The 114,947-nt window shown below is 44.6% G+C and overlaps 2 long non-coding RNA genes across 10 annotated transcripts; one reads left to right on the top strand and one right to left on the bottom strand.

The window, feature by feature from the left end:
- The first annotated feature begins 19,441 nt into the window (after positions 1-19,441).
- LOC142007910 (uncharacterized) lies at positions 19,442-72,469 on the top strand. 9 transcript variants are annotated; one of them, XR_012644035.1, is made up of 9 exons: positions 19,442-19,849; positions 20,108-20,240; positions 24,013-24,219; positions 32,302-32,347; positions 33,741-33,854; positions 64,926-65,217; positions 67,396-67,555; positions 67,656-68,354; positions 68,751-72,469. It is a non-coding gene; the product is annotated as an uncharacterized LOC142007910 (long non-coding RNA). The 9 variants fall into 9 exon arrangements; XR_012644038.1 differs by lacking the exon at positions 67,656-68,354; XR_012644036.1 differs by lacking the exons at positions 67,396-67,555; positions 67,656-68,354 and having other exon boundaries at positions 24,089-24,219.
- On the bottom strand, positions 39,887-97,347 carry LOC142007911 (uncharacterized). The gene is made up of 3 exons (XR_012644039.1): positions 97,295-97,347; positions 66,664-67,335; positions 39,887-39,975 (listed from the first exon to the last, which is right to left on the bottom strand). It is a non-coding gene; the product is annotated as an uncharacterized LOC142007911 (long non-coding RNA).
- Positions 97,348-114,947: the final 17,600 nt, after the last annotated feature.

Raw genomic sequence — 114,947 nt, 5'->3', positions numbered from 1 at the left:
ATTTCTAGCATGATCTTTTATATATTTTGGAATTTTTACAAAAAATTAAATTAACACAATTTCAGAAAAGTAGCTTTGAATCAGACATCATCGGGTTGAGTATAATTAAAGTAATCTACTGCAGATATTAATACAAAATATTCCCTAAAGTACTGGATGTGTCATTCTACATTGCCATAAAACATCTTGGCTAAATTTGAAGTTACATATACTGTGATAGCATAGTTAAACTGAAAAGCTGGAACCATTCCCTAACATTATTTGACCGTAGTTATTTACAAACTATTGGCCTGAAAAGTGAAATATTGACTTACAGGACACTCCCTTTCCCCTTCCCCTGAAACACTTGTAAATGAAGCAGAACAATATTACTGCACCTTGAATACTATTTAAACACCGATGCATTTGTTCTGGACTTTTCTGGATTTAATCAGATCAAATGTATCTGATTAAAATCTCTGTACCAATTGTGAATGATAAGGATATCAAGCCATTCTAACTGAATTCCTTTTCCTCTTAATATTTTAAGCAAGTGGAAACACCTTGGCGTGACAATAAGGAAAACAACATAAAAAACAGAAACAAGGTTCGTAAACTTGTGATACTTCTCAAGTTTGTATGAAGTACCAAGTCTGAATGTACAGGCTTTCACAATTTGTGATATAATCAGATTTCACCTTTTAATAGTAGACATTCTCTGGTAGTGATAGTAGATTATAAAATTAACACTCTGAAAAATTAATCTGTGGAAAGACTTGAAGTCAATAGAAAAACTCCCACTGACCACAATGGGACCAGGATTTCATACTGTAAAACTGTTTGAATTTTATTAAAACACTCAATTCAAAATACAAATAGAGAAAAAACATATCAAAATATAAATTGGATTTCACCCAAATTCATTTGTAAAGGAAGTTCATGCCCTCTGTCCCACAAGAGGGAAAGTAACCTTCAGCCTCCAGGGAAAGGAATGAGATTAACTCTACTCAGAATTCTAGGTCAGGAGATATGAGTGAAAGGGCTTACCAATCACATGCAAATAGTATCAGAGCTGTGTTTGGCACAATGTACTGGGAATGCTTATAAACCACGGAAAAGAACTGACTTTAAATGTTCCAAGATAACAAAAATATACAAACTTGAATTCCTTATACAACTATTACAGACAGTTACCCTGTATGGTGGAGGGAGGATAATATGCTGGTTGGGTGAATGGTCTGGTGCTCTATATTAACCCTTTCCTGTCTACCAGTATAGAATTGTGTGGCTGAAAATGAGGCTAGAACATGTCTATGCTGTGGCTACAGGAACAAAATCCCCTGTGATTTTGGGGCCTTAGAGACAACAGATCAGCTCTGAGGATGTTCTAATTTAGGACTGTTCTAAGTAGGAAAGTTTTACCACTTGTACCAGATACATATGCCAGTGAAGATGTGCATTTGGTGTCTTTTGTGAGCCTTGCAGACAGAAACTGTTTTCAGTTTTTCTTCATACCAAAACAGTGTAAGAAGTTGGAGACAACTAATGTTCTGTTTATATCAGAAAGAATAGTTTGACAAAAAAAAACATAATAGAGGTTCAAATTAAATGGGTATCTCAAAATAAAAAAATTAAGAGGACCTTAAAGAGTGCTATCTGGCTGACCAACAAAGTTAAAGCAGCAGTTAGAGACAAAGCATCCTTTAAAAATGGAAAGTCAATTTGTAATGAGGAAAATAGAAAGGAGCATGTAGTAGTAGCATCCTTCAGTCTACGTAGACTATGGATCGTGCCCTTCATAGTTCCATTTGGCATCCTCATTTGCAGCATCGGCTGTGACTGTGAAGACCCACACGAGAGTGACAGTCCTTGCTGCATCTGTTGCATGTGTAATGGGTGTCTGGCAGGTCCTTGCTGTGCTTTCTGTGGCCTCGCTTCTCCTTTGCTAGCTGTCTGATCCTCAACTCACCCTTCTGAAGGCCCTTGTATAGTTCCTGCCTCCATCTGCTGCGATCATCTGCCAGCTCCTCCCAGCTGTCTGGCTTGAAGTCTACTTCCCTGAGGTCTCTCTTGCAAACATCCTTGTAGCGCAGCTGGGGGCGTCCGGGAGGCCTTTTGCCAGAGGCTAGCTCGCCATACAGGATGTCTTTTGGGATCCTTCCATCATTCATTCTGTGGACGTGGCTAAGCCAGCGGAGCCGCTGCTGCCTGAGGAGGGTATGCATAGTTGGGATTCCAGCTTACTCAAGGACGGTAGTGTTGGACGCTCTGTCCTTCCACGATATTCCAAGGATGCGCCTGAGGCAGCGCAAGTGGAAGACATTCAGCCTCTTTTCCTGATGGGCGAACAGGGTCCAAGTCTCGCTGCCGTAAAGGAGAGTGCTGAGGATGCAGGCTCTGTAGACTTGCATTTTGGTGGGAGTATACAGCTTGTTGTTATTCCACACTCTCTCGCTGAGTCTGGACAGAGTTGTGGCTGCTTTACCAATCCTTCTATTTACCTCAGTCTCCAAGGACAGGGTATCAGTGATGGTGGACCTGAGGTAAACGAACTCGTGGACTACCTCTAACATATAGTTGTCAATGCTGATTGATGGAGAACAGGAACGTCCTGAGCAAGTACATTTGTCTCTTTAGGCTGATGGAGAGTCCAAAGTCCTTGCATGCTTTGGAGAACCAATCCAGCAGCTTCTGAAGCTGTTCTTCTGTGTGTGACATGACAGCAGCGTCATCTGCAAACAGCATGTGTCTGATGAGGACTTCCCGCACCTTAGATTTAGCTTTCAGCTTTGCAAGATTAAACAGTTTCCCGTCAGATCTTGTGTGCAGAAAGATGCCCTCTGTTGAAGATCCAAAGGCGTGCTTCAGGAGGAGTGCGAAGAAGATCCTGAACAATGTCAGAGCAAGGACGCATCCTTGTTTGACACCGCTCCTGATGTTGAAAGCATCCGATAATGTGCCATCGTTTTGGACGGTTCCTCTCATGTCTTCGTGGAAAGACTGGATCATCTTGAGTAACCGTGGCAAACAACCTATCTTGTGGAGCAGTTTGAACAGTCCATCCCTGCTGACCAGGTCGAAGGCCTTGGTTAGGTCGATGAAGGCAATATAGAGTGGCTTCCTCTGCTCCCTGCATTTCTCCTGCAGCTGCCTCAGAGAGAAGACCATGTTGACGGTAGATCTCTCTGCGTGGAATCCGCACTGTGATATAGGATACACCCTCTCAGCAATCTTCTGGAGTCTGCCAAGGATGACGCGAGCAAACAGGTTACCAGTGATGCTTAGGAGTGAGATTCCACAGTAATTGTTGCAGTCGCTTCTGTCTCCTTTGTTCTTATACAAGGTTATGATGTTAGCATTGCGCATGTCCTGTGGAACCTCTCCCTCTTTCCAGCACAGGCACAGTAGCTCATGTAGGGGTTCCAGGAGAGTGTCTGTGGCACACTTGATTACCTCTGGTGGTATACCATCCTGGCAAATCAAGTGTAAAAGTGCAATTAGGCAGGCCGAAAAATAATCTAGCAAAAGTCTCAAAAACAAACTGCATATTATTTGGAAGGTATGTAAGAAGCCAGATGTTGCCAAATAATCCAGGGCAAGTGACGGGCACTGGACAATCAAGGTGCTAGCAGAGCACTAAAGGAAAATAAGGCTGTTTTGGAGACGCTAAATGAATTCTGTGCATCTGTTTTCACTGCAGAGGATGAGAGGGACGCTTCCATGCCTTAGCCATTCTTTTCATGTGACAAATCTCAGGAACTGTCCCAGCTGAGTTCTGAAGAGAGGAGTTTGGAAATATATTGATAAATTAAATGGTAATAAATTTCCAGGTCAAGGCGGTAATGACTCAAGAGTTCTGAAACAACTGAAATATGAAATTACAGAACTACTAACTGTGCTATGTAACTGCTATGACACTTAAATCATTATCTCTACCAGATGACAGTTGGGTAGCTAATGTGACACCAATATTTTTTTAAAAAAAGCTCCAGAGGCAATCCTGACAATTAAAATCCAGTAAGCCTAATGTCAGTATCAAACACACTGATTGAAGCTATATTCAAGAACAGAATTATCAGCCAGATAGATGAATGATAGATCTTGAAGAAGAGTCAACATAGCTTTTATAAAGGGAAATCATGCCTCATCAATCTGTTTGAATTCTGCGAGGCCTCAACAAGGGTGGACAAGGGTTATCAGTGGAAATACTGTATTGTACTTGGACTTCCAGAAAGCCTTTCATAAGGTCCCTCTTCAAAAGTTCTAAAGCAGGGTAGGCTGTCATGGGGTGAGAGGAATGGTCCTCTCATGGATCAGTAACCATTTCAGAGACAGGGGAAAAAAGGGTAGCAATAAAAGGTCAATTTTCAGAATGAACAGTAGTAAGTAATGGTGCTTTCCTGGGATCTGTACTGGAACCAGTGCTGTTCAACATATTCATATCACTTCTCTGAACTCAACATTCAGCATCAGTGTAAAAAGCTAACAGAATATTAGGAAACATCAGGAAAGAGATAGTAAGACAGAAAATACCATAATGCCGCTAGATAAATCCATAGCATGTGTACACCTTGAATGTGTGCAGTTCTGCTCATTCTATTCCAAAAATATATATTAGAATTGGAAGAGGTACAGAGAAGGACAACAAAAGCTTGTATCTTTTCAGCTTGAAAAGGAGATGACTAAGGGGGAATATGATAGAGCACTATAAAATCATGAATGGTGCGGAGAAAGTGAATAAGGAAGCATTATTTATTTCTTCACGTAATTCAAGACGCAGGGGTCATTCAAATTAATAGGACTCAGGCTTAAAATATACAAAAGGAAGTACTTCATATAATGCACAACCAACCTATGGAATACCTTGCTCGAGAATGTTGCAAAGGCCAAAATTATAATAATATTAAAAAAAGAATTAGATAAGTTCATGAAGGGTAGGGGCCTCAAAGACCATTAATTAAGATGGTCATGGACACACTCCATGCTCTAGATATCCCTAAACCTCTGACTACCAGCAACTGGAAGTGAAGACGGGATAATTAATTTGAGAATTGCCCTATTATGTTCATTATCTCTGAAGCACTTAGCATTGTCCATTGACAGAAGAGAGGCTACTGGGCTAGATGGGCCGTTGGTTTGATGCAGTATAGCCATTCTGATTTATTTCCTTGAAAGCATGCAGGAAACTTACATTAATCACACCACATAATCCTTGTGTATTTAGGTTTCTCACCTAGAAACTATTCAGAACAGATAAGAAAGCACTGCAAGTAAGAGACCCTGGAACAAAAGTGAAAACAATCACTATCAGAAGTAAACTGCAGTTTGTTTATTTTGAAAGACATATGAAACAATGGTAGGGATTTCTTATTTTATTTAAAGAAAACTCTTCTATTTGTATTCACTTTGAACATGAGCAGTAACATTTCACATATTCTTATTCATTCTAATCATGGTCCCACAAGAAACAGCAACATTCATTATTGCTTCACAGCACCAGAAATCCACACCAGAAGACATTGGGACAGTTTCCCTTCAGTGCCCAGCTTTCTAGCAGGAACATGAGGATAAAAGCTTAGTGGTCTCATATCTCTGCCCCAGTCCAGCAAGCTGGAAAGGCCTGGGCATAGGCAATGGGTATAAGAGGCAGGGGAAGGCACTACTTTCCCAAACTGCCTTACTGGCAGCACCCACACTGCACCTCCCAGTTCCCCCAGTTCAGTATGGCTCTCCCTGTATCCTGTATCTTCAGCCCTGCACTTCCAATCCTCTCTGTGCTGCAGAAAGCCACAGACTGCCCATGCTTGGGGAATGGGGGGGCCAGGGAAGGCTGCAGGCAGCAGGCCACCTGTGTTTGAGGAGGGGGAGTTGCCACGCTCTTGCCATCCATGACCCTGGCCTCACCCAGAAGGGACAGGGCTGGGGGCTTGCCACCCTGAACCACAGATTCACTGACTGCCCACAGCCCTGGGTGTGTGCTAAGGCCTTAACTATATTGTGGGTTTTAGCTCCAAATGTAGCTGCACTAGTGAACATGCTCATATTCTTCCAGATCAAGGACATGTTAAAGTAAAGGCAGTGAGAGAGCCGATCAGTATGGGAGTCTCCAGACCTGTGACCTGAGGAAGAGCTCAGAGGAAGCTTGTCTCCTTCAGCTACACGGTTAGGTACAATAAAAGATATTACGTCATCCACCTTGTCTTTTAAAATCCAGCAGTAGTGTCACAGCTACAAAGACCCATTGCTTGAAGGTAGATGTGCATGTAAAGACTCAAAGGCTACATCTACACTACAGAGATCTTTCAAAAGAAGCCCTTGTGGACGATCTCTTCCAAAAGAACGTCTTTCAAAAGAGTGCCTCCACGTACAAAAGAGTGAATGAAACAAGTGAGCTGCTCTTTCTAAAGAAAGCATCCACACAGCCGAGGCTCTTTCGAAAGAACAGACCAGGGACTGAAAAATCAGGTGCCATAAGGACTGCTCTTCCAAAAAAAAGGGCCCTGCGGAGAGTCTACACACATTTTCTTTCGAAAGAAGGTGCTTTTCCTGAAACGGGAAAGGAAGAGTGCTTTTGAAAGGAGTGCTGCACTCTTTCGATTTACTTTTGAAAGAACCCTTTATGTGTGTAGATGCTCCGTGGGATCTTTCAAAAGAGCTCCCGGCTTGCTAGTGCAGACGCAGCCATACTGTGGAACCTGTAGCACAATCAAAATGTTCGAAAGTTCATGTTATATAATATAAACTATTTAAAACTCTCTTTAAGAAAAGAAACGGGTCAGATTCTGCAGTCTCTTACAGCAGCTTCGCACTTGCCTCACAGTGCAAAGTTGCCCAATCATTGGGAAATTCTTCCTATTTAAAGAAATTCACCAGTGATGTGGAGACCAGTATAAGAGGCATGTTCAGGGGAAAGGGCATGCAGCTGGTATATTCCCAAACCCCAGCAATGACAAACTCTAAGAACAACCTCCAGGGACTTTGGAAAGCTGCGGTTTAAAGAGACTTTCAGACTTTTCAGAATGATGAAACTGTCCTTGATGCTAAGCAACTGAAGGATCAAACTGTCACAGACATAGCCTAAAGTCATCTTGATTCCTGTACTCTACTCTCACAATGAGAGCATCTTGGCATTAGTTGTGCATCTGGTAATTTTGAAATTTATGGCAGAATGGTAAGCACTGTTTTTTAAAACCCAAGAAAGTTTCTGTTAAATTTGCTATTCAGTTCACTGCAGTAAGAATACTCCCCTCTTGTTCAAAACCTACAAAATAAAAACCATTTTTGTGAAAGCAACAGAACAAACAAAAGCTACTGAAATTGTCTTCAGTTCCTTAGAAAGGAACAAACTTATCAGAAGATGAAAGCAAGTTACAGTAGACTGCTGATACATCAATGCATGGGTTGGGTGTAAATCATATATAAGATTAAGCACCCCTTTCTCAGGTAAGTATCACCCCTGTAATATAGGTATTAGGCTTATTTCAGTTTTTTTTTCTAATCTGCCTATATCCCAGTGAGACCTACATCTGAAATACTGCTCCAAGGGAAACAGCACGTAATCAATCACTTTGTAACAACTCCAGTCATGGTAAATGTTAAGGAAAGATTTAACTCTCGCCCTCGCAGGTGTGGTGTTGGGTTCGACTCTAGGATCCCACAGAATTTCAAGTTCAGAGTCCAATCCACAAGTATCCTTTATTGAGGTACAGAATTACAGCTCGAGCTGGGTGCCTCTGGAGAGGGACCCCACCCCCCAGAAATCACTGGCAATTATACCATTTACAGTTTATAACACTGCCCATACCCCTGTCCAAAGTCCAATCCCCTAATCTGAGTAGGGGTCTTTACTCTTCCCCAATGGATGGTTCTGTTGCTGAGAGGACTGTCTGTTTGCTGGCTGTTTGATCTTCCTCAGGAGGCAGTTATCTCAGCTCCTTACATTCTTCTTTTATCTCCCATTTGTAAACTTCCAATTAGAACCACATCGGGCAGTTTTCACCATTCTGCAGCTGCTGTTTTAGCCTTCCTCCCAGGTCAGCTTGACCTGGCCCTAAGGCTTCAACTACTTTAGCTACTAGTGCTAAGCTAAGAGAACAAACTCTTTAAAACATGCATATAAAATGACATATAAACGATTTTCCCTTAGCAGTAAATCCATACAAGTGTTGATACCAATTAGGTTAATGAAGCTGCAAGGTGGATATATTTCTTGTAGTCCTAGAGAGGCTCTCAAACAAGGGTGCTGCATTCAAACTCCCCATAAGATAGCAGTGTTTGATATTTCCCTAGCCTGGAGCCTTAGCATATTGTTTCAAAAAGGTCCACAGGGCCACAGTCAGTAATTTGGAGCAGACTGTCCACCATGGTTTGCTCACGTGGCACTGCTGCAATGGAGCAAAGGGAATGGAAAATTCCTCCAGTTTTCCTGCTGGAGAGTACCTAACTTAAGGAAGGCACCTGTAAGTGCAGAGACAAGATATCTAGCTCCCACACATTCCAGACTGCAGACCCTTGGTGCAGCAGGTGTGTCCAGAGCAGGAAGAGAGAGTTGCTCCAATGTTCTGGACTCCAGCTATCTGGCATATGGGTGAGGGGGACCAATAGCCAGCTTGTGAAATTAAAGCAGCCCCCACCCAGGCTGCTGTCACCCTGGCTGGTGCAAAGAAACATGAAGCCATAAGAGGATGCTGGTTTCACCTTCTCTTTTTCACCCCTCTTCTGGGCTGCCCAGATTATTTTAAAGGGGGAAAGGAGCCATTTTTTCCAGGCATTCCCCTAAGTACAGGCATAACAAGTCAGGCTCCTAAGTTTGCTAACCCTGGTGCTCCTACTGACTGGAATGGAAGAGGGCTAATTTCAACATTTGCAATTAGAAATCAGAGGATGTGGCTGAATGAACATTCTCTAGTCATAATTAGATGCAAATTTTCTTCATATAATCTCTCTCAAAGGGTCCAAGTCACCTCTGAGTTACAGCTTTGACGGATGTTCTGTAGGTATGTCAACAAAGCACATTAAACCTAGGCTCTGACTCAAGTTTGAGCCCAAATCCCCTTGCTGTCCACACTCAAATTAGTCTTACTCAAGTCAGGACGAATTCCGAACCCACATCCTAAAATTCTGCATGGTAGGGGTCAGAGCCCAAGTGCCACTGTGACCTGGGTCTAAGCCCTTTCATTTTGCAGTATGGGTGCAGCTGAAACCATGGACCCATCAGAAAGTCTGTGTAGTGCAATATGGACACATTGGCACAGTTGTGAGACCCAGGTTCAGCAACTGTAAATGCACATTTACAATTCAGCATGTATGTTCTCAGAGGTACTGGGATACTTTTATAGTGGGGATGCTGAGAGCAGGCTGAACCAAACTGGAAACCCTGTATATAATAGAAACCACTTCAAGCCAGGGGCTGCTGCCGCACCTCCAGCACCTGTTTGAATGCTAAAACAGTCTTCAGAATACCAGCTCTGCACAGACCCAGGGTTAGTGTGCAGTGCAGACATACCCTGCAGGACTTACAGCTCAAAAACACACACCCTGCCCCTGTCCAGTGGGCTGAAGAAGTAAATCCATTGGCTAGCTCCACAGAGTCCAGTGTGCTCCCCGTTTGCCACATGTGGCAAATGGGGCAGCACAGTGAGGCGAAATGTGGCTCAGCAGCTCTAGAGAGCTGCACAAATGGGACGTCACTCCAGCCGCTCTATCAAACGCCCCACCACATGGTGGGATAAGCTGATGGTGACAGTGGTGGAGGCAGCGCCTCTGGCCTCATTGGGCTCTGGCCGCGGGGTGGCTGTCATGGGACAACTTCAGCCCCAGGCAGCTTGTGCAGCATGGCTTCACCTCCGGGCGGCTCAGATGGTGGAAGCTCTAATGAGTAACCTCGGGGGGTGCCTGGCTGGGGTGAGGGGCTGTGGTGATCTGGACACCACTCTCTTGGAAATCACTGAATTAGCTAATCCATTCAACTAACATACATAAGAAGCAGTGACTTCAACTTTAGTAGAGGGCAGCCCTCAAGACAGCACTACAGACCAAAATCTTATGTCCAGATTTTAATATCTGCTGTACAATAGTGTATGTGTATATAAATTACGTAGCAATGTGAACCACTCATCTGAGTTTAGTATCTCTTCATCAACCCCTCAGGAGTATCCCAGTAGTGCACTACAGACATGCTGCCCCTGTGGAAGTAAGACCACCTCCTGGCACTGAGCGAATAGTTCTATAACATATCGTATGGCTGAAGAATTATGTTTGAAGAGTTCATTAAATCCTATCAGGACTGCGACCATTCCAAAGCTCAGTACACAGTATTTTGAAAGCCCATTCATCAGTGCTTCAGCCACGCTCATAACAGTCTCATGAAAACCCCATGACTCCTTTGAAGTCTTCACTCCACAAAGTTTTCAGCTTGCAATTCTTTGGGCTCTTCCCAGTTACAGCAAACACTTCTTTTAATAAGATCAATAACAACCTATGAAATCTTTAGCTATTTGCTCACTATTTTGTAAACAGTCATCTATTTATGTGATTTTATTTTCATTCCACTGACTAATTTCAGAAAGGGATTCTTGCCAACCAAATAGTGTTTGTGAAATACTACATAGATTTGGTATTAATGTTACTGTTAATGGATGGCAGTTCATCTACTGGTTAGAGCAGGGGGCTGGAATCCAGTACACCTGGCTTTTATTCTCAACTCATTAAATTCACTGCATGAATTTGAGAAAATAACACTTAAATTTTTATGCCTCAGTTTCCTCATCTTTAAAACTGGGCTAACAATGCTCCCTTATTTCACAGATGTGCTGTGATAGTTAATATTTAAAAAGCTTTTTGAGCTCTTCAGATGAACGGTTGCTATATAAACACAAAATATTACTGTCTAGTAATGAAGTTTTCATTTGCTGTGGGTGTGTTGACGATCTCTAGAAACAGGGCCAGTTCTCAGCAGTGTGGGCAAGTAAAGTGGTCACCTTGGCATTAATTTCAAGGGAGTACCACAAAGCAGTTCCTGCTGTTTAGATTTGGGGATTTGTTTGCCTACTTATCTGTGTGTACAAGGCCACTCCAGAGTAGCACTAAAAAGGTTTGCCAGCCTGGCCAGCAAAATACCTAGCATTGCCCCTTTCTAGAAAACTTTCTGATTTATTCCTCTCCAAATAATTCCAATATTAAACATGAAAAATAATTAAAGATACATTTGTTGAATTTAGTCTTTTAAATGTCCTGGTATATATACAGCTCTCAAGCTTCAACTCTTATATGAAATATTAAGAAGTTAACAAATTGAAGTAAATAACACAAACATTGAAAGGATGAAGAAAATGGCTTAACTATTGACATTATTGGCTTATCACATTTGAAGAATGCACATCTATGTACAGGTTGTACCTCCAAAAACTGTGACTTTCTGGTCCAGCAACATCTGTGATCTGTCAGGACCACAGATGGTCGTGGACGAGAGAGCCCCGAGGCCAGGTGCTCAGTGGCAGGAGAGCCAGCATCTGGCAGGGACCAGCGCCAGGGCCAGCATACGGCAGCTGTAAGGGAGCCAGCAGCAGTGGGGCTAGTGCCAGTGGTCAGCAGCAGGACTGGGGCGAGCATCTGTCAAACCCAGCCAGGATGGGCAACCCAGCTAAGCCAGAAACAGAGGGGCCAGCCAGGGCCAGAATCAGAGATGGCAATGGAAAGGGGGAGAAGGTGGGAGGGCCTGGCAGTGGACCTTCCCTGGTTCACAAATTCCCTCATTAAGAACCAGTCAGGTCCTAGGGTGCCAGAACAATGAGGTCCAAACTGTATACATTCTAGCTCAGTGTTTCCCAAACTGGGTTCCATGCAACAGTGTTCCGTGAAAATATTAAGCAGATTTGTGATCAAAACATGCAAAAGTAATCTTCCCATTAAAATAAAAAAAAACGGTTAAATGTTACTTATTTTTATTTTCCAACAGTTTTCTGTAAAAATAGCAAATTTATAAAACCACACAATTTAAAAACATTATGTGCAGCAATTTTTCAGTATGAAACCCACTCTCATACCCCCATCAACCAGCATGTATGTGTTCTGTCAATATATTCCAAGCCCAAAAGTGTTCTGTGGCCAAATTAGTTTGGGAAATAACGTTCTAGCTCTTGCTTGAAAAATTAAAAGTACAATTACATTTGTCTTCAGCTGCTTGCTATTAAATAGGATTTGTTCAGAAATATTTGTTAGAGAGCTTCATTTTGATCCTACGCTCATTATTCAGCAGAGTGCATTGATTTTGGTGCAAAATATAGTCCTTTAAATGGCAGTTGAAAGAAAAGTGCTGCACTGCAAGAAATGTTACTGGTAGAAGAACTAGTGCAGAAGTTAAAGTGCATTTGCTCTTTTAAATGGGCAAGAAGAAACCCAATAAATCCTTCCAGATCAGAATTCTGAGGATGTTCTAAAACAAAAAGGAAATAGCTGGTGTTACTGGAGTTCTTTCACTGCAGTTCAGCTGTTATTTTATTTGCAGTCTTTCAAAATATTATTGGGTATGTTGAAATTAGATACAAGTGATTGTATAAAAACAAAGTAAATTTTAAATAGCTAAATAAAATGTTCTTTTCAATTATTGTCAAGCAGGTAGAATATTTTCCAACTATCTTTCTAGAATATCCTATGTTCAAGGGGAAACTCTGCCTTCCTATATCTAATGAAGCTGACAAACAACCATGATGGGCTATAGAGACAGAACTACATACAAGGCTAGGTGCTAAAAATTAGTTACCCATGTGACAAGTTGGAATGTGTGCATTGGAAATAACCTATTTATAAGATAAATCTTGTTTTGTAAAATGTGAAAAAAATTTGGAAATTGATTATTAAAATTAGGAGAAAAAGATATCTAGGAAATTCAACTTTGTACTCCTGTGCTATATGCCAATATTTTATTAAAATATTTCAAAATACAGCTTGTTTATCGTCTTCACTGCCCCGGCTCATTGCTCAGTACTGCCACCATGTGTTACCACTAATTCCTTATGAAATAAGACTACTCTTTAGCTATGTCTACACTAGCCCCTTCCTTTCAGAAGAGGCATGGTAATGAGGGAGTTTGGAAGATGCTAATGAGGCAGTCCCATGAATATGCAACAACTCATTAGCATACTGACAGCCATGTGCGATTCAAAAGTGCCGCTTTCAGAATGCACACCACCCATGTAGACAGGGGCCTTTCAAGAGGACCCCTGGACTTCGAAAGCCCCTTCCTTCTTTGGTTTTAGGAAGAAGGAGCTTTCGAAGTCAGGGGGCCCTTTTGAAAAGCCCCTATTTACATGGGTAGCATGTGTACCAAAAGCGGCAATTTTAAATCGTGTGCGGCCGCCATTATATTAATGAGGCGCTGCATGGTCATGGCAGCGCCACATCAGCATCTTCCGAACTCCCTCATTACTATGATCCATCCAAAAGAAAGGGGCTAATGGAGATGAAGCTTTTGAAACAAATAGATACTGAGGCTATGTCTACACTAGACATAGTAGTTGACCACCGACATGCAATTTTCACAATGTCAATTGCATAGCTAAAATCAACTTATAAGTGGTCGAATGCTAGGGCCGTCCTCACAGAATAAGGTCGACGGGAGCATTTCTCCCATCGAACTTCCTTAATCCTCACCACTCGCAAAGAGTTCTAGGATCATTGTTGACGCCGGAAAGCGTCGTTTCATGCATGTGTGAAACAAAACCTCAGAAGATGGACCCTGAATGGGTCGATCTGCGGCAGTACAGATGAAGGCTGGATTTAGTAGTGGAGGTCTGCTTGGAAAGAGGCATGATTCCACCTAGAAAAATAATATAATGTTAGAAGCAAGAGGGCAAGTCTTCTTTTAGAAAAGGTGGGCATGATTGGGAAGTGTACGATGTACTTCTGAAGCACCAATAGAGCTAGACAGCAACCTTGGCAGCACTCTTCATTGCAGTCAGGGGTAAAAGTAACTTAACATTTCTTACAGGTGCTAGGTCCCTGCCAGCTCTTTAAATAGCTCCTGCTAGCTTTTCCTGCAGTTCAGCCACCTCTTGCTGGAGCTGCACACCAGGGTGCACCTGCTTATTTCACCTTTGGTTGCAGGCCTATGTTGACCACTGGTACATAGCCAAAACACAGACCAAACCTGCTCTTCTTCTATGAGCACAAGGGTCATGATCTTTAGCGGCACTTATACACAATAATTAAGAGGTATAAGCTTAGAGCATTTAATATGTATGCATACCCAAATATCCCGTGCTCCTTCACTTCATAATAGCAGAACGATAAAGACATTTGACTTTCTGGAGCTAAATTTCAAAGCCTCTTAAGGGCTTAAGTGGCCAGATAGATACCTAATACTGGATAATTAGAAGAAAACTTCTCATGACCTCAGGTAATTCGAGTTTGGCTTCTTTCCCCAAAGTATGAGGGTCTATAGCCCTTTTATTTTCTGTTAAGGTAAGGGCCCTTCTTTCCATTGCCAGCCTCTGCACTTCTCCCCTCTTGGTGAGATGGGGCTTCAGGGAAAGCATCCTCTGTCTGCCATATTCAGGTATGTAGCCTTCCCCTTAGCAGAGGTTTAGGCTCATCATCTTCCCCATGGGTAGGGAACCCAGCCTCTCCTCCTGAAGCTGCTCACTCCCCTGCTGTCTGTAGTTTGTGCATCTCCTTTCTCCCCACACTCCCAACAGGGGAGGGTTTAAAAAGATCTCAGGAAGCCCTGAAATGGGATCAGCTAATCTTAGTTGGGCCAAGGTAGCTCTGTCTCACCTAATCCTAATCTGCCTAAGGCTATGTCTACACTGGCCCAGAAGATCGATCTGCTCAGGGTCAATCTTCTGGGGTTTGATTTCGTGTGTCGACCGCTGTGCCACTTGTGAGACAAAAGGAATAAGGGAGGTTGACAGAAGACACTTACTTTGCCTGGTGTAGACATAGCTATAGAACACCCCCTTTTAGGTGATCCTCATTGACCTGCAGTAAACAGGCCTACTGACAGGAATTCCAGACCTGCACAATCAATGGCCCCCTGTTCCCACAAGCCCTCCCCATGCTGCCCAGGACACCCCAAGCACCCCTCAATCAGACATCCCCCCTCATTGCTCACAACCCCACCCCCCAACTGCCACCCTGTCACAGCTCTGCCCCCCTGCAGTCCTGTGCCCAGCTCAGCCTCTTCCCTCTCTGCCACCTCAACCCACCTTTGCCCCTCAGAGGGCCTGTGCCCCTGCCCCAGCTCAGATCCTTTCTCTCAGCCTTCCCTGCCTACCTCTGTCCTCAACCCTCCACTATTCTCTCTTTCCAGCTCAGTTCATATGCCCCTCTAGGCCTTTGCTCCCTGCAGTCCCGTGCTGACCCTACTCCACGGCTCAGATTCTTCCTTCTCTTCCCAGCTTGACCCACTCTGTTCCCAGCCTGGCTTCCCCCCATTCCCCAGCCTGGCAGCTCTGTGGATCTGAGCTCCAGTACTCCCAGCAGTCCTGCCATGCTGCTACAGCAGCACTATTTAAAAGGTCCCCCCTTAAATCCAGCAGGCCTCTAAGCAATTGCCCCATTAGCCCCCCTCTGCAGGGTTGGCAGTAATCCACTTCTAGTCAATAGAGGAGTGGGTTTTGTTACCCTTCTAGGGCTGCCTTTCTCTTATTGCAGCCCTCTGGCCTGACCGTTACATTTATCCTAGCAAACACAATGGGAGATAGATAGATAGATAGATAGATAACATCTAGGCCTCAATGGTAACTTGTGTCAATATGTTCCACATGGCAATAATGCACTGTGTGAAAAAAACTTAGGCTGTGGTTGCACTACAGCGCTCTGTTGACAGAAGTCACTGTTGGAAGAGATTTCTTGACAAAACTTCTATTGACAGAGTGCGGCCATACACAAAACCCACTCAGGAGAGCACTCTGCACTGTCAACAGAGCAGCTGGGCTGCCTGGCCGCTCTCTTGACAAAACAGGCACCCAGAAGCACATCAGACAAGGTTGCCCATTGTTGTGGGTGCCCTGTCTGTAAAGAGAGGCCCTCTGGGGGCATTTACATAGCTATTTAATCAACAGAAATCTGTCAATGAAGGCGTTATGCCTCATATTCGAGAGGCAGAACCCTGTCGGGCAAAGTGCTGGGTTTCATCCATATGCTGTTGACAAAAGGCACTGTGTGTGTAAATACAGGGCAAAAACCTGCTCATGTAACCTTATGTATTCAGTACATGATAGGATGAGGTAAAAATTTATTATATTTACAAGCTAAACATTTTTAGCACAGTTTGGTTCTTTGCTTAAGTTTCAGTTCTTTTAAGGATGAGATTAAGTGACATTTTGTTACTGGTTATTCATAATTTTACAGGATACAATTTCTATTAATCTATGAACTCAGGCTTGCGTTGCCCCCAATACTGTACATCACTTTGAAGTATATGCTTAATTAAGGCTTCAGTTTAGCAAGGCACTTAAGCGCATGCCTAACTTTAAGTGCAGCGTTGCCAACTCTCGCAATTGGCGGAGTTTGTGGGGACAAGTGATTCCATGACTATTTCAGTTTTTTTTGTAAAAAAAGGAAGCTTCAAACCCTCACGTTTGCAAAGAAGTTTGAACATGTGAACCTCAAGGCTCAAATACCAGACAGGAAAGAAATACAATCAAAACCATTTTAAATCAAACGACTATTAAGCCAATCCCCTTAATTTTTTAACATTTGGGGCTGGCGGGCCTGTTGAAATCAAAGGTACTGTGCACATGCTTAAAGTCTGACCCTCAGTTCCCTTAAAATTAAACCTAATTAAAGGCTAATGCAGCTCCCATGACAAAACTTCTATTAACTTAAATGCATGATAATTAGGTGTATGATATTTTTGTTAATCAAGTAGCCCTCAAAATGGCTAAGCACTCTCCACATATAGTTGAAGACATCATTCCTATTCCTGAAGAGTACACATGCTAAGATATACTTCAACACGCTAATTATCTTAGTCTGTGGCTTCAGGAACTTTGTACGTCTTCCACCTCCCTATTGTTTCACCTCTAAAGAATTTTCCAAATAAATCCCTGGCATTAAAATCAATACCATACAGTGGGAAAGAGCACTGAAAAATAGGTCTGGGTGCTCACACAGCTAATCTGTCATAATATCCTATCCAGTTGTTATTTTGCTTGCCTCCCCATTCACTTGTCTGGCTCATACACCTGTTACCGTTTATCTTTTAAACTGGCATTTCTTTGTGGCGCGGACTATCATTCTCTATATGTCTATAGCACATAGTACAATGGGGTCCTGGTTTAGGCTTCTAGTTGGACTACTATAAAATGTTTAATAAAATAAAAGAATATGTAATAATTAAAGAATTGTGGCAGTTGTTATGTTGGCTAATACCCTAAAGATCAAATTGTGTGTCTTTAGAATTATAAAATGAACGAGAGAACATGCCTGGCTCTCCCATTGAAAGCCACATCATTTTGCATACGTAGAAAAAGCTCTCAGGTGCCCATGATTTCCAGTTAAGTTGACACATAAGGCCCATGTTGGTGTTTGTTCTTCACAGTCAAGGAGAGGGGAAGTACATTAAGTTCCCATAATTTACTTCAAAGCTCAGAAATAGGTGCCAGTGCCCTGAATGCCTTATTGTCTGAAAACAATCACTTCACCCTGTTGAAGCTGGTGTCACTGCCTGCAACAAGAGGGAAGAGGGGGGGAAAAAGGTATTTTGAAGAAGTTGGAGCGATTCCAACCAAAGTGTACATGAATTAGATTTAGCTGCTAAAGTGATCTATATGAGCTTCATGCAAAGCACAAAAGGCTCTACATCAACTACCCCTCTGACAAATCTAAATAAGATCTTGCAGATGAACCAGGCAGCAATGAAGCGTGGCTTCTGTTCTTGGCAGCAGCATGGGAAAAGCTAGAAATAATTAAACTAGTGGTTGTTCAAATCATTGATGACTGAGTTTGTTTGTGCTCCAAAACATTGTTGCAGCTCATAATTTCACATTTCTATGATAAAAGTAAGACCCAGTTCAGTGGAGGTTCTAAAAATCTTACGGTGATCAGCGTTATTCAGTCTGAATAGCTGTTTTCTTGCATCCTGTATTACTGTTGACACATTTATATTTCTTTTTGGTTAGAGAATTTTCAGCAATTCTTATAAAGCTGTCAAATGCGGATCAGTTTGTTACCAAGTTTTAGGATAGTTGCAGCGCTAGTATACTCTTCTAAGCACTTTGTCAGGATGGAACAATGACGACAGAAGTAAGAAACCTATATACCTTGCTGTGTCCTGTTGTCTTGCTCCAGTGAGGAGAACTGGAATACTAACATTGCACAAAGAATAGCCTTTGATTTAGGCCCAGATTTTAAAAAGTATTTCGGTATCTAAAAACGTAGCTAGGTGCCCAGCCAGATTTTCAAATACCTCTAAGCCCCTAACTCTGATGTAGGTGCGCATGCACTTTTGAATATCTTTGGGTATCATATAAAAAACACTGTCAATGTAATCTAATACATCAGAACAAACTTTTTATTTTTTCTGTGATTGAAATCCTCTGAGGATTTAAAGGTGTGGTGCCCAATATAAATAATTATAACTGGGAGTAGTATGTGCTGACGTGCAGCTCACCTTTAATATCTACTTTCTTCCCTCTCTGTGTGTATACCACCCATGATTGTTACGGGTGAATTACCTGTGTGCACTGCAGGAGTGTGAATTCCAATGTGTATACTTTCTTAAAACTCACGACTCCTAGGCCAGATCCTAAGCTGCTTCAGTGGGAAGTCCTGCTCAGAAAGTGATGTCACCATCTAGCTTCTGAGGAAGTACTAAGCACCCAAAACTCCCATTAAGTCAGTGGAAGTTGGTACCTCTCTGGCATGTCTACACTACAAAGGACCCACAGAAAGCTGGGTTCAAACTCCATCACTTTGTTGTAAGGGCACAGCTCAGACCCACATCCTGTATCTGTGCCCTGAAAGTCTGTTAATGAAATACCTTTTTTTGCCAGTACTTGCTGGTACTGAGTATTGGCACCTCGCAGCCCCAGCTGCAAGATTGGCTGGGGGCGAGGGAGATGACAGGGAGCCAGCTGAGTACCAGCTCCTCTCTCTTTCTCTCTCTCTTTTTTTTTTTTTTTTTTTGCAAAAAAGGCACTGGATAACTCTGTCTCCAAATCCTGCGGGCCAGTGTTTCTTCTCCTTTCTATCCTCAACTACACAATTTTCTCCCAGGAAATAGTGACAGCCCTCCCGGTTCAAATAAGTTTCTCCACCTTTAACACTTCCACTTTATTCTGACTACTGAAATGCAAACAGGATGTACCAATCTCCTATGTTAGCGATTTGCCAAGTGTGCTGCTACTCCGTCACGGGACCACAGTCAGACTCTGGCAGATATCTGGTGTGAAGTGAGCAAGATGTTTGACTGCAGTAAGAGTACCATAAATGACCTTTTATACCCCAAAATAGTGGACAAATCAGCAGCACTGGCGATTCAACATACTGGTGACTTGTTCAAGGGGTGGATGAAGCAAGTCAAGACAACGATGAGAACTGCACTTTTGTGAATTCCCTGTCATCCTGCATCTTTTATGAGGACTCTAAGTGCTAGATACTGTGCTGAGCACCGAGTTGTTCACAATAGCCTGATTAGTCAGAATGCTTCTGACCCTGAATTTATTATAGCACTGAAGCAGCTGCCAAGTCAGGCTGACAAAGTGACTATGGTACGCATGCCAGTACCCGAGAAGTCTTTCATTGGAGCAGCTGCAGCAAGTCCTGGGTTTACATTCAGAGGAACTATTTGATGACCTTCTGGAAGACAAGTCCACTGCAGAACTGTCTGGAGAAACAGAAGAAGAGGCAAAAGTAGCTGTAGTGCCTGGTAAGTTTCTGGCCCCACTTCTGCTGTTATCATTGTGCAAATGGGAGTGATTTCTGGTTTAGAACCTAATTCCATTTTTCTTACAAGTCATGGATTGCAGCATGTACCCTTTAATGTTCCCTAAAGCCTTGGCATCTACCCCACACTCTGACACCAGATGGAATTCAAAATGGAGTCAGGAAGCAAAACTGTTACACAACCACATGCAATTAAGTGTTTATAATATATTCTCACATCCTAATAAAAATTCTTACTCAGGTTGCAAGAAAAAGAAGAACCAAGTAACAACCTGCCATTCTTCAGTGCTCCAGAGAACTTCAGCTGTGATAGACCTTCAGAAAGGACAGACTGAAGCTGCAACAAACCCTATAAAGAAACTGGAGATATTCAGGTATCACCTTTAATTTATTCCATGGGGAGGATGGTGGAACATATCTTTAAACCCCTTGCTTTTACTGAAAATGGCCAGAAAGATGACTGCAAAAGAATTCTGGCTACGTGCAATGCATACTTTATACCTCAGAGGAATGTGGTTTATGAAAGAATATATTTTTACCAGACAATTCAGGAACCTAGAGAAAATGTTGAATCTTTTTAAAAGAGCTTTTCATGCAATGTCTGAAAATTGATTTTTTGGCAGCAAAAGCAAGATGATTATTGAGTAAGCAGACAAACTCTCAAAGCAACTATAGTGAAAGTAAGACTTAAATCCACCCACAGCTATACAGATGCAAACCAGTCTGCACTTGTCAAATGGGAGAACAAGAGTCAGAACAACATGAAAACCCTGAAATGAATACTAAAAGTTATTGCCATTAACACCCTGAAGCTATTAGGCAGTCCTAGGCAAACAACAAAGCTGTTCAAGCTAAATGTACAAGAGATGTGGAAAAGTTCATAGCCTAATAAATACACGTGTTAAAAGTGCACAAAATATGGGCATTCTGCAACTGTTTGTTGTATCGAGGCAGTTAAGGTGTTGACTGATATAGACGAGCAAGATTGGGCTAGTTTGGGCTCAGGGCTCAGGGAGGGGTTCCTTTTCCCTGAGTTTGTGGGCAGCCACCCCACCTCAGTACACACATAGCTCAGTCACACATGGGGAAGGAACTGCAACAACAGTTGGGAGCAAGCAGACAGCTCAGGCCTATAAGCAGGGCTCAGGCCTATGATCAGGCTGACCACACAGTCAGTATGCCAGGCCCTCACTTTGGGCAGGTGGCAGGAGTTCAAGGGCTCAGGCCTATAGTCGGGCCAAGCAAACAGTTAGTATAAGCAAATAGTCAGTAAGCCCAGACGCTATCTCAGGGTGTGACAACCAATTGTCAGGCCTTTTAGCTCTGACAGAGAGCCAACAAGAACAGGCATTTGCCTAGAGATGTGGGGGGAAACTGCTAGGGATTGAAGTGGATTGTGGGGGAGACTGCCGTGGACGGAGGGGGCAGAGAGAATGCATGCCCACTACCTCCAGTGCATCCCAACCCTGGGCCCTAACAGCAGCAGTTCAACATACTGCTAGTCTGTGTGGATCCTAACCATAGCACACTGACTCGCTCATGGGCACTGCTCCAGCCAGGCTAAGGTCAACAATCCCCGTGACACTTCCTAACTCTGCCTCTGGGCATACCTGACTCAATAGCTCTGGGCAAGTATCTAGCTCCTCAGGCATCTGGGTCCTAAATGATCTCCTGGCCCTACCTGTTATATTTCCTGTCCTGCCTCCTGACTTCCTGCCTGATGGTGGGTGGGGCCACTGCACCTCACTTCAAAAATACTTCAGGTGGATGTTTTCAGAGTACTGTCCATAATGACTCTAAAATCTCTTTCTTGAGTGGTACAGCTAATTTAGACTCTCATCATCTTGCATGCATACTTGGGATTACATTTTCCAATGTGTATTACAGCAAAGGCTTTATTATCTGGCATCACTGGGAACCCACGGATGCTGGATAATAAAATGTACTGGTTGGTAGATCTGGAGTCAGCAGCTGGCCCCACTCTATCCCTCATCCCCAGCGGGGCAGTGGGCAGCTGGGCCCACGGTAGTGGGACACCAGCCATGTGGCAGCCGGCCCTGGCCAGGACACTGGCTCATGTCCTGCAGCCCCAGCTGGGCATGCTGGCTAACTAAATGTGCCGGTTATCTGAATGCCGGATAACCAGGCTTTTACTGTATTTGTATTTATTAATGCTGAATTTCATCTGCAATTTTGTTGCCCAGTTTGAGAAATCTCCTTTTAACTCTTCACAGCCAACACTGGATTTAATTATCTTAAGTAAGTTTGAATTGTCTCCTAACTTTGCCATTTTACTGTTTACCCTCTTTGTAGATAATTTATGAATATAACAGTACAGATCTACACACTGCTATTTGCATCTCTGACCTTCCCTACCCTTCTTACCCTTTGTTTTATGTCTGTTAACCAGTTACTGGTCCATGAGAGGCCTTTACTCTTTTATCCTGTGACTACTTACTTTACATAAGAACCTTTGACGTGGAACTTTGTCAAGGGCTTCTGAAAGACAAAGTGCACTACATCACGTAATCACCCTTTTCCACTAGCCTCTTGGCACCCTAAACAATTCCAGCAGACTGGTGAGGCATGATTCCCCTTAAAAAATCCATGTTGGTTCTTCCCTAACATATCTCATTCTTCTTCGTGACTGTAAATTCTCTACTTTGCTATAGGTTCAACTAATTTTCCTGGTACTGAAGTTAAGCTTATTGCCCATGATTGCCCAGATCATCTCTGGATACTTTTTTAAAATAAAATAGTGTTACATTTGCTATCCACCAGTCATCTGGTACAGAGGTTGATTAAAGTGATAGGCTTCATACCACAAGATGTAGTTCTGCTATTTTGTATTTGAAGTCCATCAGCAAATCTGGTCCAGGTGACTTATTACTGTTTAATTTACCTATTTGTTCCAAAATCTTCTCTTTTGGCACCTCAATCTGGGACAGGTCCTCAGATTTGTGACCGAAAAGAATGGTCCATATATGTCAACTTCCTTCAAATCTTTACAGTGAAGATGATGGAAAGAATTAAATTAGCTTCTCTGAAATGGCCTTTTCTTCCTTGAGTATCCCTTATCACAGCAGTGGGCAAATATTGGCCCATGAGCTGGATCCAGTTTGCCAGGGTTAGTCCCTTGTGGGCTGCTGCTACTGTATTTACCTGTGCCTCTGCAGGTACAGGCGCTTGCAGCTCCCATTGGCCGTGGATCACCATTCCTGGCCAATGGGAGCTGTGTGAAGTTGTGTCCCAGTCCATGGCATTTCTCACACTTCCCATTGGACAGTAACAGCAATCCGCACGCAAGGGGCACTGCATACACACACATCTGCAGAGGTGCAGGTAAATATAGGGGGTAGTCATGGTAAACCGCCATTGTCTTATTGCCTGCCCCTTCCTTAGCACTTTGATTGTCCAGTGGCCATCCTCACTGTTTGACATGCTTACCTCTGAAGGCATACTTAAAAGCAATTTTAGTTAGTTTTTGTATCTTTTGCTAGTTACTCTTCAAATTGTTTTTTGGCCTGCCTAATTATTCATAGACCTTCCAGAGAGGGCCAACAGGCAGCTACAGTATCAAGACACAAAATCAAATGCATAAATTCCTTCCAAGGTGACAAAGAGTTCAACACACTGTTTGCCCTCACCAGAGTTTTCAGCCCCATTTCTGGGCCTCATAAATCCCACCCTTCACTTGGGCTTCTAAGCAAGCCTTGTCTCCTTCCTGTGGCTTAGGGCACTTCCTAGCAGCTGATGAGGGAACCCAGGCCTGTCTGCTACTCTGTGTCCCAACCTAGGGACTGTGTAAACAGAAACCATGTACTGCTGCCTCCAGTTTGCTGTTGCTATTTCCCAGAAATTTTCCTTTGTAGCTCCTCTCTTTTTGCCCTTACCACAAAGCTGAAGTTCTCAGATCCTCCTAGCTGAAAACCCATCTTCTGTCTGTAAGCCCCTCTGTATGTGGGAGCCTCTGGCTGTTGCTGTGTGTTGCTATCTGGCTCTGGAGGCTGCAATTCCCACCAGGCTTTGGGAAGGAAAGGGAGCTTTTTGGCTAGGCTAGAAAAGGAAGATGGTGGCCTCCTGTTGTTGGAAAGTTGAGGCTGATGGAACAGACTGCTTCAAGGGAAGTGTAAAGTTTTCTCTCAGCCAGGAACTGCTTTGGGGAGCTGCAGCCTGCTGATGAGAGACCCTGCAGGGAAGGAACTTTATCTGTGTCTGTTAGAGCACTGCAGTGGCCACTTCCAGGTCAGAGAGGCTGGTCTGCTTGTTGCTTTGCCTGGACTGACACACAGAACCCTCACCACGCTGTCTGCAAGCCAGTGAACACCAACAGCCGCACACCAATGCAAGCAGGTAACTGGAAATTTGATAACTAAATAGTGTACACTCTGGGGTGGGATGACTGATGGCAGTGTACATGCCAGTTATGTTTCATTTATTTCTGTGTATATTGTTAATTGATTTCATTTATGTTTAGTCTGCAACCCTTTCTCTTTAAGTTGTTAAGTAAAGGTGTGTGTTTGATTTTTATGTGGTCTATTAGATACATACTATTTATAATTGCTGTTTGGGAGTTAAATCCAGAGTATTGCTGGAATAAGTTTCCTGGAGGTTTCCAAAGGCACACCATTCAGCGTGTACAGCGGCCAGCCTGGTGGAGGCACCACCATTTTACACAGCTTTAGAAATCAGGGGTGGAAAAGCGATTCTCAACTATCCAACATCACCACTGGGACACTCAGGATCTTCTTTAATATCGAACCCATAAGGTGCACAGACTCACAACTGAGTGCTGCCTGCTCCCATTAAGTAACCCAGGGAGGACAGAAGAGGGGTTACATGTCTTTTCCTCGAGCACCTGTAACTGCCTGTAGCTCCCTGACTCTGACTCACCCAGTGACATGCTCAGTTGCTGCAGCTCCTTTTATCTGATCCCACTGGGCTCTGATTGGCTTCTTCCATACATCCTCTGTAGGTGGGCCTGGAGGACTTACCATCACTACTCTTTCCGGGTAGTCTATAGTAGCACCACAGGGCTAACAGCAGGGGGCCTTCAGGGCCACATATGTCTTGTCACTACACTATGTAAGGCGACATCACACATACTGTAGGGGTCCCAAACTTAAGCTATGATGGGGGCCCTCACTTGACAAGTACCACCTATGTTCCTCCATGTTGCTGGCTCCAGTTATTGTGAGCATGCAGACCCAAAGGAGAGTTCAGCAGGAGGTACTGGAGATCTGGCACAATTTCTGGTAAAATGCCATGAGATGGACAGTCGAGTTTCCCCCAAATTTACCACAAAGGGATAGGGTGCAGCTGGGAAGGGCATTAGGAAGCCTGGAATAAGCCAGATTCACTCGGGTTTGTGTAGTGCAGTGTGGTAGTGTGAAGATGGGTTTGAGACCTAAGTCCAGCAATTGTAAACCCAGCGTGACTGCTTCATGCAGACACTCAAGCACATGCTTACACATATAGAAAACTGCAGGCTTAAGTCCTGTAGACCTACACTTACACTGCAGTGCAGACATACCCTTGAGTGCTATTGGAGTAGCCCCAAAATCTTTCAGTGTAAGTAGAAGTATCACAGAATCACAGGGCTGGAAGGGACCTCAGGAGGTCATCTAGTCCAGCCACCTGCTTCAAGCAGGATCAACCTCCACTAAGTCATCCCAGCCAAGACCTTGTCCAGCCGGGATTTAAAAACCTCAAGGGATGAAGAATCCACCACCTCTCTAGGCAACACATTCCAATGCTTCACCACCCTCCTGGTGAAGTAGTTTTTCCTAATATCCAACCTACTCCTGTCCCTCTTCAACTTCAGACCATTACTCCTTGTTCTGCCATCTGATACCACTGAGAACAGTTTCTCACCCTCCTTTTTAGAGCTCCCCTTCAGGAAGTTGAAGGCTGCTATTAAATCACCTCTAAGTCTTCTCTTCTGTAAACTAAACAAGCCCAAATCCCTCAGCCTATCCTCATAGGTCTTGAGCTCCAGACCCTTAATCATTTTTGTTGCCCTTCGCTGAACCTGCTCCAGCAAATCCACAGCCTTTTTATACTGGGGTGCCCAAAACTGGACACAATATTCCAGATGTGGCCTCACCAGTGCTGAATAAAGAGGAATAATTACTTCTCTAGATCTGCTCGAAACGCTCCTCCTAATGTACCCCAGTATGCCATTTAGCCTTCTTGGCTACAAGGGCACACTGTTTACTCATATCCAGCCTTTCATCCACCATAACCTCTAGGTCCCTTTCCATCGTACTGCTGCTGAGCCAGTCAGTCCCCAGCCTGTAGCAATGTTTGGGATTCTTCTGCCTCAGGTGAAGTGTCTGGATAAATGATGGTGGAAGACGGTTTCTACTTAAGAGAAAATAGAGCATACAAGAAAATTTTATTTATCACCATTTTTATGTACTTATTCACCTGTGACAGCTTCATTCTATTTCCTATTATCAGATCATGTACTATGGTTATGATCCATAAGTTGTATTTCAGAGTACAGAAAGCCCTTTTCATAATCATTTCTACCAAAACATTAGCCTCATAATGAGTGGCACTTGCATGGAATAGATGGACTGATTTGCATAGTTGTCCTCTAAGGAATGTAACACCAAGCATATTACTAATTTGTTTCTGAGGCAGAAAATTGAATAGTGAAAATTCACTAGTGATCACATTATTAGCTATTGGAGGAAGACATCTGCTTTATTTTAATGTCTTTAAATTTAGAACTTAATTGTTCTGCAATAGCTTCTGTGGTCATTGTTACTGTAGCTTATGCCAAAAATGTAGGTTTTATTAGAAAGGTTCAGTAAAGTGTGGGCTGCTCAGCCACATTGGATTTTTTCAAATTTACGACGGCGACCATGTTGACTCCTGGATCAGTCAGGTATCCTGGAGGTGTAAAGATGAAAGAAAGCCAGATTTGTTCCTGTCCTGGATTATGCATCTGAAGAGGCACAGCACAGAGCCTGGCTTAACATTTCTCAACAAGCCCTCTCTATCTCTGTGTTTGGCTACCAGCTATTCCTCAGCGCTCCCATCTGCTCACTGTTACGGTTTTGGATTCTGTCAGCTGCAGACATAAGAATTTCTGTTTAGTCAGCTCCATATCTCAGGGGAACCTCTGTCTCTACAGCACTTTGTGAAGCTCAGCCTTTTCAGCAGCCTGTTTGGCATCCAGTTACTCTGGCACAAGAATGCTATATAGAAGCTGATTACTTTTCTTTCCCTTCATCATGCTGTAAGAGCTTCTTCCTTCAGGAAAGGCATTAGCTCAAAAGTGAACCGAGGACAGGTGGTCAGAAACCGTAATCAAATCTGTTCTGTGCTGTCATTTTGTTATGGGTGTTTTTTCTGCTCATCCTCTTATAGAAGTCTTAATCTAGAATGATTGTGTTTATATAGCTTGTGTGCGTGTACGCAGTGTGTGTACGTGTGTTTTACAGCTTATTTCTAGTATTCTTGTCTTTAATCTCCTATTACCTAATTCAGTCATATCGTTGTAATATGTGGACATTAGTGATATTGCAAGAATGACCTTGAGCAGGTCACGGAACAATATGTGGCACTGGGGAAAAGGATAAAGCAGTTTGAGGTGCAGGTCGTGCTCTTGTCATCCTCCTTGTTGAAGGAAAAGACCCAGGTAGGGACTGTTGAATTGTGGACATAAATGCATGGTTCTGCAGGCCGTGTCAAAGAGAGGGCTTTGGATTCTTCAACCATGGGATGATGTTCCAGAATCAAGGATAGCTAGGAAACGATGGAATCCACCTAATGACGAGAGCAGTTCAAGTTGATATTTTTTGTTCATTATTGCCCCAGCTTCATTCTTTCCACTCTTTCTGTTTTAGTTTAAATGACTTGACTTCCTAACCCAATCCTCCAGCTAAAGTAATGCCTTAATTTTATGCTTATCCTAAGGCAGCAAGAAATATTCTTTGTGTGAGATTGCCACGTGGCTATTATATAGCTACTGCATGTTGTGCATTGTTAAGAACTAGAAACAGAAATCGAATTCTAAATCATTTTCTAATTCATTTTTTAAAATATTGTTATAAGGGATTTTGTTCCATGAGAACTCAGAAAAATAAAATACAGGCCCTCACAGTGTGCTACAAAGTGCTTGTTATTTTGCTATTTTAATATGCTCTTACTGTCTTTGCAAACAGATGCTCCAAATACTATTTATAATTAAATACTAAGGGCTAGATTTGCATGAGGGTCGAAGCCAGCAGAAGACAGTGCCAACTCCAGCACAGGAATGGTTGTGGGTGCACGAGATGTTTGCAACCTTCCCTGTGCTGTGGGATCTGACAGAAGCCAAGCCACCGCCTCAAAACAGGTGTACTAGCTGCAGATGGCACTTGGCCAACTGGGGGATGCACTGATGCAAAGCACTTCACCGCAGCCTTTTCTGGCAGAGGTTCTAGAATAACCAGCAGAAATGAAAGCTTCTGTCCACGGCTTGAGTCCCCAGGGAAGATGAAGACGATGGATACGCTGCTTGGTTTCCTCTGGGAGTCAGGCCCACGGAGACGGAGAGTGGGGCAAAGAGGGCAGATGCCTCTGGGCCTGGCTTTTCAAAGGGGCCTGGAGCTCCAGCCCCCACCACTTCTACTTTGGCAGCGTCAGTGATTTGAGCTCCAGAGCCCTTTGAAGTGCTGTGGCAGCGCTGCCTTGCCACTGCAGGCGGCTGTGAGGGAGTGCGTGTGGAGGGGCAGTGCCATGGTCCAGATGGCACTGAGGGCTGAATGCCCCTTCTGAGGTGTGGAGCTGGGCCTCCGTCCACATTGCACTGAGGCCGGCTGTAATCCTCAGTGAGAGGGGGAGCTGCAAATAGAATCTCCTGCTGCAGCCAGGGTGATTCTGACCCGGGATCATCAAGAGAGCAATGGGAACGGATCCTCTTCAATGGAGCTGTGCACCTTATACCAGCTCGTGCTCGGGCCCTTACTTTATCAAGTCCTCCTTGGGAAAAGTTTTCTAAAAGACTAATTTTATTTTATGTGTTGTAATAAAAACAGAACACTAAGAATTGTGCATCTCTGACTTTAGCCACAGCCAAAGAATATTAAATAAGCTTCATGTTGTTGACTTAGTTTGCTGATATGCCGGTAGGCAGCTTGAAACATGTGACTCTCACATGAAATGATGATTATTGAGTGGAGGACAGTGTGTTTACACAATTACTAATTAATTTGTTACTATAATTATTATTAATTATTGGAATAGCTCCCTAGGATGATGAGGGTCAATCATACTTTGGAGACTTGGGCTCTGCTGTGAGGGTCTTAAAATACATAATGGCTAGATGGATATAAAGTAAGAACCCACTATCTGCTTCTGATCCTCAGTCTAGTCATGGTTAATTGGCTCATTTCATTTAAGTTTAGTGGGGGGCATTTGCATGGGGAAAGGGTAATGGCCAAACACATCCATCCAGGGATAGTGTTCCATGCATAACGGCAGAATGGAAGGAGTCATGGAGAACGTTATGTGAGAAGCTGTCAGACAAAGAGAGGCTGGAAGCATTGGCATAATAGAGATGGGGAGCAATGTGATGAGACATGAGTGGGCAATCGGGACGGCATTGTGAAGCGCTTTGAACATGAAGATAAGAAGCATGAACTGATGCAGCACAGAGAACTACACTGGAGGAATTCAAAATAGGACGTGGGACAGAGTCAGAGCAACAGGCCAGGAAGGTGATGTTAGCAGCTGTTTTTAATTCACTGAAGGGCTGATGTGGGAGGCCAAAGAGGAGGATAGGAGATTAATATTGTCCCTTTGCCAAGTTCGGGGCCTTGCGGGTCATTTTTCCCAATGGAACAGAAATGAGGAATGCAAAGCCTATTTGTAATTTATTTACAGTATTTGTACAATGTGTTCCTGGGAGTCACAGAAAGTGCTGCTGCTGGGAACCTGTGTCCTGTCCCACACTGCAACCTCCTACACCAGCCTAGAGTGCCCTCCCGTACTCAAACTTCTTCCTGGAGCCCACACTCCACAACACCCCAACCCCGTGTTCCAGCCTGGAGCTCCCTTTTGCCGCCCTAGAACCCTCTCATCTCTGGTCCCGCCCCAGAACCCACACCCCAAGCGAGAACTCTCACCCACCTTCCACTCTCAGTCCAGAGCCAGCCCAGTGAAAGTGAGGGAGGGTGGGGGAAAGTTGGCAACCTTACTGAGCACCCCCAGCTCCAACTGAAAATTAGAATTAACACATGTACTCAAATTACCATGCTGTCCTGTATTTATGCCACATTCAGACGCCAATATATTTCCCTGAGAAATATAAAATACCAGAAATCTAGTTAATTAGTAAGTGGACTTTTTTGTGTGAGCATAATGGAAATAAGTATTCTGGTCAACATTAACAGAAAGAAACACGATGGCAATGAGATGATTCCTGTGTTGTGAAGAGCAGCCAAAGCATTTTGTAACAGCTTGACAGCCAGGCTTGCACATGTTTGCAGGCCTAATTAACACACGAATGCTTAAAAGAAGGAGGGAGCCTTCTCCATAATACAGAGATAGAAAGATGCAAAGACCTGTGGACTATTATAAGCATGCTGAAGTGCCATTCAGAAAGATTCTTTACCAGAGGACTATAAGCTTCAGAATGCAAATTTCTTTTACACTTAAATGAATGTCTAGGAGGCACTAGCTAGTCAAATTTCCCGGTGCAGCAGGAAGGGCACAGACTTGATATTATATCAGTTATAAGTTACTGGCACAAAAGTGTTAAAATTCACTTGTGTGTGCATGCTTGCGAACCACCTGCTGCACATATGTGATTTGGCTTTGCCACACGTGGATACATGCATATGCAAATGCCCCCCAACTCATGTGCACTCAGCAGGTGTCGCCAAGGCTCTGACTTCCAGAATCATGTGAATACCTCAGGATCCACATTTTGTGGGGTTATTTTAAAATATATTTCTACCTCTGTGGGTCAGGAGAAAAGGTTGGAAACAAACATGAATTGAACACAATCTAATGCAGTGGAAGCGGCTTGAGGCCTCAAAAAGGCTACCACAGAGAGGAGCAGTAGACACTAGGGTCATGGAGTGAGCTACCTGGCCCCACGAGCACCACCACACCACAAACCAGGCTCCTTGCTGAAATGAGAGCCCCTTTGTACTGCTCTGGGAAGCACCAGCCTGGCACAGCTCTGGTGGCATCCACTTCTCAGTAGTCTGAGCAAGGGAGGCCTTGCCGTTGTTCCTGCTGCTGTCAGGGGGAGCAGCCTGCTGCCACTGGTTTGCCTTCTGGGATGGGACTGAAGGAACACCTCATTTGGTCTTGTGTTGTCAGTCTGCATTGCTTTAATCTGCCCAGGGATGTTGTATGGTACAAAATAGAATTTAAAACATTTAGAAAAAAAAGCTTACTCTTCTCGGGTACCTGGAAATCTATTGTCACTGATTTTTTTTTTTTAAGTGGACATTCAGTGTTTTACGCGTAGGTAATACAAACATTCCCCAGTGGAGTCCAAGGGCTTGGCTATACTACCACCTTCCTTTGAAGGAAGGATGGTAATTAGGGTGTTGGGAGTTTACCCCCCGCAGCAACTTACAAGTTTTAAACTTCGAAGTACCGGCACGTATCTAGCTGCGGCTCACCTGGTGGTACTTCAAAATTTTGAGGAGTAAAAGGACTTCGAAGTTGCCCTGGTGCTTTGAAGTACCAGCGGGTGAACTGCGGATAGATGCGTGCCAGTACTTTGAAGTTTAAAAGTTCGAAGTTGCTGGGGGTGGGGAAGAGAATTTGTTTAATGAAGTGCTGCATATGCACCATAGCACTTCATTAGTAAATGCCCAACACCTTAATTACCAACCTTCCTTTGAAGGAAGGTGGTAGTGTAGACAAGCCCCAAGGGTATTAGGTAGCTGTCCATGTGACCCTTCCGTTCACTGGAGGCATACTCTTTTTAACAGACTCTCTTTATCCTTCTCTCATGCCTGAGCTTACATGCAAGAAGACTCATATTTTGTTTTTTAAATATGTTTTTGTTTTTGTTTTACAGTAGTGCCTAAAAGCCCAACCAAGAACAGGACCCTATTGTGCTAGACACTGCAATAAAGACAAAGTGGGAGACAATTCCTGCTCCATAGAGCTGACAATCTAAATAGACAGGACTGTCACACAGGAAACACACACAGCCAGGAGAACTGAATTGCTCAAGGTCACCGAGCAAGTTGGTGGATCTGCTGGGAATAGTCAGTTCTCCTAAATTCTACTTCAATACCCTCCCCTTTAGTCCACACTGCATTTCTGAGTGCAGAATTATACTCTGTCAGTCATCATAGTCATAATGGCTGCTATAGCATTGTCTTTCATTTGCTAATATCTGGGTGTTCCATTCAAGATTCTAAATGATGTGCCTGTAATTACAACATTTAATGCTGATTTATTCTTTTACAGTTGGGTACTCTCACACTTAGTCCATCTAAAAAGCAGACATCTACAAGTGAGTGAACCACCTGAATGTCAATTGTCTTTAGAGAACAGATCACATCAGAGCTACATTTACACTCCACAGCTCTTTCGAAGAAAGCCCTTCCAGGAGATCTCTTATGAAAGAACGTCTTTGGAAAGAGTGTGTCCACACACAAAAAAGCGGATCCAAAGAGTGAGCTGCTCTTTTGAAAGAGAGCATCCACACAGCCCCTGCTCTTTTGAAAGAACAGGCCAGGGATCAAAAAATCAGGACTGAGGACTGCTCTTTCAAAACAAGAGCCCAGAGGAGCATCTACACATGTTTTCTTTTGAAAGAAGGCATTCTTCCTGAAATAGGAAAGGAAGAGCAATTTCGAGCATTCTTTCAATTTATTTTCGAAAGAACATGTTTTGTGTGTAGACGCTCCATGGGATCTTTTGAAAGAGCCCCCTTCTTTCAAAAAATCTTTTGAAAGAACTTGTAGTGTAGACATAGCCAAGCTGTAATCACTATTTAGGTACTCAAATGATGGTCAAAGACCATAGTCATTCTAAAAGATAAAAATTCTAGATCTCTGTTACAAAAACCCAGCTGTGGCAGTGAAAGGATGGAATTTAGAGATGTATAGTGTTAAACATCAGCAATGAAACAAACCTTACCCCAAGCAAGATTTGGCCCCACAAAAGAGTGAAATGCCAAGTACTCTGTGAAGTCTTCTAGGGACTTCACAACTGCTATTGATCTTACACAAAAGACACTCAGATACTGCTGTGAATGATGGTAGAATAAAGTTATAAAATAGATTCAGAGTCCCTATTCGAAATGAACTGCTTCCTATGAGCAATATTCTGATTTCACATCCTATTCAGTGGGCTGTTATTTATCTAGCACCATAGCTATGCATGGTGCTTAATAGACACACAACACTGACGAATATCTACCATCTCAAAATCACAAGTTAGACATACAATAACACAGGCTGGCAGACAAAACAGTGGGGGAGTATGTGGAAGGATGAGCGTTACAACAATGAAAAATTTTGAGAAATGCTTACGGTTATGTCCAAGCAGTTAGCTCCATTTTTTAAAAATGTATCCAATGTAAAAATTGTAGCCAGAATGAGGGAAAGGGTGGAGGTCTACATTAGGGAGCCTATTGAATGCACTGTGTCCTGAGAGAGGGAAGGAGCAGAGGGAGCTGGGTGTGCTACACAGGGTCAAGGTGGGTGTTGTGGACATCAGGAAAACAGAATAAAAGGCACAGAGTTGCTTATGAAACAGATGAAGGGAATGGCAAGGGTATGGAAGGAGAGCATACGATGCTCCAGAGTACTCTGAAGAAAATGGCTGAGCCTGAAAGGAACATGTTTTAAGGAAATATTAGTATGAATATTTCACCGTGTTAACTCTTTGTGTGGTCTCAGAATCTTCAGAGGTAGTGGCTATAATTGACTCAGAGTGCGACGGAGGGGCAGCTCATGCCTCAGCAGAGAGACACATGGTTCAAGAAAAGGCAGCTTTCCACTGTGCTCTGCAAGGTAATGTGCATTGTTTTGTGGCTATATATTTAAGATTTATGTGGTAGCTCAAAGGGCTATTTCTCTGTCAGCTTATTAATTAGTATTTTGTAGAGCACTGCCCTTCCTATAAGAGTAGTTGCCTAATTTGGTTATGTAGGGTGTATTCAATGGTGGCTTCAAAACATGCAGGCAAACTCATTCAGTTCCAGTAAGAGCTGATCTCTTGAGTGCTGAAAGTCTGTCAGCACACGTTTAAGATGACAGGTAACAAAAACAGATGGGTGACTGTCTTTAATTGCCTCTCAGGATCTAGCAATAATTGCCAGTACTCAGTAGCTACATGTTGAGATCCATTTCCTCCAATAAAGACAGTCCAAAATTGCATCTTTTCCCAGGCAGAGGATAAACTTCAGGTACTGTTAAGGTGTTAAGCCTCTGAAAGTTTGTACAGAGGCCAATAGACCCATCTTACTTGGGAGTTAGAACATTGATCACCCAGAGCTGTGAAAGGGTCTATTTATGTTCAGGGCCAATATATCTCCTTATCCAGGTTTTGAAGTGACAGTCACAATGGATTGAGAGAGCTCAGAGTCCTGATATTAACCTTGTGAGCAGCAGGGTGCTCAAAATTTACTCAAAAACTATGATTAGAAGGTTGTGTCTAGTTGATGATCATGAGCTCTGGACGAATACACTATGGCCCCGGGGTGCTGCAGGTACAGTGTGAGTACAAGAGGCTAGTCTCACTGCTTAAAGCACCCACTTACATGCTTTGTTGAATCAAGGTGTTAGGAGTAGCTTCTGCCACCTTTACTCACATTAAGCAGCATCTTATTCCACATGTAGCCCTGTTGGGCTAGACCATGGAGACGTTACTTGCCCTCACTGTGGGTAATCAGCTAATAGGTTATTGAACAGGACACATCCCCAGCTACACTGACTGCAGTGTTGAGGTCAGCATCATTTTGGTTAATGAATTCCTGAAACTTGTGCTCTCACTTGACACAATGTTGTAGTCAATACAAATCCTTCTAGTAGAAAGTCTGGGGCTACAAGAATGCGTGCATGTAACCCACATGCTTAGGGGTATGTGTCACTTTCCCATGTAGTGGCACCTAGACCCCTTACAGAGGAAAAGAATGAGTTTCCTCTATAGCCTTAGCTGTGAGCCAGCTGGTTTTTAGCTGTAGAGGCTCATGCGCTGAGCTCCAGAGGTCCCAGGTTTGAGTCTGCCTGTCAGCGGTTACATGCACGCATTGGTGCAGAAGGAGGTTCTGAGCTCCACCTGGTGCCTAATCCCTAAATGATGCAGTTTCCTTTGCTCTGTGTTTGATCATTGTTTGAAATAAGCAGAGTACATGTACCTGTATATGATGTTTAGTTTTGTCAGCTCTGCTCCTTCTCTGAGTCTTCCATGACTATTTTGCCAGATGGAAGACTCCCCTCCCCCATCTCTGCCTCTCAGACCACATACCTGCCAAGTTGTTCAAATGTCACAGCATCTTTTCCAAATGGCAGGAATCCATAATCTCACATGGGACATAATGAGCCAGCATTACAGGCTTCCATTTTGTAATTATTACAAAAAATGAGCTGTGTGCCAAATAACGGATGGCATTATGCAGCCCAAAGTCTGTATTTTGTTAGCTTTCATTTTTCTGTCATCAAGCAAGCTTTGATACTGCTGGAGTTAGAGACAGCTGGCTAAGCTGAAGGGTGAGGGGAAATTTTACCATGTCATAAACTAGACAGATCAAACTGAAAACTGGGAATAATATTAAATGGGAACTTTAAGAATACTCTGTGTAACATAAATTTGATCCATTCATTCCTAATCTTGTTATTCTCATAAAAGGCAAGAATGTCATTTTCTCATGTTTCCTTTGAGGGCCATTCTGCTCATATTTCTGTGTAATAGATGTAATTAAGGACAGCAACTTTTTCATGCATGCTAAGCAACTGAAGAGTCACAATTGATATTTAATTGCTCTCTTCCATAAAACTTAATTTTAAAATCTACCCTCTTTATCAGCACTAAACTAGTTGACAAAAGCATTAATTGACAGTGATTATTACTACCTGAACCACAACTGTCTGAATTATTGTCAAGAAAAATATTTTCATGGAATCTGTCAAAAGTCCCATTATCCATCTAGCCCGAGGTCATTCACGTAAAAGATAAAGGTCCCACTGGTTCTAGATGATGGTAAATGGACTGCTACTAGAGCCTGGCCAACTCTTATTCTCCCATCTTAGATTAATTGGCATTAATGTTCTCAGTTCTGCGTGGTGAGCTCAATATAGGTACTGATTTGACTCTATAACAGAAGTCAGCAACCCCCCGGCATGGGTGCCGTAAGTGGCATGCAAGCCAATTTCCATGAGCATGTGAGGCAGGAGCTCAGCCCTGCCTGTCCTCCCCCATGCAGTGGGAAGCTTGCTCAAAGCCAGGCCGCCTGTGGATTATCAAAAGACCAGCTCATGCTACCAGCCACCACATAAACAGTACAGCTCTGCATCTTTATTTCTTAATGAAGCTGTTGTAAGGACTCTTAAGCTACGTCTACACGTGAAGCCTACATCGAAGTAGCTTATTTCGATGTAGCAACATCGAAATAGGCTATTTCGATGAATAACATCTACACGTCCTCCAGGGCTGGCAATGTCGATGTTCAACATCGACGTTGAGCAGCACCACATCGAAATAGGCGCTGCGAGGGAACGTCTACACGCCAAAGTAGCACACATCAAAATAAGGGTGCCAGGAACAGCTGCAGACAGGGTCACAGGGCGGACTCAACAGCAAGCCGCTCCCTTAAAGGGCCCCTCCCAGACACAGTTGCACTAAACAACACAAGATCCACAGAGCCGACAACTGGTTGCAGACCCTGTGCCTGCAGCATGGATCCCCAGCTGCCGCAGCAGCAGCCAGAAGCCCTGGGCTCAGGGCTGCTGCGCCCGGTGACCATAGAGCCCCGCAGGGGCTGGAGAGAGAGCGTCTCTGAACCCCTCAGCTGATGGCCACCATGGCGGACACCGCTATTTCGATGTTGCAGGACATGGATCGTCTACACGTGCCCTACTTCGACGTTCAACTTCGAAGTAGGGCGCTATTCCCATCCCCTCATGGGGTTAGCGGCTTCGACGTCTCACTGCCTAACGTTGATGTTAACATGAAAATAGCGCCCAACACGTGTAGCCGTGACGGGCGCTATTTTGAAGTTAGTGCCGCTACTTCGAAGTAGCGTGCACGTGTAGACACGGCTTTAGTGAATTTAGACACCATGACCAGCATTCAGACCATACATAGAGGTCAAACATCAGATTTCAGCACTCTGCCTCAGCAAGGTTTCTCCTGTCTCCCTCAATGAAAGACAGTCAAGTAAGTTGATTTCAGATAACGTCAATTCTAGCTACTCAATTGCCATAGCTAGAATTACATATCTGAAATTGACTTATTCCCCTAGTGTAGACCTGGCCTTAAAGAAGTAACATTGAACTTCTCACTACAACTGGCAGTAATGCTGACTGTCACTTCAAGATTATCAATTTCAAGGTTTCTACCTGTAGAATAATTGCATCTCTCTCTCTCCTACCCATGCAACAACATGGCATAACCATTTATTACATTTACTCAAAAAGGACCATCTCGCCTTCATGTAAACTTTCACCCTCTTATGACAGTTCAGGTCTTAACGAAACAATGAAATGACACAGCCAGATGATCAAATATGAACTCAGAGGAGTTTAGGGTCATAAATGGAAATTCAACTTATCAACAGACTCTTATCTGGTTTCATTCACACATCTCAGATTTTCCCATCAATTAGACTCAGCTATGTAATAGCTCTGTTACAACACAAACCTTGGGAAAGAGAGGGAACATCCAGAAACATAAGATTCTGTTCTGAACTGGCTACTGAGCAAGACTCCCACAACATCCCTAGTTTTCCAATATTATATCATAGAGCAAAAATTTCTTCTTGACCTCCATTGTCTGTCAACTATAGCCATGAAGCATGAGAAATGAGGGCCATCGAAAGACCTGTGCCCACTGAGGAGCACCAATGGGACGTATGGACAGGCCATTAATTAGCTGTAATAATACATAGTTTGGTTAGTATTGAATAGTTTGTACAATGTTATCATTGTAACTCCGAAGGCACAGGTATGCCCCTTTCACATGGATTATGGGAGGGAGAATGTACGTATCAGTCTCCTCTCTTTCTTTTGATATGAAGCCAGTAAAACCATTCACTGTTGATGGAGTGAGGATTTTTATAGCAGTGGAGGTCATGTGGTTCATGTCTGTTGCCTAACCCTAGGAAATTCAGAGTCTCTATGGTTCTCTAGGTCTGAATGTCTTTGCCATATTGATCTCTTTGGCAGCAGATGGCATAGTAAAGCACCCGTAATAAAATAATCACACGTACCCAAGTCCCCTAGTTATTACCCAATTACAGAGATTTAACAATAACAGTATTTTGACAGGTGTTTTCAACAATGTTTCTCTGACAATCCAGCATTGTCACTCGCAGAAAGGGCAATTCTAGCCATAGGCTTACTTGATTAAAGTGACTCAGTCCAGACACGCAGTATTCAGACCCTTGGTGGTGATTACCGTAATCTGAAGAGTGTTGGGACTGGGGAGACTTTCCATTAACAGCTTTAGTCACACTATGCAGTACTGTGGCATTTTGAGAAATTTACCCATAACTAATCATTTGTGTTGAGGGTGATTCACAGCCTTAGCGTCTTCATTCTTCATGAGGAATTATTGTGGGGCGTCTCAAAATCCAAACAGGACTGGCACTTGAAGAGGGCTGTCATGAACATCAAGTTGAGACTGCTTTTCTTTTTATGAAGAAGAACAATGGATGCTACTCTGGGAGCAGATTATCCAAGCCTTGGAGAATATCACATGTACTTTAATTAAAGTGATACTGTCAAATAGAAAATCGTAGTTCAAATCCTTAGCTAATGCAAATTAGCGCAGCTCCATTTGCTTACCTGGAATCAATGGAGCTATGTCAGTTTACAGCAGCTGGAAAACTATTAACATCCCTGGTACTGCTACCAGTTCAGATGATTGAAACAAATAATTCAGAGCATTTTGGTAACTTTTCGCCAGTGTTGCGGTCGGTGTACTCTTTGCACTGCACTCATATGGGCCAATGGGGGTGGACACATCAGGTCTATGTTTACAGTCAGATTCTTTTTGCCCATTCTGGAGCTGTTAAGTGTTATAAAATCTGGGGTTCACTGAAATTAAAGAAAGCCACAAAACATTTTCTTAAATGGCTGGGCCTAAGCTAAACTGATCATGGCAGCCCCATTGTGTTCAAGTCTGTTTGGTACTCTGGGTAGCTCTGAGTGCTACTGGGGGGAAAAGAGGAGGCCCTGCAGTCCAGCTGTGTGCTAAAGGCTGCCAGCAAGGTCAGGGCTGCTGGCTGGTAGGGACAGGTAAGGGCAGATGTAGGGGCAGATGGCAGCAGTGTGGGGAGGGGGTTGGGGCTACCACAGGCCCAGGGGTTGAAATCCAGGCTGCAGCTCAGCTGCCCTGCCACCAAGTCCCACATGGCTGGATTCAGGGTTGGGGCTGCCGTCATGGCCTGAACAGCAGGGTCTAGGGTCCCTGCTCCCATCCCTTCCACCACGGCTCCATTCCCAGCTCCAGTCTGTGAAGAGGACTCTGGAGGGGAGGCACTGAGCATAGTGATTTGTGTGTGGTGTGGGGGAGGTTCATGGTGGTTCTCAGCCTGTGGCCCAGGTCACACACTGAAGCTAACAATGATAAATAAGTTGAGAACCACTGGCCTACATTATTGGCTTCTGTCTGTGCAGGGGATCCCTGTCTCCAATTTATAGGAAGTAATTTGTACCACTGAGTAGATAGGACATTCTCATACCTCCTCTCTGTCATATTCTCCCTCCCCCAGCATTCTGGTCACTCAGGCCTGAAGTAAAACAAAGTTCACTGAGCTGGAGCCTGCTGCGTCAGGTGATGTTTCGGTCACTTGCTTTCTTGGTGCAGCTCAAACAGGATTTGTCTGGTTTTGACAGCTTGTGGCTAAAATTTCCACCCAGCTTGTCCTTCAGAAGTCCCCAGATGTCTCAGCTGGCACTTCCCTGAGAAAAACTTCATGGAAAAAATGTTAAAAAGCTGTCACTCATTTGATTTAAATTTTCCTTGTTACAATGCTGTTGTTATAGTATTGATCAACGTTTAGAAAGTTTAACCACTAGCGACACATTTACCTTTGATTGTCAAAACTTTTAGATCTGGTTTTTAGAGAATTTCCTTGGTTTTGTCTACAGTATTTTGCATAGTTGCTCTCTCTTTTTCATATGTCAGAGGCTTAGCACTCGTCTAACTTCTAGCCCGGAGGTCAGCAATCTTCCCAGGCAGAATGCTGAAATTTGACCTTTTGATCTCTATGTTCAGTCCAAGTGCTGGTGATACCTGTTAAAGTCACTAATAGTTTGAGCTGTACTGTTTAGCAGTGGCAGGTGGCAAGAGGGAGAGCCCTGGCATGCAGAAGCGGGGCTGGCATGTGCTGGGGGCAAGCAAGCTGAGGAGGAGGAACTGGGGAGCCCTGGGGAAGCAGGACATCCGAACACCTTGCTGGAATTAACTGCCTGCCTGAAGGGTGGTGGGAGTGGTTGGCGAGGTAGCAAGACAGGGCAGAAATGCAAATTAAGAAGGCTTGGGCCCCATCCTAGACAGTGGGCAGAGGTGGGGGTAGATGGTCAAAAAATGTCTGCCCTGGGGCAGACGTTAGGGGGGCAGAGGGACTCAGTCCCTGTCCCCAGGGGAGGTAGGGGCAGATGGCAGAGGTGTTGGAGGGAGGGACAGAGGTTCAGTCCCTGTCCCTGGGAGAAAGAAGGGCAGATGGCCAAGGCTGGAGGGGGCAGAGGGGCTTAGTCCCTGTCCCTGAGAGAGGTAGGGGCAGATGGCAGAGGCTGCAGGGGGCGGGGACAGAGGCTCAGTCCCCTTCCCCAGAGGAGAGGAGGGCAGACGGCAGTGGGAGGGGGTGGCATGTGCAGCAGGGGGAGCAGCTCTGCCCCCTCCCCATCTGTGGTTTGAAGGGCCCAGCCCCACACTTCCAGCATCTCCGTGCCATTCTGCACCTACAGCCCAGCCTGCCCTGCCCCTCTGCCAGCCGGCTCGTGGGTGGGGCTCACACATCCCCATCTTCCCACGGCAGCTCTGCTCACCACGGTGTGTGCCTGCGGGAAGAGATCAGCGCCTGCAGATCGCTGCACCCACAGCTGCGTGGGAGAAGGGGCAGGGCTGAGCTCCCACCTCGTGTGCCGATGGAAATCGGCTTGCGTACTGCTCTTGGCACGCATGCCAGTGGGTTGCTGACCCCTGGGCTAGATCTTCGAAGATTGTCTTCAGAGGTACATTGGCATTCGTGTCATGGGACAGAGCAACATATCACCAAGCATGTTTAAAGCATTCCGCTCTGATTTACATTTTCTCTAACGTGATCTGTTCACCTCTGCTATTCATTGTATTAGCTATGTTTGAAATTACACCCTGAACAGTGGGCCTGCACAGTCTGCGTACAACTTAAGCCATGACAATGGGGCTTAGGGGGATTTAAAAGATGCATATGTAACCCACTGGTCAGTGTGTGACCTCATCTATGATTGATCCACAGAGGATACTAGTCTGACTTACGTGGTAGCCACCATCTTGACTGGTGTAAAGTAGACTTTGACTCCCTTAGGGAACTCCCCCAGGGACAAGGTGCCCTGTCATGCTAGCATGAGGGGAAAGAGTCCAGGAGAGGCTGTGTTTTAAAGAAACCTTACTGAAGGCAGGGGAAGCAAATATGGTGGGCGATCAGCCTGGGTTAACAGAGAAATCTTTGATGCGCTTAAATGCAAAAAGAAAGCTTACAAGAAGTAGAAACGTGAACAGATGACTCAGGAAGAGTATAAATACATTGCTTGAGCATGCAGGGGTGTAATCAGAATGGTAAAAGTCCAATTGGGATTGCAGCTAGCAAGAGATGTGAAAGGGAACAAGAAAGGTTCCTACAGGTATATTATCAATAGAAAGCTAGTCAGGAACGGTATGAAACCTCACTGAATGAGGGAGGCAACCTAGTGATAGATGATGTAGACAAAATGGAAGTACTCATGCTTTTTTTGCCTCTGTCTTCACAGACAAGCGCAGCTCCCAGAGCACTGCAGTAGGCAGCACAGAAGGGGAAGGAGGTGGGCAGCCCTCAGTAGAGAAAAAACAGGATGAGAACTGTTTAGAAAAGCTGGACATACACAAATTGATGGGGCTGGATCAAATGCACCCCAAGGTGCAAAGGGAATTGGCTGAAGTGATTGTAGAAACAGTGGTCATTACCTTTGAAAACCCATAGGGACTGGGGGAAGTCCTGTATGATTGGAAAAAGGCCAATGTAGTGCCCATCTTTAAAAAAGGGAAGAGGGAGGAATCCCGTGAAACTAGAGACCAGTCAGCCTCACCTCAGTCCCTGGGAAAGTCAGGGAGGGAATTATCAGAGAATCCATCTTGAAGCTCTTGGAGGAGAGGAAAGTGATCAGGAATACTCAACATGGATTCATCAAAGAAAGTCATGCCTGACCAAACTGACTGCCTTCTGTGACGAGGTAACAGGCTCTGTGGATACGGGGAAGGCAGTGGACATAGTACACCTTGACTTTAGAGAAATTTTTGATATGGTCTCCCACAGTACCCTTCCCAGCAAGTTAAAGAATTATGGTTTGGATAAATGGACAGTAAGTGGATATAAAGCTGGCCAGATTGTCAGGGTCAACTGACAGTGATCAACAGCTCTCTGTCTGGTTTTGCGGCCAGTATCAACTGGAATACCCCCTGAGCTGGTTTTGGGGCCTTCTTTTTTAATGACCTGGATGAGGTGATGGATTGTATCCTCAGCAAACTTGTGGATGACACTAAACTAGGGAGAGAAGTTGACACACTGGAGGGTAGGGATGGGGTCGAGGGAGAACTAGAAAAATTGGAGGATTGGGCCAAGAGAAATCTGATGAGTCTCAACAAGGATAAGTGCAGAGTGTGGCACTTAGGATGGAGGAAACCCAAGCACTGCTACAGGATGGGAACCAACTGGTTAAGCAGCAGTTCTGCAGAAAAGAACCTGGGCATTACAGTGGATGAGAAGCTGGATCTGAGTCAACAGTGCGCCCTTGTAGCCAAGAAGGCTAATGACATTTTCAGCAGATCTAGAGAAGTGATTTTTCCCCTTTACAAGGAGCTGATGAGGCCACAGCTGATGTAATGCATCCAATTCTGCATCCCCCTTTACAGAAGATATGTGGATGCACTGGACAGAGTCCAGTGGAGGGCAACAAAAATGATTAGGCAGCTGGAGCACATGACTTGTGAGGAGAGAAGCTGAGGGATTTGGGCTTATTTAGTCTACAAAAGAGAAGAGTGAGAGGGGATTTGATAGTAGCCTTCGATTACCTGAAGGGCAGCTCTAAAGAGCATGGAGAGAGGCTGTTCTCAGTGGTGACAAATGACAGAACGAGGACCAGTGGTCTCAAGTTGAAGTGGGGGAGGTATAGGTTGTATATTAGGCAAATCGTTTTCACCAGGAGAATGGTAAACCTCTGGAACAAGTTACCTAGGGAGGTGATAGAATCTCGTTCTCTAGGAGTCTTTAAGTCCCCGTTTACAAAATCCTGTTTGGGATGATTTAGTTGGGATTGGTCCTGTTTTCAGCAGGGGGTTGGACTTGATGATCTCCTGAGGTCTCTGAGTATGAAGAGCCCTGATCTACACCAGGGACAAAGTCGATCCTGATACACTGATCCTCGCTACACTAATGGCGTATCTGGGATTGACTTTGATCCCTCATGTAGACCAGGCCTTACTCTGTGATTAATCAAGGAATGAACTGGGGAAACTCCAGAGCTAAAAGTATGAGTCCCTACAGCATCAGCTAAGACCCTGGCTATCAAGGTGAGAGCTGTAATGGACTCATATCCTCTGCATATGGAGCACAGGGAGGATTGCTTAACGCATGTGGACTAGTGAGTTACAGGTAGGCTTTGTACTGACTTTGCACTGAGGTTGATGTTATTTCTCCGTAAGCGTATTTTAGGTTCTCTTTATTCATTCCTACTAATTCCATAGAGTACGTTCTCAAAAAGGGCTTTCAGTCCTCCATTTTTCTGAAGTTAGGTAAAAGACATTCTATAAAATTTACCACTTGGGAGTCTTATGAACCAAAATTCCAGCAGCCTCTGTGCCCACTGGAGATCCTTTGGCACTTTTCATAGAAGCAGGGATTGGCTCCCGTGTCTCTGGCCAAACATTTTATTCCATCTCCCTCTTGTGCAGTGCCCCCTATACTTACTAGGGTGTCATCTTTTTTGGGAAGGGGACAAACTTTTTGTTCTGTGTTTGTACAGCGCCTCTCACAATGAGGTTCTGCACTGTGATTGGGAATCTGAGACAGTAGTACAAGACACATACGTACTAACAATGGTTTGTGGACACGCTCCATCCCAGAAGTGGTTGCATTTCCTTCATTTGCGATAATTTAGGGCTAAATAAATGTGCTAGCAAACTAAGATTTTATTTATAGAACAAATGGGCAAGGTGGTATTTTGGCATTAAGACTGGGGCCATAGTCTTAACTATTTTTTGTTTTCTTTGTGAGTTTTAATTTTCTTTGATGCTTTTTTGTCTCTGTTCCACTAACTTAACTTCAGTCTGTGTATAATTTACTCTGACCTATGATTAACAACAAATCCATTGTGTTACTGTTAATTATGCCTGTCGGTCTTCCCATCCTAACCCCAAGAAGATGGTGAGATTATCAATCACCATTTTCTTAAGTCTGTCTTGAGGAGTGTCACCTCTGCTATCAGCAATTTGGGCCTATCAAGCTTCCAAGATGGTTCTTAGTAACAATATTTAGAAATAATGCGAGAGTATGGAATATTTGCTAGAGCATAATCAATTAGGAAGCTTTTTGGTGATCACTTTGTGCTCAAAGAGAGCAGCAGGATAAGGTCACTCAAGCCTGAAGTAAAATTTATGCCCATGAACAACTTTACCTTTGTGAATACACTGAGACTGTCATAAAAAATACCTGGGCCATTATAAGAACTCCATCCCAGCCTTGGGCAACGAGCAATTATGCCTTTCCTATAGTGATCCCTGGGGGGTAAAAAAAAATCTCATCCCTCTTCACTGCCTTTATAGAGACCACTGTCAGCCCTCATAAGCGGCACTTTCTCTGTATCTCCAGCAGGGTTCTAATTAATGATGTGCATGAGGCCCCAGCGCTGCATATACTTATTTACATACCTGAATTACAGGATCTCAAGTATGAACCAAAGTGAGCGTAGATGTGGGCCCGGGGACAGATGCCCAGTGAGCTTATTTTATTCTGAGTGCTTGGTATTCTTCAGAGAAGATTGTAAAACCCTGAGATTATGGGTGTGTGCTTGGGAGACAGATCCAAAACCAGTTTTAATCACAAAGCAAAGTGGGACTATGGCTGTAGTAATATAACATTTTATTGGATGACTATTTAAATTTTCTTATCCATCTATTTTAATGTTGCATAGAAATCTTTGGATCCTTGTAACATTATCAAAGGCAGATCACAGAGATAATGGTAACCACTGAGTCTAACAAGAGGAACAAACTATATGCTATGAGAATATTTTCCTATAAATATTTTAAAAGTCATAATTAATACCTTTCTGTTCACAGGTCTGCACAAAACTAAGAGTTCTAATAAGATCAGGATTTTTAAAAAGCCTATTCTATGAAAGGTTTTGCAGATAATATGTTGGTATCACAGAACTGAAACTCTCATGATGACTTAAAACTAAGCACTATTTGCCTAGAAGTCATATATGAAAAAATTTCTGCAGACATAAAAATGTATTTGAAAAGTGTACAAAATGCTCCTTTCTTTCTGAATAATTTGAGGTCTGGAATCTGAGACTAACGAAGACACTGCAAATTCTACCATTGACTTCTAGAGGACATGATCATGTCCTTTGAATCTAAGTCATGGTTTCCAAAACTAGTAGGCATGCCCCCCCCGGGGGAGCATGAAGAAATTCCAGGGGAGGGGCACAAGACAACCCAGCCCCCCCATCATTTCCTCACCTGAAGAAAGAGCTGGCTTTTGCTTCCAGCTCTCAGCCCCTGCCATTTTATGTGAGTGACCCAGAGCAGACTCTGTAAGAACCAGGCTGTCTGCAAAGACCCACATGGAGCTACCTGCCTTCTGCAAAGGTGAATGAGTGTAGGTTTGGGGGAGAAGGAGTATGGGGTTAGATGGGGGGGGGGTGGCGGGTGCCTGGCTCAGGTGAGGGAGCTGATGGTACCTGGGTTTGTGGGAGAGAAGGAGCTTGGGTAGGCAGCTTGCCAAGCTTGTGCGGCTCAGGCGGCTGGCTGGCTTATGGGACTCGAGGGGCTTGGGTGGCTGGTCCCAACATCACAGGGCTCAAGTGACTCGGGCTGGTGGCTGGCTGCAGCAGCACGGGGCTCAGGCAACTCAGGCTGACAGGTGGGCATCTGGCACTGGCAGTGTGGGACTCAGGTGGTGCAGGCTGGTGGGCAGGTGGCTGGCCCTGGCAGCATGGGGCTTGGGTGGCGCAGGCTGGCAGACAGGTGGCTGGCCCCAGCAGCATGGGATTCAGGTGGCTTGGGATGGCAGGCAGGAAGGCAGCTGGCCTTGGCAGTGTGGGGCTTAGGTGGGTGGCTTGGGCGGCTGGCCCGCAGATGGGGCGGACGACTGATAGGCACGTGGCTGGCCCCAGCAGCGTGGGGCTTGAGCAGGCAGCTCTGGCAACACAGGTCTCAGGAGTGTGCTGGAACAGGCAGCTCTAATGGCTGGCATGGGGCTCAGGCAGCTGGCCAGCTGGGGCTGTACCAGGCACCTGCAAAGGGCCAAGAGAAACTATTTGTGCTTATTTTAAATAACATTTTTATATCAGGTTTTTGTGTTTATTTTAAATTACGAATTGAATTGTTTGTTAAAGGGGGTTTAGATGATGGTAAAGAAGAGGTGGGGGCGTGAGGGTTTCTCAGAAATCAAAAGCGGGGTATGATGCCAAAAAGTTTGGGAACCCCTGAGTTAAGTGTACATCCGATAATGATTCAGAGTTTGATGCAATGCCCACTTAAATCAATAACAATCATTCCACCTCATCTTATTTTGAATCCCCATTGTTAATCTACCCCATTCAGATGTTCATTCCTAATAACCTTGTAATTTTGGGCCAGATCTACACTACCAAGGAAATTCAACTTAAGATACCCAACTTCAGCTATGAGAATTGCATAGTTGGAGTTAATGTACCTTCAGTAGGATTTCCAGCATGGCCCTACTGCAGGAGGTCAATGGGAGAAACTCTGCTGTTTCAGTTGCAAGAAATACAGAAGTCGACGGGAACACCCTCAACATTCGATTTAGCACGTCCCTACTAGATGTGCTAAGTCAAACCATAGAATATTGACTTCCGTAGCATCAGTCTTCCTGTATGTATAAATATGCACATTACATATTATATATGATATCCTGCTTTCCTAAAGTTAAGCACCTAATTCAGTATTTAATCATGTAAATAAGAAGCCTGATTTGCTTAAGTCCTGAGTTTTACAGACTCTTCATCAACTTCAATGGGAGGTGTGTGTATTTGGCACTTCCTGAAAATCAGGCTGCTTTTGTTACATATATGAACATGGATTTAGACCCCCTACAGGTTGAAACTGTCTTGTCTCGCACTTTCTCATCTGGCAACATCTGTGGTCTGAAATGACCACAGATGTTGCTGGACTAAAGAGCCCCTGGACCAGAGAGCCCCAAATGCCCAGAGCTAGTCTGGCTAGTGGGGTGCTCCCACTGGTGGCAGGGAGCCCCACTGGTAGCCCTTCTGCAGGGAGCTCTACCAGCTCCATGATGGCAGGGAGCCCTGGGAGGATCCAAGCCTAGATCGGGGAGCTTCACTGCGGGGAGCCTGGCTGGTACCAGAGAACATAGAATCATTGCGGAGATATGGTATCATCCTTGACTATGACGGCAGTGTCCCAGGTTCGAATCACGCTATAGACAGCAGTTTACGCACGTCTGATGAGTTCCAATAAGAATGAAACTGGTAATGTGGTTTCATCAGAACCTTATCCTAATAAATATAGTCAACCCTGATTGGGGCATGCTTACAGTTCACTCACTTGTGAATGTAGCACGTGTAGCCAACCGTTGTTGGCCCAATTATCTGGGTAAGCGATCAATCCAACTGATCTACATATACTCCTTTCCCACAGCCAATGCTGTGAACCTGTGGAGATATGGGCTATGTCTACACGTGAAGCCAACATCGAAATAGCTTATTTCGATGTAGCAACATCGAAATAGCTTATTTCGATGAATAACGTCTACACGTCCTCCAGGGCTGGCAACGTCGATGTTCAACTTCGACGTTGCGCGGCACCACATCAAAATAGGCGCTGCGAGGGTACGTCTACACGCCAAAGTAGCACACATCGAAATAAGGGTGCCAGGAACAGCTGCAGACAGGGTCACAGGGCGGACTCAACAGCAAGCCGCTCCCTTAAAGGGCCCCTCCCAGACACAGTTGCACTAAACAACACAAGATTCACAGAGCCGACAACTGGTTGCAGACCCTGTGCCTGCAGCATGGATCCCCAGCTGCCGCAGCAGCAGCCAGAAGCCCTGGGCTAAGGGCTGCTGCGCCCGGTGACCATAGAGCCCCGCAGGGGCTGGAGAGAGAGCATCTCTCAACCCCCAAGCTGATGGCCGCCATGGAGGACCCGGCAATTTCGACGTTGCGGGACGCGGATCGTCTACACGGTCCCTACTTCGACGTTGAACGTCGAAGTAGGGCGCTATTCCAATCCCCTCATGAGGTTAGCGACTTTGACGTCTCGCCGCCTAACGTCGAAGTTAACTTCGAAATAGCGCCCGACGCATGTAGCCGCGACGGGCGCTATTTCGAAGTTAGTGCCGCTACTTCGAAGTAGCGTGCACGTGTAGACACAGCTATGGTATTGTCCTTGACTATAACGAAGGCATCCCAGGTTCGAATCATGCTATAGACAGGCAGTTTACGCACGTCTGATGAGTTCCAATAAGAACGAAACTGGTCACATGCTAATGTGGTTTTATCGGAACCTTATTCTAATAGTCAACCCCAATTGGGGTGTGCTTACAGTTCACTCACTTGTGAACGTAGCACACATAGACAACAGTTGTTGGGCTAATTATCTGGGAAAGCGATCAGTCCAACTGATCTATAGAATCATAGGGCTGGACAAGACCTCCGGAGGTCATCAAGTCTAACCCCCTGCTCAAAACAGGACCAATCCCAAATAAATCATCCAGGTTGGGGCTTTGTCAAGCCAGGCCTTAACAACCTCTAGGGACAGAGATTCCACCACCTCTCTAGGTGACCTATTCCAGTGCTTTACCACCTTCCTGGTTAAATAGTTTTTCCTGTTATCCAACCTAGACCTCTCCCACTGCAACTTGAGACCACTGCTCCCCATTCTGTCATCTGTCACCACTAAAATCAGCCTCTTTCCCTCCCTCTTGTACTCCTCCCTCAGGTAGTTGAAGGCTGCTATGAAATTCCCCAACTCTTCTCTTCTGTAGACTAAATAAGCCCAAATCCCTTAGCCTCTCCTCATAGTCATGTGCTCCACCTGCCTAATCATTTTTGTTGACCTCTGCTGGATTCTGTTCAGTGCATCCACATCCTTTCTGTAATGGGGAGTGGGGTCAAAATTGGACACAATATTCAAGAGGTGACCTCACCACAGTGGCAGTGGGCAGCCTAGCTGTGGATCTCCGGCAGCAGCGGGGAGCTGCTCTGGAGCTGGGGATCCCCTGCAGCAGTCATGTGGCAGCAGCCAGCTGGGCTGGGAGCCTTTCCGCAGCCTGGCAGCAGGGATCCCCACCAGGCAAGAAGCTACCAAGGCAACCTGTGGGCAGGGAGCTGGTGGTGGCCAGATGGGGACCCCGGCCCTATCTCCTGCAAGCCAGGAGGCCTGACCTCCCCTGGTATGGCAAATTCCCTCGCGGGACCATTCAGGTCCCGATAGTCTTGGACCAGTGTGATACAACCTGTACATTTGAAATTTTTGGAGTATTGTGAAAGCACTGTAGCCCTGGGCCTGAAGACTTTGCTAACATGAGTAAAGTCTCATTAAAATCAATGGCACTTCACAGGTAAGTAAAAACTGCAGGCTAAAATATATGCACATAAAATGGAGATATCTGGATGTCAAATTATTTTTCAAGTTTGTGGAAATAACAATTTCCAAGGAGCCATTGAATTTGCCTAATAATTAAACATGAACACACTTGTATTTTTAAGCTATGGCCCTCATTCCCAGGCACAAATGTTTGAACTGCTGCATGTAGAAGCACTGGCTTGTTACTGTAATAAATGAAGGAGATTATTGGTAAATATGCCAACATGTTATTGGCTTCATGGTGCTAGTTCCTAAATTTGGATACATCTGGCCCACTATCCTGTAGCAAAGAGAGCATTATCTGGTGCAGTTATAGCATTGTTCTTTGCTATCTGCCAAACCAGAGACTAACATGCTCTATGGTTCAGCCACGTAGCCCTAAGAGTGCACAAAGCCAGGTGCAGGAAATCTTGAAAATAGGGGACAGCACGATCAGCTGCTGGATCCCAAACTCATCCATCTCATTACAAATGTTGAAACGTGTTATTGTTTTTATGCATGTTTATTCACACTTATATACCACTTAATAAAATTTTTACCTCTACATACTTATTTTCTTACCCATGCCGAAAGGGTTTTTTCATTTCATATGAACATAACCAAAATTTCCATTGGTTTGGATTACATTAGATGAAGTTGGGGGGCCCTGATGATAACAGGGATGAAAAATGGGGCCCAACCTAAAAAGTATATTCACCCCCGATGTAGCCTGCTCCTTGCAGTACAAACCAGGCCTTGAGCTTTATGGAAGAAAAGAATGTTGACATAGTCAATTATGGTACTATTAAGACACTTTTACACAATTCTCTGAATTAGTCTGCTCAATTGCTATACATTCGGAATTACTCTGAGAATTTAATCCATATATAATGTGTTCACGTTCCTTCCCCTTAGCTAGTTTTGTGATTTTTCTTTAATGTTTTAAGTACTATGTAATTTTTCTCCCTCATGCTCTGCGAGACTTTCCTGTCTAATTACACTCTCCATAATGCTAAACTATAGCCGAGTAATTATTTCTAATCTTTGCCCTTCTTTCTATTCAGTGAAAATCCAGGGGGAAGTAGTAATGATTTTCTTAAAGTTTCTGTATACATTCTGACCTGACAAAGTCACCAAAGTAATATGGCTCTGAGGTCACCTCAGAGAAGAAAGACACATGAAATAGCTCTGTTATTTTGTATTGTTTGCCTAAATATAAAAAGGAGAAAAAGTATAAGTCACAAAAAGCTGATCCCCTCCATCTTTTTGGCTTTCTTTGTTTCTGGGCCTACGTATTGCAAGAAACATGAAGCCAAATTCTGTTCTCGTTCACACAACACAGATCTCATTAAATTCAACGAGAGCAAAGTTTGCAATATAATATGTAAGATAACCAGGATTCCTTGTAAGCTGCGCACTTGGGTGGCCACTCAGGAGAGATTCAGATGCTGGCCAACTGATTAGCAGAGCACATGCATTTTTATTGGTAGTGCATATCCACACATGCCTTGGTGCACATAAAAAATTTATTCCACCCATGGATGGAAAAAATTAGAAGGAACATTGAAGATAATAAACCCATTTGGTGATCCTGAAAGAACATGACTCAGTGGTGATTTCAGGGGTGTATGCGCTTTTAAAATTAGTTATTCAATTTTTTTCAGCATATATTTAAAGAGAATGGAGTGTTGTCATTTCTCCAAAACGTGATACTATTGGCAGAGCATAAAGGCAGAAGAAGAAAGTAACGTGCCATAAAAATTACAGGAAGTACCTCTGAGGGTAGCACATATACCAGAAAAAAGTGTCATTGCTATGGAACACCAATCAGAACTAGAACTATCCGCAGCTTCTAACTGTCGTCCTTCCTGTCCACTGGCCCAGCAGGAGGTCATTGAACAACAGGGAAGCCTTGTGACTTTTTACAAACTTTGGGAGACTAGGTCTGAGTTTCCTTTGTGTGCTCTGTGTTGTGTGCTGGTGTGTAAGCACCTCAGAGCAGACCCACTCAGCCAAACCACCACGAACAGGCTTTATTCTATAAAGAACACAGAACAGGATTACCGTTCAGCAGCTTATGGCTACGTCTACACGAGCCCCAAACTTTGAAATGGCCATGCAAATGGCCATTTCCAAGTTTACTACTGAAGTGCTGAAATGCATATTCAGCGCTTCATTAGCATGCTGGCGGCCGCGGCACTTCGAAATTGACGCGCCTCGCCGCCGCGCGTCTCGTCCAGACGGGGCTCCTTTTCGAAAGGACCCCGCCTACTTCGAAGTCCCCTCATGGGAATAAGGGAACTTCGAAGTAGGTGGGGTCCTTTTGAAAAGGAGCCCCCTCTGGATGAGACGCGCGGCGGCGAGGCGCGTCAATTTCGAAGTGCCGCGGCCGCCCGCATGCTAATGAAGCTCTGAATATGCATTTCAGCGCTTCATTAGTAAACTTCAAAATGGCCATTTGCATGGCCATTTCGAAGTTTGGGGCTCGTGTAGACACGGCCTATATGGCCTCAACTCAGTCATTGCTGAGACCTTGCAGGGGAGCAGAGGATGCACTCTGGTAGAAACCAGGAAGTTCTCTTCACATGCCACAGTTTGTGGCCCACAACTTGTAGTTCCCAGGGCTGCTCCTGAAGCACAGAGGACTTTGGGCTACACGCTTACCCCATTTGTTGAAAGGGCAACCTCGTCCCTTTCCTTAGTCAAAACCCAATCAGGTTGGACAGCCCGTGCCAGCCCCTTTTTCATATATTCCCAAAAAATATAGGAGGTGCTTAGACGTGCTGTGAGGGCAGGGAACTGGACTTGATGACCTCGAGGTCCCTTCCTGTTATAGTGTTTTACGATTCTAAGAACTTCCTGCTGCACATACTCCCACAGCAGCCCTGGCCAGACCCCTGATCTTTAGTCTTCTTTCACCAGGCAGCCCTCTGTTCCAAATCAAGCTAGACAGGTGCCATCTGTTGTCTTGTTGAGAGCTGCAGGGCTAGGGGACTGTCTCTGGGTCCCTTTGACCTAATCCCACTGTACGCCCTTCTTCAATCCAATTAGATTCATTCAGACTCTCCTTAATTTGGTTGGCCTCCTCCATGGTCCCCACAGTCCTCCAGGTCAGACTGCTGAGTGCCTGGGTCTGATGACTTACAGATGTGTAGCCCTGAGTCCCCTTCACTGCACTGCCCATCCCACAAGTCTCATGTATCCCCTGTGTATGTCATTCCCTAGTGGTTTTCTTTTTCCTATAGTAGCCCTGGCTATCTCTAGAGGCCCCAGTAAGTTATTTCCCTGCTGGTGGATTGACTTCACCGAGACTTAGAAATGCACACGGCATAATTTGGTTACAGTGTTTTACCTGCTCCCTCCACCTGTTTCTGGCTTCACAATACTGACAGGCAAGTCCCTTTGTGTTCTGATCACAATGTAGGGAATTCATTCCCATCGGTCTCCCAGTTTGTCTCCTTTTCTTGTCCCTGGCTATTAGCATCCTGTCTCCAGGAGTCATTGGGGTTTCTCGTGTCTGGTGGTCCTAGTGTTTTTTCTGGTGAAGTTTAGCAACTTCAGATGCCTGTGCATTCTCTCTCTAGGTATTCCCTTTGCTGAGGGACGTACTCCTCCACCTCTTTCCCCTTGGTGGGGAAAACCCAGGGCCAGATTCATCTTCAGCCTTGAATACTGGCCAAACATTAGAAGAATGGGGAAAACCGAATGGCCTCATTCCAGGTGCAGTTGTAGGTTTGAATCATGAGCTTGACAACCCCTCCATTTTTCTTTTTGGTCTGGATGCAGGGTTCCCAGCATGTTTGAGGAGCGTTCAGTGAAACTGCTCAGGAGAAACATTCCCTTGAAGGCAATGAGGAATTTCAAAAAGAAGAATCACACCTAAAAACCTCCCTTGCTGCAGTTTAAGCCCATTGCTTCTTGTTCTATCCTCAGAGGCCAAGAAGAACAAGTTTTCTAACTGTCAGGGTGGTCAAACACTGGAATAAATTGACTAGGGAGGTCGTGGAATCTACATCTCTGGAGATATTTAAGAACAGGTTAGATAAATGTCTATCTGAGATGGTCTAGACAGTACTTGGTCCTGCTATGAGGGCAGGGGGCTAGGCTCGATGGCCTCTCAAGGTCCCTTTCAGTCCTAGTGTTCTATAATTCTATGATTCTAACAGTTTCCAAAGCTGGGCCAGGAGACTACTTTCAAAATTTCTCCCCTGGTCCATATGTGTCCTTTCAAGGATTCCATAGTGGCCGATGAGCTGTTTCCACATCACCTTGGCTGCAGTAGACGCCTGCTGGTCACAAGTAGGATATGCCTGTGCATAACAACTGAAGTGGTCAGTGACTACAAGGACATTCTCAGTGCCCCCCTGAGATGGGTTCAGGGTGAGAATGTCGAGGCACACGAGCTCCAGAGCCCTGCTGGTACAGATTGAGATAAGCAGGCTCTGCTTTCAGAGATGCCTCTCCTTCTTAGGCAGCACCTTTCACAGGAGAGGCGCCGCTGCTGGGTGGCAGACGGCGTGCCTGGCCAATGACAGTGAGTGCAGATGAAGTCCACTGTATGAGCAATGCCCATGTCTGTATGCAGAGCTTTGAACACTTCTCGCTGGCAACACCACCTGTTGGATCTGTCCCTTTCCCGGGCTTATTGTTCTCTTGTTCTCTCCGCTATCAGCTGCACTCACTTCAGTTGGTTCAGTAATGCCCACGCTGGTATTTCTTCTTTCACTTCTCCTGGGCAGTGCCGTAGCTAGATAATTTTGTGGCTGAGGCAAGAATATAAAATTGCGCCTCCTTGTGTTTATATAAGGACATAAGAATGGCCATACTGGGTCAGACCAAAGGGCCATCCAGCCCAGTATCCTGTCTGCCAACAGTGGCCAGTGCCAGATGCCCCAGAGGAGGTGAACCGAAGACAATGATCAAGCAATTTGTCTCCTGCCATCTGTCTCCAGCCTTTGTCTAAAGGCTAGGGGCACCATACTTTACCCTTGGCTAATAACCATTTATGGACCTAACCTCCAAAAATTTCTCAAGCTCTATTTTAAACTCTGTTAGAGTGCTGGCCTTCACAGCCTCCTCCGGCAAGGAGTTCCACAGGTTGACTGTGCGCTGTGTGAAGAAAAATTTTCTTTTATTAGTTTTGAACCTACTACCCATTAATTTCATTTGGTGTCCTCTAGTTCTTATATTATGGGAACAAGTAAATAACTTTTCAATATTCACTCTCTCCACACCATTCATGATTTTATATACCTCTATCATATCACCCCTCAGTCTCCTCTTTTCTAGACTGAAAAGTCCCAGTCTCTCTAGCCTCTCCTCATATGGGACCCTTTCCAAACCCTTAATCATTTTAGTTGCCCTTTTCTGAACTTTTTCTAATGCCAGTATATCTTTTTTGAGGTGAGGAGACCACATCTGCATGCAATACTCAAGATGTGGGCATACCATAGTTTTATACAGGGGAAGTATGATATTCTTCATCTTATTTTCTATCCCTTTTTTAATAATTCCTAACATCCTATTTGCTTTACTGACTGCTGCTGCACACTGCGTGGATGTTTTCAGAAAACTATCCACTATAATTCCAAGATCCCTTTCCTGATCTGTTGTGTCTATAAATTCATGGTGGTCATTTCATAGAAAAAGGGGAAATAATAAATAAATAATAAATGATAACAAAAACATGTTTGTTTATTATAGTTAGGAGGGCCTCACCCCTCCCCAGCACCTGAACACACCAGCTGTATAAAATCTGCCTGGAGGTTAAAGAGTAGGTGCAAAACATGTCAAGGCAGCTGCAATTGATATGGGAACCTGGCTGGCCCAGGAGAAATGGATAGGGCAGGAGGCACACTAAGCGCCAAGTGAGCTGGCTGGCACAGATTACAGTTGCAGAGAAAGTGCATTATCCAGGTAGGGAGACAGCAGATTGGACACACTGCCTATCAGAATGACCCTGCCAGGAGTCGTTACTGAGACAGATAATTAGTATTAGGGATTCAGGCAAGGAAGGAATTGAGCTCTGCTCCCAGGCGGCACCTGGGGAGGGGTGTAAGAATGTGATCTGCGTGTTGGCTCTAGTGAGGGGAGGTATTGCCTACCCCAGAGCCTAGAGCAGGGGTCTGCAACCGAAATAGTGAGACGAGCCATATTTTCTAATTCAGTTACAAAATCAATCCTTCAAGAGGCACAGTGCCTGCCAATACGAGACAGTCCTTAATAAATAACATTAAGCCGTACTTTTGTCAGTATCTCCTTTTTAGGGGAGGATGTGCTGGTAGCTCAGCCATCCAGCTATTGCCACATCCTCCCTCACTCCCAAAGAAAACGCTATCAAAGAGATACGTGTATCTCACAGAACCGGAAGGGACCTTGAAACGTCATCAAGTCCAGCCCCCTGCACTCACAGCAGGGCCTACCACCCACCCTGACCCTTTCTTTTCATCTAACCTGCCCTAGAACCTGGGGAGGCCCCCTCATGGATTGAATTCACAACCCTGGGTTTACAAGGCCATTGCGCTATCTTGTAGGTGGAGAGAGGCAGACAGCAGGTGTGACAACACAGGGCTTTCTCTCTTTGTAGTTCTCTGCAAACCACTTGTCATACCCCAGGGAATGTGTATTAGGCACTGGGATGTAAAAATCAGGTAGTAGCTCTGTCAATAGCACATCAGCACGCCCAGAGGTGCTCAGCGTGTTCTCTGTTTAACAGCCAGCCCGAGCAGCCGCGGGTATGTGTGACGAGGCCTTACATGTGAGCCACAGTAAGTAAACAGTTATTTGAAACCCACTGTGCCACTGTGGTTCCTTCGCAGGCAGGAGTCCCAGCTGGTCTGTTGTACAGATAAGGAGGTAAAGTGACGCACAGGAAGAGATGTCAGCCACACCCAGCAGGAGGCAGCTCAGGTGACACTGGTGCCTGCTTCCCCCTCATGCCTGCTGCACAGACTGGCACCCAGGCAGCTGGGCTGCAGCCAGGAGGACAGGCTGAGCAGGTGGTACCCTCCATGCATCAGGGCGGGGAGGAGTAGCCAGGGCAACAGGTAGTAGACGTAAACAGGAAGAAGTGGCAGGGGGAAGACTGACCCCTGGCTGCTGCTCCCCTCTACATCCATCCCAGCCGCCCAAACCCAGCTTCTCCCTCAAGCCCCACTCACCCTGCGGCCCCCTGACATCCTTATAAACCCAGATTCTCCCCCAGGTTCCACTCACCCAGCAGCCTCTGGAACCTCTAAAACCACAGCTTCTCTCCCAAACCCCACTCACCCAGCAGCCCCCTGACAGCCTAACAAACCAGCTGGCAAGTTCCCAGGCCAGGAGCCAGTGGGTCACTGTGAGCGCCCTCAGCAGCTGCAGTTGGGGCAGGGTCATAACAACGGTGAGGCAACTGAAGCACTTGCCTCAGGTGCCACACCTCAGGGGGCACGGTTAGCCAGCTGGGCAGCTCCACTCAAGCTGCAGGTGGCTCTTTAAGAGCCATTTGCAGCTCCTTGTGCTGCCGGCGGCCCTGCTCCTGGCCCCTGGGTGTCTGTTGCCTGGGCAGGTAGGTCCTTACTTGAGAGATTACTGCATCCCTTTCCTGTAGCCTCTTCAGTTCTTCCTTAGGTATGCCTGGGATTAATTCTGTGCCTGGCCAATGGAATGGCTCAGCTCTGTCTGTTATCATCCCTTGGCATTCACTCTGGGTCATTACGGAGGACGCATTTCATGCAGCATTCAGAATGGTATCCATCTCCTCCCATGGTAGCTGAGACAGGCCATCAGGATTGGAATTACTTCTCCCAGGCTAGTACTTTATATCAAAGTTGATCTCTGCCAGCTTTTCCATCCACCTTTGACTAGTTGAACAAATTTAGCAACAGTAGGTCAGTGGATTGTTGTCAATTAGCACTATAAATTAGTGTCATAGGAGATAGTCTCTAAATTTATCTTCAGCCTTCCATTTTAAAGCCAAAACCTCCAGTTTATGGGCAGGATATTTTTTCTCTGAGGGAGTAAAGAGCCTGCCACATAATACACTTTCTTATCTAAATTTCATGGGAAGATTCAGGGTACGCCAGTGTAATTCGTGTGTATCACAGTTCCCCCACCATCACAGGTCTTTTATTTCTTTTGAATCCTATTGTTAGCCTCATCAGGTGTTTCATGACCACCAATCTTTAAAGGGGAATTTAGCAACAAGTGGAAAGAAATGGGTTGCTGGATGTGCCTTAATAATGGGGAACAGAAACAGGACAGATATGTCAGAGTCTGAGAGAGAAATTGTCCATTTTCAGCAACTTGAACCTATTTCTAGATTGCTGGGATCCCCTCCAAGACCTCTTTCCACCCAGCTTTCCAAGAACTCATTTCAACTGCAGACTTTATCTCTCAGGTATCTTTATTTGGTATTCAGTAATGCTGTGCTGAGTTGATGAGACTCAAATCCAGGGCTCCTCACAGATTCAAAGTTACATAGCAAATCTCTCCATTCACATACGTATACACATTAGATTGTATTTACTCTACCCTGCACCACATGTTTGGCATTGGCTTTGTTCCTTTGCATGAATCACTCCCTGTATGGTATGCTCTGTCCTTGCACCAACCACGTACAATATACTCTTTATCTCATCTTTATAGTTCCGCCTTCCCTTATCCATTACAATCTTGTCCATGGGGTAACAATGGATTAGGTGAGGTGGGACTTACCAGGGGCAACCCCTTACCTTAGCTAGTACAGCCAGTCTGTTTCCAGCCTGACAATCCATTTACCTCCTACTCCTGTCCCCTGAAAAATGAGGCCTCCTCTGTGTCCAGTTACTTACGTCACACCAGGCCCGTACAGATTTACATCCCCCTCTTTCAGTACTGCTGCCCAAGACAGCATTAGCCAGATGGTTACAAAATTTGGACATGCCATATTGGCAAAATAATCTTGCAAGCCTACATTTTTCCATTCCTAAATGGAAATCTTTACCCAGTAATATCAGTCCCATCTCTTTCCTTCCTGAGCTCCTTCCTGATTTTCAGCTAACAACCCCTCCAGCCTTTCTCCTCCCACCCAGTGGGACCCTTGCTGTGGGTTTTTGCAGAGCCACCATGAGGAGAAATGCCAACCCCACAGGATCCAATTCGCATGGGGAGGCAGCTGAAATGCTGCTTCCTGGCCCAAATGAGCTGGTGGGGAGCCCACCACCATTCACTGCTGTGGCAAGAGTGAGGGAGGGAGGGCGGAAGCCTGTTGGAGCAGGGACATAGTTTAAATGCCATGTCCTGGCTCTAGGGGACTGGTGGGGAGGGCAGCCTGCTTTCAGCGGTTACTCATTTACTCAGCATCCCTCACATGACCTTGATCAGAGTTTGAAAGTGTGTCTGTGCTCACTGTCCAATACGCTGTATCCTGTGGTCGATTTGAAACATCAATGCATTTGATCCTTGTTTCGCTTGTTGTATGCACTACTACGTTGCAAATCTCTCTAGTAAGACTGTAACCATAGTAAACGTGACCTTTATGAGCAATCGATTCAGCTGAAAAATGTGGGTGTGCTGTGGAATTATTCCTCTCATTGAAGTGTGCCCTGTTACTGAAAAGGCTGGGAACCACTGGTGTACAGAACTGCCTGCGTTCACATGCAGTGTACATTGGCAAATCCATCTGCATCCAGCAGAACCTAAAGTTCTGAAAAGGCACACAAAACCCCTGAGGCAAAGTCAGAGTTTCACCACCAATGTCTGTGAAATGGCAACTGAAACAGGTATGCAACCTGCCAGCATGCAAAATGCAAAGAGAAAAAATGCAGTGAAATTTAAAAGGCCACATAATTGTTATACGCAAAAATGCTCTTGCATTGTAACGTTCAGCTCCCCCGTCTTTGGCCACGGGGTTTTTGATCTGTTCCTGTCCATTGTGCCAAATCATAGATTAGCAGTAGATATGGGTCAGCCTGTAATTTGTTTCATAATACAAATTCTTGAATACTTCTGTTCTATTTTCTTCCAGCAAAGCTAGTCCATTATTTGATACAGCTTCAGCCCCGTGTCTCCACTGCAGGCTTTCCCACGCATCTCCCTAGCAGGCACTCACGTCACTTACTTGCTCCTGACATAGAGACCAGAGATTCTTGAATTGCAAGGAGCACATTCAATATGTTATTTTATGCAGGGCAGGGCCTGAGCCTACAAAGGACAGGCTACTTGCTAAGATGCAGTAAGAGCTGAGCTCTCAATGTCCCAGCATGTGCTCAGTGCCTAACAGGACTGAGTCCATGGTTAAGTAACTTCCTAAAGGTCACTGAATGACTCAGCAGCAGAGCCAAGAATTTGACCCAGCTACCAGTCCTCTGCCAGCCACGAACACAAAAACAGCCTTTGTTTATATTTGATATCCATGTACACAAAGCATTGATCTGCCACGGCAATACAGATCTTCCGTTCACGTCTCCTATTTAAATTTTGTAGCCCCCTACAAAAACACTAAAGGGAATGTTGCTACCCCATCCCCATATCTGTGCACGGTGAAGAACATCTGCCCATGTGTCCCCCATCTCCTTCATCAGAGGAGGGCTCAGACAACTCAGCAGTTCTCTACTCTTCTGCTAGACACTGTGGACAGTGCCCTGGTGGTCTGAGAGTCACACAATTGAGAGGGTGGAGCAGGGCCAGAGGGCCATCATCGTATGCCCCTACACACAGCTTGGTTTATAATTATTCTTTCCTTATCTTTTCTACAGGGATGCCTCTGCAGAGAGGATCTTCCTTCAAGAAGGGGTGGCTGAGAAGCCATGACTGAGGTGCTCTCCTGATCTAGGGCCAATTCCTCTCTCAAAGGACAAAACAAGGGAGGGAAAGTCCATACACTTTTTGTTGCATCATCTGCTTCACAGGGAAAGTCCAATAAACTGGTTTAAAAATCACACTGTTAGCTCCAGCAGTGCAATTCTGCCTGTAGACATCATTCTAGAATTATGGCAAAATATCACAGATCTAGATGGTCTGCAAGTGCTTTGACTTGCCCACGGGTCAGCAACCAAAATAGCAAGAAGAGCCATTTCTTCTAAATAGGTAAAAACTCCTTACCAGAGGAGGCTGTGAAGGCTAGGACTGTAAGAGAGTTCAAAGACGAGCTGGATAAATTCATGGAGGTTAGGTCCATAAAAGGCCGTTAGCCCAGGAGTAGGAACAGTGTCCCTGGCCTCTGTTTGTCAGAGGCTGGAGATGGATGGCAGGAGAAAAGCCGCTTGATCATGGTCTTGGGTCCACCCCTTCTGGTGCACCTGGAAGTGGCCACTGTCAGCAGACAGGCTACGGGGCTAGATGGACCTTTGGTCTGACCCAGTAATGGCCATTCTTATGTTCTTAACCTCTAGAATCCAGGTATGTTGTTATGTAATTTGCTATAGTGGATGCAGATGAGGAACATGAGACTTTCCAACAGAGGCTAAATGCAGAGTAGGCAGTAGGAATTAGAAAATACTGGTTAATCTGGTGTATCCCTTTCTGCACTCAGTAAAACCATCATTTCCCAAGGCAGAGGTGCCATCACACACACTCTGATCTTTAAATGCAGGGAGATCTTGCTATGTGCAACTAAAAGGACCAATGAGCCAAAACCCAAAATATAAATGGCAGACCAAACACTGCAGATGGCCTCCCTCTCACACCCCAGGGAAACTAGAGTAGCACACCCTGTATACCACTGTTTTGTAGGAATAGGCGAGTCAATGGATTGGGGTGACACTGCCCCTTAGCCCCAGTCCCCCGCTCAGGAGTAGGCTCCGCAGTAATGTGGGGAGGGTTTTCAGGAGAACTCAGGCTTATCCACTACTTCAGGTTTGGCCCAGGGATCCTAAGGCAGAGGTAAGAGGCAGTGTTTTCTCCACTCCTAGGCTGTGTCTACACTAGCTCCCACCTTCGAAGGGAGCATGGTCAGTAGGGTGTCGGGAGATTACTAATGAAGTGCTGTGGTGCACTTGCAGCACTCCATTAAGCTAATTCTCCCCTGTGGCAACTTTGAAGTGGCAACCTTTGAAGTGCCGGCTTGCGTGTAGCCATGGCAAACCCGCCGGTACTTTGAAGGACCCCAAAATTTTGAGGAGTAAAGGAGCTTTGAAGTAGCCCAGGCACTTCAAAGTACCTGCGGGTTAGCTGCGGTTACACAGAAGCCGGCACTTCAAAGTTTGCCGCTTAAAAGTTGCCACGGGGGAGAATTAGCTTAATGAAGTGCTGCACATGCACCACAGCACTTCATTAGTAATCTCCCGACACCCTACTTACCACGCTCCCTTCGAAGTTGGGAGCTAGTGTAGACACAACCCCAGTGTTGCAGCCTTTTCCCTAGGCCACTTCCCTCAAATAACTTTCTTCCTGATACCTGAACACAGCTCCTGCACAGCACACTCTCTCAGTCCCAGCCTTTAGACTTTTAATCTAGCAGCAGCAGGTTCTTGATGATCTGCAAGTGCTTTGACTTGCCCTTGGGTCAGCAACCAAAATAGCAAGAAGAGCCATTTTTTCTAAATCGGTGAAAAACTCAATGATTAAAGAACCGCAATGCATTTGAACACAAGACAATCCTTACCTAAATATTGTCAAACCATACTTTTTTAACCCTTATTCTAACAATAGCACACACACACTAATTTCAAAACAAAAAAGCAGTCCAGTAGCACTTTAAAGACTAACAAAATAATTTATTAGGTGATGAGCTTTTGTGGGACAGACCCACTTAATGTGTAATGTGATACGTTTACTGCAGGATGCTCACAAATGTTTTACGTATTTTATTTCCTCACAATTTACATGTGTGTTTGTACCACTGTCTTCCTGACTTTCACTCCTGAACCTTCTCTCTCTCTCTCTGGAGCATGCTAGGGGAGATATCCAACATTTCGAGATCACACATCATTTGCTATTTAGATATGAGTTGTTCATTTTTGGGCATCCAGGAGGGTTTTTTTTATCTTTGCAATTATAGCGTTGGAAGCCACAAAGAAATCTTTAAAGAACGGCACGTAGCTCCGGAGTCACAGGTCGCAGATCCCTAGACTAGTTTGTTTTCTCCTCTGCTTCTGGCATGCTCTTGATTGGCTCCAGGGGCTTTCCTGATAGCACTGCAGCAGCCCCTGCCCTGCAGGGAAACTATTTGCCTAGTGGCTAATATATTTGCCTTCTGCCAAGCTCCTGTAGCCAACTGGTCTGGGTCTGACACACGTACTTTGTATTTTCTATAAAGATTCCTTGAAACCAAAGAATGTTTTCTCATAGAATCATAGGACTGGAAGGAACATCCAGAAGTCATCTAGACCAATTCCCTATACTTATGGCAGGACCAAGCACCATCTAGACCAGGGGTACACAAAGTAGGGGACGGTCCCCTGTGGGGGTGTGTGTGAAATCTCATAATGGGGATGCAGCATGATTGGCTGCTGGATTTCAGGCTCATCCATCTCATTAAATATGTTGAAATGGGCTATTGTTTTTATATATGTGTGTATTCACATTTATATGCTTATTAATAAAGATTTTACATTCTGCATACTTATTTTCTTGCATGTGCCAAAATTTTTTTTTTTCATGTGAACATAAATGAATTTTCTGTAGGTTTGGATTACATTAGACAGGTTGTGGGAGGGGTCCTGCTAAATGTAGGGATGAAAAGTGGGTCCCAACCTAAAAAGCTTGCTCATCCCTGATAGGTGTTTGTCTAATCTGCTCTTAAAAATTTCCAATGATGGAGAGTCCACAAGCACCCAGAGTAATTTATTCTAGGGGTTAAACCACCATGGCTACGTCTACACTAGCCCCAAACTTCGAAATGGCCACGCAAATGGCCATTTCGAAGTTTACTAATGAAGTTCTGAAATACATATTCAGCTCTTCATTAGCATGCGGGCGGCCGCGGCACTTCGAAATTGACGCGGCTCGTCCCGACGGGGCTCCTTTTCGAAAGGACCCCACCTACTTCGAAGTCTCCTTATTCCCATGAGCAGATGGGAATAAGGGGACTTCGAAGTAGGCGTGGTCCTTTCGAAAAGGAGCCCCGTCAGGACGAGCTGCACGGCAGCAAGGCGTGTCAATTTCGAAGTGCTGCGGCCGCCCGCATGCTAATGAAGCTCTGAATATGCATTTCAGTGCTTCATTAGTAAACTTCGAAATAGCCATTTGCATGGCCATTTCAAAGTTTGGGGCTAGTGTAGACACGGCCCATGACAGTTAGGAAGCTTTTCCTAATGTCTAATCTAAACCTCCCTTGCAGCAATTTAAGTCCATCGCTTCTTGTCCTGTCCTCAGAGGTTAAGGAGGATAATTCTCTTCCCTCTTCCTTTTAACAGCCTCTTAAATACTTGAGTAGGGTTATCATCCCACCCCCTCAGTTTTCTCTTTTTCCAGACTGAACAAACCCTGTTTTTAGAATCTTTCCTCTTATATCATTGTGGCAATAAAAAATATTGTTGGGAGGAGAGGGCGGGGAGAGGCTTAACATCATCTGAACCATTGCAATTTTATTTTATTGACTTTAAGCTGCAGCCCTCACAAAAATAGTCCTTCTGGTCTTTCCCACCATCACAACTAAGTGGAAGGATCCATGTAGTCACAACTCCAAGTGAGAGGGCTCTGAAGACAGTAAGATAGAAAGTTGTTCACAAAAGGTGGGTAGCTCATTTGCATGCAGTGTATCTCAGGTGACTTCCCGCCTTACAGCCAATTTAGCACTTGAGTTTTTGAGACAGGGAAATCTTTTCTCGAATATATCAAACTGCTACAGAAATAGAATAAAGTTTTCTAAGCCTTTTCCAACAGTGAAAGCCATACATATGTTCCAATGGATAGTTCCGTATTTCTGTAACATCTTCCAAACTCTATTTCAGGGCCTGCATCAGAACTCACATTGGATTTAGGCTGCTGTATCCTCCCTGACTTCACTCAAATGACTTCTGAATAACTCTTGATTGAAATGAAAGCACAGCCAGACCCTAAATGTTGGCATGACTCAAGGACACTCATCCCTCACTCTACGAGCACAATTGGTTCTCCACTTTGTGCTTGTAGGCAAAACTCGCAAGAGGGATACTAAAGTTTCATTAGAATACATGTAAAAGTCTCAGATTGGTTCCTAGAGCTCGGTGAAGGAATGGCAGCAGGTGGCACTGCTTTTGGAAGGTAAGTGAACCTTGGGTTTTGGGGGGAGGGAGTTTAAAGGCTGGGGGCAGTTTAGGGCCATGAGTGTGAGGAAAGGTTAAAACCTGGTGGCCAGTTGGGTCCATGGGGTGGGTGAGGGGTTCAGGCTGCTGAAGGTTGAGTGTGTGGCCTGGTGTGGGGGAGGCAGAGGTCAGACTGCTGTGGGGCCAGTCTGCAGGGCTGGGAAGCGGGGGATTAAGGTTGCCGCGGGTTGGGGCCATGGGGCTGGCACAGGAGTCAGACTACCGTGGGGCTGGTCTGTGTGGCCGGTGGCTGGGGAGGGGAGTCAGGCTGCCACGGAGCTGGCAGAGGGCAGGAGTCAGGCTGCCATGGGGCCGGCAGCGGTGCGGGGTTCAGGCTGCCACAGGGCTGGCAGAGGGCGGGGTTCAGGCTGCCACGGGGCCGGCAGCGATGCGGGGTTCAGGCTGCCACAGGGCTGGCAGAGGGCAGGGGTCAGGCTGCCACGGGGCCGGCCGGGGGGCGGGGTGTGGAAATCAGGCTGCCACGGGGCCGGCGAGGGACAGGGGTCAGGCTGCCGCGGGTAGGCACTGTGGGGCCAGCAGGGGATCAGGCTGCTGTGGGGCTGGGGGTGGGGTGGGGTGAGGTGGGCTGGGGGTCAGACTGCTGCAGGCCAGCAGAAGTGGGGGATCAGGCTGCCACGGGTAGGTGCTGCGGGGCTGCTGGGGGGTGGTGGTCACACTAGGTTGGAGCCACAGGGAGGGGATTAGCCTCATATTAGTGTGGGGGTTTCATTCGTAGAGTGAACTATGGTAAGTAAATGTGTCCCTGGTTTAAGCGAGTACTTGCAAGTGAAGTACTCGTTTAACGAGGGATGAGTGTATATCCTTGTCCCATGGACTTAACTCCAAATAGTAAACAGGCAATTTTTAAAATTATTGCTGCTGTAGAATAAAGAGAAAAAGTGAAGTTGATGGAAATGTGTGAGCACTTGGGACTCTCTCTCTCTTTTTAAATCAGTATTGATGCTGTAGCATATATGATCTATTACTTTTTAATTAAATTAGAAGAATGACATTACAGCAGGGATTTGTTTCAGGACAACAATGCAAATCCTTCCAATTAGAATCTTTTGAGCTAAAAGCTTCTATATAAACCAGGGCCACAGATACTCAATTGATAGGTATAAAAGTTCAGATGGTCCTTTTGTCATCTGTTGTGATTTGGAGTTGTAATTCCTCCTCTTTTGTATATAATTAGAGGTGTATCAACAGACAAATTTCAAATCAAAATCAAGCGAATATTCCAGGAGACGGGGGCTATTGCATTTGAATTTTGGACTTGAAAATTGTTGTTTTGCCTTTGGGCAGACTCCAAACCCAAAGACGCTCATTCTTTGGTTCTGGTTTAGATGAAACAGATGCTTTTAAGAGAAGATTATGAAGTGCTGAGGCTTTAGCTGGACCTTACCTTTGATTTGTCCTTGAAACTGAATGTCGAAAAATTCTCTTTCAGACAATGTCAATATACTGCACAATTCACTTTTTTAAAGCATCAACTCTCTCATGCTGCCACATGGCTGTTTGTGTCACACACACTTCCATCATTTTCCCTGTAGGCCATTATTTTTCTATTAGAAAAGTAAAAAAGGAGAGTTTATTAATACTGAGCATACAAGATGACTTATTTCCCTATGCATTTGAGTCAGGCTGCCAAGCACAATAAACACTTTCAGCTCTAGTAAGCTTGCCATGTAGAGAACTATTCAAGGAGAGAGGAGGCGACAGTTAAAGAAAAAACATTCAGCAAGCTAAGAGGGTGAACCTCTGAGCTGTGCTGTTTGATAGGATGAACACCAGAGGGGGACAGCAGAACGCAGTCTGTCCAACAGCACAAAGCAAGTAGCAGTGCAACCAGATTAGACAGCTTGAACACAATCATGCTGAATCTGAGTATTAAAATACATATTTCACACAGTATTTATAGAGCCCTGGAGTATGCAGCCCCTTAAAATAGGCCAAACATTATCAGAGCCCAAACACACAGATATGTCTCAGACTGACCTGCATCATTATTTCTTAGTTGTATTACTGGAGTGCCTAGGAGCCCCTGTCATAGATGAGGACTCCATTATGGTATGATCTGTGCAAGCAAAAGAAATACAGAAGAACTAGGTGTTAACAACGTATTGTATTTATACAGCACCTTTGGGCTGGACAGTGCTTTGCAACATGCATTGGCCGAGTTTGCAAACCAGTGTCTAAAACTTGGATCTGCAAATTTTGCGCGTGAAGCTGTTTGCACTTGCAAAAGATAGTTGTGTGAAAGTCACCGATCCAGTGATCTCAAAGTCACCTCTACGGTGAGCAGAGTCAACCCTGAAAGTGTAATATGAGAACAGAATCCCAGATACTTTTAGAAATAAGTACACATTGTTTATATTGAGTTATAATTTCTTACAGGGCTTGAAATATGATTGCCAGACATCTTGTTTTCAACTGGAATGCCTGGTCAAAAGACACCTTGGTACCTCTGGTCAGCAGACTCACCGACAAAGGAGGGGTGCAAAGAAGGCAGTTGCCCTGGAGCCCTGTGTTTCAAAGGGGCCTGGAATTCTGTCTATTGCCATTACTGCTTTGGCAGTAGCGGCAGCCAGAGCTCTGGGCCCCTTTAAAACAACATGGTAATGCTGCTCTGCCACGGCACATGGCTCTGAGGAAGGGAGGGATGGGGACCCAGAGCTGCAGCCTGAGCTCACTGTCCTAGACCCCGCCCCTTCCACCCTTGTCCCAGTCCCCACCCCGGGCACAGAGCCCGGCCCCCCGCAGCTCTCAGCCTGGCTGCTGGTCAGCACCACTGACTGGGCCGTTAAAAGTCGATCGACAGTGCAGTGGGGCGAAGGTCGATTCATTGCCTGCCTTGGTGCCATGCAGCTGCTGGAAGTGGCAAGCGTTTCCCTGCAGCTCTTAGACGAAGGCGTGAGCACAGGGGTTCCATGCTCTGCCGCTGCCCTGAGTGCCAGCCCTGCAGTTCCCATTGACCTGGAACTGTGGCAGGGGGTGGTGGGGCATGTGGCCAGGGGGCAGCATGCAGAGCCTCTCTGGCCATGCCCCACCTAAGAGCCAGAGGGACATGATGATTCTTCTGGGGATCCGCCCGAGGTAAGTACCACCTGGCACCTGTATCCCAAACCCTCTCTGGCATCTCAACTCTCTGCCCCAGCCCTGTGCTCCGTCCCTTATCCTAATTCCCTGTCAGAGTCCATACCTCCCTCCTGCACCCCAAATGGTACTCTTGCCACAGGCCAAATCAACCTAAGCAGGGGGTGGGGAGAGATAGGACTGAGGATGGGGGCTCAGGGAAAGGAAGTGGGGCCTTTGATGGAGCAGGAGGTTCAGCATCCCCTGGGCCGAGGGGAAGCCAGCATCTATGCTGTGTATAAATAATTATTAGGTGGCATTGCTCCCAGGCAAGTCCCCCAGTGACCAAGCTGTAGAGACATATTTTCTTTCCCTCCCCCCACACTTCTCTCTCTGTCTCTCTGTCTCCCCCTCCAGCGCTCCCTCCTTCAATGACTCTGCAGCACAAAAAGGACAAATGAAAAGGCATGAACAGAGAAGCTGTCACAATGGGGCAACTCCAACTGATGATGAGATCACCATTATGCAGAGCAAGAAGTTTCCATGTACAGGATCAATCACAGCAACTGGACCCAGGAGGATCATAGAACAATGTAAAGGAACAGATACCTGTTCCTGCTGCCAGATAAAGAAAAGGAAACATTAGGCAGGTTAGACTTTGTTCAGGATGTCAGCAAGAATTATATTATTCAGTAGAGTATCAGATGCAGCAATGTAGAGAACACTGCATGCCACATCCTGCAGAGAGCCGCAGAAAATAATAGCAATGAATTGCCCAATTCTGCGGTTCACCAACGTTTTACTGTAGGTGCTCCCACGCAGCAAGGAAGGGCAGCCAAGTTAACTAGGAAAAAATGTTTGCTGTGTTAGTCCCACCACAAAAAAGCAATGGCATTATGTGATATAGATACATGGGAAGCAATGATAATAAATGGAAAAAGACAACCATTTCCTGGAGCTAGACATAAGACTCATTGAAGAACTGATAGATGTTGAAGAGGTGTTGGGGTAAAACCAGTGAATGGCAATGAAGTTCCTTTAGACAGCTGATTGAAGCAGAGTTGCATCCATTATGAGGGCTGTTGGCATTTCATTGGCTCACCCTAATAACAGTTTAAATTATACTGATGCCCTATCTTCCCACAACTTACCACGATAAGAACAGATATCTTGTTAGTATGATTTCTTACAGAGATAAGATGACCAGATGTCCCAGTTTTGTCTTATACATTGCCTATAACTCCCCACCCCACCTAGGTTTTTCATAATTGCCCTCTGGTAACCCTAGGCAGAGACTGTGGAATTAAATCCAACATTTTAACCCTAAAGGACCCCAAAATACTTTATGCACTAGGTAAACAGGAATCACATCATCTGCCACTGACGTATACCCGCTTTTAATATCCTATTTTTACAATCCATAACTACTTAAAACAGAATTCCAGGAAAGAAGGATTTCAAATCCAGAGGAAAAGCAAGAGAGGCCATAATTATCTGCATTGGAATATGGACAGACTATTGGCTGAATGTTCCTGTAGGCTTGTTAATGAGTGTCAATGGCCAGAAGCTCTGTTTTAAATCTTAGCCAAAAGATTCTAAGAAAACCAAACATCCTGTGATTGTTCCTTGCTTGTTTTCTAAGCACAATACCTAACAGCAAAGCCATATTTCTCAAATAGCTCCTCCCATTCAGGCCTAGCAGAAACAGAATCTCAACACCCTTCAGAACTATGAAACAAAAAATCTCTCATCTCTTTCATTTGAAGCAGAAAGCAAAATTATATACGTATTGAAAGAAAAAGAAGGGTAAAAGGAAAGGAAAAATCAAAAGAAATAAAAAAGTTAGGTTGTAGAGCGGTGGGGGAAAGAAAATTATAACTGAGTAACGTTCAGCCTCCATGTTACAATTTTGTGTTATGGGCCAACTCAGTCCTGGGATGCAGGATTACACAAGTTCCCCAGTTTCTTTCTTCTTCTCATTAGGAGCACTGTCCAGGGAGAGAACTGACTGTGCCAAAAGAAGCTTACGTCTCTATTTTGAATTTTGTCCTTAACTGTAGCGCATAGTTGTTTTTCCCCCAGCAGATCATTTGCAGGGTGGGTGTGTGCTGGCTTCACTCTATTCAGCGAAAAGAACGTCCAAAATCCATAACCACATAATAACATCTGGGTGAAGTTTAGCCAGCTGCAGATTTGGGAACAGATTTCAAATAAAGGCAGTAGGTTTTCCTCCATAACTTATTTGTTGTTTTCACACTTTCAGTTCTTAGAAACTGTTGGATAGACAGTCATACAAATGCAGCATAAACTGAAACAAAGTCCAAGGTATAGTAAAAACAAGGCTTCACTGGAATTTATCATATAATGGAAAACTTACTGATTTTTGTTCACTAATCTGCATATAGTGGCTGCCTCTATCAGAGTGAAATGCATCCAGCATTATGGAAGGCCTTTATTTAAGCTAAAGGTTGGATTGCATGGAAGGGAAGTATGGTGGGACTGCTGTCCCACACAGGTAGATGGAAGGTTAAAGCAGCCCTCAGGGAGATTGTGCAAAACCCTACAAATGGAGAGAAGATTTATAGAGAGCCAATCAGCAGGAGGCTTGTTGGAGCAGCCAATCAGGACCAGGGAGGGTCATTTAAGAAGGATTGTGCAACAGTGCAGAGGCAGTCTCTCCTTGGACTGCAAAGGAGAAGGACTGGCTGCCTGACAGCAGTACTGGGTAGAGTTAGGGGAATAAGAGGGAGCTCTAGCCTGAGGACTGCCAGACCGAGGTCCCCAATATAAATGAATGTGAAGATACAGGGACTGTGAAGAAGTGGCTTAGGGAAACACACAGCAGGAGTTGGAGAAGGGGCATCACGTGGCTGCTGGCTATATAGCCTCTGGGTTGGGGCCTGGAGTAGTGGGTTTCCCCCCCACTTCCCACTGATGGGAGTGGCTAGTGTGTGAACTGCAGCCTGCCACTGGAGAGTGGCTAGACTGGAGACTGCAGTTTGTCATCTAGCAAGTGATTGGTCTGGAGAGTGTCAGTGGGAAGGGGAAAGGCACCAAGTGGGGCATGACCAGAGGGCTGTATCCAGAAGAGGATGCTGAGGTCTGGGGAACAGCCTGGGTCCTAGAGGTGAGACACTGACAGATAAAAGCATGTTGGCAGACCGGCGCTGATTCCCCAGATGGCCAGCAGGAGAACTGCAGTCATGAGTCACACCTTGTTTCAAGAAGGCACTGTGTGGTGCCACAGGATACCATTGCAACCCCACTGCAGTACAGAGTCAGCCCTCATGCTGAACCGCCCCCTATAGGATTTGCAGAAGAAAGGAGCATGGGATCTATGTTTACAGACCTGCTGGTGAGCCCAATTTTCTGCACAGCAGGCGCAGAGGAGCAGTGACGACTGGAAGCACCACCAAGGCTCCCCACACACAGGTCAAGGAAGGCCTGTGCTTTGTGACACTTGCCCAGATTGTTCCCATAGCCATGTCACATTGGAGGTGCAACATGGCTATTGTGAAGCTTACCAGCAGGTTGCTCCTGATTATCTGAATGCCAAAGGGGCCATGATTACTTTGGATAACAAATTTATCAACTGTAGTGTATGTTTCAGAATTCCCGTTAGTGGAAAATATTTGCAGCAGGTTCCAAACTAGGAATGTGTATTTAGGAGTGGCATTGTCCTGCAAAGTCCATACTACTACATACAAAGCCACAGTTTTTCAGCTGCAGAAAAATGACCTCAGTGTACCAAGACAGCTGTATTTGTCTGCTGTGTTCCTGAGTTTTCCAAGACATATTCTAGTCAATTTTCCAAGACACTTTCTAGTCAATCTTTCTGAAAACCAAAATTGGTTGGAATTTGAAAATACTTCTCATCTTCCTCCGGGCAAAAAGCTATCACATTTTCTTCAGGTTACAAGTGCACAGGAAATCCACACCTCATCTGGACAATTAAGTGGGCTGGAGATACTCAAGCCTATGTTGAAAGTAAACACTGGTGAGCCCCCCCAGAAAAGTGAGATGGTGGCTTATATTAAATCCAAGTCTTTCATAAATTCAAAATAGTGCACATGTGCACTTTTCTTTGCGGTATTCTGGTTTTGATTTGCATTAAATACTTTTATTAATTCACTGTACTTATGCCTTCAGAGACATTTCTTCTTTTTAAATGAACGAGGACTTCAAACTGCTGAGAGAATGTTCAAAGATGATAACGGTTGGCATATACCTGCATCCAGCATTCCATCACTTGAATCCATTAAATCAAGGGTTTACTGTAATTCATTACTAGAGCTCACCACCGTATGCCACTTTTTGTTATTAACAAAATAAGTGTAAGGAATGTGCCGACAGGAACTCAATGCTGCTGAAGGCTGGGAAGAATGTGTCTCCCAGAGATCATTTGTATGAGAATGCAAAGGTGTGCATATGTGATACCTTGCAAACAAAGCCTGATGGGTAGCAAGGAAGCAATGGAATTTTGTTTATTTTACACACTGTTGTAAAATCACAATTTATGCTAACACTCAGTATAAGAATTGTGAAATCTCACCAATGCTCGAAGTCATTGTGGGGGACAGGGCAGTCGTCATAACTGCATAAGACATGGGTTGCACAGGGCTCCCCTAGTCTAAAGCATTGTAAAGCAGAAGTGGAGGGGTATGGATTGGACCGGCTAGCTGGGGGTGGGGCGCCTTGGTCATATAGCTATAAGCCTGGGTTGACTAGACCTCTGTACCTGTTAAAAGATACAAGTGTTCATATCTTTTATGAGACTCTACTTTGGTAGATGCTGAGAGCCGAAATCACAGGGTTTTGCCTCAGATGGTGTGACTGGCAGCTAGACAGTAGGGCTATGTCTACACTAGCCAAAAACTTTGAAATGGCTATGCAGATGGCCATTTTGAAGTTTACTAATGAAGTGCTGAAATACATATTCAGTGCCTCATTAGCATGTGGGCAGCTGTGGCACTTTGAAATTGACATGGCTTGCCCAGACGGGGCTCCTTTTCGAAAGAACGCTGGCTACTTCAAAGTCCCCTTATTTCCATCTGCTCATAGGAATAAGGCGACTTCGAAGTAGGCAGGGTCCTTTCGAAAAGGAGCCCCATCTGGATGAGCCACACGGCAGCGAGCCGCGTCAATTTCGAAGTGCCACTGCCGCCCGCATGCTAATGAGGTGCTGAATATGTATTTCAGCGCTTCATTAGTAAACTTCGAAATGGCCATTTGCATGGCCATTTCGAAGTTTTTGGCTAGTGTAGACATGGCCTAGGAGGAGCAGTGGGTGGACAGAGTGACTGGCAGAGGGCTGGTAGGAATAGCAGCAGAAGCGGCTGGCTGGCTTGACAGGTGGATGGCCAGTAGGAGCAGTGGACCAATGGATAGATGGATGGTGTGACCAGCAGATGGACGGTAGGAGGAGCAGTGGCAACTGGCCGGTGGGGCAGCTGGCAGGAGCAAGCAGAACACCGGAGCAGTGTAAAGGAGGCATTGCCTCAGGTTCAATGTGTCAGGGCCTGCATGAACTGGACCGAGTTGTAAGTGGGCATTTGAAGTGGGGGATATGGAGAAAGTTTGGGTGTGTGGATTGGCTGTTTACAGTATTGGACTGGTGAGCCTGAGAGGCCAAGGACACTGCTCAATCCATTTGAGCTGTGGCAGTTACTTGAGGATTAGTTGTGAGCTCTGGGAGTACTATTTTCCCAAGCTTATGCCGATTGACTTTTCTGCCTCTTTTATTAAGTGTCTTTTCTACACTCAGACTCTGTGCTTGCGAGTGGGGAAGCATTGCCTCTCCAAGGCGCCCGGGGTGGGTGACGTTCCCAGGCTACTGGGTGGGGGCTTGAGCCAATTCTGTGTGAGATGGATGAAAAGGAACTCCTAGATGTTGAACCCGGCCCTGGTTGCTGCCGACTCCTTCTGACAGAAGGGTTACATGAGGAAGACTCTTACCACTGATTGGACGGAAACAAACGTTAGTATGCCTTAAACTAGTTTGCAAACATTCTCTTAACGAACTTCTCCTCTGTTACTACTGCAATGGAATTGCTAAAGAAATATCCCCTTCCTCCATAAAGTTACTAAAGTCAGCTACAATGACTAAAGGCTATGCTACAGGATTGTTAGGCTGGGCAAGGATAGCTCTGCAAGTAGAAAACCAGCTTCCACTACATTCCAACAAAAGCAGGTAAGTAGCTTGGATGATAAACTCATGAAACATTTCTGCAAGGTCAAAAGAACACATGCCACACTGGGACAATTAAGATTTCTTCTGAGATCCTGAATTTCAGTGGAAATCTTTTCTTTCCAGCCCTCACTGTCATAAAGATATATTTGAAAACGATACCGGTAAACCACATCAGTTCATGTGCAATTATATATATATGTTGCTAAGATTATTCACTACACCAGAAGGTTAATAGGTTTAACATTTCAAAACAACGTAAACAATCAAGGGGACAGCTGCTAACATTCTCCACAATATGCAGAGGACTCTTTCATATGGATCTTTACACACAACACCCTTCCATGCAGTAGAGGATTTAGCATTTTCTGCCCTTTCTGTGTAGTCTTGGGTCTGCAATGTAGCAACGGGAGGAGATTGAGTAGACCCAGAGGCAGAGGTGAGGCATGTTTTCTCTGCCCTGTTCGCTAGTGCTGCATACCTTACTTGAAAAAAGGTAGCTGAGTCTCAAGATGCATTTCCTTTACAACACACACCTAAGGGTCCTGGAGGCTGCTGCAAGCAAGTCTGTAGTTCTAAAGCAGTGTTTCCCAAACTTGAACTATTTGTGTACCCCTTTTGGAACTTCAGCCTTTTCATCTACCCACTTCTCCCAGTGCCATCCCAGTGCTTATCTCCTGATGTGTACTAATTTTCTGCTGTGAATCCCATGACATCCTTTCGAGTACTGCCAGTGGTACGTGTACCACTCTTTGGGAAACACTGCTCTAATGGATCCATGCCAACAGGGAGCTGGGATGGGGAGCTTTGGAGACCCTGTAGTCCCACACCAGCTCCGATCACAATGTGGTTAGTTCTGGAGTCTGTGTGCATGCCTAGTGATCCACTAGGTTAGGGGGGAAGGCTGCACACTTTTTTTGATTGGGATGGGGGGGAAGGGAAAGTTTTGGTCTCACAGTGAAGCAGTGTGGGACAATCTTTGCAAGAGATTCATGAAGAGATTTTTGTCTGAGAAACTGTCCTGGGGATTTTAACTGGGAGAAAAGGCAATCTGGCCCAGGCTGGGTCTTCTAACTCTTTTGCTACAATTGATGTGTTTTTTTTTGTTTGTTTGGGTTTTTTTTAGTTTGATCGAAAGTGGGCCAGACATTTTCAAGAATAAAGTTGTTGTATGTGATAATAAAAAAGTGTTTCCAGCCTATCTGTAAAGATCACCTCAGGACTTTGGAGCAGGAATCTGGAATCCGGTAAGGGAGCCTGTTCTGAGGTCGGAGAAGTACCCTGCATTGTCTCCATCAAAATCCACTGAAATTCAGCTGAGTTACAAACGACAGAAAATTTCTGCTTACGCACAACAATTAGAGTTCATTAAGCCCTTCCCTAAGCATGGATATCACTGGTTTCTCCATGCGTGGCTCCCTGGCTTAGTTCATGGCCTTCCAGCTCTGCTCTGGTTACACAACAGCGGGAACAGGAAGGCCATTGATTTCAATTCAAAAGCCCACACTCTGTTTTCATTGCCTCTCCTCGCCTCCTGCCAACTCACTTCCTGCTCCTACAGCATTCCTAGGATCCACTTTTTTTGGTTTTAACTCTTAGCGAGACAACGAGGGCTATTCCTCAAGAATTAACTACTGTGAAAGACTTTAGTTAACTGAATGGGTGGAATATCCAGAAAAGGGTTTTAACCCCCAGCCTCGTTATCATTTGGTAAAAATATTTTCGAACAAGTGTCAAGCCAGGTTTTTAAAAGGTATATTCCCAAATATTTTGTCTCCAAGCATTGACACACTGACAAGTTTAACATCTGAAGGGCTGCTCTGGACTCAGGCAAGCTAGCTTCCAACAGAGTTTGAATCAGAATGAAAGCTAGGGCTTCTTCTTACATTAACATTATTATATGATACCTTGGAGAGTCAAATGTGCTACCCTCTTGTGTGTTGTGACATGTGTGTCTGTCTGTGATATCTCTTTTCCTGGGGGGTGAGGAGTGGGATGGGGAAGTGTTTGTATGTTGCTAAGATCCACTTCTAACCAGGCCCAGTCTTAGGGTAAGGTGAGCAAGGTGGTTGCCTTGGGCCCCATGATGCAATTGACTATAGCATTCACTGACCAATGGCAGGGCCCGCTGTCAGCATGCTGTCTTGAGCCCCGCCCACTGGCCGGGCAAGCTCTGGTTGTGCGGCTCAGGCTGCTCAAACTGAAATGTTTGATGGAAGACTTTAACCTCTCTGGTAAGTGCCTGGGCTTGATTCTTTTCTCACATCTGTGGATATTAAGACTAATTCCACAATGAAACTAGAGCAGCATGAGGCTGGTACAACTGAAAAGAGAACTGGCCCTCTTCTGGCTCTAGGTACCAAAATAGTTAAAATTGGGTTGACCTCCCATTTTTGGTCACAGCTCACCCGGGTTTTGTTTATGTTCTTTGGAAACTACTTGGGTATGAGAAAAACAAGATGAGTCCTGTGGCACCTTATAGACTAACAAATGTTTTGGAGCATATGCGTTCGTGGGCAAAGACCCACTTGGCCAGATGCACGAGTGCAAGAATGACATATGAGTCTGAGTATGACAGTGATGGAATTCGTGACATATGTGGCAGGGCCAGGGTGGAGGGCCCCTCAGAGGGAGCCCAAACAAACAGAAGGGCCCGCAGGACAATCACAGGCAGCTGGGTGGGAGATGGCTCAGCCTAACTGGGGCCAGCTGGCCCCAGTGACGGGGCCAATGAGAGGCCTTTAAAAACCCTTCACAGTGGGAAGGGCAGGGAGAGTGGGACAGGTGGGCAGAGAGACGCAAGGAGACAGGAGCAGTGAGAGAGAACAGGTCTGAGAGGAGCAGAGGAGAGCAGCAGGAACACCAGGGATCACAGAGGGAGAGTGGGAGCTCCTACAGATCAAGAGTGGGGACCCATGACTGCTACAGCCTGGAGAAGGTACCAGGGGGAATCGTCTGGGGAAGTGGCCCAGGGAGGAGAGCTGCTGTGCCAAGGGAGTCAGCTCCTCCCACTGGCAGCTGCACAGGGTCCCTGGGCCGGAATCTGGCACGAGTGGGTCAGGGCCGGGTTCCCCCAAGACCACCTCTTGCCCCATCGGGAGGCAACTGGGCCCTTAAGTGATCCTAATGGACTGAATAGAGGCCAGAGGCCCAGGAATAGGACTGACTTTGTCACATAGTTTTCTGAAATTGTCAGGATGCAGTGTGACAGTGCAGTCCCTGCAGTGGGACAGAACATTGTAAAATATTTCAATCACTAAACTGCATTATTGCCTAAATTTATTCAGGATAACACCAAAGCATGTCTGACCATGTGTTTCCTGATGCCCTGGCCCCATGGACTTGGGTTTCCCAAGTACACTTGCCTTGGTAAATGTCATTTTACTTCATTTTCCCCTCTCGATAGACCGTGTGATTGATACATCTTTCAGTGATCTAGATTCTCAGCCTAACTCATTCTCTCAACCGGCCATAGTCACCTGGGCTGAACTAGTATGATGACCTTGGATGGTCAGAAAAAAGGAACATGATCATCAGGGATCTTCCATCTACAGTATATTGAATTTCAGACTCTAAGAATCAAGCGGGGGAAAAAAAGCATTTACCCCTCCACTGCATTCTCAGACATGCTACATATATTTTTGGGTCTGTTCAGTGGAAGAGCAAGAGAACGCTCCTTTGTCAAACTACCCTTTTGTTATTTTCAAGTAATTTTTTAGAAGAATTTCATAATAGACACAGGCACCACCAGGCATAAAATGTCCTGTACACAGTAGCCAAGTGCTGAAGTCATTCCTTACTCCCTAGTCAGGCAAACTTTCCACAGGCCCTTCCAATGAATACACTATACCCGAGAAAGAACTTTACACCCATTTTGTAAGCAAATAGAGCATAAATAATCAAAAGTATGTGATTCTGGGGACAGTTGTAAGCAACTTTTTTCCAAACAGATCAAGTATGGAAGCATCCTAGTATCAGAAAGCCCTTTTAGGTAAACTCATGGTGTGCCCTTAGTCCCTAGTTCCCAGGAGAGTTGTTCCTATAGGAGATTAATCATGCAAGATGCTGTGACTCCAAACTACTGATTGCTTTGTACAATCAGGCCCTATAGAGAAAGAATCCACTTCATCCATGGCAGAATGATGTTAGTGGCTAAAAATCCTATCTAGTGATTTGCAAGGTTTTTTGCATATTTTTATCATTCAGCACTTCCTTGCTACTCTGCGAAATTGTGTAGCAGAGTGTAACTCACCAATAAGCAACAGGTAAGTATGACCAAAACTAACATCTCCAGCTTCACAAACAAGAGCACCTGTTTAACTGACGTGAGAAAAGTTTGTATTTTATGTGTAAATCAATACAAGTCTTTCCTCTTTTAAAATATTACGTGCATTAGTAATTTACCCATGTCAGAGTACAGAAAGTGAGGCCTTGCAGAGATTTAAAAAAAAAAAAAAGCACCTTGCCTGTAAGCAGGCTTTAGCTTAAAACTTCCCAGGGTCACCGTTTCCTGGACTCTGGGAGGGTAGGCTGCCACCACTGGGTGAGAAAAAAAAAACAACCCTACCCCAAGAAGACATACTCAGACGTCTTCCTGTCGGGGTACCCCAAGCTCTTAAACCTCCCTTCAGGAGAGAGCTGGACACAGAAGCCTGTAATTCTGCAGTTGACCATTTGGTCTGAGGCCCAGACTCTTCTTAGGACACAGAAATCAGATCAGTTGCTTACAAAAGTGATTTATTCACAAAACAGGAGAAAAATAAATCATGGGGTTTCCTGGGGATTCAGCTTAAAAGTTACAGGGGGAAAATCATAAGTCAAACAACACCACAAAAGAGAAAAAATAGAGCAGCCACAACAAAACAAGGTAACAAGCTACAGACTGTCCAAATTTAAAATAACCAAAAAACTTGAACGCATTTAACAATACATGTCCCTTGTACTTACACCTCTATGGTCAATTCTGCAATGGTTAGGGCATTTTGGATTTTTATTCCTATTGCCTGGAAGCCATCTCCCTGTCTGGGCCTTTCTCCCTGGGTCCCCAGAGACAAAAGCCCCCAGAACGGCAACTTCACTCCCATTGGCTCACCTGGGATTCAGGCTGCCTTAGAAGAGTCACCCCTTCTCTGCACTCATTCATGACAATCCATCATGGGGGTACAGGGGTTACAGCTCCAGCACAGGTGCCAAGAATGGCATGTGAGCTGATTTTCAAGCAGTGTGGCTGCCACCTGGCTCGCGGCTCTCAAGCTTCGGGGAGCCAGGAGCGCACTGGCACTGGCCTGGATCTAGCTCCCCATGGCTCAGGGAAGCCAGAGTTGAACTAGCGCAGCTACTGCCTGGCTCCCGACTTCCCGCTGCTTGTGGGGAGCTGAAGCCCGAGCGGCGCAGCTGTTGCCTGACTCCCAGCTTCCCACAGATTGGGGAAGCCAGGAGCTGCTGCTGTCGCCAGGGAGCACCTCTCCCCAGCAATGTGGCAGCCCCCACAAGGCAACCACCACCTCACTGGTAAGGTGACCATCTGTCTTGTTTTGGCCAGGACACTAGCTCATCCGCCTGTCCTATATTTGGCCTGGGGAGGCCTGGTCACCCTACAGCTAATGTTACCAACCTCCACCCAAACGGTAAAGCTCTTCGTCTTAATTCATTTATTAATGAAGCTGTTGGAAGCAGGACTTTAAAAAGTATCACTGGCACTTGGACCGTACATAGAGGTCAAAAGGTCAGATTTCGGCACCCTGCCTTGGAAAAATTGCTGACCCCTGCTGTAGTACTCGATAAGCTGTGTTGGGATGAATCAAAGGGAAAAACACAGCTCTCTCTCCAGAAATAAGGCAACGATTGGGTGCAAATAACTCAGCCAGCCAGAGTTTTCCTCCTTGTCATTCCCTGTAAGTCTTTTAGCCCTCGGACTTTAAAAATACGATACTGCAACTTACCCTCCCCCAGAACCACGGTAAGATTGCTGTGATGACCAGGAAATAGAAACCCAATTACTGTTATAAATTCCTATCAGAAGTTCTATCCGGATTATTCATTCTTACTATGAACGCTTAGAACTAAATTCTTAGTATTGCAAACTCATGGTTCCAAGAAAATCACAGCTGTTTGTTCAGAAAGCTGCTCCTGTCCCTCACCCTAACCCCTCTTTCCCAGATGTCACATCTTCACCTTGACTCTTTCCAGACCCTGCACCCCAAACTCTCCTGAACCTTTTCTCCCACTTAGACCCACACCCCCAGCCTGCTCCTGCACCCCTTCTGGCCCAGACCCCCACCAACCTGCTACATCCCACTCCCACCCATATCCCCCACCCAGACCCAACTCCCAGCCTCCTCCTGCACCGGCCCCACAGCCCATAGTTGGTGACCGCATCAGTGAGGTGGGCTTTTTTTTTTTTCTCACTCGTGTGGTCCACAGCAGAGGGTTGTGACCCCCTGACCCAAAAAAGATTTCCCACCCCTGATTTATAACATTGTTTTTATGAGAAAATGTGTTCAGAGTTCCAAACTACCAACATACAAATGAACTTTTTGAACACAATCTCTTTGTTGATTGGGGACTTCCTTTATTTTATATGCATAGCTTCATAGCCACTCCTGCGGATAGATAGCTCATAAGGATGGTTAAATTTGGAATTTACAGCTTTCACAAAATACCTTACTCTGCATATTTTTATACACAACAGTATATATATAACTGGTTTATTGAATTGTTCACTCTTTGGCGTTCAGACCTCCCTGTTTTCCTTTTGGGAGTCTGGACTCTGAGGCTATGTCTACAATAGAGGCTTTTGTTGACAAAATGGCCATTCTCCACGGGGATGGCGGGCTGCAACCGGGTGTTCTGCCACCACCCCATGACCAGCCAGTCCCACCAGACAGAACTGGTGTGGTGCCTCCAGATCCACCTGTGCAACCAGAGGGGGGGTGTGCAGGTGTGACCATCCAGCAGCAATGGCAAGGTCCTTGAAGGTGGTGTCAGGCTTGCCCTCCATAAGGAAGAGGACAACAACCAGAAATATTTATTGGAGAAACCAGAACACCTGTTTTGGCCTTGGACCCTTAGATTTTCTTCAGTGCTTGCTAACACATCTCTTGGGATCCACCAGTCTCCTTTCTCTTGTTGAGCTGACACTGTGCATCATGGAATTTATGTGATTGTGGTGCATCATGGGATATGCAGTCAGCTTGGCCCATTGAGGAGAATGGGAGTATGAGGCCCTTGAAATGCAACTCCCATAAGCCATCACAGCACCACAGGGAGTATAAATTAATGTTGAACTGAGCTGAAACAAAGTGTTCCAATGCAGTTGAACAAACCAATATAACATATTTTGAATGGAAATGTCTAAATGAAAAGTTTTAAACCAGTGTTTCTCAACTTTCCATTCCATGAAATATTTTCAGTTTTGTTTTGATTTGAGATAATATATAAAAATACTGGAATTTGCCTTGAGAGCAAAAGTCCAATTTTCTGTCAACTTGCAATTAGCATAATCCATCCATGCCATTTTAAGGAAAAGTACTACAATGGCAGACTGAGTGCGACTAGAGATGAGCCCTTTGGCAAGCTGCACTTCTCTGTGAAAGCTGAGTTGTGGCCATAATTTATGATTATAATGTATTCTGTGAATCTTTTATAATTATGCTGTGTATGGAAATCTGTCACAAAAATGTACTTCTTCGCATTGGTGGGTACAACTCGTGTCGTTGTTTTGTTCAGATAATTGTGGTATATGCTGCATATAAAACCAGGGAAGGAATAAATTATATGTAAACAAGGAAAAAGTCCTAATGTGGAACATATGAAACATAACAGCCAAACAATAGCTGTAACCTAACCACACCAAGAGAAAGTTGAATCTCTGCTCCTGTGAAAACTAGAGTTTTACATTTTATAGCTTCTTTTAGGCTATGTCCACACTACACATAGGAGTTGACCTCTGATATGCAATATTAGCTATATCAATTGTATAGCTAAAAATCAACTTACCAGTCAACTGCTAGTGCTGTCCTCATGGAAAAAGGTCAACAGGAAGGGTTGGCCCCATTCAAGAAGGAGACTGAGCAGGTCGATCTTCTGCAGCATTATAGATGTTAGCTTAGATGAAAAACAAACTATTTGCCAACGACTGCAGTGAGAAGGATTCGATAGTTCACAGAAAGTTATCAGCTCACCGATATCTACTGTCTAATGGACATCCAGGAAGATATTACTTAGTTGACCCCATAACTTTCTTAGGAAAACAGTTACCCAAAAAGATGATTTTTGAAATATTCCCTAAGGGAGGTAAGGCTTGAGGTCAGTTGGTTCTGAAGAGAGAGTGAATTGTGTAGTTGAGGGTTGTCCACTGAAAAGTCATAACCAGGCTCTGTAACTTCCACCCTCTGGAAACAGACCTTGATAAGTTTAATTATTATCTGGGAGCGCTTTCTCTCTGGGCTTGTTCTTTCTCTGAGACCTTCCTTTCCAGCGCCTTCTCCCTGGAAGAACCTATTTTAACTGAGGTTGGATAACTTTTTTTATTAGATCCATACACTTTTTATAATGTAATTAATGCAAATCAACATGGCTTTATGTAAAATACTGTCTTGATATCTTTAATATATTTAGTAGGTAAAGGGAATATAGTGTTGACATAATACACTTAAACTAGCGTAATGCATTTAAACTGGTACAGCATATTATGGATAAAACACTAGAATGATGTAAAACACTAAGGTGGCACACATTAGACAGATTAAAAATTAGCTGATAGGTCTCAATATATAACTGTAAATGGGGAATCATCATAGGGCTGGTGAGTATTTGGTGTGGTCCTGCAGGGATTGGTTCTTGTGCTATGCTATTTAACTTAAAAACCAAACAATAACCTGGAAGAAAATATAAAATCATTCCTGAAAAGATTGTAGAAGGCATAAAAATTGGGTGAGTGGTTTATACTGAAGAGGAGAGGTCATTCAGAAGAGGAGTCTCGATCACTTGGTAGTCTGGATACAAGTAATCAATGTCTTTTAATACAGCTAAATGTAAACTATGCATCTAAGACCGAAAGACATTGGCCATACTTACAGGACTGGGGACTCTGTCCAGGGAAGCAGTTACTCTGAAAAAAATGTGTGGTCGTGATGGATGGTCAGTTGAAAGTGAGCGCTCAGTGGCCACAAGAGCTAATACATTTCTGAGATGCATTCACAGGAGAATCTTGATTAGGAGTAAAGAAGATATTTTATCTCTTTATTTGGCATTGGTAAAACCCTAGTTGGAAAATTATGTCCATTCCTTGCCCCTACAATTTAAGAACGATGTTGATAGATTGGAAGGGGATAGGAGAAGAGCCATGAGTATGATTAAAGGATTAAAAAAAAAGGCCTGAGAGTGAAAGATACCAAGAGCTGGATCTATTCATCTTCGCAAACAGAAGATTAAAGGGTGACTTGATTACAGGCTGTAAAGAACTACATGGGGAACACACATTTAATAATGGGCTCTTCAGTCTAGGAAAAAGAGATAAATTATCCAATAGCTGGAAGTTGAAGCTAGACAAATAAGGCATAAATTTAATAGTGGGAGTAATTAACAGTAGCAAAAAAACTTCCATGGTTGGATGCTTTTGAAAACAATGGGCGTAAATCAAGATTGGATATTTTTCCTAAAAGATACTCTCTAAGAATTATTTTGAGTAAATTCTATGGTTTGTGTTATATAGGAGGCCAGATTAGATAATCACAATTTTCCCTTTGGGGCTTAGAATTTACAATTTCACCAATTAACATAAGAACATAAGAATGGCCATATTGGGTCAGACCAAAGGTCCATCCAGCCCAGCATCCCATCTGCCGACGGTGGCCAATGCCAGGTGCCCCAGAGAAGGAGAACAGAAGACAATGATCAAGTGATTTATCTCCTGCCATCCATCTCTTGCCCTTGTTCTGAAGGCTAGGGGCACCATACTTTATCCCTGGCTAATAGCCATTTATGGACCTAACCTGCAAAAATTTATCAAGCTCTTTTTTAAACCCTAATAGAGTCCTGGCCTTCACAGCCTCCTCGGGCAAGGAGTTCCACAGGTTGACTGTGCGCTGTGTGAAGAAAAATTTCCTTTTATTAGTTTTGAACCTACTACCCATCAATTTCATTTGGTGTCCCCTAGTTCTTGTATTATGGGAAAAGGTAAATAATTTTTCTATATTCACTTTCTCCACACCATTCATGATTTTATATACCTCTATCATATCGCCCCTCAATCGCCTCTTTTCCAAACTGAAAAGTCCCAGTCTCTCTAGCCTCTCCCCATATGGGACCCGTTCCAAGCCCCTAATCATCTTAGTTGCCCTTTTCTGAACATTTTCTAATACTACTATATCTTTTTTGAGGTGAGGAGACCACATCTGCACGCAGTACTCAAGATGTGGGCGTACCATAGTTTTATATAGGGGAAGTATGATATCTTTTGTCTTATTATCGATCCCTTTTTTAATAATTCCTAACATCCTATTTGCCTTACTAACTGCCGCTGCACACTGCGTGGATGTCTTCAGAGAACTATCCACTATAACTCCAAGATCCCTTTCCTGATCTGTCGTAGCTAAATTTGACCCCATCATGTAGTACGTGTAATTTGGGTTATTTTTTCCAACATGCATTACCTTACACTTACCCACATTAAATTTCATTTGCCATTTTGCTGCCCAATCACTCAGTTTGCTGAGATCTTTTCGTAGTTCTTCACAATCTGTTTTGGTTTTGACTGTCCTGAACAACTTGGTGTCATCTGCAAAGTTTGCCACCTCACTGCTTACCTCATTTTCTAGATCATTGATGAACAAGTTGAACAGGATCGGTCCCAGGGTGACCCCTGGGGAACACCACTAGTTACCCTCCTCCATTGTGAAAATTTACCATTTATTCCCACCCTTTGTTTTCTGTCTTTTAACCAATTCCCGATCCATGAAAGGATCTTTCCTCCTATCCCATGACCACCTAATTTACATAAAAGCCTTTGGTGTGGGACCGTGTCAAAGGCTTTCTGGAAATCTAGGTATATTATGTCCACTGGGTGCCCCTTGTCCGCATGTTTATTAACCCCTTCAAAGAATTCTAATAGATTAGTTAGACACGACTTCCCTCTGCAGAAACCATGCTGACTTTTGCCCAACAATTTGTGCTCTTCTACGTGCCTTGCAATTTTATTCTTTACTAGTGTTTCTACTAATTTGCCTGGTACTGATGTTAAACTTATCGGTCTATAATTGCCAGGGTCTCCTCTAGAGCCTTTTTTAAATATTGGTGTTATATTGGCCGTCTTCCAGTCATTTGGTACCAAAGTGGATTTAAAGGATAGGTTACAAACCACTGTTAATAACTCCGCAATTTCACATTTGAGTTCTTTCAGAACCCTTGGGTGAATGCCGTCTGGTCCTGGAGACTTGTTACTATTCAGCTTATCAATTAACTCCAAAACCTCCTCTAATGTCACTTCAATCTGAGTAAGTTCCTCAGATTTGTCACCTAAAAAGGCTGGCTCAAATTTAGGAACCTCTGTAACATCCTCAGCCGTGAAGACTGAAGCAAAGAAATCATTTAATCACTCCGCAATGGCACTGTCTTCCTTGATCGCTCCTTTTATATCTTTATCGTCCAAGGGCCCCACTGCTTTTTTAGCGGGCTTCCTGCTTCTAATGTATTTAAAAAACATTTTACTATCGTTTTTTGAATTTTTGGCTAGCTGTTCCTCAAAATCTTTTTTGGCTTTTCTTACTACATTATGACACTTAATTTGGGAGTGTTTATGTTCCTTTCTATTTTCCTCACTAGGATTTGACTTCCACTTTTTAAAAGCTGCCCTTTTCTCTCTCACTGCCTTTTTAACATGGCTGTTTAGCCATGGTGGTTCTTTGTTAGGTCTCTTACTGTGTTTTTTTATTTGGGGTATACATTTAAGTTGGGCCTCTAGTACGGTGTCTTTAAACAGTTTCCATGCAGCTTCCAGGGATTTTAGTTTAATTACTCTACCTTTTAGTTTCTGTTTAACTAGCTTCCTCATTTTAGTGTAATTCCCCTTTTTGAAAGTAAATGCCAGAGTGTTTGACCGCTGCGGTGTTCTTCCCAACACAGGAATATTAAAAGTTATTATATTGTGGTCACTATTTCCAAGCGGTCCAGTAACGTTAAACGTTAAAGCAGCTCTATGGGGCAGCAAATTAATACCAGAAAGGCCTACAGAGGACTGTCATGGGCAGACTGAACTCTGACTCCCCTCATTGCTGACAATATGCCACTATCCATATAAAAACCTGATCTTCAACCTCTGGTAAAGTCTCCACTGGATTTGAGCATTATGCAGAAGGGACTACACATGTTGTAGGACCATGGCTTTAGACACTGCAAATTCACTTCATCTTTCTGTCAGATTTTCCCTTCCTTGCAGAGACAGATTTATTTAAAACATTATGTAGTGTTTGGTAAACAGGGAAAGAAAAAAGTGAACATTTGTGCATCAAGCTATGAAGATAGACCCACAGAGATAACCCTTTGCCTTTGCATAGTGGAAGCATGCAAAATAAGAGTAACGGACCACAGCAAAAACAAAACAAACCACCCGCCTCTGCCCCCAAACCATCTTTAATTTTGCCTTCTGTTAAAAAGATCCACCAAATTGCATTGTGTAGTAGGCTGACTCATGAGGGATCAGAGGTAGTCACAGAATCCATCTACTCACTCCCTGGCTGAAACAAGCAAGATATTACATATCCTTTACTTTGTTCTATGTGCTTGTCTGCAGTGACTTTCGTCAATGAAAATGTTCTACTGCTCACTTACTTTAAAACAAATTATAAAGGATTTAAGAGAAATTTAAGCATAGACGCAACAAGGAACTGAGACACTCATCAGTTTTTGAGGCTAAGAAAAGTAAGTTGAAGTGGTACAAAAATAGCAGACAGCTAACTTTTAAAAACTTCTCTCCTCTGATTTGTTCAGTGTAGACAAATGTTGCCTCCATACAAAGAAGGATCAAAAGCTTTTCCCCTGAGAACTGGGTTCTCTTTTCACATGGATTAAAAGGCCTACTTCAGAATTCTAGGCAAAAAAACCAATTCCAACTCACAATTTCAATCCACCTATTGAAAAAACATGAAAGAAGAGAAAAGGTCTTCAAAACTTTAGGAGTCTCTTTTTCCCTGTTATGAACTTGAAGTGATTGAGATACCTGACAGGACTTCAGTGTGTAATAGTTTCCATTGCTTATGGTTCCCTTCTGAACTTCTATTTTGTGGGAATACACTTGGATCATTGCATACAATACTGACCTGTCTCTCAAAAAAGGCTTGCTGTATTTTGGCTTGGCTCCTTTCCATTTCTAGTCCCCTAAGTCTGTTCCCCATTTCAACATTGCTTATTGCTGCATTCCCAAACATGTTACACAAGCTTAGGGGAGCAATTTATAAGAATATTAGTAACTTGGCTGTGACTAAACAAAATTTTTCTCTTCTAACAAATCATCGTGCCATGAAAGCCAGCAGCTTGTGGTTATTTGCTCACTTGTTTACCACATGCCATTGAATGTGATACTTAAACTGCAGGCAAATGATTCATCCCAGTTAAAAAACCATGAAAATTTCTCCACCATTCTTCAAATTTAAATCTGGCTGGAGACATATTGTGAAGACGTTCCCAAAAGTGTCTGGAAGAATGTATTTGCAACCTTTCCACAGATGGCCAAATTGTGCCAATTGTGCCTACTTTGATTTTCGTCGGTTGAGGCACCACCATAGTCGAATACCAGTGCAGTAAAATAAACCTGACATATAGTCTGCAGATGTTTTTTCTAAAAGTGCAAAAACAAAACAAAAATGGAGGGCCACAAAGGCGTCACAATTCAACCTCAAGGGGGAAATTCTCCATAATCACACTTGGCTCAAATGCAGCATCACTGAACACAGTGAGTCTCTATGTCTGCGTTTGATCCTGCATACAAACAGGCCTTAGTTCACTGACTCCAATGGGGCCACTTTGCGTGGACAGATTTGCAGGATCAAAACCCTCACTTTACGATGTTTTGTCAGACAAATGTGTTAGGTTAAATGCCATAGTTAGGAAAAGAAATGTCCCATTTCATGGGAGTTCAGAATCCAAACCACAACCCATATGTCTTTGCAGCCTTTTCATCCAGCTTATGAAATAATAGCAGCAATATCCTGACATACTGTCACCGTGCTCAACTTTAACTATGAAGCTAGTGCTGCCATAATAATCTGAAACTAGTGCAGGGTGAAGATTTTCACCAAGGGTGACATGGCCTTTCACAGAATTGAAGGACTGGGTATAGGTAGGATCTTCAAGGTCTGGGCCTATGGAGGAAACCAGGGCAAGCCCTGAATAAGAGCGAGGGTGGAATCATGGCTGGTTGCCCAAACTAACATACAGGACTCCACCTAGTAAAAACCAACAGGCAGCCAGTGCAGATCACAAGACATAGAAGGTTTAGGCTAATAGTCAGAAAAGCCACTTAACAAAATGAGACACTACAGTCTTCACTACCTTTAGTGTCCAAGCTGAACATAAGGCCCTGCCCCATGTACAAACAGCAATAATCTAACTTTGTGTTAAGAAAGACACAGATGACTGTACCAAAGCCCTCATCTGAAAGACAGTCACAACCCACTGTCAAGATGTAAAGCAGAACTTCGTAGTTATGAACAGCAGAGTTTCAAACTGACTAGTCAACCCCTCACCTCATTTTGGAACTGGAATTATGGACTTCTTGCCAAGAGCTAGGACAGTTAACAAAGAGCTGTTCTACCTAGTCCTGCTGAGGCTTTTAGATGAGTCAACAATATCTCATGTTCAGTAAGCCATCCAAGTACACTCAGAGTTGTCTCATCATGCCTTTCTCAGGAACTGGAAGCGCTAATGACCACTGACAGCTGGCCACATATTCAGTGTTAAGTGAAGGTTTCCTGAGTGAGAGCTGCACAATAAATTTCTTACACAGAAGCTGCCAACCTGCATGGTCCCAGAGAGGTACTGTCACTTACAGCAACAATGGAAATCAGGTCTCCCCCTGTGGTCTTTATTGGCCAAGGGGGACATTTAATCCAAAGCATACGCAGAAGCAGAATGCACTCCTGACATGTCTAGTATCTTAGTGAATGTATCAGTGGAGTTACCAGGGATGAATCTGGCCACATGTGTCTAAATTTCCTCTGTAGTGCCTCAGTGTAAACATTACCTATGGCCATGTCAGTGTAAGTAATCAACTCCATGGCTGTGTCCACACGAGCCCCAAACTTCGAAATGGCCACACAAATGGCCATTTTGAAGTTTACTAATGAAGCGCTGAAATGCATATTCAGAACTTCATTAGCATGCGGGCGGCTGCGGCGCTTCGAAATTGATGTGGCTTGCCGCCGCGCGTCTCGTCCAGACGGGGCTCCTTTTCGAAAGGACCCCGCCTACTTCGAAGTCCCCTTATTCCCATCAGTTTATGGGAATAAGGGGACTTCGAAGTAGGCGGGGTCCTTTCGAAAAGGAGCCCCGTCTGGACGAGACGCGCGGCGGTAAGCCACGTCAATTTCGAAGCGCCGCTGCCGCCCGCATGCTACTGAAGCGCTGAATATGCATTTCAGCGCTTCATTAGTAAACTTCAAAATGGCCATTTGTGTGGCCATTTTGAAGTTTGGGGCACGTGTAGACGTAGCCCATAAGAGACAGTAGCTAGGTCAGTGCATTACTTCTTCCTTTGAGCAATCACTGTCTATAGCAGGGATTAGGTCAGCATAGCTACAGCTCTCAGGGATATGGATTTTTCACACCCCAATAGATGTAGCTATGCTGATGTAAATTCCTACTGGAGATCAGCTGTACGTGTCTTAAACCCAGTTTGATGTTGAAAAAGTAAGCCAATGTCTTAAAATATGGTCTCAGATTTGTTCCCAAGATGCAATGTATAATGATCAGCATGTAAATTGCCCTGGGCAAAAACATTAAAAAAAATTCTGGTAGGAGGTGGCAACACTCTACAGTACACTAGGGAAAGAAAATGTGTCAAACTTAGCTACAGTATGTTATTTGTGGTGCAACATGACTGGGGGCATTTCAGTGCATGGATGCAAACACCACACATGCTTATCATCACTGAATCCAGGTTCACCATCTACCTCAGGTTAAGCCTCTGCCGATATCTCCCAGCCACCACAACAGTAAAAGTCCCTCTTCACTGAGAGTATCAAGGTGAGTTTACTCACTGCTAAAATCCTTTTGGGTTAATTCTTATGTGAACTAAAATTTAATTTTAAAAGGTGTGCAATAGCTGGAAAGTGAGATTGCAGTGAGTCCTTTTGATGGGGGAGACAATCGATGCTGTTGGACACTGGTTTTTAAAATTTGTCGCAGTTTTTGTCTCACGTACGATATAGGGCCAAATTGTGTCCTCAGAGGATATGTGCGCAACCCCCATGTTGTTGAATGAGCTTTATGTCAGTGTCCAAAGGTGGACAGGCCCCCGATGAATCCCTCACTCAAGTCAGCCAGCTGCTGTCTTCAACCGAACAGAAACACAACTAAACTTACCATCTTAAAATGTTACTAAATCAGAACTGTGGAATTCATAAAATGCTGGCAACTTTCAAATTCAATTTGCTGTTGGTTTCAGGGAGCACAAGGTCAAGATTTTAGACAAAATTTGGCAGCATGTTGGGATACTCCTGTGCTGGAACTGAATGTGCTCATCTCTTCTGAAAACCAGGCCACCATTATCTTAAGTTGGGCAATCAAAATTAATGGGCTCTTGAAAATTTAGCCTAATTTTCCTAAAGTGATAAGTTTCAGGGGGTAGCCATGTTAGTCTGTTTCAGAAAAAAAAACCACAAGATGATATGTGGCACCCTAAAGAATAACACATTTGTTTGTGCATCAGCTTTTGTGGACTGGAAAAAGCTTCCACTGACTGGGTGTGTCTACACTAGCAGTTACACTAGTAGCTGGCACAATGTCGAAATAGCACACATCACATCTACACACATTGTGTGCTATTTTGATGTTGAAATTGACATTAGGCGGCAAGACATCGAAATCGCTATTCCTATCTGAAGTTGGGAATAGTGCCCTACTTCAACGTTCAACATTGATGTAGGGCATGTGAAGATGAGCCACGTCCTGCTACATTGAAATAGCGGGGTCCTCCATGGCGGCCATCAGCTGAGAGGTTGAGAGACGCTCTGTCCATCCCCTGCAGGGCTCGAAGGTCGCCGCATGCAGCAGCCCTTAGCCCTGGGCTTCTGGCTGCTGCTGCTGGGGGGTCCATGCTGTGTGCATGGGGTCTGCAACTGGTTCTTGGCTCTGTGGACCTCATGCTGCGCAGGCCGAGCGTGTCTGGGAGGGGCTGTATAAGGCAGTGGCTTGCTCTTGCACCAGAAGGGCTAGTCCAGCCCCTCCGCAGGCTTTGCTGGCCCCTTATTTTGACAGAGAGGGCTTGTGTGTGTGGACGCTCCACATTTCCTTCCGGGGCGGCTCCTTTTGATGTTCCCCATTGCTACTTCAACGTTGAACGTCAACGGCACCAGCCCTGGAGGATGTGTAGACGATACGCGTTGAAGTAGCCTATTTTGATGTTCTTACTTTGAAATAGGCTACTTCGACGTAGTGTGCTAGTGTAGACGTAGCCACTGTGTGCTCCTAGTTGTCATCTACTACACCACACTAGATTCAAGAGCTTTCCCCAAATGATTTCTAGCGCATATATTTAGAAAAATATCCAGTGATTTTAAAATTGACAGAGGTGGAGTGTCCACCATGACCGGGGTCAGCAACCTGCAGCTCTGGAGCCGTATGCAGCTCTTTAAGGAGCCACTTGTGGCTCTGAGTACTGCTGCCACTGACTCCTCTTGTGGCTCTGGAGGCTGCTGCTGCTGCTTAAACCAAAAAAACTAAATTCAGTTGCCTGCCATTAAACCAACTAAACTTGGGTTTTTTTTGTTTAAGTGGCAGCAGCCTCCAGAGCTGCTGAGCAGGCAGCTGTGGCAGGAAGCCCTGTAAAAGAAAGCCACAGCAGGGCAGAGAGCCCCAGTGGAGGAAGCTGCTAGGGCAGGGAGCCAACTGCGCTCCATGTGGGGGAAGTGCTAAGCCCACAAGAGAGCTGGGGGAAGGGGCGGCCGAGCCTGCCCTTGCTGGATCAGTGCAGTTCTGCCTAGAAGGAGAAGGAGGTGGCAGAGAGCAGCAGGGAGAGGTGGTGGCCATAGAGGAGCTGTGCACGCTGAGGCGAGTTAATCCTGTGGGGGCAGAGGTTGGGACTGAGGCAGATTAATCCTGAGGGTTGCGGGGGGGCAGGTTTGGGGCTGAGAGGGTAAAGCTTGGGAATAGGGGGCAGATTTGGGAGCTGTCACATCTGTAGACATAGTCCGTTGTTATGGTAATCCTCCCCATCCCACCCCCACGCTTTTCAAGATCCAAGGGTCCTGCACATGCTTATTACAATATGTGGTGTACCTCCTCCACTGTATCACATGCCCAAACAATAACTGTGAGAGTGAAACTAATCAATTACTGTGCTCACAAATGCACTCTCACAGAAAAATATTTAAAAGACAAAAATACTCCAACACTCATCGGTTAACACTTTTCACATTGTGACCCACTCCATAATGGACCTTTAAGTCACCTTTGAACCCTCCCAATCCTGAGCTTCTCTGGGGCCTTGAAAAGCCCCCAGAGTAACTTAGATAGGCATGGGGCATGCCCAAGTTCTTGCAACCTCTAGGGGTGCTCTGTGAGACACAGTAGTGACTCCAATCTCCATAGCACTATACCCCTACCTCCAACCTGCCCCTCTGACTTCCAGACCTGTCCTAGCAGTATACTTCCTTGGAGGAAAGCCTTGCTCACTTACATGACTGATTTTCATTGCATCTGCACCAACAGAATTCTTCTCTAGCTGAACACATGATTTTTAAACTCCATTTACTTAACAAAGGGGCCTAAGTGGGATCTGCACCTTCCTCCTTGATTTTCATTGCTGTCCTAGAAATGTTCTCAGAGGGCCTTGACAAATCCCTAAGCCATCCTCTTGCTTAAAGAGTCAGACCTGCTAGTGGGTTCAAAATATAAAGAAATGTTCAGGTGAACTAAGTAAATTTTGGGAGCAGTGTATCCTTTTTAAAATAAAATAAAGGCACTGAATGAAGTGTCATGCAAAATTGTTTCAAAGGACGCATATACTGTTGGCCAAGGGGAAATCGATATTCCAGTGTTAATTATGCATTTGTATGGATTGTTTACCCTCTAACATCAGATGCAGAATGCCTTCATTCTCTTTTACAGAACAGATTTATATGTATCCGCTCTTCTCATAAGACACTTAATTAACATAGTACTCGTTAGACAAGGTCATTTTCTGGCTAAAACTAGTGTGTCAGGGTTACTGCAGGTTATTCCTATCTTCAGCCAGCATATCACATCACACAAAAGCATTAGCACATTTTTGTGGACTATGATGTCTTTATACTTATGGGAACAATTACAGCACATACAAATGGAAAGACACTCATTGAGGTTGACCTGTGATTCACAGAGTTGCCTCCTAATTTCTTGAGCTTTCTTTTCAGTGTACAAACATATATCCCCCCCAAAATAAACCAATAATATTGATGGCATTTCCTGCATTATTAATTGATTTTTCTTAAAATAACATGGAATAAAAATCAACCAAACATATAGATAAGTATGTCCACATAGCCTCATTTCTATACTTGTGGCCATATTGGCTAATATTGTGTCTAATGTTAGATTTTTCCGACTCCAACTTGGAAATCTGTCACCAATAAACAATACAAAACAATCCATGTTGATCATTCCATTGGCCTCTTTGGTCAACCATGACCAAGACTCAATCATGTTTGCTAGATTTGTACTCTAGCTCTCTGGTCTGGCATGATGGCCACAGACCCAGAAGACAGTACCCAACTTTTGCATGGTTTATTTAGAGCAACTCACTATTTTGTCCATTCAGGCACCCCTGCTGCTGGTAGTTATGCTCCATCTCTCCTACATTTTATCTGTTGCACGATATGAGCACCAGAGGGGTTGGGAAGGTTAATAAAAGAAAGTCCTAAATGACTACTTGAGTGGAGAATCAGACTCATAAAGGGAAGATTGTGATAGCTCTGCGTCAATGGGAAACATGCAAAAGGTTTCCACAACCCTGACTCAGACTGCTCCCTTCGCAAATTCTCAGCGGCATGTAGAGGGGGTGTAGCAGAAGCAGGACCATTGTAGAACAGGCTATCCACATTGAGGTGAGGACACTGCACCTTCCTAAAGATAATACAGTCCACTCAGTCCTGCTAGGTACCACTGACGAACATGATGCAGAGTGGGTAGTTCACAGAATTATAGGGCTGGAAGAGACCTCAGGAGGTCATCAAGTCCAACCCTCTGCTGAAAGCCCAATCCCATCTAAATCAACCTAGTTAAGGCTTTGCCAAGGTGGGACTAAGAGACAGTTGTGGTTATACACCACCCATGTTTGGGCCAGTATAAATACCACAGTTGGAGAGGGGGATTAATGGGAACAAATGGTACATGCAGGTTGCACAAAATTCCTCACCCAACATATATGGTTTCAGCTAGATTTCTTTACCCTGGAGTCCCACTTGCCTTGGAAATGTTGAATAAATACGGGGTTAAAACTAAGTGAATAAAGCAGTAATCTAAGAAATAGATTCAGAGCTACGTGTGAGAACAGATGCAGGTATCACAATAGAAAAAAATCCATTTGAAGTAAATTGCTAAAGACTGTTGGAAGAGGAGCTGCAGTTGGGCAAATGCTTTAGCCTACATTTCAAAGGCACAACTGCAATTTTTTTGTAGCTAGCTTCAATCTTGCAGAGCTCCAGTTAAAATCCTGTGCAACAGATGGCAAATCCTGAGTCATAAAATGTTATTATTTGGCAACAAAGCTATGTTTGTTCCAAAGGGATTCTTGCCACATACTGCTGCGAAAACTATGCATAGTCCGTACCAGCCAACAACATCATTCCAACCCTGGCAAGCAAAGCTCCAAATCAATTTACACATGTACAATTATTTGAATGTGAATGTCTAACATGAACAATACAAGTAGCAATTTGAGGCAGAAAACTCAATCACAAGCAGGTTTATCTGGAGCTCACTTTTTCAGCTTGTTTCCTTGGTGACATGCATACAAGTTGCTATCTACGGACAGATATTTTTAAAAGGGAGAGTTGGAATGTAGCAAAATGTTGGGTGGTAAGTGATTTGTTAAGACATGGACACTCAGGCTACGTCTACACGTGCACCCAACTTCGAAATAGCTTATTTCGATGTTGCGACATCGAAATAGTCTATTTCGATGAATAACGTCTACACGTCCTCCAGGGCTGGCAACGTCGATGTTCAACTTCGACGTTGCTCAGCCCAACATCGAAATAGGCACAGCGAGGGAACGTCTACACGCCAAAGTAGCACACATCGAAATAAGGGAGCCAGGCACAGCTGCAGACAGGGTCACGGGGCGGACTCAACAGCAAGTCGCTCCCTTAAAGGGCCCCTCCCAGACACACTTTCATTAAACAGTGCAAGATACACAGAGCCAACAACTAGTTGCAGACCCTGTATATGCAGCACGGACCCCCAGCTGCAGCAGCAGCAGCCAGAAGCCCTGGGCTAAGGGCTGCTGCCCACGGTGACCACAGAGCCCCGCAAGGGCTGGAGAGAGAGTATCTCTCAACCCCCCAGCTGATGGCCGCCATGGAGGACCCCGCTATTTCGATGTTGCGGGATGCGGATCGTCTACACGTCCCTACTTCGATGTTGAACGTCGAAGTAGGGCGCTATTCCCATCCCCTCATGGGGTTAGCGACTTCGACGTCTCGCCGCCTAACGTCGATTTCAACTTCGAAATAGCGCCCAACACGTGTAGACGTGACGGGCGCTATTTCGAAGTTACTGCCGCTACTTCGAAGTAGCGTGCACGTGTAGACGCAGCTTCAGTGATTTTGGTCTTCAGATTTCCAAGGCAGAGAACGAGCCACAGACTCTTGCCCAGGCTATGTTCCTGCCAGGGGTGGAATGATGAATTCCTGGCTATCGTCTTGTTCTCAGGCCCTGTTTATCACAATTAAAATTAACAGAATTAATACAAAATCAAACACCTGACCAATCTGTAGCAAGGTTCTTTTTCAAGGAGCCCTTTGTAAAAGTTACACTGTAGGCCAGATGACATTTCAGTAAGGACATAATTCATGTTATGGCACAACTCATGCACTGAAATCTTCTATGGTCCTGAATGAATATCACTCTGAGTACAAAAATACATGTGCTGCACAATGAAAGTTACTCGGAACTGAAGGGGAGGAAGGGCACATGAGAGAGTTCCATGTATTTGATTTGTCAGTTTTTATTTATTTATTTATTGGGGACTTCTGTGCTATATAATTGTCAGTCTGTACTAGAAATGCTATTGATCTGAAGAAGTGGGTCTGTCCCACAAAAGCTCATCACCTAATAAATTATTTGGTTAGTCTTTAAAGTGCTGCATGACTGCTGGTTTGTTTTTTTAGAATACAGATGACCACGGCTATCTCTCTGTTACTAAGTTACTATAAAACTTACATGCAAAACAGCTAGATACCCCAACTCCCGTATCTGACAGAGTAGGAAAAAGCAAGTGGCCAAATGATAATTAAACCTGTGTCTTGCGCCTTAGAATCTGGAGTCCTATTTCTTTTTTCACAGGGTGTGGGAAACTCACCTTAGCTTCAGTGGAGTTACTCATATCCTGTGGAAAGGGAGAATTGAGACCCTAAAGCGAAAAAGAAAACCGTAAGTGACTGAAAAGCAGTAAACATTTGCACAGTTATATGTTGAATAGGGTCTACTCAAACCTGTGGGAAGAAAAGAGACTGCTCTGGTCAATGCAAAGAGCTACAGCCTCTCTTGAAGCAGATAAAATAAGTTCCATGCATACAAGTTATCAAGTGCATGAAAATGGCTTAAGCTCACATCTTTTTGCGAGCAACACACCACTAAAATCTAGGCACTGTCCACTCTGAGAGTGAAAGCCTAGGGACCTGCAACAAGTAGGACTCAGTGGTATTTAGCCATTATGACAGTTTCTTTTAGAAGTTTGCCCAGCCACAAGAACAGTTGCTATTTATGACATAGGACTGGTTGCCACACGTTACACATGAGTGATACCTTGTGTACACTACTGGAGATTTAAAATTTGTTTGTTGATTTTATTGCTTCTCTTAACATAAAATAAAGGCTCACAACCTGGGTGTTGTGACCGGGTGCCAGAACAGTGGTGGATTTACCACTGGATCCCAGTCCCTAGTACTGGGCCCAAGTTCAGAAAGGACCTGTTTCTCTCCTTTCCTCCTCACTGTGCTGTGCAATGGGAGCCACGAGCCAAAGGTACGCAGGGAGCTGTAACTCCTTGACCAGCTCCCTGCCTAGAGAGATGGCCCTGGAGCAGCATTCCCATGTTCACTAGCAACAGTAAAGGGCAGGAGAGGGATTAGGGAAAATGAGAGCCCTGTGTAGCACTTACTGTGAATGGAGCATCAGCTGCTGGAAGAAGGTGGTAATGGGAGGTGGAAATGGGTGTTCACCAAGCTTTGGTTCAGGTCTCACCCTCAGAAGCCTTTCCCAAACTGTATTTGGGATGCAAGTGGCCTCAGTTACCAGACCCCTAAGAAGAAATTGAGTGGACAACACATCTCTGTCTGAAGCCTAGGAATGGAAGTATGTGGACTCTACCAGGAGAGGCTAATGTGAAAAGTAAGGGAGAGAAGGCTCTACTGGAGGGCTAGGGCTGCTTTAGGTGCAATACCAGGCACACAGGAGGATTTGGCTAATTCCATAGCCATGAGAACAGAAACAGGCTTTTTCTTTCCAGCTTTAGCTAATGCTCAGAAAGGGAATCTAGCACCTGCCTTCCAGATTTGAACATGGGTGAATAAGTTTACTTTGGGCTCCTGTTACATCACTCCTCCAAAATCAAATACCAATCCACTGTAGTCTATTGCAGAAAAAGTAGGATCAAACTGGACAACAAATGCTGGCATCTGCCCAATGCTGACTGGGACTGGAGTTGCGATTTTCAACTGCCATTAGCAGTTTTTTTCACCCTTTTGAAAAGATGATAGTAATATTGTATTGGTGATTTCCCCACAGAAACAAAGAATGCAACAGAAGAACTACAAGGCTCCTCAACTTTTCCTCATTATGAGGGAGAGTCTTACAATATGGATCCAGATGGTCTCCAATTACACAGACTGAAAATTGTTTTACTTTACTGCAGTTTTGTAACCATGCCAGAGCCAGTCCTGCATTCTCTTCATTTCCAAAATTACTATGGACTTCAGAAGTGCCTTCCGTATGTAACCAAAATACCTGATGTTTTCAGCCCTTGTAATCTAAGCAGGTTTACATTTAGTTTTGGGAGGAAGGCCTCTCAGAAATGGATAAGTGCTGCAGGAGGTGCTGATTATTCACTAGATCATGCGAGAACCTCTTCTTACAATAATAAACCAGGGGAGCATAAAATGCTCTTTGGTCCTAGAGTCTAGAATGGGCCCTTTGCTTCTGTGAAAAGACTCACTTCAGCAGGCTTCGGGCAGAGCTAGTTTTACACAGGTAACCGCTGTCTTTATCGGATCCCAGTCCCACAGTGGAAGGAGGTGGTATGAACTTGTCGCAAAGTGGCTGATCAGGGATGGGAACCTCGTGGTGCCTGAGCCTCCAAAATCATCCAGGCTGCACTTTCTGCATGACCTAGTGAAGAGTAGCTGAAGAGTACATGGGAATTCAGAGCCCTGCTGCAGGTGTTGGTCATCTCAGGCACTTAAAGCCCTGGGTTGGAGGGAAGTGCTGAATTGCAGAGTCTGCAGCTGTCTAGGGTCAGTGCTGAGGATTTAGAGTCCTACCTGCTGCCAGACACGCACACACCCCATGGCTAGTAGCTGCGGCTGTCTAAGGCTGGCGTCTGGCTCACGGCCCCATGGCTTCATCCAGAAAAGCTGCAGTGGGGCCTTTAAGCTAGGAGCAAATAAAGAAACTGGCGCTAACATCAAGTAATGGAAGTCACCAGTAGGAAACGAATATCAAGGGAAGCAGGGAATGAAGAAGCAGGTCGGACTTCTGGGGGAGAAAAGCCTCATCTGGCTGCAGAGCATGTCCAAGATAGAAAGAAAACAAGCATGTGGGGCAATGGTGGTGACTAGGTACTAGACTTCATTTCAGGGAAATAGTGTTTACAAATTTCTTGTTCTGCTGGCAGAATCGGGTGCTGGGGGAGGGCTTTGCCAGAGCTGATTAGGTAGCTGTGGTCTGTGGAACTTCACTGAGCTGAGACCAGGTTGACAAACAGTGACTGTTGAAACAGGGCCGTGTGTAATCTCTTGTGCTTTGTTTTCTCGTGTGCTTTCTTGTGAATGTGGATGGTGTGTCCATATCTCCAGATAATAATTTAATAAAAAACTATCCAAGAAGTTAAGAAATGTCAAAGCTTTTCTAACACTTAGCAGAAAAAATAGAAGTAGTGAGTGTTAAACACTCCCCAGGGATTGTAGAAATGTTCCAGCTCCCTTCTCCTTTGCATGCTGAAGAGCTTCTGTATGCAACATGTCACCGGGCATGTGTTTCTCTGGTGCATCATCTTGCTTGGCTTTAAAAAAGAAAAAATGACAGCACTGAAAAATATTTGCCTCTAATAACCTTCCCTCTTATTTTCCAGATGTTATTATAAAGCCACATACTTTCTGCTACTAGAAGAAATAAAAGCTATGACCATTGAGCCACTGGCTGAACTAAAAACCCAGAACTCCTGAGAAAGCTTTTTTAAAAAGTGGGTGTTTCTTCACATCACACAGACTGCATAGTATTTGGTTCTTCATTTTACTGAGTAAATGTGTTCCATTTCACTCAGAAATGAACATTCAGCTCAATCATTTGCCTCTTTATCATTGTACATATTCAGTGATTTGTTCTCCACCTCAGATAATATAACAGACACCAGCTTGGTCAAATGCTGCCTCACTCTATACAGAGGCACACAGGAGAATTTAGTGCATTTACAATGACTTTTCCCTTCATTCTCTCTAGTTGGCCTTTCTTGTCTCGTCAAATACCTCGCTCCTCAGTAATATTGGTCATAAACAGCATCCAGATGTTAACATATCAGATTTATTGTTCTTCATGTGCACAATCTTTTCCATTTCAGCATTTTCTACACGTTATTTATTCCATGCTGAAGTCTTTGCTGCTTGCTTATGTTTCCATCTAACCACAATGTATTTTCTTTTCTCTAGGACACACCATGGGAAAGTCAAGGGAAGAATTCCTTTAAATCTGAACCCAAACAACCTTCAGTTGTTTCAAATCCCAAGAAATAGATTCCACATTTAAATTAATGCCCTTTGGCATTTCCTCACATTTTCTGGACAGGAAAATACTGTGGGACATCACTCACTGTTCTACTCGGAGTTCAGAAGTGAACTTTTCAGATTTGACCAGAACTAAAGGTTGCTGCTCTATATTTTTGAATGCCATTCATTCAATTTAAAATAAATTGCCACGTCAGTGAGCTAAGATGTATAAATCAATACAGGCACGAAGCTGACAAATGCTGGAAATACAATATACAGAACCTGCACAATGGGGCTGGGGACCCAGCTGCTACTACATTCCTGCTGCAGTGGGTGAGGGGCTGGGCAGAGCTCCTCTGTGGGCAATCCCATGGCACTGACCAGCCTCCCAAGAGCCAGTGTCCCCCATCCCATGTATACCCCTGTGTTCCCCATGGTCCATAAGCTGCATGTGCCTTTCTGTGTCTCTAGATGCACACAGGGTTGATACAGCTTGTGTCTACATGTCCTATAGTCTCTGCACCCTGGCTACACCTGGTGTGTGTCCTGCAGCCCCTCCCCCCCATTAGCTTCCTATATCTCATGTGTGTGACCCATCCCCGCCACCTCACTCCAGGCCTTCTCCACCTCATGTCTGTTTCCCACACTCACCCCACTCTCAGCCCACGAGTCTACCACCATCTCAACCCCGACCCTGATTCCCACACTCGCACATCCTCCTGCCCTGAATTCCTAACTTCCAGCCTCCTGCTCGTAATCCTGAACCCCCACAGCTCCCTGCCCTGACCCCCCACTTGCATCCTGTTTCCCGTACCACCCCACCGCCTGCACTTATTCCTGAATCACCCAAACCTGCTGTCCTGAGGCCATCCCCCCCACCGCACTCTGCTCTTCACCATTTTTTTTAAACAGGCCCTGTCATATCACCCCCCAACCCCCTGCCCTGAGTGTCCCCCAGGGTGGGTCTAATACAATACCTATGAGACTAGTTTTTCATAGGGGTGAAAGTAACTTGACACAATTAAAACTATACAGACTTACTTAATTGCTCTTTAATGCACTGAGAAGATGGAGTAAAATAATTAACGTTAGCTATGCAGTAATGCTCAAGAGGTGAGCAGTGAGAGGACATGGGGTCCGAAAGTCATGTCTCACATGGCCCACCCCAAAGAGCTAGTTGCACCCCTGATTCGGTGTAAGGGTAAGCAGGGCTTTGGTGATGATGCAGTCACATGCATTTCACCAGAGTGTCTGCACTCAGAGGCAGGCAGGCAGGCTGTGGCAGCCTGGGCCATCCCAATCTCCACTGTTATTTTTAGAGGAGTATCTAGATTAAAGTTAGTTTAGGCATGTGAATGGCATCACCAAGAACCATAGCCTGAGAGAGCTCCCTTTACATGAGCCCACACATTAGATTAAGCCACGTATGCAAACGAGCCCCTATAGCGACTCATGTTCCTCAACTAACATCATATATGCCTTCATGTGCCAACAATGCCCAGATGCTCTGTACATTGGACAGACTTCTAACTCCCTTAGACAAAGAGTTAAAGGGCACAAAACAGACATAAAAACACTCCAGATCCACAAACCAGTTAGTCAACATTTTAATGGAGTGGGCCATTCTGTTTATGACCTAAGAGTTTGCGTGTTACTGAAGAAAAATTTTCGCACCACTATTCAAAGGGAGACAGCTGAGCTGTCTTTTATATTCAAATTCGGCACATTAACACATGGTTTGAAACAGGATGGGAATTTTCTGAGTCACTATAGGGGCTTGTTTGCATACTTGGCTTAATCTAATTCTTGACCTTCCCCCCGTTCTACCTCTCTACTCTCTGATTTGCTCACCTTGATCATTTTTTTCTGATTTGTCCTCCTTGCTTACTGTTTTTGGTTCTCTGTGCCTTAAATATTGAGTCTGTTCTGGTCTGGCTATGGTCTGAAGAAGTGGGTCAGTCCCATGAAAGCTGAACACCTAATAAATTACTTTGTTAGTCTTTAAAGTGCTACTTGACGGCTTTTTGTTTTGATAGCGTATAGACTAGCCCGGCTCCCTCTCTGTTCCTGTTTCACCACAGTATACCAGATCCACAGCTGGTGCAAACTGGCGTAGCCCCAGAGCCTGCCAAGTCTCTGCTTGGACCTTCATTCCCTCCCCTTGCTGCTGGCTGATTTTTGCTGCTGACTGAGCAAAAGCAGTTGTAAAAATGCATAATGCGGCACCAGAAAAGAGCCACCTTCTGGAGAAATCAATAATGGGCCAGTCCTACTCTTCAGGTGCAAATTTTTTACCTAGCTCCCAGTCTGTCCAGTACTATTTATTTTGTGTAAATGGCTCATAGAGTTAAGCTGTTTCTTTAAAAGCACACAGCAACTCTACACAGTATCATAAAATATTTAGGAGGGTTACTCAATGCAGTCACACAGCAGGTATAGTTTACCTGCCAGCTCTTACCTCAGCTGGGCTGGATTTATTTATGTTGGCTTTGCTTTTATTAGCTTAAAAAAAGGAGAAAGGACCACAAAGCCTATGTTACCTTTCAACAAACGTCCATAAGTAAATCTCATAGTGCAGATCATTACAATCTCTCTCACGTAATAGTTTCATCCAGTTAAATGATTCACAGATTAGAATTCGTGATGTGGACAGGGTTAGCTAATATCATGAACAATTATTCCTCAATCAAAGACTGGGGATTGGTGGGGCAGGGGACAGCAGGGTTTTTCATACTGGTTCATTTCAGACTCATCCCCGGTTTGACAACTTTCTTGCTTCTCTTTGTAAACAGAGTCAATTACTACCCAAGGAAAAACTGTCATTGCAGGGTGTGGACACTGATATCATGAGATAATGACAGCACTGAATGAGTGTTTCCGTAAGTACATAAATTCCATCTCCCTGTGTCTAATCCCTTCATAGAGAGAGGACTGCATGACAACTGTTCCTTTAAGCTGTTGTCTTCCTTTAGCTGTTTTAAAGAATGATGAAGACCTCACTCTGTTGCCATAAGCAGTACAATTTCCACTCTTGGTTCATTTATATCGTTTACAATCCTCTGAAATGTAAATCAGTTAGAGGGTGCACAGCCCTGCACCAGGCAAGAAGGGGTGAAGAGGCAGCTCTGGGGCCAAACAGCCCCGATGAGCCGCTACCCACAAGTCATACCCATCTTGGCAGAGGAGCTTAGGCGAGATCTCCATTTAGAACTCTACAGCAGCACAACAATAGCACTTCAGTTACTACAGTCATGGGTGTCTCCTAGAAGTGCGACCTTATACTACCTGGTTCATTTCCCCAAAGGCAGCATTGTTAATACAACAGATTGGTAGGTGTTGCGGTCATTTAAACAGACTGGTGTGTGTCTAGAAGAGGCAGAGCCTCTTTGTTCAAATAGCAGCTTCTGACCCACCTGGACAGCAGCACCCAAGGGGTTCACCCCCACGAGAAATGCAAAGTTCCACCAAAGCAGAGAGGATTTCATCAGTGGTCAGGGTTCCCCTGGGGATCATGGATGGCGGTGACTTCTGAGAAATACTCAGACTGGCACTGCTCCCCCACCAATTCTGCACCCCACCAGCTCCTGCCAATTTTCTGACTGCCAAGACTGGTTCCAGCAGCCCTACTGAGGCAGCTGCACACAGCTTTAGCATTTGTGTCTTCCCTCTGAACAAGCTTTTCACCAGTGGAGGTACACAGCATGGGTCTCCCCTATCAGTAAATAGAACCCAGTGTACATCCACATGGCAGGGGACACTGAGAAGGTCTGTCGTGAATGAATTCCCACAGCCATCCTATAGGATGGTTACTCCAATGACCTGCACTCTAGGTTTGTCTCGAAAGACAGAAGTAAGAACATCTTTAAAAATACACATCTTCCATTGCCATAGAATGCATGAAACTCACCTCAGAAGCAGACAGAACATAACTATGTTCCTTAAGGACTGAAAAACCAACAAAAATATTGAGAACCAAATGACAGAGTGATAAAAAAGAGTGTTTGAACCCTGAGACCAGTGGAATGAAGGGGCAACATCCCGTAAACACTAGTTTGCCTACATTTTAGTTTTATGTGCTGGAACTTAAACTTTCAAGCAACCTACACAAACTGATTCTAGGCCAAAATATGATTTCTTTGGGCACTGAGCAGTATATTTTTGGGAATATCGGCCTGTGGCTGAGGTGGTGGGCAGAGGAACGGAGTGCAGATGAGTCACACTTTTAATTGGTTGCAGAAACTCATTGCAGCTGCCCTCTTTTTTGGAGATGAACCAACCTTTCATTTTTTTCCCTTCAGCATGCTAAATGCTGATGTTGATGTAGATTTTTGTTTAGCCACATACAAACAACAGTAGTTGCTTATTTATAGGGTGACTTTTTCATATCTTTGGTTAAAAAAAAAGTTCTTGCCTCTCGTTAGCTTGAAGTTGTAAGAATTCTGTAGCCTGGCTTGCCGTGGACTTTTTGAAAGGTGCCAGAAATACGACACCGCCCCTCTGTGGAGTGTGTTCAACAAGACTGTTTATTGAAGAGTAGAAAGGCACATTCCATTCTCATTTACACGTGAATGCAGAGTAACTCCCTGTAACTGAAATCAAACTCTGATCCAGAGAATGCACTTGGGAACCAAAAACTGATACATGAGAAAAGACATATATAATGTACTCAGGCCAAAGTCGCTGTAACCTGATGTGCTGTGTACAGTGGGGGAGATGCTATGAAATCTGTGTCTCCATAAGGGTTGAGTTCCGTTTTCCAAACCTAGGCACTGTTGTCTGCAAAGGGATTAAAAAAAATGCACATGTGAAGAAAGGGTGTATCAGATGATGCTCAGAATTTCAGGAACAGCATGTTACTCTTGCAATGAAATGGCACCGAATGTGCTGGAGTGGAGATTACCAAATAGTAGCACAGAACAGTTATACAAGAAGAGAGGGAGGATTGCAGAGTATTTCTCTGATTTCTTCCATCCATGGGTGGAATAAATTTGGTTATGTGCACCAAGGCATGTGTAGATATCTGCCACCAATAGAAGCAAATGCTGCCCACTGTGGGTGCTCTGTTAATCAGCTGGGTGCCACCTCAATCTCTTCTGGTCAGCTGCCCAAGTACTCAGCTTACAGGGAACAATGGTCACAGAACCTGTCCGCAAACAATGCACACTACGACCTCATTCCCACAACCATTTCTGTCAGCAACATAGTTGTATGTATGAATGAGAAGGAGGCACCAAGGCACTCTCTGAGCAGTTGCTCTCTCCCTCTCTGTCTAAAGCTCAAGGCGTAGCCCTGCTCTGAAAGGAGACAAGGGCCAGCTCTTGGCTCTATGTCAGCACACTTGTGAGCTAGGGAAGCCTGGGTTATCCCCTTGCCACAAAGGTGGCAATGGAGACATTTGGAAGTTAAAAGACTTTCCCTAAATAACACTGTAGCCCAGGTTCACCCACTGGCTGAACTGCACTTGGCCCTGGAATGGAAAGAGAAGAAATGGGCCAGGGGGCCAGGGGGAGGAGGAGTGATAACTGAACAATGAGCTTATCATTTGGGAAATGCCAAGGTAATCAGTTAAGCAGTACCAAGCGAGGCAAAACAAGGGGTTCACAGGAAAGGGACAGGGCCAACTCAACCACTAATAGAACAAGACTACTGGGTCTAAACTGTAACTACAACAGCATATTCACTCCTTGAAGCATTCACAAAATGGTCAACAATCTTATGTCTCACTACTCGAGAATGAGAGTGCCTGACAAATGTTACATACCAACAGAGGAATTCATATTTTCCATCATTCTTTAGTCCCTGAGTTTTATATGGCTTCCCTCCCCTTCTACCCCACCAAGTGAACCTTATTCCTCACTTTTTCCTCTAATTCTTTGATTCTTTGATTCACTGTATTTCTTGCCACATTTGTTCTTGGAAATCTGGGAATACAGAATTGTTTTCAGTTTGAGTTCTTGCTGTTTTACCTAAAATTTGCTAATTTGAGTTGAATAGCAAATTGTGCACTCAATCACAGGGGCAACACTTAACGCAGAAAGATGACAGTAGCCCAACTATAGAGGCGCAATGTTACCATGCTCTGACTTCTAACTACAAGGAATACAACGTATAAATATCACACCAAGGAATATCTTCATATACTCCCAGCTAAACAAGAGTTAAGGGAGAACTGATCATGAAATAGATATAACGTAGCAGTTTCTTCTTCCCATCCATACAATCAGTGAGACAACAACTTGAGCCTGCAAGCACAACAGTTCTCTACCTTGTGGATGTCCCTCTTCTGCCCTGACAAATAGGGCTGCAAACATTTTTGCAGTCTTTTGGCTTTTGTGTGCTAGGAATAAATAATATACAAGTTGACCACAGGACTTCCCAGCTTATACAAGTACAGATACTCTTATTACAGCACCACTCATTTCCCCAAATGTCTTCGAAGACACTAATTAGACATGTAGTCTCCTGCCAAAACTTTTCAGTTTTGACTGGAATGGATGTATAGGATGCCTATGTTTGGATACTACAGCGCTCACATAAACTCTGCTGTGGACCAAGACAGTTCAGTGAACTGTTGGGATCAAAACTTTTCCTTTTTGTGTTTCTTTACAGTTTAAAAGTAAAGAATCTGAACATACAGTAGGAGCAGCAAAGCTGAGGCCTGACATTAAGTTAATCTAGCAAGGTTTGCTGCATCTAGATGTCAAATACTTCCATACTTTGAGGGGCAAAATCTGGATTATCTGGATTAAACAAATACACAGGTGCTTTACATCTAGTGAGATTTAACTACACCACTTGCCACATAACTCATCTTTATATCGAGCTGCCAGATAAATCCCATGTATGTTACACAAATGCACAGAGATGAGGCAATATTCTGCCTCTGCGCAGCTCAGCCAAACATTCTATCTTCCTCTTTGTGTGTGTGTGTGTGTGTGTGTGTGTGTGTGCGCGTGCGCGCATGCAAAGAGAAATGGAATCCAATCAGTTCCCCAATTCTGTGATTCCTCCCCAGCCCCCCTTATCACCACAGGAAGTTCAGTGAATTTCTGTGCCTGTTCCCACACTGTCCCCATTAAAACAGGCTGAGAAATTTCAAACCAGAATGAGGACAGCTGCAAAACAGCGATCACAAAGTTCAGACAACACTCTGCTGTGAGGGCCACCAGTGTGCACTCACCTTCAGCATCCAGGGTAGGGATCAGTGTTATCTCTGAGTTTTTCCACCCATGGACAGAATAAATATTGTTATGAGCACCAAAGCATGTGTGGGTGTGTACCATGAAGAGAGACATACCCCGCCAGCTGTGGGCTAATGAGCTGGATAGTATCTGAATCTCTTCTCGGTGGCTGCCCAAGTGCTCAGCTTACAGGGAACAGTGATAAGGATGCAGCACCTTCTAAACCATTTCCCTCCTTAGCAGCTCCACAAGACAACAGATTGACTGTCTAGCTGGGAATGGGAAGTATCATGGGGAACTATGTGCAAAAGGGCCCACGATGTTTGTGAGGTCAGGAAAGCTTGTAGTAGATGGTGGCCCCTGTGGTGGCCTGCTCCTCCTTCTCACTGTTCCCTTCCAAACTTAGGCAACAGAAAATTGTTTCCAAACAGCAGCAGCGGGGGGGGGGGGGGGGGGCGGGGGAATCTCTCTCCCCACCCCCACCCAAAGAAACGAGAGAAATGTGAACCCCTGAATTTAACTGCATTTATCTTAGTGCAGAGTTAATTTCAGAAGTAAAGCCTAGATGTTATTTCTACAATCTCCTCTTCTTCTCCCCTGCCCTTAAATGTCTGTTTAGAGTATATATAATGCATAATCACTTCCCTCGCCAGGTCCAGAGAAGTGTTCTTTGACTTGGTTATCCAAAGGTTTGGCCATTGTGGAAGTCCTAGGCTCTCATTATCATGTAATTTATGACACTGTTAGCTTTGTGTAAGAACTGAGCAGGTAATAGTTAAAATCGGTGATGCGCTTTATCTCCACAGCATCAAAAGAAAAGGAATGAGATTGGGAGATGAGACATACAAGACCTTTTCGTGGAAAAACGGGAATTCAGCTTGAGTTGAAGGCAAGTCTTGTAAAGCACCAATTTCTCAGGAAGGTGCCATATCTGGGCACTCAAGCTGAGCTATGCAAATACACTGCGAAATACTTAGCAGCTCAAACAGCTCTTTGAGAGGATCACTACAGAGCACCTCATAGACCATACACAAACCCCAAATGCTGTGAGTGATGAAGCATTATGGCACCAAGAAGAAAGGGAGCTGTCTGGAGACTGGTCAGACCAATTTTGCCCATAGGAAGATAGTGATGGCTGATAAAAACTCCTAAGTGTTGTATGGCATCAGAGCCACCACCCCAGCCCTGATTTTCATTTACCACTTCCAGTGCAAACTAAAGGCTCAGATGCAGCAGACACTGCCTATGCTGGCAAAACAAAAAAGCAGTCAAGTAGCACTTTAAAGACTAACAAAATAATTTATTAGGTGAGCTTTCGTGGGACAGACCCACTTCTACAGACCACAGCCAGACCAGAACAGACTCAATATTTAAGGCACAGAAAACTGTTTTTGGTTCTCTGTGCCTTAAATATTGAGTTTGTTCTGGATGCCTGTGGTCTGAAGAAGTGGGTCTGTCCCACGAAAGCTCACCTAATAAATTATTTTGTTCATCTTTAAAGTGCTACTTGACTGCTTTTTTGTTTTGATAGTACATAGACTTGCACAGCTCCCTCTCTGTTACTTGTCTATGCTGGGTGTGGCACAGAGCCAAATTACTCCAAGGGGGATATTCCAGGTAAGGATTGTACCTCGTGGCTGCATCTGTTGGGAGAGCCAAACCACACACGGGGAGCAGCCATGCCTTTTGATGATGCAGCATGCTCCCTCTTCCCCCTTTATATCTTTTATCCATAGAGGCATTAGTAATGATAGATTACCCTTGTGCTAGGCAAGAGAGCTAATGTAGATTGGAAGCTTCTTACACTCACTTCTCACCTTTGCTCACTTTCACAGCAGCCAGACACTACTTGGTCTTATTTTGGAGTTGTCTTCCAATCTTACAGCTGCCAGAAGCTGCTTCTTATGAGACACTCCTCTGACTTTAGGTGGACCAATGTTGTTAAAGCCAAATACTCCTGGTCCCTTCTTTCCAAAGAAAGGAAGAGTCTCAGGATTAGCCATGTGATTCAAGAGCAAACAATATCTTCCGAGAAGCCATTGAACTGGTAAATCAAGTTATATTAGACCATCCAGTCAAGCTCCCTGCCAGTTCAGAATTGTTCTCTGCAGTACATTTTACAGTTTCAACAGCCACATGTGATGAAGCTTCCACCAATTCCTCTGTCTAATAAGGTTCTCTATCAGGAAGATGTTCAGCCTACTCTTTCTCACTCCATTTTTGTCCTTTATGCTAATGTATGCATATAAATACATTATAAGCTTGCATTAGCATTGCTGCATGCATTTGGATTCAACACAGTCAAAATTCTTCATGCACTTTTGGTGCAATTAATAAAGGAATGTTAATACGGCAGCAAGGATAATTAAACTTGGACATGTTACTAAGCTGCTCTGATATGGTTTATTTTTTGTGAATAAATATATTTTATAAATCACAGATCTATTACTCAGAAAAATGCAGCCTCTCAAACACAACCTCATTTGTTAAAATAATTAAAAAGTTGATGGGACCAAAGCAAGCGATTTAACAATTGCATAGTGTCTTGTGTGTTTAAATGAAGCAACTCAGCTTGAAGTGATTTTTATAAAACAATGCTAAATAGAACAAGAGATAAAAATGGACATGGAGAAAGGCGCAGTGGTTAATAAATTGGTACCTGCAGAAAGGCCTATTACAGGGGTCTGCAACCCCCAGCACGCGTATCACTCACAGCATGCAAGCTGATTTAGAGTGGCACACGGGGGGGAGCTCCAGCCCTGCCCCTCCTGGCCCATGCAGCATGGGAGGGGGCAGAAGCACAGGGCCAGGTTGGGGCTGGAGCCCCAACATGGAGCCCCCAACATGCTACAGCACAGGGCTGGAGCCAAAGCCAGGGTCTCCACTGATGCTCAGAGTCCTCACACTGCCATGGCACGAGGTTGGAACACATGGGTCTGGGGCCTCCACTGGGGTGTAGGGCTGAGGCCTGCACCAGGGCCAGAGCGCAAGGCCCTACCCTATCATGGCATGCCTGCCACAGCATGGGGTTGGAGCTTTTGGGGCCAGGGCCCCCATCTGCTTTCCCATACAGAGGTCCAAATTTCAGCACTCTACTTTGGAAAGGCTGCCTACCCCTGCACTAGAACATCTCTTTGGTTCTTTTCTACAAGTGTGTTAGTTCCTTCTGTGTCCACAGTTCCTTCTGTAGAGTTTATGCTCTTGTTATTCACCATTACCACCGGTCACCTGTAGCTATGGCGTAACTTCTAATAAGCATTACTATATACGTACACTTGAGTATTATGTGATAATTATGCTGCATTTCCTGGCAACTCCTGTTTTATGCCTTATTTTCATAAGTAGCCCATTCACCAAGTTTGATGTATAGCTGATAATTTACACATAAGCTTCTATAGTAAAAATATTGTGAAACACAGGTTGAACCTCTCTAATCCTGAATTCTCTCATCCAGCAAACTCTGTAATCCAGCATGATTTTAGTTAGCTGGATGACCACTTAACCATGGGTGTGACCAAGTCTCCCATGGTCCTATAAAGTTTGTTTACAGCCACCAGTCCTGGCTCTGTGTCCTGTTCTGTTATTTAGCTGTAATTTCTCATAAATCTCTTGTAAGAGTCCAGTAAGCAGTGGAAGTGTTGGTAAGGTGCTAGAAAATATTGACCTCACGCGGTCCGGCAAATTCTCTCATCTGGCGCCGATCAGGTCGCAGATACATAGGTGTCAGATGAGAGAGGTTCAACCTGCACGTGTAAGTAAAGTTTGACTATTGAAAGTGCATGTTTCTTAAGGATGGTCTAGGCATACATAAGCCTGCCTCAGGGCAAGAGGAGAAGAACAGACCAGATAACTTCTTGAAGTTTCTTTCAGCCTGAATTTCTATGATTCTGCTCCAGATCTCAGGCTTGAGTTTTGGCTACAATACTGGGAAAATGTTGAAGGATGGGAGAGTATCTGTACATGCATACTTCTTAAAGATGCAAATTTGACATCAACTTAGCATTTTCTTAGCTTTGCGAATTTAATTTAAACTCAGTATTAATTTCTTCTCCCCAGGTTCCCTTTTTCTGCCTCTTTCCTATTAATATTTTTACTCTGTTAGGGAATGACACACAGTGGAGATTACTCACTGCTCAGAAATTCCAGTCCATTACAGACTGCCAATCTCTAATTCTCTCCATGGAATTCCATATGACTCCACTTTTAGGAAAGCAACATTTGCACAGCTAGATTGTAGCTTCTTTGTCCCCTTGTCTGTTCAAGGTCAGGCATAAAAGGTCTTTTGCATTCTGCACTCCTGTAGGTAGGCTTGTTTATATCCATTGCATTCCCATGGGTTTCAAACATGAAATGCCAGGCACCCCCAAGAACACTGGCCTTACTCCAGATTCCCCAGTAGAACTGGCCTACCATAGGGGAAGAGTACGCCATGCCTAGAGTTATGAGGTTGCTCAGACCCAGTTTCCCAGGAGCATTAGTTCTGGTAGGAGTTTCAGATAGCCTGGATGAAAAGGGGAAGTGTTTCTGTCAGCAGTGTTTTCACCTGTACCTTAAGCTGTAGAGACTGTCAAGCTACATCTACACTACCATAGAAGATCGACCTGCTCAGGGTGGATCTTCCAGAGTTCGATTTCATATGTCCAAACTAGACACATGAAATCATGCTCTCAGCGGCTGCAGTTGACTCCCGTACTCCTCGCAAGATGTGAGGAGTAAGGGACATTGAGGGGAGAAGCTCTCCCATAGACCTTCCCAATATGGACAGACAAATGGAGTTGAGTGCAGATACATAGATTTTAGCTACGCAATTGGTGTAACTAAAATTGCGCATCTGGGGTCGAGTTTCTTAGTCTAGTCTAGGCATAGCCCTTCTTGTAATGAATTTAAAGAGATGCTTCAAGAAAAGGCAAAAGAATAAAGTGCAGTTTACTACCAAAATTAATTTGCTGACTTTTATAACACATGCAGTGGGAATAAAAATAGACATTGAGGACATAGAATATACGTTTCACATCCCTACAGTCAGTTACTTAACTATTTTTTCTAGAAACTGAGCAAAACAGATGTACTGCAGGTGTGTGTATATATTGTACTTAATGACCACCATAACCCTGCAGTCAACAGATTTAGTTCTCCTCCTACTGCTCAGATGCTTAGTTTATACTACAGCCCATTCTCCCCAGTTCTGTCATATTTACTCACAAGGCACAAAATAGCTCTATAAAATGATAACTGTAATTAGTAAAAGTGAAAATTACATCCCCAGTGTATCTCCAGTGGTTTCAAATGAATTATCCTGGAGCTGAATTTGTTACCTTCTTGGAAGGTGAGAAATGGCATAATGTGAACTTTATTAAATTCACTATAAAGACACACTATTTTGTGCTTATGTACCTACCAAGTGATACTTCCCAGATGCCAGACTGTATCTGGAATATAAACATAGAGTTTACCTTTTGGCACAAAGAACAACTGCAAAATTCTAAACCACGTTCTCTCCCAACTCCTGATTTACTGGGATCCTGCAAAGCCACATCATCATCACAGAATCTTTGAACTCTAGGGTTGGAAGACACCTTAGGAGGTCATCTTGTCCAGCCCCCTGCCTAAAGAGGATCAACCCTAATTAAATCATCCCAGCCTGGACTTTGTCAAACTGGGACTTAAACACCTCTAGGGATGGAGATTTCACCACCTCTTTCAGTAACGCATTCCAGTGCTTCACCACCCTTCTGGCGAAATAGTTTTTCCTAATAACCAACCTACACCACTCTATAGCTTCTGTAACTATCCATAATCCAGATTTACCAAATGCTCTCCTGTAATATAGGGCTATTGTAGACAATAGAGAAAACACAGGAATGAAACAGCCTTTTAATAACTGAAAAAGGTCCAAGTGGAGTGTGTTCAGATCCAGATGCTCCACTTGTCTGTGATGAGGCTAGAGTTGAGATTCAGAGCTGAACTAGTGCTAGGATTTGGGGTTGAAGTTCAGATGTGATGGTGCTGAAATGTTACTGTCTGGTCTGATGAGATATTTACCCCACGCTCAGAGTTTAACAGCCTGACCTACCCTTCAGAGAGCAGCATTTCAGGAAGTAGCAGAAATCTTGTAAACATTTTCTGGAGCTAGTTCAAGTATGGCCAGTTAATTTGCCATCTCTCAGTTTGATTTTGGTGCAGCGTCACTGATTAGAAGCGGATGGCTTCAAAATTTAGCAATGGGCGCACATTTGAGGTTCCCATTCAAAATCATTTTTAAATTGCGGCATTAAGAGCCAGTTATGCCTCCTACAAATCAGCAAAACAGCTACAGCTAGCAGCTGGAGAGTAGCCAGTTAACTGATGCCTGTTAGCGTGGGTGCTGCAATGTGCCTCTGTAGTCCACTGGTGCTCAAAGGATGGAGACTGTGATTCTCCAAAATGCATCCTTGGAAATACGGTACTTCCCTGCCAACAGTTTATCTACTTGGTTTGTTCCAACAGTGCTGTGTCACTGCCAGGAGCAGGGCTTTTACCGAATGATAAGAAAATGGCTTTACCCCTGCTACAATTTACAAAACCCTTCCTCTCCACATTCAGCAGCCAAAAAGCGTACATCATCCTCTCTCTACATTGTCGGAAGCACATGGCTGCCTGGCTGCTGCACTGCCAACCACTAGTATAGGAGGAGCTCCACCTGCAGCTACTGGGACTCCACATATAGCCCACAGACATCCTGCCTGTCCCCCTCCCCCCCTGTGCTTCTCAAATACTGTGGCACCAGAGCCCTGCATTTTCTGCTCCTGCCTCTCCCCCTCCCAACACTTCAGGAGCACGGGAAATCGGCTGATTCACACTCGCCCCCACTTGA

Source organism: Carettochelys insculpta, chromosome 2 (assembly GCF_033958435.1).
Source record: "Carettochelys insculpta isolate YL-2023 chromosome 2, ASM3395843v1, whole genome shotgun sequence".
NCBI lineage: Eukaryota > Metazoa > Chordata > Testudines > Carettochelyidae > Carettochelys > Carettochelys insculpta.
Note: the sequence above shows the minus strand (reverse complement) of the source record. Positions and strands in the feature narration are given on the sequence as shown.